The sequence below is a fragment of the Ictidomys tridecemlineatus genome, chromosome 4 (genome assembly GCF_052094955.1).
Source record: "Ictidomys tridecemlineatus isolate mIctTri1 chromosome 4, mIctTri1.hap1, whole genome shotgun sequence".
Taxonomy (NCBI): Eukaryota; Metazoa; Chordata; class Mammalia; order Rodentia; family Sciuridae; genus Ictidomys; species Ictidomys tridecemlineatus.
Window position 1 is genome coordinate 11,005,550 of NC_135480.1, and position 138,915 is coordinate 11,144,464.

Consider the following 138,915-nt stretch of genomic DNA (forward strand, 5'->3'; position numbering starts at 1 on the left):
GGCCTCTGGAGGGACTTGCGAAGTGGCCAGGGGGTCATGAGAAGGCACATCATTGCCCCACACCCTGATCATCCCCGATCACTGATAAGGCTGTCCTCCAGCTGGGCTGACACTGGTTGGAAGGGTCCCAGTGTCCTCAGGAAGTATCTTACTCGGAGGGCGTGGAGGGGCGTTCTCCGGCTCCCTATCTGCAGGATGTGGGCTGCCTAACCCCTGAGGACTGAAGACATTCTCTGCTGCAGGGTTCAGCGGAGTGGGGGTGGGGCCACACCTGCCAGGTGCTCTCCTGGCTCCTTTGTCCCTTCCTGCCTGGACCTCAGGGGTGTGTCTCCTTCCTTGTAAGCCTTCCCCTTCCCCCTCAAACAAACGCTGTCCTCCCCTGACCGCCTGCGCATTGACTAACTGTCGCCTCCCTCTGAGCACCAGAGCCACGAAGTCCCAGCTGCTGGGGTCCGTCCCGGCCAACTCTTCAGCCTGGGGGGCTCCTCTAAAAAACCAGTGACTCCCTGCTCAGTCACTTCCTGCATCTCTCGGAGCAGAGAGGAGCCCTGGGCTCGGAGGATGCCTCTTTTCAGAAGGGGAAGGTGGAGAAGCGGCAATGTCAGGGCAAGGACAGGTTCAGATCTGCCCTGTGCTTTGAAGTCCTGCCTGCCGTCCATGGAGCACGGCCGCTGTGCCGGGTGCGAGGTCAGCAGGTGAGGAAAGACCCAGGAGGACTAGCCAAGGACCAGGGCAGCGGTGGTCGGATGTGATCGGCAGCAGTTGGCATGTGAGGGTTTGGGTGCTGCTTTCTTCTTACTAGATTTTGACACCCGCTCTGGGTCAGCGAGGCCAGTCTGCGGCCTCCTCGTTTTACAAGATGAGTCCCAGAGATCAACTTGTATCAAGGCCATCCTGCAGGAGTTAGAACCCCGGGCCCTGGACTCCCACTCGGTCATCTTTCCCCTGCTCTAGTCGGATGCCTCCTGGGGCACCCCACCCCACCCCACCATCACCACCAAAGAGAAATGACCTCAGGCTGGTGGGGGGATTGGAGGAAAGACTAGCCTCAATTCTGGGAGCTTCCTACAGGAATAAGGAAGGCTGTCTTTGGCCTTGGAAAGACAGATGTCCAAGCCCCCTGGGCTTGGGTCTTCCGGAAGCGTGCTCTCTGAGCCAGCAGCAGGGTTCCCGGGCTGGCCAAGCCTGCCGCTGGCCCCCAGCTGCCTTGCTCCTGCTGCCCAGGGGGGACATGGGTCTCGACAAGGCCAGTGGTGCTGAATTCTGGGGAGAGGCCCCGGGGCAGCTGCAGAGAGCTGGACTATGTCCTGTGTCTCCAACTACCAAGTGGCAAATAGAGAAAGCTAATAGATTCCGCTTTCCCAAGGTCACTGGGGTTCAGGAGGACAAGAAATAGGACAGCAAAATGACGCCAGTAAATCAGACATTGCCCTTCACCTGAGTTAGCCAGGCTTACCTTGAATCCCACAGAGTGGATCCCACAGCTGGGCCTTTACCTTTGGTCCTACCTGGCACAGAAAGTGCCAACCTGGAAGGAGATCGCCCGCCCCCACTGTTTTTCTGTCTGGATGTTCCCTGAGTTCACTGAAGAGGTCAGAGATGAGGGGCCACAGCGCTTTGGAGAGAAGCTAGACTCCCCACATTCATGGCTGGGGGCCCCACAGCCCTGTGCCCAGCCCTAACTTGAGTTCTCCCCACAGCCAGACTTCAGTTCAGGGAGGGGGGATTTCTGGCCACCACAGCTCCTCACCCTAATTCGTCATGACCTGCAGAGAGGCACTTCCCTCTGAGCCGCCATGTCTTTATCAGAGCAATGAGCTGCCTGAGAGCATCTTTATTTCTGGAATTCTCTGGCCCAGCACCAAAGCAGTTGGCATGGGATGCCTGAGAAGTGTGTCCATCTCCTGCCCCAAAAATGTGGTGCCCCCTGCCTGGCCGTTCATGCTCCCACTTTCTTTCTGGGCATGACCACCATGATAGGAAATCCATCCTGCAGCCAGAGGCTTGGGGGGTCCATTTTAGGTGGACTTTGTAGGTATTATCTGAGAGCCTGCGGGCAACCAGGATTAGCCTCGGGCCACCACTCTGCCCCCATCACAAACAGACACCTATCTCCCCCTGAAGTTTAATGATTAGCATCAGGGGAGGGTCAACAGCCCCTGGACCCAGGCCAGAGGCAGCAGGCCAGGTACTTATTTGCAAAGCACCTTCCCTACATTACCTCTGCATCAAAGTGAGTTGGGAGGTCTTATCTCTACTTGGATCACTTGAAGTATCAGTGGAATACTGGGTAGACCTGGGTCTGCGTCAGCTCCTTGGACCTGTGCCGGGCTGCCATCAGGGGAATCAAGGACGTTGTTTCCTAAAGTGCTGATTCAAGAGCACAGGACGTGTGTGGTTGGAACAACCAAAGGGCTTCCATCTTCTACTGCTCTTTTTTAAGGACTTGGGGTCTGGCTCCTGACTCTGTCCTCAGACCCTGTCCTCAGCCCCACCTCTGGCCATCATCAGTGGACACTTCCATTCCTAGTACAATCGCCTCATAGGGGAGTCCTATGTCTTCCATCCCCCGACCCCAGGCGCACACCTTCAGGTCTCTGCGTGAGAGCACCATCTGGAATCACCAGCGTCAAGGCTGGGGCCGTCCTTCCCAGACAAATTCCTCAGTCCCTCTCAGTGTCTTTGGACCTCCTGGCTTCACCCATGCATCTCACACCGAACTCACCTGCACCTCGGGTGCACGGACAAATCTGCTCATTCTCTGTCAATCAGATTTTAAAATGTGTTACTGTCCGTTTCTATTTGATTTACGGTTCTGCAGAAAGGGCCACTTGAATGAATTACAAATAAGAATTGCATAAAACAAGACCAAACAAAGGTCTCCAGCTGAGGCCAAGGTCCAGGTGGGTCTGGGAATTGCTGCTAGCCCCCACACTTCCCTAGCTTCCCTCTCTCAGCATGATTTCCAACTGCCTGGCTGCCCTGGTCTCTCTGCTTCTTTCTTCCCTGTGTCTGAGACTCTTCTGAGGAAGAGTCACCTCCCAGACCTTTAGCTGCCCCTGCCCAGAGCAACAGCCGCTGAACGCATTGGCCATACTCATCTAGAACCTCAGGGCTGAGAAGAGCCTCATGGAGGGCAACAGCCTGGCTCAGAAGAACAAGATGCCACCTTCAGCTACAGCTAGGAGGACAGGAGAGAGGACATAGGGAAGCAGGGGGCCATATCACCCACTGTTAAGGGCACTTGGCCTGGATTCTGTGCTGCCATATCCTGAGACCCTGAGCATCCCGAGTGGAGGCCAAGTGTTCTGAACTTCCCCTGGGCATGACACTCCCTTAGGCTCAGTACCACCAAGTTCTCTTCTCCTCCAGTCTGCAAATAGCTGGCATGGTCACTGACATATCAGTGACAAGGAGAAAGAGATGATTGTGCCCCTTAGTAGTGCCCAGTCCAGTGAAGAAGGTGGAACACTGTCAGTCCCAGTACATGGTAGGAGTTGTGGTATGGGGGGAGGAGCCCGCAAAGATGATGCTTCACGGCTCTGTGAAGATGAGGGGCAGTTTGTCAGCCAAAGAAATAGGGAAGAAAGAATGTTCTGGACAGAGGCATTTCAAGAGCAAGGCAAAGAAAACATCATGGAGCCCCAAACTACCCATACACAGTGTCCTGATGGAGGGAAAATGTTTGAGACTCTACTCATCCATGAATCCTGTGCCTGGAGGATCACTCACTGCATAGAAAGCTCTGTACAGGGAGCACAGGAGCCAGAATCCAAGCATAAATTAGTCTCTGCCCTCAAGGACACCCAGGGTGTCAGGAGGAACAAAGGGGAAGCAAGTAGCTGAGGATTATGGGATTTTTCTATATAGATGGAAACTTCCAGATGGTCTGGTGCAGTTTCCTGCAAGAGGTAAATAACTTTCCCAAGGCAGAAACCCAGCTGGTAGGAGATCCTGGATCAGACTCAGCTCTTCAGATCTGCTCCCCAGACCCCTTCCCCTTACTCAGGGTAGTGGACACCACACGGGAATTGTTGGCCAGCCTTGGGAACTGGGAGGAGAGTGCAGACTAGGTAGCCTGTGGATGATATGCCCAGGAGCTGGGCCTTGGAAGCCAGGAGGGGCACATATGTGCATGCCTAGGACATGGCTGTGTCCAGGAGCCCTGAGACACAGGAGGCAGAAGGGGGCCACCAAGAGCCAAGGCTGGGATGAGGGGGGGGGCCCATGCTTGCACTGACCTCATAAGAAGTCACTTCTTTATTTCTGAGTAAGGAGGAAATGAAGGGTCACTAAACAGCATCGTAGGATCAGAGCTGTGTCTTCCAGATAACTCTGGGACAGGCACTGGACAGAGCGCGAGAGAGAGGACAGAACAGAGGGAGGGAGGCCACGGTGGCCATGAGGTCCAGGTCAGAGATGAGGAGCACAAGGATGCTAGTGGCTTTGAAGTGGTAGAAATAATTGAATGACATGACCAGCGAGTGCAGAGGGACAGCTGGGGACCAGTTAATCATTGTCCAGGAAAGACAAACAGATCCAACAGAGGATTGCCACTGCCACCTGTCCACTGTCACTAGTCCTTCCAAGTCTCCACCTCACTGGGTTTCAGCCACCTCACTTGGCTTCTGTTCTGATGCTCCTGCCTGTAAACGCTGATCCAAGACGGGAGGACTCTGGCTTTGAGCCACCTCAAGCTTCCCTACTTGGCCCAAGTCACCCCGGCCCATAGATACCATCTACTCAGGTCCTCTTCCCACGTACACACCTGTCATCAAGATCCAGCTCCACACTTACCAGTGGGAGGGAGCCCCCACACCCTGGCAGGAAGTGGTCCTGCCACCCCCAGGGTGCTCCCAGTCATGGCCAGGTTCGCACTCTTTGGGGGCATGTGTACAGTGTAAGCTCCTGAGATCAAGGACAAATGTGCTGGTCACTGCAGCAGATGCAGAGATGATTGTCCATGCCTTCAGGATCTGACCCGCTCGTCCACTTGAGGACACAAGTGGCTGGGAGGAAGAGTGACAGAGAGAGCTGAGTCCAGAGAGAGGGAGCCCACTGCGGCCAAGAGGTCAAAGGAAAGGTGAGGAATCAGGGAGGGAGGTGGCAGGTACAAACCCCTGAGATTAAGGTGGCCACTATCAAAAACCAAAACGAAACGGAAAATGACAGGTGTTGGCACAGACGTGGAGAAATCGGGATCCCTGTGCACTGTTGGTAGGAATGCACGATGAAGAGACTATTGTGGGAAACAATATGGAGGTTCCTTAAAAATTTTTAAAATAAAATAACTGTATAATACAGCAATTCTACTTCTGGGTGTTTATCCAAAAGAATTGAAATCAGGATCTAGAAGACACATTTGTACACTTATGCTCACAACAGCCTTACTCACAACAGCTAGAACATGGAAGCAACCCAAGCACCCACCAACGGATGAACCGGCAGGCAAGTTGGGGCACAAGTGTGCTGTGGAAGCCTTATTACTCCACTTTAAAAATAAAGGAAACCCTGACATGTGCTCCACATGGATGAGCCTTGAGGACATCGTGCTAAGTGAAATAAGCCAGTCACAAAAAGACAAATGTCCTGGGCTTCCATTTAGTAAGTGAAACTTAGTCAAATTCATGGAGACAGATTGGTGGTTGCCAGGGGCTGGGAGAGGGAAGTGGGGAGTGAGTGTTTAATGGATACAGAGTTTCAGTTTTGCAAGACAAAGATAGTTCTGGAAATGGGCGGTGGTGTTGGTTTTACAACAATCTGAATGTACTTAATGGCACTGAACCACACACTTAAAAATGGTTAAGATGGTAAATTTTACATTGTGTGTATTTTACTGTAATATCAAACATTAAACACTCACACACACACACACACACACACACACACACACACACACACACACCTATACAAGGTTGGGGCATGCAGTTTTTCTGTAATGGTCATGCAGCCTCTGTCACAGTTCCACAAGGCTCGGCTCTGCCAACATGGCATGAAAGTAGCTACAGACGATAAACACACACACACACACACACACACACACACACACACACTCAAGCATGGCTGGTTCCAATAAAACTTCATCAATAGAAACCAACGGAGAATGGATTCAGCTTGTGACTGGTAATTTGTCCACCCCAGGTGTAGGACTGAGCTCCTGTACTTGACCTTCTGGTGACTACTTCCTGGAGGTTCTCAGGTCTGTGAAGCTCCATGTGAGTGTGTAGACTTTTTTTTTTTTTTAAGAAAGAGAGAGAGAGAATTTCAATATTTATTGTTTAGTTTTCGGCGGACACAACATCTTTGTTTGTATGTGGTGCTGAGGATCGAACACCCGGGCTGCATGCATGCCAGGCGAGCGTGCTACCGCTTGAGCCACATCCCCAGCCCAGTGTGTAGACTTTTAATCAGGCAGAGTGCAAATTATTTCTATGAGATACGATAATCCCAAAGGATTTTTGACCTGGAGGACAGCACCAGTTTTGCATCTGACCCATCAATCTTAGATTCTAACATTTATTTTAAAAATCTCTTTACATATTGTATTCCTGAACGTCTCCCAGCTTCATTATCCTGTTGAATCCCCCACTCATGGGTTAAATAAAACTTTGACACATGTTCTTTCTTTAAAAAACAAAAAAGAAACCTTTAAGACATTAAAAAAAAAAAAAAAAAAAGCAAGGGGAGAGGTAATCGGGAAAGGCTTCCCGGAGGTGGCAGCATTTGAGAAGGGCCTGGAAGGTGGAGAAGATGGGCCAGCACAGAGGAGGGGTGCAGGTCAGGGGCTGGCTGGAGAGGGGGTTTGGGGTTGGAAGAGGAAGGCAGCACACAGTGTTATGGTTTTAGGTGCGCCCCAAAAGCGCACGTGTGAGACAGTGCAAAAGAGTCTAGAGATGGAATGACGGGGTTAGAAGGGGCCTAACCTACCTGGTGCATGCTCCCCCGTGGCCGGTTAACTCGGGGTGTCTGCAGGCAGGGAGGGTGTGGCTGAAGGACGTGGGTCCCTGGGAGCTTGCCTCTGCTTCTGGGTGGCCATGTTCGGAGCCGCTTCCCTCCGCCACACCCTGCCACCATGATGCTCTGCCTTACCTTCAGCCCCAAGGAATGGTGCTGGCCTTCTGTGGACTGAGACCTCTGCCACTGTTGAGCCTCCAGAGAAACTCTTCCTTCCCCAGTCGGGCACGGCTCACCCACTGCCTCAGTGCCCTGCACGGGGCAAGGTTTCTGTGCTTATTCTCCACCACGGGGGTCACCCCTGTGTCCCTGCCATCTGTTCTCTGCCTGGGAAGGGGGCAGCAATGAGGCCCAAGGAAGGGACCCGTCCTGGCTGGGCAGCCCTCATGTCCAAGGCCACTTTATTGGTCATTCTCTCATTGTGACCGTAAGTGACCTCTCAGGTATAATGCCGTCTTTCGTGTATTTACTCTCTCCAGTGAGCTATTACGTGATTTTTTAAGTGCGGGACATAAGCACAGGTCAGTGGGCCCTGTTTTAGCAATGAGCACACAGTGGGGGGAGGGAATCTGCACAGCTGGTGTGGATCGTTGTGACAGGGGCTTTCCACTTTCTCCTGCTGCTCTTGTCTGAGGAAAAGGACTATGATTGATGCCACGGGAGCGATGGGGTAAACCCAATGGCCTTTTCAGCTGCAGTCTGCCTCCGGTGACATCTGGTTTCACATGTGGCCTCCAGCATGGCAGGACACTGAGAGAGAGCCGTGTCCAGCTGATCACTTGGGGATTTCTGTCCCCTCTGCCTTCGGAATCTGATTTGCTGGCCCTGGTGGAGCCACAAGCTGAGCTCAGAAGACACGCTGGTCCTGCTGTGACAGGGGGTTGTTGATTCGCTCCTGAATTCCTGCTGATCAGGGCTAATTCCCCAAAACTCAAAGTCCTCCAGGTAGGCCCTGGCCGGAGCCGACTGAGCCCATCCGCTGCTCCAGGGATGTGACATACTCCCCCTAACTCACCAGGCACAAGGCACGGGTCAACAGGTTACTGACACACCAACCTTGAAATGCCCTGTCCAGAGCAGGGATTAGGCAGAACCACCTTCCCACAGTCTGTGGCTCTTCAGGCCAGCCTCTGGCTGCTGCCCCTTCCAGGGAGGGATGTTCCTGCCCAATGGACTGTTTGTCCTTCTCACCGTTCTACACATATTCCACTGCTCCTTCAGCGGCCTCAGCCCTCATGGCCAGGCCAAAAAAAAAAAAAACCCTGCAAATCCCTTCAAATGTTTCCATAAGAAACAAATTATAAACCAGCGACTCCACTCCCAGCTAGGTATTCCGCAAGAGAATCAAGTGCACATACCCCCAAAATATGGGCGAGAATGATCAGAGCAGGCTTTTTCATAGTGGTCCCAAACGGGAAGCACAGCAGAGGTCCATCCACAGCAGAAAAGATCCAGTCGGGATATGGTCACGTAATGGGATACTACTCAGCAATAAAACAGAACGATCGACTTCTACATGCAGCAACTTGAAGGAATCCCACAGACATAAGATGAGACAAAGGAGGCAGACCCTCAGCACCACCTAAAAACGAATAAATAAAATAAAGGTATTAAAAAATCATAACTTGTTTTGTGAATCCATTTAGTTGAAGTTCAAGAATGGGCATAGACAGCAAGACAAATCAGAATGGCGGCTACCGTGGGGTGGAGTGTGTGGCTTGGAAAGGGGCCCGGGGAAGCTCCAAGGCGTTGAAATGTTGTTTTTTGAGGTGATGGTTGCACAGGGGACTGTGTGTATGTTCGTATGTCACATGAGCCTAAAAATTCATCAAGGCCTACATGTAAGATGGGTCCTTCACTATCTGCATGCCACACTCTGATTTAAAAAAAAAATGACCAAACACATTTAAAATTTGTCCTATGAGATAGACACTTTGACTCTTTTCCAACTAGTTGGAGCATTCCAGTGTCTCTTGCTCTTTGTCAGCTGAATGCTGGACAAGACGGTTCCACCAACAACTCTTTAGAATTTTCCACTTTGGAGTATGGGATACCCTGAACCCTTGCCTCCATGACCTGCCCAGGAAGGAGCTGTCTCTCTTTGCCTTCAGTCTCCTTAGATTTTATCATCCCATAAAAGGTGCCAGGTGCAAAAACAGAGGGAAAGATGAATTCTGAGCAGGGATCCATCATATGGGAAAGCATATTAGCCCATTTTCCAAAGGTATAACCAAATACCTTAGCCAAGGAATTTTATAAAGAAAAGAGGTTTGTTTAGTTCACAGTTTTGAAGACTGAAATACAAGGTCAGGCAACACCTTGCTTCAGCTCTGGTCTTCTGGATAAATCGTTACCTGCGTAGCCCCATGCCTTTCTCTCCTCCCTGTCTCATCCCCTTCTTCTACTCTATTGGCCTTCCATTTCAAATATCCTTCCATTTCATAATATCCTTTGTTGTTGTTGTTGTTGTTGTTATTATTCCCTATCTCCCTCTTTGGAGTTTCCACACATGAGAGAAGACATTGACCCTTGACTTTCTGAATCTGTCTTATTTCATTTAGCATGATCTCTAGTTCTATCTATTTATCAGCAAATGGAATAAACTCCTTCTTCTTTAGGGCCCCAAACGTCCTTGTGTATATATTCACATTTTCTTTAATTCATTCATTTGTTAACAGACACCTCGGCTGGTTCCATAAGTTGGTTGTTGTGAATTACTCAGCTACAGAAGTTGAAATGCATGGATTGCTGCAGGGTGCTGATTTTAGTTCTGTGGGATAAATACCAAGGAGTGGGATAGCTGGGTCCTATGGTGGCTCCATTCCTCGTCTTTTGAGGAATCTCCACACTGCTTTCCAACAAGGCTGTAGCGGTATGTGGTTCTATGATACAATCTTGTGGGAACTCACCAAGGCCCTGTGAGAACCACACTCATCCCTTCCAAGGGCAGCACCCCCAATGAACTAGCTGCCTCCCGCTAGGCCCCGCCTCTAAAGGTTCCACCACCTCCCAACATGGCCACGGAGTTTCCAGAACCGGAAACTGTGGGTCCCACTTGAACCATATCCAAATCACAGCAGAAATCTGCCTGAAGGAGTCAACACTGGAGCAGGACCATCACAGTAATAGGTCTGGGAGGACACTGTTTAACTTCAAGGAGAAATTGGCAAGGGGGGGTGTTCACATTGTACTTTACATATTTCTGCTATGGTTGAAGTTTTCAAAGTAACAGGAATTCGTGAGTTTCTTCTGCATTTAAAACCCATAGCACCTATTCACAAATTTATAGAGTCCCACCACCTCCGTCGACCGTGGTGAAGTTGAGGGCAGAAATGGAAGGAGTGCCCTACTGAAATGACACAACCCGCCTCCCACGGCCGGCCAGGCTGGTCCTCAGGTCCTGTGTTTGCTGAGGTCTTGCTCTTTGGGTATGATTTTGTACAGGACCCAGGCTGGAATTGCAGTTGAATGCTCTTGGTAGCTGATGATGTTCTCTTCCTCTTTGCGGGAAGAGGAGTGTGTTTTTCAGGATAGATAAACAGGGTCAACTCAGGCTGTCACACCCAAGTACCGTCAATTGGGTGGCTTCAGCAATAGATATTTACTTTCTCAATTTTGGAGACTGGGGATCTGGGGTCAGGGTGCCAACATAGTCAGGTTCTGGTGAGGACTCTCTTCCTGACTTGCACAGGGGACTGCCTTCTCGCTGTGCCCAAATGGCCTTCCCATGCACACAGGGGAATGGGGTTCAAGCTCTCTGGTGTCTTTTCCTAAGAGGCTCCTAATTTCATCAAACCAGGACCTCACCTTCATGACCTACATGCCACCCAAAGCCTTATTTCCAAATACTTCAAGGGCTTCAACCTACAAATTTTCAGGGGATATGTGCCATCTGTAGCACATACTTCCTCCTGGGTATGTGACATGATTTTTGAATTCCTTTTTCATCTTGGACTTTTACTTCTGAACTTTATCTTATTTAATCAGCAAATATTTATTGTGCTCTAGGATTTTGGGAAATATCAGTGAAGGACAAAGATCCCTATCCTTGCAGGTTCTTTTCTTTAAAGTAGAAGGCCCTGTGGCTCCGCCCCAGGATCTCTTTCTCTTATTTAATCTACCTTTAGTCTCTGGGCGATTGCATAGTCTCACAGCATTAGATAACATCATTACGATAAGAGCCTCACCCTTCTATTTCCAGTCCAGTGCTAGAGAGACCCTTCTGTTAAGGTTTAGTGTATCCCCTGCAAAACTCCAGCGTTGAAACTTGGTAGCCAGCATGGTAGTATTAAGAGGCAGGGTCTTCAAGAGCTGTTGGTGGCCATGAGGGCTCCCCCCTCACAAATGGGATTGAAGAGGCTCCACACAGCTTTGGGCTCGTTGCCCTTTCCGCCTTCCACCATGTGAAGAGGAAGCAAGGCGCCATCTTGGAAACAGAGGACAGCCTTCAGCAGATGACTGGAACTGCGACCACCTTGACAGTGGACTCCTGGGCTTCCAGAACTGTGAGAAATAAATGTGTGTCCTTTGTCTGAGGTGTCCTGTTGTTATCAGCTTGTCTGCGACATCAGTCACACCAGTACTGACACAGGCTATGCGTGGACCGAGTAGCCAAAGTGTCCCAGATGGAGGCTGCATATGGGTTCAATAGCATGGACTTACCTCTCCCCTCTACTGCCATGGCTGAACACCTTACCCGCCAGAAGAGACCTGTCGGAGTCAGCCTGTAGCAGCTCGAGGAAGTGAATTACTAAATTTTCAGGAACTCTCTGAGCTAGGAGTGCTATGTTGGTAACTTGAAATTGGCCATCCTGGGAGCTTTTACACCACAGACAACAACAAATGCTACAAATCAGGGTCCTTTCCTACTTGCAGGAAGCAGGTTGTAAAGCATTTGCCAGCATTCACTGAATAGAGACCAGTGTCCGGTGCTGGACTGGACACTAACCCTCAAGGACTCCAGCCCCACTGTCACTGAAGTTTCTCCTCTCCCAGAATGCAGTATACATAGACTCATACAGTACATAGGTTTTTGTGTGTGTGTGCATCTGACTTCTTTCATTTAGCTTAGTGTTTTGAGATTCATTCGTGTGACTATCGTTGTGGATGGTTCCATTTTTTACAGTTGAGTAGTAAGTATTCTACATCAGATATATCAGAGTGTTTTCATCCATGCACCAGTTGATGGACATTTGTTTCAGCTTTTAGCTGTTATCCATAAAGCTGCTGTGCACACTGTGTACAGGTCTATGTAGGAAGAAATATTTTCTTTCCTCTTGGGTAGATCCCTAGGAGTTGAGGGGTCATATAATAAGAGTAGGTTTAACTTTATAAGAACCTCCAGTTTTCCAAAGTGGCCAGACCATCTTGCACTCCACCAACAGTGCATTAGAGTTCCCAACTGCTCAATCTTTGTTTAATACCTAGTATTTTCAGTCTTCTTACTTTTAGTCATTCAGTGAGTATGGTAGCATCTCACTGTGGTATTAATTGTCATTTCCCTAATGACTCATGACTTTGAGTTTTATATACACGTGCGTTTGGTGAAGAGTCCTGTTTATACTCACATGTGTTGGGGAAGTGTCTGTGGAAATATTTAGCAACTTTTTATTTAATTTTTTTGTTTTGTCATTCTACAAGAGGATTGGAAGAGTTCTCTACATATTATATGTACAAGTTCTTTGAATATTTTACAAATATTTTCTCTCAGTCTGTGCTTGACCCATTTTGTTAACAATGCCTTTAAGAGGAAAAAAAAAGGTAATTTTAAGGAAATCCAACTTATAATATTTTTTGTTTGGTGTTTATGATATTCATCTTCAAGAAATATCTTCCTCACTCAAGTTCACTGAGATGTTTTCTGTCAGGCAGGCAAGGTCCACCCACACTCCGACTCAGGAGGCTGAGGCAAGAGGATCACTTGAGCCCAGGAGTTCAAGGCCAGCCTGGGTTACATGGGAAGACCGCAGCTCAAAAAAGAGCCTTTCTTCTCCTCTGTCTTCTTATAGTTTTACCTCTTATGTTTTCTTATATTTAGGTTTATGATTATTTTAGAGTTAAAGAATTTTTAAATATGGGAAGTGTTTCTTCATTTATTTTCTGCAAGATTTTTTTTGTTTTGTACGACTGCCATTATTTTTTTTCCTTAAATTTTTAGTAGAATTATCCAGCAAAGCTGTATGGTTCTAGAGTTTTCTTTGTGGGATTTAAAAAAAAAAAAACCAAAGTATGCACTTCATTCAGATCCTTAGTTTCAACCTAGTGTCCTTTTTCTGTCCCAGAGTCTTATGCACAATGCCATCTTATGTGTAGTCACCACTTCTCCTTAGGTGTCTCTAGCCTATGACAGTCTCTCAAACTTCCCATCTTGTTGATGACCGTGACCGTTAGTGAGATACTGGCAGGTATTTTGCAGAATGTCCCTCAAGTGGGATCCATGGATGTTTTTCTCCAGATTGGGCAGGGGTTATGGGTTTGGGGAAGGAAGACGACCTATGGGTCAGAATGACAATAATTATTAGTGGTTTAAATTCCTCCCATAAACAAACACTCAGATTAAGGTTAAAAATGGGAGCCAAACGACAGGTTACTTACAGAAGACACACCCCCAAACAGAACAACCCCAAGAGATTAAAATTTCAGGGAACAGCAAACTCAAATATAAAATAAGAGGCAAAAATTAATTTCAGACCAAGTGGAAATCCTCTGTAAGTGCTTTAGGACTTCAAACACAACTCTCCAGCCCACTGAGGCCAGAACTTTTGGAGAGGAAATGGTTTTAGAGAAGCTTGCCAGAGAGGCTCAAGGTGGAATTGACTCGGGTCACCAAAGTGGCTTGGACAGGCCCTCGGCACCAACGATCAGCCTGGCATCTTATCAACTTTGGGGGAAGTCGACACTGAAGGGATCCCCCTCAGACAGCCACTTCTCTGGCTCCAGACAGGACCAGCTGACATCAAGAAGCCTAGAGACCCTCTGAAGGGCCCATATGGACCCTGTTCACCGTCTAACTTTGACAGAGTCGTTTTTGCTCTCCAGATCTCAGTTCCCTTCACCGAAAAGGGAATTTGGATTTGCTGATCTCCAAGTTGCACCTCTGCATTAAAAGAAGAAAGTTCTTCCTGCTTTTTAAAATGTCTCCTCTATTTAAAAAAATAATTATATTCAACCAGTGTTACGGATCATGTGCCAAATCGACCAAGTGTGGGAGGCAGCACCTGAGACACCAAGCCCAGCTTCCTGCTGGAGGGACACTGCCAGCCCACACCCTAAACCCAGGGAGTGAGCTCAGGGCACCATGAGCCATGACCGGGGGCTCCCTCCCTCCTTGGATGCATTCATGGAGTGAATACTGGGAGTCCCTCCTCTGCATACTCTCCCCTTTGGAGACCCCTTCTACGACCTTAAACACGGTCATGTGCAAGAGACTCCACACCCAAAGCAAAAGCATTGGGAAGCAGGACCTTTAAGGGGTCATGGGGGCTCTGCCCTCCCAAGTGGACTGACGTCCTTATCTCAGAAGTATCTGTTATAAAGCAAGCCCAACCCTCTTGCTCTCTCCGGGTGCTTGCTCACCCTGAGACGCCCTCTGCCTTGTCATGGTGCAGTAACAAAGCCCTCATCCATACCATCGCCTGACCTTGGACTTCCTAGCCTCCAGAACTGTAAGAAATGAATCTCTGTTCTTCCTAAACCACCAAGTTTCAGGTACTCTGTTAAAGCAGCACAAAACAGACCAAGAAAGAGATGAAAACACATGCTTATGGCATGAAGCTTTTTTTAAATTTCAGGAAATAAATCCTCTCTGTGAATGTGACCACTGTCGTTAATTGAAGCCGAATATTCCTATTTTTGTTTTTTTTCTTTCTGATCATAATAACGCCTAAGAAGAGATATAAAAATTCCAATATAGAAATATGATTGATTAAAAAAAAATCTGAATTGGGGATGGGGGTATAGCTCAGCGGTAGACCACTTGCTTAGCCTGCAGGAAGCCCTGAGTTCAATCGCCAGCACCAAAACAACCATCTCCTCCCCACAGAGGCTCTCTGCGGAGGCTGCCTTTGGGACCACCCTTCCTCGGCATACTCAGCTTGCCTGCATCCCTCAGGACTCACACTGGCCCTTCTCAGGCCAAGAGGAGGGTGACACTGCACTGAAATGGTGGAGCTCAGCTTCCCAGGGTCCATCTGCTTCAAGGGGGGCGGTGGCGGGGGCAGGGTACACCGCAGCAGAAGCAGGAGGGAGAGCAGGCTGAACCTGGTGGGCAGCGAAGGTCACCAGCCCTGCAGAGAAATGGACACACCCTGGCAGCTCTCTCCAAGGCTCTGGATCTGGGGATGCTCAGGGTAGAGGGTTAAGGCCAGCGTGTGGGTCCCTGGCTCCTGGTCCCCCGTCTAGCCACCCACAGGACAAACACTACCATGGCAACACGTAAGTCCCACTAAGGCAGGGAAGGGCGACTGTCTTGTGCCGGTTCTGCAGAGCAAATCACGATGAAAACCCGATCTCCCTGCTCCTCGCCCTGCCTTCAGTCCACAGACGGAACTTCTCTTCGTTTTCCTTCGGTTGAGTCTTTAGTCTTTAGGGGTTTCTTTTTTCTGAGAGTCCCTGTCTTTAGGAGAAACATAAAGCTATGTTTACAGATGAAATGCTGTGAGTCTGGGAAGGGCTTCCACACGCGGCGGTGGAGGCGTGGGTGGGACATCGATGGCAACAAATGGTCCGAGGTACAGGCTGCAGAAACCCAGTCACGGCACACGAGGGTTTTGGGGGCTGTTTCCTCTACTTTTGTCTACATTTGAAATTTTTACAGTAGACCATAAAAAGAAAGCCACTCTCTCCTTCTACTGTTGTGGGGCAGGTCGTTCAGAAAACCCACTGAGTCCCAGTTTTGTCCAAATTGAAGAGTCTTTATTTAGCCCGCAAGCCGGCCACTGCTCCCCACAGGACCCAGAACTGTCTCTGCAAGGAACTGCCCCCAGCCTGAGCATTTTAGGATATTTAAAGGCAAAAACCACATCCGGGTTGACGTAGCTGCAAGGAAGCAGGAACAGAAACTGGACTGGGCAGTTAGCAAGACAATGCAGTGGGCACATTGGTGTTTCCCACGGGACTTTCCAGGTTGGCATAGCAGCAAGCAGAAAGGAAGTGGGTCAAAATGACCCTAGTTGAGTACAAGTTAGAGAATGGTTACTAATGTCTACACAATCAATCTCTGACAAGGTACATTGCCCAAGAAAAATGGAAGCCAAAGAGAACAATTTTACACTGTATAAGAATTGCTATTTTGTGTTGCCAAATGTGTTACGCTAGGTAACTATTATCGGGTACAGAGGTGGGGCTTTCCCACGGGAGAAGCATTTCTTACATGATATGGAGTCTCAGGGTAAAATGGAGTCTGTTTGGTCATTTCCCATATAGCTTGGCCCCTAACACTACCACACACTAATCTCCTACATCTTTCCCCTCTCACAAAGGGATCACATTTTCTGACCCTATCAAATCTCATCTGTAATCCAATCACTGGGGTCACAGAAGGACAAGGGGGAGGGAAGTGCCCAAGAACTGGGCAGCATCAGCAGGGGCACCTGGCGGGTGATGCTCATCCCTCCTCAGAGGATAAAAACACAGCATTAAAAGTATTGTATACATTCAGTACTTAAGGCCCCGTAGGAGGTTGCCATGACTTGATTGTGGTTCGTGCCTCAAGGTTTCATGTGTTGGAAGCTTAGGATGTGGGGTGGTGGTATTGGGCAACGGCGAGGACCCTTTAAAAGGTGGGATCTTAGGAGGGGCGTCTTTAGGGCACTGCTCTCAGAAGGGAATTCTGGTTTCCTGGAGCAAGTTGTTTTATAAGCCTGAGCCTGACCCTTGACTCTCTCTCTGGCTTCCTGTTCTGACACAGGATCTCTGGCTCCCACAATGGGCTTCCACCATTGGCAGCCTCCATGAGGTGACACAGCCCAGTGGAAGCCCCTGCAAGGGCCTGTGCATTGCTGTTTGGACTTTCAGTATTCAGACTGTCAACTAAATAAACATCTTTTCTTTATGAAGTTATCTGCCTCATGTATTTAGTAATAATAACAGAACACAAACTAATACAGAGATTCAGGCAATCAAAATGGCGGAGGCAGACACCACAGAGGGGGTAGAACACAGGGTCAAGGGACAACTGGGCTGGCTTAGCAATTTGAGAACTTTGGGGAACTTTCTTGCAGAGATTAGAAATTGTTCACCTCCCTTGGATGGCTGTCCTGGGTTTTTGCGGTCTGCTATGTAGAGGTCGCCAGCCTGAGTTCAGGAAAAGCACACCCAGACCCTTTCTGCTCACCCTGGAAAAATGTTCAAAGACACTCAAGGGAACGGACGAAAGCACATTGGCTTTTTTTCATCTGCAAAAACTAAGTACCCCATTAGGCTTAGAAAAGACGGATGGGTTGAGAGAAGCCTAGGAGAAAGAATGAGTGATGGTAAAACTGGGGACAGTCCGGAGGTGAGATGCCATGGTGGTGGCAGAGAAGAGCAAACGTAGCAGGTCTGAACCACAGGAAAAGTCGGACAGAGCTGCCTACAGAATGATCAGCAGCCCCAGCTTGGAAAAGCATCAAGAGGAGTGAGGGTCAATGACAACCAAGGAACGGGTCAGAAACTGTGGCCAGCAATAGCCTTCGTAGAGAATTTGAACAAATGAGTGAAGAAAGACCATCATCCCAATTAAAAAAAAGGCAGGGGATATGAACAAGTCATTCAAGAATGAAAAGTAGCAAAAGGCGTATGAAAGGACACCCTGCTTTAGTCAGCTTTGTCACCAATGTGACCAAAAGACCTGACAAGAACTATTTTAGAGGAGGAATTACTTTGACTCACAGTTTGAGAGGTTCAGCCCATGGTCGTCAGCTGGCTCCATGGCTCTGGGCCTCAGGGGAAGCTGAGAGGGTGGTGGAGATGGCACCAGGGAGTGGAGGGAGCTCTGCCCACCAGGGACAGGATGTAAACACCAGAGGTTCCCCCCACCGACCTGCTTTTCACACACACTACTTGCCCACAGTTACCACCCAGTAATCCATATCAGAGGATTAATGCTGATTAGGTTACCTCTCATAACCTGATCATTCATCTCTAAATGTCCTCACAATGTCTCACCCATGAGCTTTTGAGGAACACCTCACACCTAAAATAAATACCTAAATGTTTATTTTGCCCTGCTGAGGATCAAACCTAGGGCCCTGTGCATTCTAGGCAAGCACTCTACCTCTAAGCTAAGCCCTCTCTGTTTTGAGACAGGGTCTTCCGAAATTCCCTGGGCTGGGTTAGAACTTTTTTTTTTTTTTAATATTTATTCTTTAGTTATAGGTGGACCAATATCTTTATTTTACATTTACGTGGTGCTGAGGATCGAACCCAGTGCCTCATGCATGCTAGGTAAGCACTCTACCTCTGAGCCACAACCCCAGCCCCTGGCCTAGAACTTTCTATCCTCCTGCTTCCTGCCTCAGCCTCCTGAGTAGCTGGATTTGTGCGGCACCTGGCCCGGCATTCTTGGAAGCTTTGATGCTTGCCCACTTTCTCCTTCTCTGGCCCTGATGGCCATGACCTTACCATCTCTGGGTTTCTCCTTGCATCTGGATGCTTTTCTCAGGCTCCCTGGCTGGCTCCTCCTCCCCTGCTCAGCACCTTACTGCAGATGTGCCTTGGGGCTTGGTCCAGGATTTCCTCTCACCATTTCCACTGAGGTGGTTTACCGGCTTTGACCCATGAGGGTCCCTGCTCCCCCACATGCCTATGTCTCTATCCCCAGGTCTCTCCAGCTGCTGACAGGACTGCTCCGCCTCGGTGCCGCCCTGGCTCTCAGATTCAGAATACCCAAACCCAAGCGGCCACATGCCCTTCACCTGCCCCTGCACCACCTTCCCCTTCCTCAGCCAGCAGCACCACTTGCCCCCAACCAAGTCATTGTTGCTTTGTCCGTCTTGCAGATCAATCCACGTCAGATCTGACCATGCATTGGATTCACCCCACCCGTTACCACCCTGCGGCCAGCGATCCTTTGTGACAAATCCACTCGTGCCTCTTTCTACCTAAAACTGTTCCGAATATCTCACTTCCCTTGGAATATTAAGTCCAAATCCCTGGCCAGGGCTGAAGTGATTGGGGCCCTGCCCAGTCCCGTCCTTATCTCTCCTTATCTTCCTGCAGAATGTCCTGTTCCCAAGTCAGCAGCCTGAAGAGGCCTTCTGCAGACCTCTTTCCCTTTGTCCACCCGAATGGTCCCACGTGCCCCCCTTGCCGCCTCCCTGCTCTCCTGAGGAGGGCTTCATGCACAAACCTGCAGGAACCCAGTGCCAGAGCCCGTGTCTGGGTGACCTAGAAAAGCCCATTTCTCCAGAAGCCCCTTGAAAGGACAGAGGGGAGAGAGAGAGGAAATGAATCTGCTGCTGCAGAAAGCCTAGGCCGTTTTTCCAGACACGTGGAAAAATTAAGGCCCGCTGTCCACCAGGACTCCTGGCTTCTTTCCCTCCAGGACATGATCTCTGAGGACTGGCCCAGGGCTTTGGGAAGCGGTTCCAGAGAAAGGTATGAAACCCACCCTCCAGCCCTGTTTGCTCTGTAATGCAAAAGCCACTTCCTGCGGGAAGCTGTGGTTCACGCCTGCAGTCCCAAGTTCTTGGGAGGCTGAGGGCAGGGGAGTTGTGTGAGCCCAGAAGTTTGAGGCTAGCCTGACAACACAGTGAGACCTCTTTTAAAAAATAAAAGACCCACTGATTTTGCAATCATAGCCAATGAAATGACAGCACCTTATCAGTCTCTGGCTAAAGAGCCATTGGTGGGTCCAGGGAACCCTAGTGGAACTCCAAAACTCACACTGGAAATGCACTGACCCAGGTCTGCCACAGCAGACCTGACCCCTGACCCCCTACGAAACCAAAGCCTGTCCTCTCTAAACCCATGAAGTCCAGCAAAACCTGTCATCTGAATAAGTCACAGCTCCTCTGAGCCCTGTGCCTTCAGAACTACATTCTTGAGACTTTACCAGAATTGTACAAATAGGCGGCAGCTTGTCCCAACCCCAGGAACCCCTCCCTTGCTAAGACTTGTTTAAGCAGGTCAGGTCCTGTCTCACTGACTAGTGGGACAAGAAAGAATACAGATACCTTTCAGGAGCCCAAGTGACCCAGACTCCCTGCCCTTGGCTCGGTGGGCACAGTCACCCTGAGAGGCTCCAGAGCTTGCTAGGACTTAGTTGCTAGGTCTTTTTTGAAGTTGCTCTTGTCAAGTTGTTCCTCTGCTCAGGGAGCCCAGAACCAGACAGCCCTAGACTTTCAGAATCCACTTATGGAGCTCACAAGAGTTGCTGAAGAGCATGGAATCTTCCTGGACTAGTGGTGATGAGTAAGTGCCATGACCCCACTTCCTGGCAGCAGCTTCTGTTTTAATCACCTGTTCTTCACTGTGACCACTGAGGTCTCAGTCCTTAGAAAGCTGACTCCACAGTCTGGGCCCTCAGTGAGGCGGAACAGCATGGTGGGAGGGCAGGGAGGAGGACAGCAGCTCAGGACAGGACAATCAGGAAGCAGTGAGTTCTGTTCACCAGGGACAAAACAGAAACACCAAATTCATGTCCCTAGTGACCTACTTCCTCCAACACTACCTGCTATAGCTACCACCCAGTGAATCCACATTAGTGGATGAATCCACTGATTAGGTTACAAAACTCATACTCAAATCATTTCATCCCTGATCATTCTTGCATTGTCTCACACATGAGCTTTTGGGAAATGTCTCATATCTAAACCATAACCACCACGGGATCAACTTGGCCCATACCCAGGGTTTTCACTCACTCTCGCCTGCCACCTTGGGACCTAAGTGGAAGAATCCAAGAGATAATAGCCCCACAAACAATGTTCCTAAAGGGTAACATTGCTTGTTAACCTTAAAAGGCAATTCCCACTACTTTTTTAGGGGACAGTGATACCCAAGAAATGACAATTATGAACCCTGAGTTACACCCAGCTCAATTCCCAAACTTCACCAGAACTGCCTGAGTAAGTAATGACTGTGTCTTTCATGTTTTCATTTTTGAGTGTCTATGAGCCAAGGATGGTGTTAGGTAGTGGAAGTAGAGGTTGATGTCCTGAAATATGCTTAAACATATGTCCCCAAGGCTTCCCTGCTGATAAAAGTTAATGGAAGGACATCAGGGCCAACTTTCAGTTTCCCAGAATCTTCCTTCCATAAGGCCCTAAAGAACAGAGAGCTGGGCTGGGGATGTGGCTCAAGCGGTAGCGCGCTCGCCTGGCATGCGTGCGGCCCGTTCGATCCTCAGCACCACATACAAACAAAGATGTTGTGTCCGCCGAAAACTAAAAAATAAATATTAAAATTCTCTCTCTCTCTCTAAAAAAAAAAAAAAAAAAGGAACAGAGAGCTGACTTTTGGCCACCCAAGGACCAGAGCCACTGAACCTGACTTTCAATTCCTAAATAAGAAATCTCCAGAAATTTTTAAACTAAACATGAAATAAGAAGATGAAGCAATCAGCCCAGGGTCACACAGATGAGTGATAAAGCTGGCTTTAGATTCTGGCCACGCTCATGCCTCAAAGCCCTTGAGCAAATACATTCAACCCTGGCACTTACAAGCCTCATACAAAAATAGGGGTTTCTCCCAGGGGCTGGGGAGGACCGGGAACAGCTGCTTATTGGGTACAGGGCTACCCTTTGGGGTGAACAAAATGTTTTAGAGCTCGACAGAGGTGATGGTTACAGCACATTGTGCGTGTACTGAATGCCATGAGTTGTACCATTTAAAATGTTTAGTTTTATGTTGCATGAATTTTTTTTTATCTCAATTTAAAGAAGTAAAATAAAAGGATGTCTTCCTTAACAGGCTGGGCACTGTGGCTTCTCCTCACCCTTCTTTGCTAAGTCACTGAAGCTGTTGCTAAAACAGTCAGGAGTTAGCTTTCTAGGACAGACAACTTTTTTTTTAACTGATTTTTCTCAGTAATCTATCTCTAGAAGTCTCTAACATGTCAGTGAAAAGTATTGGGGCTCCGTAGCGTCCAGTGGGACCCAATTTTTATCACCCATCTTTTCGTTATTGTAGGAAATTTAAAGAAGGGAGAGGGGAACCCCACAAGACTCCTCTGAAAGTCTTTTTTGCAAAGTAGGATATTCACATAGGCTTGTGTGGCTGAGTTCCCCGGATTCTGTTCCGAACGAGTCATAAAAGCAGATTCCATTGTTATTACAGAAGAGAAAGACTACAGGTCAAGAGGTTTGGTTCATGGAATAATTCCAGGACACAGCCATGGGGGAGACCCCTCAGATGAGGGTTATTTAAAACACTGTGCACCGAGAGGGCTGGTTGGCTGGCACTTGTTGCCTAAGGAGAAGGGACAAGGATTTGGCCTTTGGGAGTGGAGAAGCCTTAAATGGCCTAGTGGAGAGGCTCTCCTCTGGATGCCAACACACTCTGCGGGCCAAAGTTCTCCCCAGGAAGTTCCTCTGGTTACTTCCTTTGGGAGAGGAAGACTACAGGTCAAGAGGCAGCTCATGGATTTTGGCTCATGGAATAATAAAGGTATATACATATATATATGATTTGATTTCCTCTTTCTTCCTCGTCTTCCACACATGTGCTTATGCATCACACACAGGCATATACATTTTAAGTCAGCATTACAGAACTGCGTTCGTTCCTCCACACATTTGTAGCTGCTTTGTTAACCTGGGTGCTCCCTGTGAAGTGCTCCATCTGTGAAAAACTTCCTTGACTTTCCCACAAAGATTTAGACACAGCTTTATCTGCAATCACAGTTTGCTCTTCATATATTCATGATATGTCCTCAAAGGGTACAAACTTTGTTACCTTTCGTCTTATTAAGACACAATTTTGTCTTTTTTTAAAAGATATTTTTTTCTAGTTGTCAATGGACCTTTATTTTATATATTTACAGGTGGTGCTGAGAATCCAACTCAGTGCCTCCTACATGCTAGGCAAGTGCTCTACCCCTGAGCCACAGCCTCAACCCATACAATTATGTCTTGTTATTTCTCTCTCTCTCTTTTCTAGAACAGAGAAAAATATCTGGAAGATGCCAGATAAGAACTAAATATATCCAGTACGATATATTACTATGACTTACATTTCATTTTATTTAGATATATATATTTATAAATGTATTAAACAATTTTTTGATCAATTTTAATTTTTTGTGTGGAAAGCATCATTATTTAGCTAGAGATACATAGACATAAAATGTAGGTATAAAAGAAGATTTATATATATATATATATATATTCTCTTGCAATGTGACTCCACAGCTCTTCCCATAGAGTCTGTTCCTCCACCCCTTGAACCTGGCCGTGGCCATATGATCTGCTTCAGCCAAAGGTTCATTAGCAAACATGATGAAGCTGAGCTGGAAATCGTCTATGCATTTGGGGGCAACCCGTTTTACTGCTGAGAGCTCTTCTGTCATCACTTGAAAGTGGGCTGTCCACTGGATGGTAGGAGGCATGTGGTAGTCACCCCAGCTGACATCAACACAGCCCTACAGACAGGTGAGAACCCCCTGGTCCAACCAGCCTACAGACATGTGACTCAGGCCACCCTACACCATCCAGCCCCAGCCAAGCAAGCCGGAACTGGAACTGCTTAGCTGTCCCATCAAATCTTGAGCAAATAAATATGCTTGTTGTCGTGAGTTATTAGTTTTAGAAAAGCCAACATGTATACACACAGAATATCTCTGGAATGATCTTTTTGACTGGCTACTGGTATTGTCCAAGGGGTAGGACCTTCTGAATCAGAGGCAGGAATTGGAGGGGAATTTTCACTATTTTCCCTTTTGTGCATTTTGAATTGTGAACCACACAAATGAACCTGCTTTAAAAAATAAACACAACTGCAAACCGTTGATGCTCTAAAGCATGACTTGTGGAGAAGGTAGTTTTACTTCATAAATTATTCTTTTTGTTATTACTTCAAGATGTAACTGAACTGCAAAATCAACATACAGGGCTGTTTGTTCTGGTTTCCTTTCTTGGATGGTCCTAGGACCTTTGTCCTCTAACACAATGAGAGCCTCAGTGCACTGTGGGATGTTTGAGACAACAGTCCAGTCTCTTGTCCCCCTGCAGAGGCTTGCCCTAAGTGCTCAGAACAGTTAATAAATCGATAGCACCAGAAAGCAGTGTCTCATTCACATCTCACCAGGTTTCCTGACTGGAAGTCCAGTTCTTGCCGCCAGAGCATGTGCTGCAAGAAGAATGGGAAGAAGAGAACGGCAGCTGAGCTCCCCATGGCTGCAGGTGATTCAGCTGGAAGTGGCGGAGGAGAAAGGAGGCCTTACCCTCACTCAGTTCAGGAAAGGTTGGACGACAATCTGGCCACGGGGAACGTGGGGATGGAGGGGCCTCGGGAGTGCTGCCAGGCTTCTCTCTCCTCGGTTTCTCTTGCGGTCACTTCCTTCTCTCTCCCTGAAGACCAGTTTCTCCAGATGGCAGGGCCTGGCGTTTGCGGCCTGGCTGTGTCAGAGTGCAATGCCACCTCGGGGTCAAACCCCCGAGGAAGAACACACAGGCACCCCCTCCCTGGGTCTGGTCCCCGCCTGGATGGAACCAACTGCGGCCTGGAGATGGACCTCACCTGAGAACAATCCACAGATGAGCAGGGAAGGAGACATCTGGGGGACAGTGCTCCTTCTGGAAGAAAAGAGGGGGCTGGGAGAAAACCAGACTCTGAGGGCAGAAAAATAGGGGTTTCCTACAGGCGAGACACACTTGGGTCTGTGTCCTGGGGTTGCCAGCGCTGCAGTGTGACCTTGGGCAGGTTCCTTAATCTTTCCGAGCCTCTGTTTGGTCATCCGTCATACCCGTGCCGTAGGGCGGCTTTAGGTGTTGATAATCTGCTTAGCACATGCAGCAGGGGCTTCTGCACCGACGGATTTTCACTGTTTTGCTTTGGTCCAGCACCGGGAGGAGGTCTCCTGAGAAACTTTTGCAGCACAAAAATTACTTGTACGTAGGGCTGGGGATGTCACTCAGTGGTAGAGCCCTGGCCTAGCATGTGCAAGACCCTGGGTCTGGTTCCCAGTGCTGCAAAACAACATCAGCAAAAATAACTTGGACATAAAGTTTCTTCTATGGTGTGGACAAGGGTTCCTCCCCCAAAGGCCTACATTCATGTTAAAGGATTGGTCCCCAGTCTGTGGCACTATTAGGAAGTAGTGAGAAATTGAGAAACAGCTTTAGAAGGTGAGCCTAGTAGGAGGCCTCAGACATGCACAGCCTCCCCAGCTATCACCATCCGGGCCCCAAATAGGGCGTGTAATAAATGATAAACCTACAATGACTCATCACTATAACCCCAAGTCCTCCCTATGTTAGGGTTCCTGCTTAATTCTGGAGGTTTTGACAAATGTCGCACATTCTGGAGGTTTTGACAAATGTACCAGGACATGTATCCATCCTACAGAAGAGTTTCACTGCCCCCCAAATCCTCTGTGCTTCACCTATTGATCTGTCCCTCCCTACTAGCCCCTAGCAACTATCTCTCTTTTTGGTACAGGGATTGAGCCTGAGGTGCTTAACAACTGAGCCCTTTTATCTTTTTTTTTTTTTTTAATTTTGAGACAGTCTTGTTAAATTGCTTAAGGGCCTCGCTAAATTGCTGAGGCTGACCTTGAATTTGTAATCCTCCTGCCTCAGCCTCCAGAGCCACTGGGATTACAGGCAGGCACCACTGCGCCCGAAATCACCTATCTTTTTACTATCTTCTTAGTTTTGCCTTTTCTAGAATGTCATATAATTGGAATCATACTGGCTTTTATCACTTAACAATATGGATTTGCATTTTCTCCGTGTCTTTTTTCGTGGTTTGATAGCTCATTTCATTTTAGTGCTGAATAACAGCCCATAGATACACCACAGTGTGTCCATCCCAACACACCTGCTCACAGACATCTTAATGGCGTTCAGTTCTTAGAGATTATGAATAAACCTGCTGAAAACATGCATTGCAGTTTTGTTTTTTTTTTTTTTTTTTTTTTTGCATGGGCATAAATTTACAACTAAAAACAGGAGCACAATTACTGGGTCATCTTTATCCTATTTAGCTTTATAAGAAACCTGCCTTTCAAAGTGGCTATGCTATTTGCATTCTTACCACCAATGAGTGAGAACTCCCGTGACTCTGAATTCTCGTCACCATTTGATTTTGTGGGCATTTGGGATTTTTGCCCTTCTAACAGGTGTATTGTGGTGGTGTCTTATTTATAATTTGCAGCTTTTCAATGGCGTGTGACTTTGAGCACCTTTCCATCCACTTACTCGATATCTATTTGTCTTTGGTGGTGAGGTGTCTGTTCAGGTCTTCTGCACATTTTTTTTTTTCTGTCCAGTTTTCAACTTGGTTGTTTGGTGTCTTCTTGTGTTTTAAGAGTTCTCTGGATATTTTAGATAAACCCTTTATCTAATGCCTCTTTTGCAAATACCTTTCTCAAGGCTACAGATTATCCTTCTCTTGACAGTATCTTTAGGGAGTGGAATTTTTAGTTTTAATGAAGTCAATCTTATCAACTCTTTCATAGATCATGTTTGGTGTTGTACCTAAAAGGTCATTGCCAAACCCAAGGTCACTCTGACTTTGTCTTTTGTTAGTTTTGTGTTTTATGTTTGTCTGTGATTTATCTTGAATTGATTTTTATAAGAGTTTTAAGGCCTGTGTCTGATTTTTTCATGTGGATGTCCATTTGTTCTAGCACCACTTGTTGAAAAAGCTGATATTTCTCTGTGTATGTAGCATTTGCTCTTTTTTTTTTTTTCATTTGAGTAACAGGGATTGAACTCAGGGGCACTTGACCACTGAGCCACATCTCCAGTCCCATTCTGTTTTTTTTTTTATTTTTTTGAGAGAGAATTTTAATATTTATTTTTTTTTTAGTTTTTGGTGGACACAACATCTTTGTTTGTATGTGGTGCTGAGGATCGAACCCGGGCCGCACGCATGCCAGGCGAGCGCGCTACTGCTTGAGCCACATCCCCAGCCCATCCAGTCCCATTCTGTACTTTATTTAGAGACAGGGTCTCACTGAGTTGTTTAGTGCCTCGATGTTCCTGAGGCTGGCTTTGAATATGCGATCCTCCTGCCTCAGCCTCCTGAGCTGTTGGGATGTCTAGTGTGTGCCACGCACTTGCTTCTCTGTCAAAGATTAGCTGACTGTATTTGGGTGGGTCTGTTTCTGGCCTCTGTCTTCTATTCTAGTCTACCTGTCTATTCTTTCACCACAGTCCTGATTACTATAACTTCATAATAAACCTTGAAGTCAGGTTGCTCTTACTTTTTAGTAGTAGAAAAACAAGAGATGTTCCTTTTGAAAGTCAGAAAACACAGATAAGCTAAAACATAAGAGATATGCCCACCTGGAAACAACCACCTTTACTACTGCTGTGCATGTTTTTCAAGATCTGTGTGATGTGAAACATATAAATTTAACAGGAATGGCCCCTGGTCTCAGGGAGCTCCGGCTTGGGAGGAAATGCACTCAGAAGACGGTGAGTTAAGTGCTACGGAGGCCTGAGCGCTCAAGACAGGCACAGGTTGTGGTTTGATGGGAGAAGCAGGAAGATGGCACGGAATGGAGCCTGGTGAAGGGGGGTAGTAAAACGTTCTCTCTGGAATGAGGGCAGGTTATTGCAGGCACAGGCATCAGAAAGACCTCCCCAGCGCTGAGGATCTGAAAGAAGTTCAGAAGGTCTGGAACCCAAATCAGCCAAGGGGAGGCGGGGGAGAGTTCCAGGGAGGAAGAGTGAGTGTTGGTGCTGGAAGGCAAGCAAGCACAGCTCACCAAGAGCCTGGCAAGCTATTTTAAGGAGTTAGAGGTTAGCTCAGGGCTGGTGAGAAGCCAGGGGATGGGCTACAGGAGGAGTGGGAATTGGAGGGAGGTGAGACTAAAGGCGGGGGAAAGACATTCATTCATTCAGCACATGTTGAGGATCTGCTATATGCAAGCACTGTTCTAAGTCTTACAAGTACAGCTGTGTACTAGAGAGAGAGAAAATTCTTGTTTCCTTAGTGCTAATATTTTATGTTGTAACTTTTTTTCTTTTTGCTGTTGTAGGGATGGAACCCAGGGCCTCACACCAGCTAGGCTGGTGCTCAACCACTGCTATCCCCCAGCCCTGTGCTTATATTTCAGTGGGAGATAAACCAGTCACTTCCTTAAGCTCCAAGGGCTGAGAAGGAAGAAAATGAGGGTAACAGAAACTAACCGAGGGAAGGAAGAGATGGGGTGCTGTGGAGAGGCAGGTTATGGGGGACAGGAGAAGGCGGGAAGCCAGGATGCAGTTGCTCTCCCCTAGACGCAGACGGAGTTTCGCCAGTGCAGAGTGGGGCCGGGAAGCAGCAGACTCAGTACGTACAAAGCTGCCCTTAAATGGAAGCACACACAGAAGGTTAATGCGCTCCTTCCGCTAGGTGACGTAAGCCTGAGTTTAAAAAAGGAGTGAAGTGCCAAGGACCTGGCTTCCTTCTCAAATCTGGCAGGGCCTTTCTTGGACAAAGGGATCAGAGAACAAGGTCAACGTGGAGACTGATGCGCGGCTTTGCTCTGTACCTGAGTTACTTCCTGAAAGTTCTGTGTCACTGAAGGACAGATTAGGAGCCCACAGCAGGGTCGCACACTCCGTGTTTGTGTGCATGTTCTCGCCTCACAATCTTGCATTCAATCTGCAAACTGCAGGAAGGAAATAAGTCCCCTGAGACCGAGATACTTATTTAACCTAATAACCATATGGCAAAAAGGAGCCAGGCTAACCAGGATCTGGAGGGATTGCAACCCAAGAAAACAGAATAACGAGGGAGGTGAACTTGGGGTGAACAAAGCACAGAGAGATGGTGTGCACTGGGCCTGGAGTGACTGGGAGGGACAAGTAGATCTAAGACTTGGGAGGGAAACAGTGGTCAGATGGCTCAAGGTGGTGAAGGTACTTTTAAGCACATTGAAACACCCCAGGAGGGGCTTAAGCAGGGAAGAGACGTCATCTGACATATATATGTGTGTGTGTGTGTGTGTGTGTGTGTGTGTGTGTGTGTGTGTGTGTATGTGTGTGTGTGTGTGTATTTTGGGGAGGTGTTACTGGAGATTGAACTCAGGGGCACTTGACCACTGAGCCACATCCCCAGCCCTGTTTTGTATTTTATGTAGAGACAGGATCTCACTGAGTTGCTTAGCACCTCGCTGTTGCTAAGGCTGGCTTTGAATTTGCAATTCTCCTGCCTCAGCCTCCTGAGCCGCTGGGATGACAGGCATGTGCCACCATACCAGGCCCTGACATATTTTTAATAGAGTACTTTGGTTTATTTGTAAAGAATGGACTTAAAGGGGCAAGAGTGGGTACGTGGAGGCCAGCTAAGGCGACTTGTGCAGTAATTCAGTCAAAAGACAGAAGTCACTTCATGAACATGCAAAATTAATGGAGGTGGAAAGATGGGGATAAGTTCAGAGTATATTTTGGAGGTAGAATCAAGAAGACCTACTATTGACTTGAATGCACAGGGGCAAGGTAGTGGTGGTGGTGAAGGAATGAGAGGAATGAGAGGAATCAGGGAAGATGTCTCACATTCAGCTTTAACAACTGTATAGATCACCAAGACAAGGACGTGGATTAGATAGATATACAGTTAAAAAATTAAAAATCCCTTTTTTTTTCCTTTTGTGGTGCTGAGGGTCAAACCCAGGACCTTGTGCATGCTGCTCAGTGTTCTACAACTGAGCCAGGCGCTCAGCCGCCCAAATCTCATTTGTAAAGTTAGGTTTGAAACTATTGGGCATTCACGTGGCATCATGGAGTCATTTTCGGGATAGAGGTTTTAAAACATCTTTCATTAAAATAGATCCTTAAATGTCTCATATATTTGGTGCTCTTGTAAAACATGGCTTTCAACTTCCTTTCCTATCTGCTCATTGCTAATATGAAGAAATACCATAGAACATTATGTATCGTTCTTGTATCCTGTGACCTTGACACATTCACTTATCAGCCCTAGTTTCTGTTGTGAGGTTTTGCAGACTCTGAGTTTTCTACATGGGCACCCCTCGGTCTGTGAATGGCGAGTTTTACTTCCTGCTTTCCAGCCTGTATGTATTTTATTTTTTTCTTCTTGCTTCATGGAACTGGCTAGACCATCCAGTAAAATGTTGAATGAAAGTAGGGAGAACAGTCATTCTTGCCTTCCTCTCTGCATTAGGGGGAAAGAATTCAGTGTGTATGTCATGATTTCATACCTGTCTTGACCAGATCAGGGAAGTTTTCTTCCACTCCTGCACTGTTATGAGTTTTCCTGACGAGATGAATTGGATCTTGTCAAATGCTGTTCCTGCATCAATTGTGAAAAGCTCATGCATTTTTTTTTATCCTTTATTCTTCTGATTCGGTGAACAACCATGGATTGATCTTAGAATTTTAAGGCAGCCTCACATTCTTGAGATAAACTGCACTTGCTCATATCAGTTTTTATATATTACTAAATGGACTTCCTAATACTTTAATAGGGTCCTTTTTGCCTATGCTTATAAATGATATTGGCCCATAATTTCATTTTCCTGGAATGCTTTTGTCAGGTTCAAGTCAGTTTCTGCTAAATTGTTAAATGATTTATAAAGTTTTCCCTTCTCTATTTTCTGAGAGTTTGTATAGGATTGCTATGATTTCTTCCTTAAATGTGACCATGAAGATATCTGGGCTTAGAGTTTTCTTCATGGGAAAATTAAAATTATGAATGTGATTTCTTTAATAGATATGGGGATATTTATTTTATTTTGGTCCCTTTTATCTAGTTATATTTTTGAAAGAATTTGTCCAGTTCATCTAAGTTGTTGAATTTTCTGACAAAGTTACTTATATTCTTTCCTTATTATCCTTTTAAGTCTTTAAGATCTGTAGGGATGTTTTCTTTTCTCATTTCTAATTATGGTCATTTGTGTTTTCTTTTTTCTTGATCATTCTTGCTAGTTATTTATTAAATTTATTTCATTTTCTAAAATAACTATTTTTATTGTATTTAATATTTCACTGATTTTAGACCTTTCTTTTCTAAGATCAACAAAGCCATAAGTTGCCCTTTAAGCACTGAATTAACTGTATTCCACAAATCTTGAAGTACTGTGTTTTCATCATCATTCAGTTAAAACATTTTCTAATCATTCTGATTCTTTAACCCATGGTTATCTGGTAATATGTTAATTTTAAAGTATTTGGGGGACTTCCTAAACATTTTATTGTAAGTATTTTTTAACTTAACACTTTTTGTGATCAGAGAACCTACTCTATAATGTCAGTCTGTTGATGATTATTGAAATATTTTTTTACAATCCAGCATACAGTCTTTCTTGATGAATGATGAATGTACTCTCCAATAGAATACGTAGTCAGTAGGTGTTGGATGTGATGCTTGATTAATGTCAATGAGGTCAAGCTAGTTGATGGTATTGCTTAGTAATTATATATTTATACTGAAATTTTGTCTCTTCTGTAAATCACTAAAGGGGGCTTAAAAACTATGATTATGGATTTGTCTCTCCCTTTAATTCTATCTATTGTTTGCATCAGATATTTTCAAGCTCTATTATTAGATGCATTCTGAACTTTGGGATTTTATGTCTTTATGAATTAATATTTTTCCCATGAAATCCCTCCAGTAATACTTTTATCTGATTTTAATACAGCCACTCCAGCTTTCTACATTTTTGTTGGTGTATCTTTTCCTTTTCTTTGACTTACTGTGTCAGCATACGTAAAGGGCAACTCTTTTTCATATAATTGGATCTTGGCTTTTATCTAATCAGACAATTTGAAATGTATGGTCTGTTTACATTTAGTGTAATTATTGTTATGGTGATTTAAGTCTATAATTTTGCCATTTGTTTTCTCTGTCTTATCCACATTTTGTACCTTTTCTTCCTTTCTTGCAATTTTTTTTTAATGTTGAGGTTTTTAAAATTTTCATTTGATCTCCTCCTTAGGTTTTTTGCTAAGCCTTTTAAGGGTTACTTTGGGGAATACAAAGTAACTCATCACCATCTAGAGTGAGTTAATATTATACCACTTCACATACAATATAAAATCTTTACATTATGTATTGAAAACCCCACAACATATGCTTATTATTTCTTCTTTAAGCAATTAATTATCTTCTAGAATTTAACAAATAAGAAAAAAAAGTATAGTTACTTGCACAGGTACTATTTCTGGTGTTTTTCATCCTGTGTACAAATCCTAGTTTCCATCTGACCTGAAAAACATGTTTTAACGTGCTCCCTGTGATGAATTCTGAATTTGTCCAAAAACATCCTTATTTGCTTTCATCTTTTAAAATAGACTTTTTCTTTCTTTCTTTCTTTCTTTTTTTTTTTGTACCAGGGAAACTCAGGGGCACTCGACCACTGAACCACATCCCCAGCCCTATTTTGTAATTTATTAGAGACAGAGCCTCACTGAGCTGCTTAGGGCCTTGCTAAATTGCTGAGGCTGGCCTTGAACTTGTGATCCTCCTAGGATTACAGGCCTGCGCCACCATGCCCAGCTAGACTTCAATTTTTTTTTTAAATATTTTTTTAGTTGTAGTTGGACACAATATCTTTATTTTATTTTTCTGTGGTGCTGAGGATCGAACCCAGGGCCCCACACATGCTAGGTGAGTGCTGTACCGCTGAGCCACAACCCCAGCCCCTAGACTTCAATTTTAAATAGCTGCCTTAGAATCACAGCGGTATTGATTGGAAAATACAAGAGAGTTTTCTTGCCCTGCCCTCCAGAGGCCTCTGTTTTTTAAGAATGTTTTTATTAAATACAGACTCCTAGGTTGACAGGATTCCCACCCCCATTTGAACATTGTAAAGATTTTTCATTGCCTTCTGTCTAGCATTATTTTTGATGAAAAATTTGGTAATTTTTTTTCCAGTACTAGAGATTGTACCCAAGGGTGTTTTAACCACTGAGCTACATCCCCAGCCCTTCTTATTTTGGGACAAGGTCTTGATAAGTTGCTAAGGTTAGCCTTGACTTTGTAATCCTCCTGCCTCAGCCTCCTGAGTTGCTGGGATTGTTAGCAGCCAGGCTATTTGGGCAATGACCAAACAGACTCCATTTTTGGCCCGAGACTCCATGTCATGTAAGAAATGCTTCTCCCAAGGGAAAGCCCCCACTCTGTACTCATCAACAGTTGCTTAGCTTAGCATGTTTGGCAACACAAAATGGCAATTCTTATACAATGTAAAATTGTTCTCTCTTTGGTTCCCATTTTTCTTGGACAATGTATCCTGTCAGAGATTGATTGTCTAGATGTTAGTAACCATTCTTTAACTTGTACTCAACTAGGGACATTTTGGCCCATTCCCTTTCTGCTTATGATTTTAGTTCTCCGGATGTTCTTTTAATGGTTTTGAGTCATAGCAGCAGCCACTTATGACTAATATGGTTTTGGACTACAAAAGGTGCACTCAACCCCCAGGAGAGGGTCAAAGGGTGTAGACTTGCAGCCTGCCCCTTGGCCCACCAGCTGGTGGATCCGTATGGCCAACTGGTGAATAGTTTCCATCTCCTGCTTTAAGATCAACTCGGAGATTTATTGCAATCTCTGCCGTAACAGGATTAGGTAAGTGATCAATCTTACTGTCATTCTGCTCCCTGGGTCTTTCCTTCTGAAGTCATTTTTAAAGATTTTTCTCTTTATTTTTTTATGTTCAGCAACTTGACTATCATGCTTCTATAAGTGTTTTGTTTTGTTTTCCTGCTTGGGGATTCACTGAGTAAATTGATATTTTTCATCTCATTGGGAAAATGGCCATTATTGCTGTAAACTTTTTTCTGCTCCAACCTTTCTCTCCCCTCATTCTGAGACTGCCGTTATACACGTGTTAAAATACCTGATACTGTTCAGTGGTCACTGTTCTTGTTTTTAGCTTTTTTCCTCTCCGTGAATGTCACTCTGAGAAATTTCTGTTCCTTTCTTCAAGTTCATCGATCTCTCTTTCTGAAGTTTTCAACCTACGATGAAATCCTACCCATGAATTTTATTTATGATTTTAGATCTCAGGATGAAAATTGAATTTTATTTCAAATGTGATATTTTTCAGTTCTAGGAAGAATAGCCACTTAATTACTTTTTATTGTTTCTTTTTCTTGAGTGATTTTTTTTTCATATCTCACTAAAGGGACATTTTTTTCTACTGTTAATAGTTTCCTTTAAATCCTTACATATATTTATAATAGTTGTTAAGTTCCTGTCTGCTCTAACATCTTTGTTATCTAGGGGTCAATTCCTGTTGTTTTGTATTTAACCTGGTTGCGAGTCACATTTTTCTAATTTTGGTCATGCCTAGCAATTTTACATTTTATGCTGGACATTGTGAATGCTAAATTTTTTAATTGTCAAGATTTCGTGCCTTCCTTTAAAAAATGTTGTGTTTTGTTCAAACAGACAGTAATTTGCTAGATAAGCTTGATTCTTGCAAGCTTATTTTTAAACTTCATCGGAAAGTGGCACATAGTTTAGGGCTATCGTAGCCCCATTCCTTAGGAGTGTTTTTCTGGGGTCTCAATTGAGTGTTCAGAGTAGTCAGTGGGGTCCTTGATTCTAACTAATGGGAACACCTATATCTCCCAGCACTACCAGACCCAGCGGCAATTATCCGCCAGGCTTGTGGAGTCTTGCCCTGCACATGCTTAAGTCTTCAGTATTAAAGACTCCAGGAGATCCCGGTGCAGATTTCTGGAGCTCCGTCTCTGCACACATTCCTTTCTAGGACACTGACCCACGATGCCTTGGCAGCTGCAAATGTTGATCTATGCTATGTTCTGCTTGGATTCCATCTCATTAAACCATCAGAAAGTACACTCAAGCAAAAAGTCAGGGAGATAATGGGGTTCACTTTGCATATTTCCTTTCTGTTGGGGTTCACAACCTTGCACTGACTATTACACAGTGTTCAAAAACAGTTGCTTCATACATTTTGTCCAGTGTGTGATTGTTTATGGTGAGAGGGTCAGGGAATGGTTGAATTTCAAAAACTATGTTTATGCAACTTGTCTCCTAATTTGATGGACATCTAGATTGTTCTAAATGATGATATAGCACAACTGCTGTGTGCAGCTCTGGCTTGAATCCCCAGTTCTGCCACTTATTGGATGTGGTTTTCGGAGGAAGCTACCGGCTCTTCTCTCCACTTGCAGATGGGCATATAATAACAACCATATCCTAGAGTTGCTCTATGAAGTCCATGAGATGCTGTATGTAAAATGCTTAGAACAGTTCCTGGGACTCAAAAAAAATGTTAGTTATTATTATTCAATATTCTTACTAGCATAAACAATAAAATAATGAGCATTCTGGAACATTTATTTGCATGTTGTATAAGTAATAGCTCTGGAATTCCTGGATCAATAGATATATGCCTTTCATAATTTGATAGCTATTGCCAAATGTTCTTTGTTGGCCCCAATAGATTTTAGCATACATATTTCACTGAAAATTCAAGGTTTAAATTCTTCATTGAAATTATGAAACAGTTATTTTATGTTCACAGACAAGGTCTGATCCTGTCACTTACTCTGCCTCGAAGTCAACTTGCCTGCTTCTCCGTTCACAGAGGGGAGAGCTCCAGCAGTCCCTGGCACTCCCAGACACTCCATAAATATTTATTTCTTCCTTCTTATCCACTTTTCAAGAGCGTATTAACTTAGTTCCTGGAGAAATGTTTTTCTGCCTTCCATAAATTAATGGTGGTAGCCAAGCGCTTTGGAGAGTAGTTTTGTTTGCGTTCTGGGTCCGAGTGTGTGTGTGTGTGTGTGTGTGTGTGTGTGTGTGTGTGTGTGTGTAACTTCTACTAGTTCTCTGTCACCCGTGGCCTCTTCTACCACCCCTAGGTTTGGCATAAGGATGTGAAGTGTTTCTTTTGTCAGCACAGTTTGAGAGAAAAGCTGTGGGTGGATTAAAGGTGCTGACCCCACCTGAGTTCCTCTCACAGGTTCCGCAGAGATGAGTCAGAGAGAGGGGCGTCCGTAGGCAGGACAACCAGAACATCCTCTGAAAGCTCACGGAAACGCATTTTGCTCTTGAGTCCGGGGGCCATGTTATACAACATGTTCCTAGAGTCCAGTATTTGTAAGGATCCTTCTGTTATAAAATCTAAAAAGTAATGTTGGAATTCCTAACAGGTTTCAGAGATTTAGTCCATGGTCAGGGTCTGAGGTGACTCCGTAGCTGTGGGTTCGAGGTGAGGCAGGACATCATGGCAGAAGGTGTGGCAGAGGAGAGCTCAGCTCATGGTAGCCAGGAAGCAGAGAGAGAGAGAGAGAGAGGGAGGGACAGTGGGAGGGAAGGAGAGAGAAACGTTCAGGGAGGGAGGAGGGAGGGCGACACGCTACACTTCAATGGTGTACAGTGGATTTTCTAGTAATTTCTTTGGCAGATCAACTGGCAGAAAGAAATAACCAAGAGACACATTTTCAAACAGTAGACTTTTGCCCAGGATCTTCAATCCTGAATCTTTCCAGTATATTCCAGGAAGAAAAGACTATGTGCTTCCTTACGAAGTGGGGAAGTAGGAGTCTAATAGACAGTTTAAAATCTTCCCAAACAGATGATATTAGACTTCTTGGTAAAAAAAAAAAAAAAAAAAAAAAAGATAGAACTCATGCCATTAATTGGACAAGTACAATATTCAACCATATTTGTACCATGAAACTTGTGAAGCCGTTCATACAGCTTATGCTGAAGGGAAAAAAAATAGCATTTGTAACACTCATTTCCAGATATGAAATATTTTTACTACAAAAACATCTGTCTCTGTATAACAAAGTAATAAATCATCTGGGGGAAAATTATTTCCTGTAACTCTACCTTGTATGGATGCTAATGCATCAATCATTTTTCTTCTACAAATGCTAGTTTGGTTCCAATATTAATAAATATAAACCGTTTAAAAAAAAAAACAAAAAAACCTTCCATTTCCCCTTTCACTGTCCTCTCTGAAGCCCAGCTTACTTGTATTTCCAGCCACAGCTGACTTCAGAGTGTGTGGATAAGCTCGGGAAAATGGGAAAAGAGAACACGCTGCTTTGGGTTGTTTAAAAATTTTAGTTATAGAATACTTGTCTCTGTTCTTTTGACTCTAATAAGTATTTTAAAACTCATCAAATTTAAACATGCACCTTATCTTTAGCTAATGGGTAAATGACTTGGCAAGGCAACAGCTGGAGAAGTGAGATATGAACCGTGCCTGACAGTAATATGTGGTTATCCTTTATTTACCTAACAGGTACAAAAGACTCAGCAGCAGCCTGGGTCACTAATCCCCAACGAGAGGCCGTCGTGGGCACATGTAAGCATGCTCAGCAGAAGCCAGGTGGTGTTCAGAAGACCCAGTGACTTTTGCACTTCCAAGGCAATTGATACGATCAAATCAGCCAGAAGCGTTTGAATCTATGATTAAGAGAATTGGAAAGAACCTTAGAGCTCCTCCGAGTGCTCGGCACTAGGTCAACACCTTTGAACACACGTGTCCTAAGCTGGGGAGACTGAGACAAAGATAGCCACGTGCTTTCTAAAAGCATGCTCTAATCTGCCCTGCCATGATCTGTTTTTTCCAGATGTTACCATGTCTATAGCAAACCCCCAATTTTGCCGACACAAGAGGTGGAAATGTAACATTTTAAAAAATTATGGGACAGATTTTGAGCATCCTTTTATGTATACTGGCCCCCTTATTTGGGGGGTCTTTCTTTTAAAAGTCAATGCACACTATCATTGGACTCACTGGTGGGAAGAGGACTCATTCAGCAGGAAAGAGGCCAGCAGGGAGCGGCTCCTCCTCTGTAGAACAAGGGAGGGCTGCAGTCTGGGGTCCTCAGCCTCTTAGATACCCTCCCAATGGGCAGAATCTGTTGGTGACCTTTTATAAAAGTTCTGATCTCTTCGGTTCTCAGAAAAGACAGTTCAGAGGCCATAGTCCCTGGGGACAGGGTTTCACTTTTCCAGGGTCCCATATTTTGCCTTTCTGGATTGGGACTGTAGTTTTCATGCAGTAAATAAGCTCATAATAAGTAAATAAGTAAATAAGGCCTTTAGCATATCGCCTGTGCCAACGGATCTGAAGTAAAACCAAGAGAGCCCTGGAGCAAAGACGTCAATTGGAGTTTAAAAAGAACTGCGATTCGGAGAACCCAACCTAGTCAGAAAAACCAGACTGTTCCAAAGAACACAAAGACCGTACCGGGTGTTTAGAGGGAAGGGGAAGTGAAAAAGAAGACGAGGAGTTTCCAAGCAGTTAGCACCTGTTGTTTGCCAAGGAAGGTGGCTGGTGCCGAGGCCATCAGAACGCTAGGTTACACAGGCTCTGGGACCGGGGCTACCTTTAGGTGAGAAGTTCATGGTGTTTATGGCTTTTGGAGACTTAGCCTCGTTCAAAAGTTCACTCTTTTTCATTCTGGGTAGAGATGTGCATGAAGCCCTCCCAAGAATAGCTCTGGACAGCACGGCAGGCGCCCCTGACTGTATGATTCCATTTTCCTCATGAGGTTTATCTTTCCCACTTTTTGATCTGGATCTTACCTTAGGGAGCATCATGGATCAGCACTTTGGTGGAAATCCCTGGGAGCTGAGGTTTTGGGGATCTCAGGAGTCGTGTCCCATGTAGAAAGTTATATCCCAAATGGAACCATGACCAAGAGCCCGAGTAAAGGAGCTAAAGGACCCATTTGAGCAACAGAGGGAGTCGGTCTGGTCTAGTCTAATGTCATTAGAGCTGGCGGTGTAAAGTATCACAGAAGGGATCCACCAGAGTAGTTCCCTAGGTCACCATAATTAATGTGTGATTGGTACCTCTGCAGCAACGGGAAAAACCAAGAAGGACCTGGGTGGAACAGATAAAGCAACAATCGATACACTGATTACTAGGATAATTTGAAATCCGAACCTAGGTGGACTTTCAGGGAAGCTAGCTGAATAAATCAGAAAACATAAAGTCAAACCAACCAGGAAAATTGGTAGAAGGAATTCCTCTTGGAGATTTAGCAAAGGGCAATATTTTAAAAGTCTCTAATTCCACCTGAGTAGGGGTATTTACAGGGACAAGAGGCTTGGCAGTAGCACATGATGTTGAGAGCCACAGCCGAAGAGGCCCCAGCAAACTTCCAGCTGATTGGCTCACCTTGGCCCCAGCAAACTTCCAGCTGATTGGCTCACCTTGGCCCCAGCAAACTTCCAGTTGCCAGCTGATTGGCTCCTCTGCAGTGAAGCTCATTGGGCTGTTTCCCCGCCCTTTTAGACTACGGAGCTGCTCATTGGGGGACTCTTTTGGCTCCGCCCATGCGACCCAGCCAATCGGCCTCAAGAGCGGGAGGAGTGGGGTTGAGAGGCTCATGGGAAGCCAGTGGTGGCAGTTGGGCTCTGAGGGAATTCCTGAAGAGCTCCTGTGGTGCTGGGGTGTGTGTGTGTGTGTGTGTGTGTGTGTGTGTGTGTGTGTGTGTGTGTGTGTGTGTATGTGTTCTAAATATAAAGTTCCTTCCTGCTTGATAAGTGGCTCCTGAATTGTGCCCAGCCGGACTGTGGCAACATACTCCTCCTTGGGCTGGTGACAAATAATCAAGTTCTGAGTAATTACTGAGGACAGCACACGGGAATAGAAATCTAAAGACCTTTGTGGGCCCTAGTGGCTCTGGCAGGAGATCAGGCAATTCTGTTAACACCTGGAGAGAGATTATTATACATCATTCCAAACAGGGGCAGTTCCTGGCCATGATCTTAACACTCTGCCAAACCTTGCCCACCCCCTGGAGCTGACCCCTCTGGGTAACTGGCATCCTTGAGCGTACCCATGACTCTCTCCCCATAGTTGGAGAGATTTTCACAAGGATGGTTTTCTGTGGTGTAAAGGACATTTCTGGCCCTTGAGGGTGATTTAGTTCGGGGCTGGTAACCATTTACAAGGTTGTAAAAGGGGTAGGTAGGTCCCTAGGAAGCATCATCTAGTAAGTCTCCAACCATCCACACCATCAAATGGTTTCCCTTCTGGATAACATAAAAAAACACAAACGGGAGCACAAGGGATCTCTGCCGGTGTGACTACTTATGGAGTCACTGGTGGGAACAGAGGGGACTACAGAGTCAAGCCAGGATTCAGAATTTGATAGCATTCACCCAAAGGAATGGATGTAGGGTGGAGGGTTTCATTAAAACCCAGTGGTCTTGCATCCAGACTGTGTGCGGAGGTAAGTACTGAATCAGGAGCAGAGTGGCAGGCTTGAGGTGATCAGTAGCACAAGGCAGAGGGACTTCCTGTGGAATAGGATCAAGTTTGGTATGGGGTGAACCCAAAAAAGGGAGGAGCCACCTTTAAAAAGTGGTTTTATAGCCAGGTGCAGTGGAGCATGCCTATAATCCCAACAGCTAGGGAGGCTGAGGCAGGTGGATTGCAAGTTTGAGGCCAGCCTCAGCAACTTAGTGAGACTCTGTCTCAAAATTAAAAAAAAATAAAATAAAAAGGACTGAGGATGCAGCTCAGTGGTAGAGTGCCCCGGATTCAATCCACAGTACTAAGAAGAAAAATAAATGTAAAAATGTTTTACTCTAAAGTGAGAGAAGTAGGGGCTGCCTGGTTTGTGGTGAAAGTTTCCATATTGGCAAAAATCATAGCCTGGGATAATAATTGGGTCTGATGATGACCCAGATCCTTTTTTTTTAGGTTGTTCATAACATTTCCAGCAATGAGACCGGCTCTCCGCTTTGGCCAAGGGACTGAAAGACCAAAGTGTTTTGATGCCAGGAAGCGTCCACATTGCAGAGACAATTAGTAAGAGGAAATACCTCTTGCAGCATTACCAAAACACCAGTTAATCATTCGAACAGACTTTAACAGGGCAAGAAGCATGAAGTAGTGCCATAAGTGTAAATCAACACGTGAAAATGTTTAGAGTGGCGTTTTAGGGGTCTGCTAGTCTCCTGTGGGAAGCGGACTGGAACGCTGGGGCGTAGACCAGCGGGGAAACGGCCGAAAGAGGATTGGTTGCAGCACAAAATGACAGTGATTTCAAGATCTCTCATTGTACCCACACCTGGTCCTGTGTCTTGGGAAACACCGGCCACATAAGCCGTCACCTGCTTTGACCCGGGCACCCCAAGTTGGTCTCTTTTTCTGGAGTTGATTTGTCTTGGTCAGCTTAACCTTTAGATCTCTAGATTTGGTTGTGACAGCCATTCAGGAATGAAGGTCTTTTCAAAATGATAAACATGGATCCACAAGTCATTGCTGTGGGGTGTGGCACAGCATACTAGTGACACTTGGTAGGGTCCTTCCTATCTTGACTGCAAAGCCTCCTTAACGAAGGTATATTTTCTAACAGGCAGAATCTCCAGATTGTAAGTCCCTTGCGGGTGGCTCTTCATCTCCCAGGGGTTGCTGTGCAAAGATTTTCCTGCTAAGCCTGTGTTTTTTAAGCCTGAGCTCATTCCTTATGGTAAGTTAGCCTGTTACCTTTAATTAAAGCTGGCTCATAAAACCTTTAATTGAGTCTCACTGGCTAGCCACTAACCATCTCCCAGGGAGACAGTTTATAGTTTCCAAGGCCGGGGGGGATCTAACGTTGAACACCACAAGAGTGGGTCCATGTGTCAAGCCTTTGGAAAGATTCCACCATTTTTGCAAACTGTATCTTAATTATCCCATTGATTCATCCCACCAGGACAGAGGGCTGAGTGTGGTGGGTGTCATTAAAATGGGGAAGAAAGGGCCAAACTTTATATATGGATTGGATAATTTGTTCTGTGAAATGAGTTCCTTGGTTGCTCTGTAGTGCAGAGGATTTGACTCTCCAGCTGGGAATGGTTCATTGCAATAATGTTATGATTTAGATAAGAGGTATCCCCTAAAGGCTCATGGGTGAGACGTTGCAAGAAAGTTCAGAGGTGAAGTCATTAGGTTAGGAGAGCTGTGACCTAATCAGGAGATTCATCTACTGATCAGGATTAGCTGGGTTGTAACTGCAGGCAGGTAGGATGCAGCTGCAGGAGGTGGATCACTGGGAGTGTGCCTTTGTGGCTTGTGCTTTTGTCACCGGTGACTGGAGCTCTCTCTGCTCCCTGATTGCCTGTCCTGAGCTGCCTTCCTCCTCACCTCAAGCCCAGAGCCACGGAGTCGGCCACCTATGGACTGAGACCTCTGAAACTGTGAGCCAAAACAAACTCTTCCTCCTTTAAACTTTTCTTGTCAGGGTTTTGGTCCCAGTGACAAAAAACTGACTTAAACAAAACAATATCCTACTTGGTACTGAGGCAATGGCTCTGTGGCAAGAAAACACTTCAACCCAGTGAGAAAATGTGCAAACTATTACCAAACCTTTAGCCTTGGGATGACGGTAACAGGCTGAAATCCGAGAGCTGTGACTCCAAATGTCTAGAAGGCACGGGAACGTGGCCCGGCGAGATACTGATTGACTTTCTAGGTCATGTTTTAGGCAAACCTGACATCTCTGATAAATCTGCGAATTAATCCCAATAATACTCTTTTCCCCAAGGGATCATCTTGTCCAACCCCAATAGGTTAAATTGTGCATGTAACTGAGGATCTGAGACTGCAGGCAATTATAGAGGACCGGCACTGGGGCTGGATCTAAAAATAGTCCCCAGAGGTCCCTGTGCCGGAAGGCTTAGTCCCCAGCTTGGCACGATTGAACACTTAAGAGGTGGGGCCTAGTGAGAGGTCTTCAGGCCATTAGAGACATGCTCTTGGCCAGGACATTGGGACCTCAGCCACCTCTTCTTCTCTCTCTTCTTCCCAGCCAGGAGGTGAACAGGCTTCCTGCACCAAGCATTCCTCACACAGGTTCAAAAGCCATGGGGCCAACCAACCATAAACTAAACTGTGATCCCCAAATAAGCCTTTTCTCTTTTTAAGTTGATTATCTCAGGTGTTTTGTAACAGTAACAGAAAAAAGGTGTCTTATTTGGGCCACAAGTTGGTTTTCGGATCAAGGAAGTATCCTTGTGATCGCCATTTTGACATCTCCTATTTAGTAGCCAACTGTTTGGCTTCAGATATTTTTTTTTCCAGATTTTTTTAATATTTATTTTTTAGTTGTAGTTGGATACAATATCTTTATTTTATTTATTTATTTTTATGTGGTGCTGAGGATCGAATTCAGGACCTCGCACGTGCTAGGCAAGTGCTTTACTGCTGAGCCCCAGCCCCAGCCCTGGCTTCAGATATTTCATCCTTCAGAGTTTTAGTGTAGAATATAGAGAAAGCAATGATATTGAGAGGGAAGAGATATAAATAATCAAAAAAGAGTGGCCAAAAATTAAATATTAGCCACAGCATCAGCCTTTTTTTTTTTTCCCTTATGTGGTACCTCTGGGGACTGAATCTGGGTGCTCTACCACTGAACTACATCCCCAGCCCTTTTCTACTTTTTATTTTGTGACGGGGGTCTTGCCAGGTTGCTGAGCCTGGCCTCAAACTTGCCATCCTCCTGCCTCAGCCTCCCAAGGTCCTGGGATCACAGGTGTGCGCCACTGTACCTAGCTCACAGCACCAGTGTTATGTTTGCCCTTCCTTTCTTTGGTATCCACTACTGAGTATCCAAAAATTTGGATTAGGGCTAATGATTCAGGTTTTCATATGGAATCTAACAATTCTGTGACATAAATGATTATATATATATATATATATATATATTTTTTTTTTTTTTCTCACCTGAAGAAGCCAAAAATCCTGTTTTCAGAGCATGGCAGAAAGAAAAAAAAAAAGAATCATGTGCTAAAAAAAAAATGTTCTTCTTCAAAAGTATAGCTGCTATGGGTATAAATGTTAGCTGTTTCCCCCTTTGATATGTCACAAGCTCTTATTAGAGCAAACGGTTCCGCCAGCTGGGCAGATGTGGCTAAAAGTACAGGGCCATGTTCCATGACCTCTATCAATGAGAAGATGACATATCCGCCATGTGTCTCTTCTGTTCTCCTTCAACTAAGACCTATCAGTTGCCAGGCATCATGGTGCATCGCTATAATCCTAGCTACTTCAGAGGCTGAAGCAGGAGGACTGCAAGTTCAAGTTCAGCCTGGGCAATTTAGTGGGACCACATCTCAAAATTTAAAATTAAATAGATAGACATAGACAGACAGACAGACAGACATAGATGCCTCAGTAGCAAAGTGCCCTTCAGTTTGATCTCCAGTACCACGAAACGAGACTGGTAAACCTGACAATTTCTGCATGTTTTTAAAGACTCTTTTTGTAGTTGTAGATGGACAGCATGCCTCTATTTTGTTAGTTTTATTTATTTATTTAGTGGCGCTAAGGATCGAACCCACACGCTAGGCTACAGCCCCCAACCCAGGTTCTGCATTTTCAAGGAGTGAGTCTGCTGTCAGTCAAGGTTAAACAGTCATGGGAACTTGATCACTAGGGACAGGAAGCAGAGTGGCAGGAGTTAGAGAATCACAACAAGCAGCAGTCACATTAGAAGGTGATAGTAAGAGTTTTATTTGTGGACAGATGCCGAGTGTGGCCAGAGTTGAGAAGAGGTTCCGGGGGAGAGGTCCAGGTTCCAGGGGACCCTATAATTCTGTGACTGCTTGTAGTGGATTAGCAGCAGCTGCAACTGCTCTTACATCAGGAGGCGAGCCTTTAGCTACAGGCCTAACTGTGGGCTCTAAAAACCCTATCTGTCTCAAAACCCAGTAGGTCTATGGTAATCTCCATGGGTTGCGCTTAGTACACCGAGGGCATTTCCATCTTGTTCATGGGAAAAACAAAGAAAAAGTTAACGATAAGATCACAGAAACTGGTCTTGATTTGTTGAAAGGAAGTTTCCATTCCCTCTGCACATAGTCAGGGGTCAGGTCAGTCACCCCGAAGGAATGCACACAGAGCTGGTGCTACAGCAGAGACACTGGGAGTCCACTGTTGGCAATGTCCTGCCAACCATAAAAATTCTCATAAACTGTCTTTTGTTTGCTGATGCCAGGAAAGAAAGGATCCCTTTTATTCTCTGAAGATCAAGCAAGAGACCATGTTCTGAAATCCAATGGTCTAAATGTTTAACTTAGGGAAGCGAGAAATGAAATTTCTCCCTAGAGACCTCGTGGTTTAGTAGCTGATACCTTGGACAGTTGTAAATACCTCATGTGAGGATAAAGAACACAGAGGCCATCAACATATTGTGTAAGTGGAGTGGCAGGGGACTTCCTCGTCTCCAGTCTGCCTTTAGCTTCTGAGACAGATAAGTAGGGCTCTGTCTACACTCATGCATCATCGCGCAGGTGTACAGTTATTCTACCCCAGTGAAGGGGGTATCACCTAGTTGGCAGGATCTACAGGCATACTTTAAGAAAGCACTACAAAGGTCAAAGGCTGTCAAGGTCTTACCATCAGTTGGTATGACAGATAATCAAGTGTGAGTGTCAGGCATGACCACATGTCTAGAAATTACAATGTTATTAAGTCCCCTTAAATCCTTGACAAATTGCTGCCCTTGAATATTGGGTTTGCCCACTGGTAGGATGGGAGTATTATTGGGCTGGAATATAGGATGATCAGTCCTAGCTTAAGATAATCTTCAGTTGTGGGTTTAGTCCCTAGCAGAGTCAAAGCTTTTTGTTTTTAATCTATATTTTAGTTGGGGGAGTTGAATGAATGTCTCCAATATGAATGGAAATTTTCTGATCAGCAGACTAGAATGGATTCCAAGATTGTGTTGACATCATCTGTGTTTGAGGTCGGTTGTAATAATAAAAAAAAAAATATGGGGATTGAAATTTCAAATGGTACAGTGTCGAGAATTATCTAGGGTTAACTGTATTTCCGGATCTTAGAAGAAAGAGATTACGCACCTTATGGGCTTCCAGGAAATCTCAACCTAGTAAATGGATAGAAGAAACACTAAAAGAAACTGGTGATCTAGCATAAATAAATAAAAATCCCCAGTATGCAAAACAAAAAGAAAAAAAGAAGCTGGTGAGAGGCTTGATTGAACCCTAGCTAGGAGGCAACAGGGAGTGACTTATTGCCAGTCATTGGCTGATTTGAAATCCTAACCATTTGTGGTTTATCATTACTCCAAAGAACAATAACCCATAAGATTGGTCAGGTTAAAAACTGCTAGAGTTGCACCAGTATTGATGAATACTTTTGTGACCTCATTTTTAATAAACATCTCGGCATCTCCCTGGGTATTAGGAAGAAGAGAGACAAAAGTTTCCCTGGGCTCCTTGGAGCACCTCTTTTGTTTAAGCTGAAAGAAATTTCCTTCAGGAAAATGTGCTTTGTCTTGTTGACGCAGCTTTTGGAGGCTACAGCACTTCTCTCTAGCCACTGGCTTTCTTGTGGTGGTCGCAGGCTCCTCTGGGGGATTGAGTTTGGTGAAGCTTGAGTTGGAGTCTGTCAGACGCTGCATCTGATGGTTCACAGCCTGAGCAGCCTGAAGCTGAAAGTCCAGCACTTGTGTGGCCTTCTTTTTGGCAGTGTTTATGAGCATTTCAGAGTTGTTCAAGTCAGGTGACGGGCTCCAGAGTACCCACGGCAGCCCTGCCAAGCTGACTTGGCTTCACTGAGGTGCAAAGTCTTACTCTGGCCCCCGAGCACAGGATGAACTGAAAAAGGAGGAGGCCTCAGAGTTTATCTTTTCCAGGCTACAATATGGTTTCCAGACTCTTCAGGTCTATCACAGCCCTGGAAGACTGGTTCATCTGGTTTCTGGGTGCATTGCTAGATTTTCTTTCTTTCTTTCTTTCTTTCTTTTTTTCCCCCAGTCAATTGCTTTGGGGAAGACCTCAGGGAGCTATTTATGTAGCTCCTGACAAGGCAGTTGCCCTTCTCTTTGAAAAATCATATAAGGTGTGCCAGTCGGCTTTCCCACCCCTGTCTTGGCATGTCCCCCACCAACGAGTGCGTGCAGTAACTCACAACGGTTGGAGCATCCAGGATGGGACATCCAGGCGGGAGGGGTTTTAGTAACGCAGGTAAATTCCCTAGCACAGGCAACAGGATCCTCAGGGGGATCTGGGAAGTGGTTGGCCACTGCTCTGAGCTGTTTTTCCTCCAGGAAGAAGAGGATAGACAGGGAATCCCAGGCCCTCCTTCAATGGCTTAACTTGAAAAGGGAGTACTTTGAGACAACTTTAAAAGGGAAATTCAGATAAGGCTGGTAAATAAGTGGGGGACAGGGTGGGGGGAGGTAGAGGGATCAGTGGGTTAGTGAGATGGTGGAACAGGGAGTGCAGACGGTTAAAGGAGCCTGCAAAGTGGGTGCATTTGCCTTTACAGAGACCTCAGATGTACTTTCTAGATTAGACAGTCTTTGCGATAGCTTTGCATTATTTTCTTTTCGAAAAGCAACTTTGGATTCTTACAGATGCCTCCAAATACCAAGTGAAATAGGAGTACTGTGTGATTTTTTGATCCTTGTCCTTCCATTGGTGGAGAAAAACTAATTTGGTGATGTCAGACCAACTCCAGAGAGGCCACTGCAATTCAAGGCTACTTTGGACAGTCAGTCCATTCAGTCAAGAATTGATGGGACAGGGCTGGGGTTGTGGCTCAGCAGTGGAGCGCTTGCCCACCATGTGTGAGGCCCTGGGTTCAATCCTCAGCACCACATTAAAAATATATAAATGAAATTAAGGTATTGTATCCATCTAGAACTGGGGAAAAAAAAAAAGGAATTGACAGGACAAGGGACTTAAAAAGTTTAGTATATGTAACCAGAAGGACTTCTGTGAACCCGTGAGTACTTACCAGAACAGAAGGAAAAACATAATTTGGGACAGATCCAGCATGGGGGTAGAGTGGCGGGAGACCTCCCAAACCAAGGTGGGAGGTTCAGGGGTCCAGAGGACCAGAGGACTCACTCAAGATCTGGGGCCCTCAGGGAGAAAGGGAGACACAAAGGCCCTAGCAGGTACTGTGTTCAAGTCCATGTGGCCCCCGAGAGCCATGGAGGGTCACTTTGTTTCCCACTTCTGACACCATTTAACGTCAACCAGTCTGAAATAACACCCAGAGAGTAGCAAAGAAGGCATTTATTGGGGGTTTTAAAAGAATGGCGATTCAGTTAGAAAAATCGGCCTATGTTCCAAAGCTCAGATTGTGCAGTTTTTAAAGAGAAAGTGAAGGGAAAAAAAGAAAAATTCCAGCCAGTGTGCACAAGTTCTCTGCCACGGCAGGTGACAGGCACAGACGGGCTCTCTGAACGTGAGGCTCCTATGTGCCGGTTGCCACGGCTCTCTCTAGGTAAGAAGTTCATTTGTGGTCTTCACAGCTATTGTTTCAGGATGATCATGGCTTTTGCAGACTTACCAAGCCCAAAAGCCCACTCTTCTTTCTGGGTAGAAATGTGCAGGAATCCCCTTCCAGAAGGCACCCCACTCCATCTTAGATGCTGCCGGCTGAAGGGACTCCACTTCCTGTGGGAGGTCTCACACTGGCTCCTGATGAACATTCCACTACCAGTACCCTTGTCAACGTCAGCTAAAGGGACCCTGGCCTCACAGCTTGGTTTCAAATAACAGAAAAGAAATCCTAACTGGTGTAAGGGGGAAAAGAAATGCACTGGCTCAGGCAGCCAGGGAGGTCAGAGGTAAAGAACTGCAGGAGCAGGCCTGGAGGTGACAGCTCAGCACTGCCCACTTGACTCTACCCTCTGTCCCTGGATCTAATTCTCTCTTATGCAGAGCCGCCTCCTTCATGTGACAGAAGCAGGCTGTGCCTGCTAAGTGCCTCTAGCACTCCTTCAGCCTGACTTCATGGATCAAGGGACAAGCTCAGGGCTCCAGATTGTTATTCTGACCCTTGGGCCAACCACTGTTGGAGGGATTAGTGGCTTTCTATTTGGCCAAGTCACAAACCCAGCATTAGACATGGCTTTGGAGAACAGGGTCTTTTCTTTCTTGTGGAAAGTCCCAAGTCAAAAAGCAATCAGACAAGCCACGTAGTGACCGTTTAGTCCAAATGAGCTACTCTTACCCAGTCCTTTTTAGTTTGTGAGATAGGGTCTTGCTAAGTTGCTAAGGCTGGCCTTGAACTTGTGATCCTCCTGCCTCAGCCTCCTGAGTTGCTGAGTTCCATCGCCAACTCTACAAAAACAAAAACCAAACAAACAAACAAAAAACCAAAGACCAATTCAGTTAACTTTACTAGTGCCTACTGTGTGCTGGGCATGGGTCTCCATGAGTCACCTAATTTCATGGAAACCCAGACACTGTGGCAATGGCTCTAGTCTCTAAAGGCCTTTAAAACAGGAACCACAGAGAAGAGGAGCAGGAAGGGCTGAACCCAACCAGTACCCTTCCTCTTATGCTTGTTGACTTTGTAAGGGACCCAGTCCACCACACAACTACTATGTGGTTGATTCTTTGTCAAAACTTGAACACCCATCTCCGGTGCTTTAGTTAGCTTTTTCATCGCCATGACTAAGACACCAGACAAGAACAACTTAGCAGAGGAAAAGTCTTATTTGGGGCTCATGGTTCCAGAGGTCTCAGTCCATTCACGGCCAACTCCACTGCTCTGGCCTGGGGTGAGGCTGCGTTTCACGAGGGAAAGGCACGGGAGGACAGCTGCTAACTCCTGGCTGGGGAAGGAAGCAGAGGGAGGGTGGGGGAGGGGCTGCAGGAAGATCAACCCTTCCCGGGCACGCCCCAGCAACCCACCTCCTCCAGCCACACCCAGCAGCCTACAGTGATCACCCAGTCATTCAGACCAGGATGGACTGCTTAGGTTACAGGTCTCATAATCTAATCATATTACCTCTGACTATTCCCACATCAACAGCAGTTTTGGGGACACACCTCATATCCAAACCATAGTATCAGGGGATCCCAATGGCCGTTAGCAGCCATGCTACTTAAATGTGGCCTGATTAGAATCAACATTAGGGTCTTAATCCGATCTCACTCTGCTCACTGGGTAGCAAATTTGCTAGAACAATTAGTATTCACAAGAGCCAACCTGGAATTAAGCACATGATTCAGACCCTGAATAAAGCTAGTTAATTTAGGATCAGCAGAGCCCAGGAGGTCTTAAAGGGTTTATCTATTGGCCCCTACTCAGGCCTGGAAATGTTTTTTTTTTTTTTAAGTTTGCAATGATCATCCATGTAAGAGGGCAGGGACTTGAGAGGGAATGGGACATTTACCTAAGGGCCTGCGTGCCTTCTGATCTATATTATTTTCTGGTTGAAACCATCAGTCAACAAATTTATGTGAGATTCCACATAGAACTCCAGACGAGGATACTTTGCTTATACAGCTTTGCTTTGTGAAAGGATGTGTTCCAAGAAATGTGTCATCAGGCAATTCCATGGAATGTTCTGTGGTGTGGATACCTTTTGAGCATACTTACGCAAACCTGGAGGATGCAGCCCACTGGACACCTAGCCTATAGCATACATGTATGGCAGGGCCTACTGCTCCCAGGGATGATGGACAGGCATGGAATTTAACCCAGCACAAGAGTAATGATATCATCAAGACCCTAAGGTAAACATACACTGCTGCTGGCATAGCCCAGAGGCTGCTTTACAGGAAATGTTTTTTTAATAAGTAGGAGTATATTCTAGAACAATGGTAAAAGGTAGAGCATAGTAAATACATTATACCAGTAACAAACTCATTTATTACCATCATCAGTGATTAGGTGCTGCACACACCTGTATGTGCTATATTTTTATAGGACTGGCGGAAGGTGTGTGTACACCAGCATCACTACAAACGCACGGGTAATGGTTGCACTACCACGTTACAACCTCGCCAGGTGATAGGAATTTTTCAGCTCATGACATCACTGTCATTTAATCTTATGGGACCACTGTGGTTGGTTAGCAACCAAAACATTGCTATGCAGCACATGACTGTATATTTGGTAGCACTAAACACAATCCAGTCCTTGCCCCAGAAAATTACAACCTAGTTGTTGGGGAGGCAACCAAAATAGGTCAATGACATTGACCTAGAACTCAGGAAAAGCAAAGAAACACAATGCAAATTCACAGCACACAAACTGCTTATATGCTGAAAGGCAGAAAGATGAAATTGTTTGCAACTGTCCTACTGATTTCTCAGTGGCTTGCCTGTCTGTCTTCCCCAGTGGCATGGCAAGGCCATGTCACAACATTTCCACTAATGTTGAATGAAGCACTTAGTGAATGGGGCTGGGTAGGTGGGGTTAATCAAAAAATCATTCCACAAGTAGTATCCTCCTCCACTACAAAAATAATACAATGCTCACTATAAAAATTTCAGAAAACATTAAAGAAAATATAAATGCTCTTGTTCCACCCATCCAGAATATTATCATTTGCTTCTAGTTTTTTTCTATTGAGTTGTTATCTCTGAAGCCAAAATTTCACCATATCATTTTAATTTTTATTTCATTATTATTATTATTATCTTTTTAAGTTTCACATTGAGACAATGTCTCACGGAGTTGCCAGGCTGCCCTCAAACCCTCCTGCCTCAGCCTCTCCTGTTGCTGGGATTATAGGTAGGTGCCACCAGGCCCAGCTCATGACATTATTTCAAATTTCTGTTTAATCCCCCATTGATGATCATTTAAGATGTCTCCAGTTTTTTCCTAACAGAAATACTACTACAGGAATACATTTTGTATATAAACACTTTCTGAAAAGAATCTCCATAAGCTCTATCCCCAAATGTGGAATTACTGGGAATATTTTTAAGGTTCTAAATAAAGTTGCCAAATTATTTTTTACAAAAAAAGTGTCAATCACCAGCAGGACAAGTGAGTGTCTATTGATTGCACTTTCTAAATACGAGAAATGGTCTAAGCAAGGACTTCTCTTAACACCCATGGCTTCATTACATAGTTGCCATCAGTGAATCCTTACTACTTTGGGTTCCGTTTTTTACACTGGGGATTATGTTCTACCCATCAATATAGTTCACATCCTCGTCATCTTAACTCATTCATTAATTCTGATTGTGATGACACCGTTTCAGTGAGCCTGGGATTTTCTTATGGTCAGAACTTGTTTTTAATTTTTGCCATTAAACTTGTTCTTTTTGCATCTTTGCACAGTCTGTCCGCCCCATCTTCCCAAGGGTGAGGTTACTCGGTTGTCCTTCAGAGGAGCATCTGCTGGGCTAAGTTGCTGGGCAAGGTCTTTAAAACAGGAACCTTGGCTGGACGAGGAGCAACCTCACAGACCTCATTCCCAAGCCGGGTGTAGTGGCCTGGCATCTAAACTGGAAGCTGGGACACCTAGTCCCCATGGGAACTTGGGGAGTCCCCTCCTCATTCTGAAACCTCGTTTTCGTATCTATAAAATGAGGGATTTGGATTGATTGATTAAGGTACTTCTCTACCAGAAATCTAGTCTAATGTCTCCCAGTCTGTTTGGCACCACCCTCTCCTGGGTACGCCCAGAGGCTCAGGTTCTGGCTCCATGCTGGGGAGACTGGGGCTTCCTTTCCCTGGGTTGCAGGGTCCCATCAGAGTGTCCCAAACTAGTGAAACAGGAGAGACAGTAGAGTTGAGGCTTCAGACTCCAGACCAGGTTCAAATTTGGGCTCTGTCATTAACAAGGTGTATTACAAAACCCTTGACCTCTCCCAAGCTTTTTTCCATCTGCAAGTGAGGTTACTAAACTGTTACTAAACAGTTCCTGCCCCATTGCATTGTTAGGGCAATTAAAAGAGTTAATTGTTTGTAAAACGCAAAGAACAGGCCTTGGCACATAATAAGTGATTTATAAAGTGTTTGTTGAACAAATTAAATAAAATTAGGCTTGGGGTGTAGCTCAGTGGTAGAGTGCTTGCCTGTCTGCCTGTCGTTCGCAAGGCCCTGGGTTCAATCCCCAGCACTGAAAAAAAAAAAAATGAGCACCTAAGCTCCCGTCTCTTCAGGATTGCAACAGTTTGTCAAAAGCACCCCCACCTTTGGGAGGTGTTATTCCTCTTCCTAAAACCCAGAGATCTGAGTCCCAAGTGTCTGCTTAAAAGTCTCCCAGGTTGCCAGGCGCCTCCAGGGTAGAGGAAGAAGAGTTTTGAAGCCCCGGGCTTTTCACATAGGCCATATAAAGGCCAGGAGATGCAGGGGTCATTATTTAAGGATCCACATTTATTTAAGAAATGAAACAAAACAAAAATAAAGACCAACAAAAAAAGGCAAATAGGGTTCCACATTTTGTGAGGCCTTTGTAATGATCTATGGACCCCACCAGGGCATTCACAACCCTCCCAACCACCAAGCCCAGCAAGCCATGATCAAGCGTTGGGCAAGAACACCAAGTCTGCAAACGTCTCAGACCATCACTCCAAGCGCACGACACGACATGGGGAACACCCTGGCAAGCTGGGGGAGTTTTGATTGTTCCAGGGTCAGCTCTGGGGACTCTGGAGAAAGTGTTCAAAGCCTAAAGTAGGATGACCATCCCCTTTCACCGGAAACCCTGTCCTCATACTGGGGCCTCAAAATGGCCCCAGTATGACCTCAGCCACAGGGGACAGCCTTCCCCAATTCCCATTCTCAACAGTACCCCTACCTTTGGGGGTCTTCTCACTCCTCTTCCTAAAACCCAGAGATCTGAGTCCCAAGTGTCTGCTTAACAGTCTCCTAGGGTTCCCAGACACCTCCAGGCTAGAGGCTACCTATTTAATTAAATTTGACCTAAAGTGCTTCCATACATAGCAAATTGTAATAAAACTTAATAAGTAAACGAACTGCAACCTAGTTTGAGAGTATAGTCTTGTAACAAGGAACAAGTTAGATTAATCACAGCAGCTGAACTTTTGGGCATCACAGGCTTCAAACTGCTCAGACATGTCCAGATAGGGAACTGCTGAGCAGTAGCTGATCAGGCTATTTCTATACATCACTTCCTTATTCTATCTATGAATACCGCCTGCCTACCTTTCTGGGTGGAGCTCTCTGAGCTTACTGCTCTGGGGTGCTGTCTGATTCATGAATCGTTTCTCGGGTTTTTGTTTTGTTTTGCTTTAACAAACTGGCATCATAAGTGGAATCCAAAGTAGACCTTCAGTGAACTCCCAGAGTACCAAGTGACCAAGTGAAGGGTCCCACCAAGGCCCATTGTGTCCATTGATCTTTTGAAGCAACTGGAGTCACCAGTGAGTTCTGTCAGGTATTGAAGCTCCACATATTTGTGTTTTGAACTCTATGATTTTTAATATATATATATATTTAGTTATAGGTAGATGCAATATCTTTATCCTTATGTGGTGCTGAAGATCAAACCCAGTGCCTCATGCACGCTAGGTAAGCGCTCTATATCTGAGCCACAACCCCAGCTCCTGAACTCTATGATTTTATTTGAGCAATTTTTATTGGACTGGGTCCAGGATTAGTTTGGATCTGATCATTAACGGATTAGATACAATAAGAGGTCTCAGATTAGTGCCTTTGTGTTTTGTTTGGGGTTTGTTTGTTTTGCTCTGCTAAGGATTTGAACCCAGCGCCACTCTACCACCAAGCTACACCCCCAGATCTATTTATTTATTTGTTTGTTTGTTTATAGGCAGGGTCTCACTAAGTTACCAAGACTGGTCTCAAACTTGTGATTCTCCTGCCTCAGGAGAGTCTCTGGGATTACAAGTGTGTGCCTCTGTGGATCATTGCCTTTTGAAAATAGGTTCCCCCAAATCTAGGAAGTCTGGGACTCTAGGAGTCTGAGTGTCCACTTTCTAGGATACCAACCAACTTTATGTATGAAAATTATGGGCCCAGAATGTGTGTGTGTGTGTGTGTGTGTGTGTGTGTGTTCAGAAAAATGGGTCAGTCTTACCAAGGACAACCTAGAATTAGAGTGGCCACAGTGAGGAAGTTTTAACCTAGATAAAATTATTCACTTGTGGAACACATTAGGAAAAAAGAACCAAAAGCCACAAAAGCAATGGAACTCATTCTTCAATTGGTACTCAAAGGCAAAGAAAAGATTAATCATGGTTCTTTGCAGAAAGCAAATAAAGTAATCTTAAAAGTCTTTTTTACAAATATGAGTCAAGAGATTCGGTCTTCTGGGCAGGAAATCTTGTTTCACTGGCTCAAAAAACAATTTGGATCCAGTGAGCCTGTAATCCTTGGTGAATGATAAAGCTGTTGATTTGATGGGACAGGCATTCTACAGAGTTACAGACGCACAACTTTTCTTACCTAAGTTTACTGGCCAGATGAACTCATGTTATCTCTATGTTACAAAATTTATCAATAAGAAAAGTAACTTAAGTTGGTGGCTAGCTATTTAATGTCTCGTCTTCATAAGCAATTGAATCATGAATATTAAAAATAAAGAAGTTAAATAGTTATAAGATAAAATTCCCAAGTAAGAGGTTTTAACATTTATGATCAAGAATGGAAAGGGATGGCTGAGGAGAATCTACAACAATCTACAAACAAACAACAATTTAATTCTCAGGCTTGGCTAAAGCAAAAACAAAACAAAGAGCCCAAAAAGAGTAGAGATAAAATTTTGCCTCTTTACTACAAAGAAACTAAGGATATTTGGAACTGTTAGTGAATATGTTCTGTGCCACAGTGACATTTTTGTACTATGACAAAGCATAAGCTTCTAGAAATTGACGGATAGAGTTGCCAATTTACAGATTGCTGGTGTGATAGTTCACAATTACTGGATGCCTGGGGGTCACTGGAAAATGAAGGTCACTAAAGGGTTAAAAATTTTAGGATCGTCATATATAAATAAAAATTAAAAAAAAGTTTTAGGATCACTAGACGGAATAATGGAGAAAACTCTATGCATAAGTTTACGAGGAAGGTAAGATGTGCCTTTTTCTCTTATATTTTTAAAGTCTACAGCACCCAGTATTCCCAGGAAGCCTCCCATCCAAGCAAGTATTCACCAGGACCAACCATGCTTAGCCACCAAGAGCAGGCATGTTCAGGGAGGAAGACGCACATTTGGTAAGGAAAAGCTATAAGGTAATGTTCTGTTCGACTAAGGGAAAAAAAGAGTCATTTTTTTCCTTAATTAGAATAAGAAGAGGAAAATTATAGGACCAAAACAACACAAAAGGAATGCATGAGAATGTTGCACTATGAAAGATGAATCTTGTGAAAGGAATTTGTGTGTGTGCTCAAGCTGGCTAAGATTAGAAGGGAATTATTTTTAAGATTTTCTAAAAATTGAGCATTTATACCAAAAGTACAAAACTAGAATTTGATTATCTGTCAAAGCAAAGAGGTTTTACAGTATTAATTTGCACTTCATAGGAAATTGTGATTTTTTGTCCCCTTCACCTTTCAAGTAATTGGCCTAGGAAATGAAGATTCTATATTTTACCAAGATAATTTTCTGTACTTAGTGTTGTCTTTATTAAGTTTTTGATCACATAAGAAGATTAAGGCCTGGGGATGTAGCATGCTTGCCTAGCATGCATAAGGCCCTGGGTTCAATGTCCAGAATCACCAAAAAAAGAAAAAGAAAAAAAAACTGACTCCAGTTTTTAAAAGTTAAGGTTTTTCTACATCTGTAGCTTTCTGAATTTATTTGCCTTTTAATTATCACTCTGGTTAAATGACTATTGTTCATAGGGATCTATGACCATTTCTTGATCAAGTGTTTTAAACTTTTGTTATTTTTGAAAAACTTCCCAAAATCAAATGCTAAATTAAGTCTTTTTCTTGAGATCAAATTTAGTTTGAGCTCAGCGCAGTGTTGCGTGCCTGTAATTCCAGCAACTTGGGAGGCCGAGGCATGAGGATTGCAGGTTCAAGGACAACCTAGCAGCTTAGTGAGGCAAGCTTTTAGGAACTTAGTAAAGCCCTGTCTCAAAATTTAAAAATTCAATTACACCGTTGGACTGGGTAAGAATTCCCAGAACTCTAATGACTAGCTCATAAAACTGCTGAAGCCCCCAAATCAAGAAACAGTTCTACTAATGCCCATGCCTTTATGTGTTCCCAGAGTCCACCTGAAACCCCAAAGGAAAAGAGAAAAGCTCTCCTTTAGTTCTAGATTGTGCTGCTACTTGCCTTCCTAACTCATGGAAATAGTACCCTGATCTTTCCAAGCAATAACCTAACCACTACCACATATAGAAAACCTGTTTCATGACATCTGCAAAAGGCATATTATGCTTCCAACATTGTGCACTCAAGACCCAGAAACAACCTGTGTGAGTGTGAGTGACTGCTTGCATGGTGTCTCCAGATTAAATCCAGTAAGTGCCTTTTCCACTCCCTGCAGTGATGCACCTTACAGCACAGCATAAAGGGATCATGAAAAAGTAAATTTCCCACTAGACCTTGTTCAGGAGCTATGCTGACTTCCAGGTGAACACATTTAAATACCTCTGCTCAAATGCCATCTGATAGCCCCCAATGTCCTACTCCAGGTTCATGGAAAACTCTGTTCTGCCTACTCATTGGTTCTTTTTTTTTTCTTTTTTTAAATATTTTTTTAGTTGTAGATGGGCACAATATCTTTATTTTATTTATTTATTTTTTATGTGGTACTGAGGATCGAACCTAGTGCCTCACACATGCGAGGCAAGCGCTCTGCCACTGAGCTACAACCCCAGCCCCCCTCCTTATTGGTTCTTATCTTGCTTTTTAGCCAGGTTCAAGCTGGCTATCTCCCTGTAAGTCCGCATAATACCTCCTAATCAGAGGCCAAAGCAGTCAATAAACAAAATTACCAAAATATCCTTGAAAGAGATGAAGATAAGTTAGTTTCCACTGAGAATCCAATGGGGCTCAAGAAGGATTGCTCTTGCTGCTGGTGGGACATTGGTCATATAGAATTAAAAACTAATCAATAAAAGTGGGGAGAAGAATCTTGGATTTTGTATATTTTTTTAAAGCTCAGCATCACTAATTGTGGGGGAAATCCAAATCAAAACCATAATGAGATATCACCTCACTCCAGTTCAAATGGTGATTATCAAAAAAATAAAAGATAACAGGTACTGGCAAGGAAGTAGAGAAAAGAAGCTCTCACACACCACTGTAGATGAAAATGTAAATTAGTACAGCAGTTATGGAAATAGTATGAAGGTCCCTCAAAACATTAAAAATAGAACTACATATATATATAAATATATGACCATATATTTCACAAGAGATATAGATATATATATCATGTGTAAAGTATGATGTATAACTTGAGTTTTACAGATATTAGAAATTAAGATTGGAATAAAAGAACTTGTGTTTGCCCAGCTGTGACTATCGGGTGACCCACAAGCATTTGATGAATGGCCACCACTGAAAGTGGTAGAAATACACACACATTTGGTCTATGCTAATGGCTCAGCTCATTCACAACAATTGACGTAGTAACAGTATTCCATTTATTAAAGAAGGAATCCAATAAGTAAACAGATCATTGGCAAAATGATTGGAAATATACAAAATTTCAAACATATCAAGCCATTTGGCAATATAGATAATATTCGGCACCAAAGACTCATGAACAAAGCTGGCTCTGCAAATCTGTGGGCTGGCTCATGCCATGGTGCAACCATTTGGGGTAAAACTCAACTAGGGCACTGGAAGGAGGACATATCCCAGATCTGTGCAGATTAAGGGTCAAAGGTTGGAGTTGGGAAGGCAAATGCTAGGATCTCATCTAATGAGGAATTTGTTGGCAAAAGAAATATACAAATATACAAAATAGCAGGAGGAAGGAAAGTGAACTTCAGGTCCCACATCTACAATGATTCCTCTGTAATGTGGACTATATAGTTGTAATATGCTAAGAAATCATTAGCATGGGCAAGACATTAACTAGAAAACATTAACTGAACAAAAAAATTATAGTCAGGGTAAAAAGGAAACATCCTAACACAATGCTCACCTCTGGGGATCCGTATGAATGGCATAGCTCTGGTCACACAAATGGACACATAACAGTTATAAAACAAATGGCAAAGACCTGTAGTCATGCCAGAACTGGAAAGAATTACAAAAAGCCTCACAAACACTTAGCATTAGGGTGGTGCACGTATCAGCACATCAGAAGGATGATTCAGACACAACTAAGTACAGCAACCTAGCAGATGCACTGACGCAGAGCATAAAGTCAGAGGACAAAACACCCAACTTAAAATTAACTAAGGATGCAGACAGAACTACACACAAACACTCCACCTCTAACACTTTGAAAAGGAGATGATGACCCATGGGAAATACCCAAGGTGCCAAGCATCAAAATAAAAAGGAGGAAGATGGACAATTAAAAAAGACCCATGTGCAAAAACTGCACAAGAGATATTAACTACACATGCATTGAAAGGACATATGGGCGCTCAATGGACCGTACACATGGATGACAGGAACCAGACAGTGACCTGGCCTGAGATACAAAGGGCAAGACAAGGATGTGAAGACTGCAAAACCCTCACTGACAAAATTTAAATTCAGAATCCTAACAGACACATATAAGCTAAACCATCTAACCTGATTAAGCAAATAGATTTTCAGGGCAAATACAACACCAATATCCACAAACACAGGTGGACATTTATTCAGAATCAGGTTTAGCGTTAGCAGCAGCAAAACCATTAGCAGCTTTTATAACCAGAGCTTTAATGCTATGGAATATAGTCTAGGGACCCCCTAGGAGAATAGGGATCAGGAAACCCATTTCATAACAAGGACAGTATGGTGCCCAAGCAGTGAATGGATAAACAATGTACTACTAAAAAGAAAAAAACAATTATTTCCAGAATTCTCAGCTTTCCAACTGAAATTTCTTCAAGCATGTTTCAATCTAAATCAGAGAGAACACAGAGTTAAGGGAAGTCCACATTCTTATTTAAATATACCCATTGAAAATTTAGGGAAAAAAAAGGGAATTAGAAAGACCTAATGTGCTACTTTATAGGGTGCATATTGAAATCAAGGATAGAAATATCTTCCCACAGGGAATTGTGGCAGTGGGAGACATGACTACCTATTGGACAATAGGACACAGGGGACATTACACTACAGAAAATCAACAGTCTCTGCCCCTATAACTAGATATATGAATGAACCAATCCGACTGGCCATTCGGACTTTGCAGTTGTCTTGCCCACCGCAGCAGTAACAGCAGCACACTGGCAAAACCCAAACTGAATCCAATAGAAGGACAAACACTTGGAATGTGGAGTACGATCATGACATTTCCCATGTCTAGGCACTAATAGGCAAGTTTAGACAACATGCAATTGAGCTGTCCGCCCTGCTGCCTCTCATGCACATTCGTTGCTATTATTCATTACTATTATTATTCATCTTTTTAAAAAATCTTTATTTTATTTATTTATTTTTCTTTGGTGCTGAGAATCAAACCCAGCGCCTCACACTTGCTAGGCAAGCACTCTACTGCTGAGCCACAACCCCAACCTTGTTCATCTTTTATTTTATATGTATTTTTTAGTTGTGGATTAACTTTTATTTTATTTATTTATTTATATGCAGGCAAGCACTCTACCACTGTGCCACAACCCAGCCCCTTATTATTCCTCTTTTAATCATCTGTGCCACCATAACTACTACATCCTACTACTTATTTTGTCCACAAAGACAGTGTTATTGCCCAGATTCTGTTAGCACACCAGCACCTATGCTCCAACTCCACAGATACATACACACTCACGTACAGCACTGATACACTTCACCAGATGCAATTCACTAAAGTGACCGTTTGCATTATAGAAACACTAATAGATACCCAGTGCTGAACAAGAAAGACAACTGCCCAAGTCTAACAAAGATTATCTCAGGGGAAAGTTATATGCCCCACACTTTAATCCATGGTGATGATGGATTGGTTATGGCAAATAGATTATGAAGCACACAATTCCTTTAAATCTACTGGACTATATACATGACCTGTCAAATATGATTTAAATATCCAGAGATTTCCCACTAGACATAATTCAGCTTTCAGGTGGAACTCCTCATGGATAGTTTATGCACAGACATGCCATGATTGTAAACATCAAATTTCCACTACAGGAGACCTGTTATACATATCAGGATAGTATATTAACAGGGAATGGTGCAAAAATGGTCATCTGAGTTTCATTATATTTGAGTAGATTACTCCTACCATAGATTATTACCCATTAATATAGCAACTATACCTATATATGTTAGAATGTAGGAAATTTTGTGTGGATAATATGTCATAAATCAAACACTAAAGTTCTATATTACAATCATACCTCAGGATCAAATGCTCATGTTATAAACTCAGAATGTATAAAGGTGACAACTGTGACTAATGTTACAATGAATACAAAACCTTACCTAGTTTCCCATACCCAGTAAATGTTATATGGGGACTTTCCTGAATCATGGCATGGTAGAATACAAGAAATTCCATGAGTCAATATAACACACATGGACAATGTCATTGAAACAAACCAGGAGGAACTCAGAAGAGCATCTGATGCCTTCCACAATTGGCCAATGTCAAAAATTCAACTGAACTCACACACACACACACACACACACACACACACACACACACATACACACAAATGTAGCTACAGTACTAAATGTTAACTCAATCACACTTCAAAAGATATTGAAGACATACATACCAAATGCATGTTCTTCCAAATAATCAGCAAATCCTTTAAAGCTCACATACCACGCACATATTCATGGTCCAATTGGAACCCTCTGGCCTGCATCAAGACTGGTTGGTATAACCTGACCAGCATAATATGGTCTCATCTAAAGAAACATTGTTCTTATTATTGGCAATAATATTTGGATTCTACTTGCTCAAAACTTGTGTCATCAGTCTCTGAGAACGATTTGATTCCTCTTATTCCAGAGATTTCAGGTTCATGCCCTCCGGATTCAGGGGGAAGATTGTGTAGTACAGACTGTGCCCTTTTCAGAGTTTCTCCATGGTATATAGGACAGCAGTAACCTGAGTTACTCCACCTTGAATTTTACTACATTTTGAGTACAAGTGCCAAGATAGAATGACTCTATGCCTTGTTTGAATAAGTAAACAACCACCATGTCCCCAGCACAACTACAAAGCACAAACTGATAAGTAACATATGGGCCAACTTAGACAAACCTCTGATTTCGGGTCTACCAGACTTCAGCAGAATGCAGTTTCCCCTTTCTGTGGTGACTCCCTATGAGCCCTTCCAAGCTGAAACCTTCCAAGCTGACACTCTAAAACTAAAACCATAACCCTCCAGACCCTCTGCCTTGACAACTCTGCAGAACGGGTTCATTAAAATCCTTACTTGACTGCCTACAGTAATTCTTTAACTGCCTTCAGGGTTAAAGAACCCTCTCTGTGCTCTTGATACAGCATCCTGAAACCCTGCAGTGGTATTAACCCTTTCTTAGTCTTTCTGTGATTGAGATATAGATAAGTGTATGTATATGTGTGTGTGTATATATATATATATATATATATATAATGCATAGAGACATGTTGACACATACATATGTATCACTATGTGAAGTGTGATGTGACTTGAGGGTTATAGATATTAGAAATTAAGACAAATATAAGAACTCGTGTTTGCCCAGCTTATGTCTATCAGATAACCCACAAGTATTTGGTGAACTACCACCACTGAAAGTGATGTGGCCTGTGAATTTATTGTTATTTAATAAATTTTGACATTGTGGAAAGACACAAAAGTGTTCGGTCTGTTAATGACATAGCTCGCTCAAGAGAGTTAATTAGCTAGATTTAACCATCCCACTATATATATTCTTAAAACATCATGCTGTACATTATAAATTCACACGATTTCATCTGTCAACTTAAAAAAATGTGGGGGTGGGGTTGGGGAAATCGTCAAATTAAATTAAATTTGACCCAAAGCTGCCTCCAAAAGCATTTATGTATGTCACTTCCTTTTTCTGTCTATAATCGTTGCCTGCCCACCTCGCTGGAAACTCTGTAATCCTTTATTTGCCCAAATAAACTGCCAAATTCAGTTTGTCTAAACTTGTTTTCCTTCTGCACGATCACACTCAGCCAGAGCTTCTGCAGGCCAAGCCTGGCCCGATCCTATTTGCATTTGGGCTTCGGCCTCAGCGAGCTGGGACCCACCCAAGCGCTCCCCGGAAACCGTTATTCTGTCCACGGTGTTCCCTAAGAGCCATCCCTGCAACTCCCCGCCAGAAACTCAGGAAGCAGAATTTAGCCGCGACCACTTTAAGGAAGCCGCGAGGGGGCGCGTGTTCTCGGCGCCGGGAGCAGACAAATCCCTCCGGGGGCGCCGCCCCTGCGGGCCAGCGGGAGGGCGGTGCTCGCGCCCCACGCCACGCGGCTCAGCCAATGGGAGCGCGCGCCGCCGGGCTCTGCGGTCCGCACCGCGGGTGCTGAAAACCCAGCACGCGGACTGTGGGCCCTGGGCGCGCGCCAGCGGACCGCTCCCCGAGCTCGCGAGGACGGCGTGCACTGCCCCGAGTCCCAGAGCGCGCGCCCGACAGCCCCTGCCCAGCTGGCGCGCGGCATCGCCAGGCCAGCAATGGCCCCCGACCCGGTGGCCGCTGGGACTTCAGCTCAGGGATCCATCCCGCGCTACTTCACCTGGGAGGAGGTGGCGCAGCGCTCCGGGCGCGAGAAGGAGCGATGGCTGGTGATCGACCGGAAGGTGTACAATATCAGCGAGTTCATCCGCCGGCATCCGGGGGGCTCCCGGGTCATTAGCCACTACGCTGGGCAGGATGCCACGGTGAGCGCCGCCAGGCAGGGGCACGGGAGGGGGCGGGCCAGGGCCGCAGGCAGAGTGAGCGGGAGACAGGAAGTTTGGCGCCCTGGTGGACCACCTACTAATAGGGAGGAAAGCCAGGAGGCGCCGGATGATCAAGTGTCCTGCGGACTCGGGGACAAGAGTAGGAGAGGGGCCGTAAAATGAGTCTGGGGGGTTGGGGCTGGAGGCCAGCAATGTGCACACACAAACAAAGGGCTGGCTGTTCACCACGTGTATTCCATCCGCAGCCCCCGTCTGCGGTCTCCAGACGTGGACAGTACTCAGCCGGGATAGGAGGAAGGAGGCAGCGAGAATACAAGCGGTGCTGCCGAGGGCCCAGAGAGGAGGGGTCAGTGCGGGGAGGGAGTCACGTCCTGTCTCCAGGGCTAGGAGCTGGAGGCGCAGCCGCATCTGAGTACCTGATGGAAAGTATTGGGCTGCACTCGCAAGCGCGAGAGGAATCCCTCAAGGATAGGGTTGAATCCCGAAGCCCGCTGCCTTGGGATCCCCTACGCTTTGCGGAAACGCGGGGAAGGGACTCACCGGGGAGGAAAGGGAGCGTTGTGCTGAGGTGGGGGCGCCAGCTTGGGCATACACTATGGAAGATTTCCAGAACTGTCTTTGAATACTGCCGGAGAGGTCACCTAGCCAAATATCTTTGGGTCTCTAGCTATTTGGCACATATGACTGCTGTCCTCCCTTGCCTTGCTTCAGGGTGGGTTTGCTCTGCAAAACCCAGATCCCATTGGTTGATTGGTTTGGTTTTTGTGTTTTTGCGGTCCTAAGGATTGAACCCCCAGGGCCTTGCGTGTAGGCTAGGCAAGTGCTTTACCTTTGAGCAACATCCCCAGCTCTTTGAGACAGGTGTGCACTATCATGCATGCCTAGCTCTACTGATTCTCTTTCTGGATTACAAAGAGCCTTTCATAGCCTCCCTGGGCTGGAGCAGGGGATGGGGGGTGATTACCGCTTGTGACGAGTTCATCATTGTTAACCCCTCCCTTCCCACACAGGGATCTGTTTCTAATCCCACGATAAACCTGTCACCCGTCTTCATTCCCATCTCTGCCCTGATGTCCCTAAGCATGCCTCAGGTCACTAGAGTTCCAGCTAAATCGCCTGGAGCTGCAGGGTGAAGACCTGCCCTCCCTCTGACAAGCTGCCTTAGGTGTGAGGCTAGACCCTGTGCGGTTGGCGTTGCCTGTTGCGACCACTCACAAGCCTAGGTGGTTGTGGACAGCATGAGCCTAGGCCGCTTTCGCAGATGGAGCAAGTCGACAATAGGCTGTGTGTGATTTGGGGCCTGGGACACCACAGCTGGGTTGGTGATTGGTCTGGATGTGTGGTGCCACTGGATTTTTGGCTCCGCCCCCACCTCACTAGCCCCTTCTGCCAAAGGGCCACCCCCCCACCCCATCTGCTAATGTGAATCCTGTTTTAGAGGACTCCACTGAAATTAGGCATCTTGGGGAGGGGTTGGTAAGAGTTAGAGGAAGTTGGGAACCCTGCTCCTAACCATGGTGCACAGAAGGGGAGAAATGTGACAAGTTCCACAGTTCACACAGGGGGACTCGGGCACTTTTGCAGTGCGATTCACGAAGAAGCTGGCTCAGAAACAAGGACTTTGTTCACTTTTCAAAGGAAGAGAAGTCTCAGCCCCACCCATCCCTTCTGCCTGTTTCTCACCTATGTCTAAATTCCTGGGCGAATGCTGTCCACAGGCACCAGGGCCAGCCCAGCCAGGTCTTTCTGGGTGACCCCTGGCAGTGTTTCTCATTCCTTGGTGTGGTGCTCTTCTCATGGTAACCCACATGCTGAAGATGAGCTGTGGGCCGTTGGAAAGGCCTCAGCACACTCAGAGCAGAGGCTGGAGGGAGGTGGTCTTTGCTTCAGCTTGGGTGTAAGCTGTTCAGGGCTGACTGCTCACCTTGCTGTCTTCTCCCCACACATGCAGGATCCCTTTGTGGCATTCCACATCAACAAGGGCCTTGTGAGCAAGTATATGAACTCTCTCCTGATTGGAGAACTGGCTCCGGAGCAGCCCAGCTTTGAGCCCACCAAGAATGTGAGACCCGTTTGCTGTTTGGAGATTTGGTTGATGGGGAGGGAACGGAAACCTAGAGATAATAGGTGACAGTTTTCAGGAGGTTTGAGATTCCTGCCTCTCTTGTACAGTCACAGGGTCATGGGCCCAAAGGAACAGGACTTTGGAAACTGTGATTCTCCCAAGGGTGCCACCACCACTACTGCAGTCATCATCCTTGTGAGCAGCAGGAGATATATATATTTAAATAACTTTTCTTTTTTAACATACATATATATATATATATATATTTTAGTATGGAGACAATATCTTTATTTTTATGAGGTGCTGAGGATCGAACTCAGGGCCTCACGTGTGCATGGCGGGTGCCCCACTACAGAGCCACAACCCCAGCCCAGGAGACCTATATTTTGAACACTTACTCTGTGCCCAGCATAGACCCATAAATACATTTACATGTGAAAAAACTGATACTCAGAAAGGTTTGGCACCAAGGATCACATAGTAAATGGCAAACAGGGACCTACATCAAGTCCTGTTTAACTCTTAGGCATAGTCCCATTCTTATCAGGTCCTCCTGTCACCATTCCCCATCATTGTGATGTCTTTGCCTAGGATTATGGACTTCTCACAGCTACTTCAGTGGGAGGTCCTTGGGCCCTTGTCTCCAGCAGTGTGGGTTGCAGCTGGGAAGAATTAACAGCCACACTCTTCCACAGAAAGAGCTGACAAATGAGTTCCGAGAGCTGCGGGCTACCGTGGAGCGGATGGGACTCATGAAGTCCAACCACCTTTTCTTCCTGCTATACCTGCTACACATCCTCTTGCTGGATGTTGCTGCCTGGCTCATCCTTTGGGTCTTTGGGACGTCTTTTGTGACCTTCCTCCTCTCTGCAGTGCTACTCAGTACAGTTCAGGTAAGAGCCTTTGACTTGTCGAGTGCACAGCCATTCTTGGCCTCCGTGGGGAAAGCTTTATACACTTCAGAAGACCAAGAATCCTGCCTGCAGATCTGAAGATACCCAGGGGAGTAGATGCACAAAGAGAACATTCCATTTTCTGTGACTTTTATCTGCTCATTGGCCACATGCACATTATCATTTCTCTTAATGTCTCTATAATCCTTCTTCCCATGGAATTTGTTCTCTGAAACTTCAAGTTCAGGTTCTATCACAGCCCAGTGTGCCAGGAACCAAGATCCTGGTTTCTCAACAAAGCTTGACTCCCTCCCCTCCACCAACATAGCCCAACATGCTAATAATGGTGGGTGCCCAGTTGTTAGCTGTCAGCACCCATGTGGCAAGCCTGCTTATCTCTGAGTCCTTTCTGTTTCCTGGATTGAGTCCATCCTAAGTCATGGAACTTCAGAAATGGGGAAACTGAAAAGCACAGAAGGGATTGTGATCTGCATCAACTCCCATGTGAATCAGTGGCAGAGCCAGAATTAAGACTCGGGTTTCCTAACTTCTTTCTTGATGTGCTCAGTTGGGAGCACTGTGGCCAGCACAGGCCTGGGTGAGTGAAGGAAGAGGGATAGGCCGAAGGGACTGCTGAGGTCAGGGAGAAGGATGCTGGGCAGGCTGGTGGCTTTTGGCACTAACCTTTCTCTCCTAGGCTCAGGCTGGCTGGCTGCAGCATGACTTTGGTCATCTGTCAGTCTTTGGCACCTCTACATGGAATCACCTGCTACATCATTTTGTGATTGGCCACTTGAAGGTCAGTGGGACAGAGGGGGCTCTCTGAGACTCCAGTCTCTAAGGGGGTGTCTGAGAGGGGGAGAGGTGATACTAAGTTTTCATATTCACATCCCCAATTCTCTGTAGGGGGCCCCTGCCAGCTGGTGGAACCACATGCACTTCCAGCACCATGCTAAGCCCAATTGCTTCCGCAAAGATCCGGACATCAACATGCATCCCTTCTTCTTTGCCTTGGGGAAGGTCCTTTCTGTGGAGGTGAGCAGAGGTCTTAGTAAATGGTCTTGGGGAATGGAAACAGCCAGTACAGAGGGATTTGGGGGAAATACAGTGTTGTTGGTATAGGCAAGACATCCATTGCAGACTGGGCTAGCTGGGGCCCTTGCATTTTAGAATTTCTGGGAAGCAGCAGGTAGTCAGCCAGGACTGGGCTGCCCAGGACAGAATCATCCACTCCTCCTACTGAGTTCAGTCAGCAAGGAGTTACTGTGTGAAAGTACCACAAGCTTTAGAGATCCAGAGGATGACCAGAAGATGACTGCAAGCCTCTGCTCATCCTTGAAGGTGATGCATGGCACCTCCTAGGGGTGTTTTGTGACACCCCAGCCCTAGAAATCAGGGTCATCACCCTGCACATACTGATTGTCTCTCTTACACTGGATATCCTGCACTGTCCCAGTTTTCCCCAGTCCAGGGATGGAGTATCTACTCCTTTAATGCCTAGTACCTGAAACATCCATGCATTCAGTACATTTGGCTGCCAGTATCCTTGAACTCTGCATCTGAAGGTGCAAGCAACCACAGATCAAAAATATTCAGAAAAGAAAAGTTAACGGCTAGGAATGTAGCTCAGAGGTAGAGTGCTTGCTTAGCACGCACAAGGTCCTGGGTTCCATCTCCGGCACTACAGAAGGAAAAAAGAAACAAAAGAGAAAATGGTGTCCGTGACTTGAACATGTACACTTTAAAAAAAAAAAATCATTTCCTAAACAGAACAGTAAAACAGCTGTTTTTGTAGTACTTTCATAGTATTAGGTATTATAAGTAATTTAGAGAATTTAGTTTCCCATGAGAGACTTGTTGGTGCATGCCTATAATCCCAGCAACTCAGAAGCTGAGGCAGGAGGAGCCTTGGCAATTTAGCAAGATTCCGTCTCAAAAGAAAAAGGACTAGTGATGTAGTTCAATGGTAAAATGCCCCTGAGTTCAATCCCCAGTACTTGGGATAGGGGGTTATTTTGGGTTTTTTTTTTACTGAGAAGGGGCTGGGGGCGTAACTCACTGGTAGAGCATGCACAAAGCCCTGGGTTAAAAATAAATACCAAAGCCCATTTTGCCAGGCTCACAGGACTATAGTTATTTGCAAATGCCACTTTATATAAGGCACTTGAGCAACTGCAGATTTTGGTATCTGTGGGGGATCTTGGAGCCAATTCACTGTTGAAACCAAGGGGCAACTAACTGCCACCTTCTTGATTCCAGCCTGACTTCCAGGGTGGGCAGCACTGGGCCTGAATCATTATCTGAGGTGGGAGCAAGAATCCCAAGCTGTTGAAGGAAGAATGCCTGGGGCTGGAAGTTTGGTGAACTCTCAGTGAGCATAAGCAGTAGAAGGTTCTGAATGGCCAGCAGAATTGCTTGAAAAGTTAATTTAAAATCCTTTGTCCCCAGGTTCCATGCTATAGTCAGAGTTCTGCCAGGTCCCCTTCACCCACTTAATGACATTTCATCTTGCCAGGGATTGGACTGTCATTGAATGTGTTTCAGTTCCAGGCAAGAGTTCAAGGTAGCTGGCTCTCCTTTCCCCTCTGGTTGCGAGAAGAACTCTGGGAGGACTTTGGCAGCACTGGCCATCCTATTGTGAGGCGCTCTTTACTGGAGGCCCATGTCCCTGCTGTCCCTAAGGTTCTTATTTTCCATGTCCATGGTTCGTTGGGCCTCCAGCACTGTGTTAGGATCAGCACTGTGCGGGTGACGAGCTTGCCCTGGCTCTGGTAGCTGCTTTGAGAGCAGTGTGGGTGCTACGGTTTGGATCTTAAATGTCCCCAAAGGCTCCCTTGTTGAAGATTTGGTACCCAGCTCATGGCAGTACTCGGAGCTAATGAAGACGCTAGGAAGTGGGGCCTAGTTGGAGAAAGGTCATTGAGTCCTGCCCTTGAAGGGTGTATTAAGACCCCAGCCCCTTCCCCTGTCTGCTCCCTGGTTGGTGGTGGTGAGTCATACCCTGCCTCCGTGATCTGCCTCAGCGCAGGCCCAGAGACTGAAACTTCGGAAACCATGAGCCAAAAAAATCTCTCTTTTACGTCATTGACCTTGGGATCTTGGTACAGTGACAGGAAGCTAACATGGATGGTAGTGGATTTTTAGGAACAGCGCTGGCTGGGCTTATCTGCAGACATCCAAAACAGAGAATAACTTGGGAACCAAAATGAGCTTCCATTGTTTCCTTCCTTCTAGCCAGGAGGCTGAGGATGGGTCGCCTGTAGTGAACGCCTGTGCTGGGGCCACGTGGGGCTCGGTTCAGTCCCTTTGGGGATGGCTTAACTGAACAGTGAAGCCCTGGCTAATTCTGTGACATCTGCCCTAGGCCTCCCAACTTTCCTGGAGGATAAAGAGTAAGAAGGGACACTTTGCCCCTAACAGAACCCTTCTGACCTCTGAGGGGCTTAACATGGTGGGACAAAGTTTTGGGGACCATAATGGCATTTGATTCCCATCCAAAGAGAGCAATGGATGGGGCTCCTTTGCATTCCCCATCCACCCCACCAACCAATAAAGGTGACTCTTCCAGGTTTCCCCTTTCAGTTAATGTTGCTTGAGAGGGAACATCCCGCACCACCACATCTAGTTTATCAGCAAACCTTGTTGACACTGCTTCCAAAATAAATCCAAATTCCATCAAGTTTTCTATATCCACTGCCATTCATTAGTTCATTTTCTATTGCTATAACAAAATGTCTGAGGCTAGGTACTTTATAAATAAATAAAGATTTATTTTACAATTTTAGACACTGAAAGTCTAAGATTGGGCTGCTTTATCATTTTGGCCTCTGGTAAGTGCCTCATGGCAGATACTGTCATGGTGGCAGGAGGGCCTGAGAGAGTAATCACATGGTAAGAAAAGCCAGAGACCAGGAGAGGCCAATCTTGCTCTTTTTTAACAACCCAGTCTCAAGGGGGAACTAAATAGGGTCCCACAAGAATCACATTAGTCTCTTCTGAGGGTGAAACCCCAGTTATGTAGTGACATCCCGTTAGGCACCTCTTAAAGGCCCCACTACCTCCCAACATCACCACATTGGGGACCAAGCCTCCAACACAGGAACCTTTAGAAAGCAAACCATGTCAGACCACATACCCATCAGGTCTCTCTCTGGTCTGGATTAGCTTCAGCCTCCTCACTTGTGACTGTGCCCTATAATTCACTCCAGCCAGAGTAAGCCTTAGTTTTTTGGTGATGTTGGGACAGAGTAAGCCTTTTAAAAGTACAAAGCAGATTGTGCACCTATCTTGACCTTACCAGAGCTTCCTGAGGTCCCACACGATCTGACCTCTCCCTAGTTTCATGATCCTGAGCGTCCCAAGCCTTTGTGCTGGCTGTCCCTTCTTTCAGTGTTCTTGTCCTGAAGCTTTGCATTGCTAGCCCTTCTCATTCAGGGAAGACTTGAAAGCCTTTTGACTACCTTTGCCAGATCACTGCCTGCTGTCCCTGTTTTTCTGTTTATAATCTGTAAATTTTTTAGAGCTGTTTACCAATCTGTTACCAGCTTCTTCTCCTCGGGTTATAGATCCATACAGGTAGGAACTTCATACTGGTGGCCTCTGCTCCCTGACAGTGACTGGCACAGCTAGGTACTCCAGTACTTACTGAGCAAATCTGTGAATGCAGACAGAATGCTTCACTAGCTGAAGTGCCTTGCACAGAATAAGCTCAGTGAGTAGAGGATGCAGTGGGGGAACACATGAGAAGATGAGCCAGACTTCTGCTTCTCCTGTGCCCTTGGGGTTGTCTAGTCACCAGGACTAATTGGGCAAGAAATGCAGGAGCTGTGGAGTGACAGCAGAGCAGACACCGGAGCCCTGGGCTTCCTGACTGAGCTGGCAGCACAGCCTGTCTTTGTAGCAGCTAGGCTTGTTAAATAACCACCACCCACAAGGGAGAACTTTGCCAGAACCTTCAAACTGCGGAGTTGTTCTTGGTATCCTTTCCACACATACTTGCCAAACCTTGCTTAACTTTCAAGGGATGGGATATAGCTCAGTTGGTAGAGTGCTTGCCTTGCATGCACAGGCCCTGGATTCGGATCTCTAGCACCAAAAAGACCAACAATAACAACAAAAAACTTTCAAGTAATTTTATAAAGTTCGTGTTGAAATCAAGCAACCAAAAGATTTTGATGGGGGACTAGAGGCTGCACATAGAGGGAGTAGCTGCCTATACAGGAGTTTTCCATGGAGACTCAGATGTCAAAGAGTACCAGGTGGGAGACAGGAAAGGCAATGATGGGGCCTGAACAAATTCATGACAAAGACATTTTTGGATGACTCTTAGAAGTCCTGAGGTTTGACAGAACCTGCATTACACACATCCTCATGGGGCACAGGCCATTGAGCTGTGGGTCATGTCACCACACACTGCAGGCTGCAGCCAAGGCCTCTCACTCCAGCTGCTGGAGGTAAAGCTGGGCCTCCTGGGGCCTTCCAGTAGCACCAAGAGGCTGATGACCCGATCGGTGGGTTCAGCTTTTGAGCAGGGAAGGGAGGGGACTGGGTGGCTGGTCTGTAACTGGTTACTACTAAATTATGTTCACTTTTCATTACAGCTTGGGAAACAAAAGAAAAAGTACATGCCATACAACCACCAGCACAAATACTTCTTCCTGAGTGAGTGTCTTCACCCACCACGGGGAGCTGCCTTGGGTGGGGGGGCTGCTGTGGGGTGTGAGGAGGAAACTGTTCTCAATGATGGCATTAAAGTATTAAAGTTAAGGAAAGGGCCTGGGGATACAGCTCAGCTGGTAGAGTGCTTGCCTTACATGCACAAGGCTCCAAGTTTAATCCCCAGCACCCCCCCGCCCCCCAAAAAAGAATACAATCCAGAAAAGGGGCTGGGGCAAGTACCCACCCCGCCCCTGTCACTCCCTGCCTGGAACTGTTGCCCTTCCACTGAGCAGAGTCAGCAGGCTAACAATATTTGACTAGAGGTCATTTGTGTTGGGGGCAAATCAGCTCTTTCCATGAGGACACCTAGTGGTAAGTTTCAGCCCTCCGGATGAGCTTTAAACCTCACCTTAAACCTTGTCAAACAGGACCCAGGTCAAGATGATCTGATGGGGCCCTGTCTGACCCATTGGGGACCAAATGTCTACATAGTTGTGGGAGGATGGGATCCGAGGAGGACTGTGAGCTGAGCGAAGATGCTGTGGCTGCATATTCTCTAGAGCTGCTGCATTTGGAAGTCTGTTCCAGATGGCCCCAAATAATGAGCCTTAAAACTCCTTTGAATTTTCAGAATTTTAAAGGGAGGGTGGGCAGGGATCAGTGTGAAGGCATTTATCCTGATTGCCTGTTAGCAACTGTCCCTAGCAGAGAAGGGAGGTGCAGCGGACTCGTGGGAGAAGGAATTTCAAAATCCAAGGCTCATCAAGGAGTCCTGGATGGGCATGCGACGCAGGGGTTAGAGCAGCATCAGATGCTGCAGGGAGGGGACACGGGAAGGGAATGGGGCAGTGCATAGGATGGGAACCACTTCTGCAACTGCCAATTTTCTTTCAAAAGTAGCTCCTTGCCTCTGCCTGTAGTTGACCTCCAGGGCTTCAGATCAGGGCAGCACAACCCAGGTCGCTAGTCCAAGGAAGTGAACCTTGGCCTATGAAGGGTCAGAGCATCACATGCGTGTGCACACATGCACATTTTCCTGTCCCTGCCCCTTCCCTTGACGTGCACAGTGGAGCAACCAAGAACTTGGCAGATGACTGTGGGTGCAGGGCTTGGCCAAGCAGCACAGGGGCACTGGGGGTATTGCAGTGCCCTTTAAAAGGTGTGGGAGCACAGCATGTTCTGGGCCTGGGTTCTGAGTTTCTCCCCTGGAAAAAGATGGCCCTCCTACCCCTCACCTTCCCTGGCCTCCTTTTGGGAGTGGCTTTCTCCAGATGGGCATTCGTGCCTACCTTCCTTCAGTGCCTGCTGGTGTGGGGCCAGCCGAGCAGTGCTAAGGCAGCTGGAGGAGCAACCTGAGGGGTCGGGCAGGGGCAGCCCCGTGCTGGGGACCATTTAAACGCTCTGTGGCTGTCCCACGGCTCACACTTCCTTCCTGTCTTTTTCCTCCCAGTTGGGCCCCCGGCCTTGCTGCCACTCTACTTCCAGTGGTATATTTTCTATTTTGTTATCCAGCGGAAGAAGTGGGTGGTAAGTATCCACGGCCAAGAGTCCCATGTCCTGTGTTCTCCAGCACCTGGTGGGGGAAAGGGGTTCTCCAGGGGAAATAAACTCCAGGCCCAACTTAGAACAAAGTAATAGGACAAGGTATGATGCTCCCTGCCCCTAGACAGAGGAAGTGATCTGGGCGCACTCAGCAGGACCCCTGCCTCCTGGGCCTGGCTTCGTGCAGCCAGTGTGCCCCCAGGCCCCTGTGCTGGGGGAGGCGATGGGAGAGAGTCCTTCCTCTCAGGGAACCTTCAGTGAGGCAGGGTATGACTGGTACCAGGAAAGAAGTACAGGCAAAAAAGCTCTGGGCACTCACAAGGCCTGGCTGTGTCTGCTTTGTAAAGCCACCTTTCTAGCTGGCCTCCACCGATGGGTGGAGTTGGCAGGCAGAGGTGAGGCAGGGGATGAAGACCAGAGCGCAGAATCTGGGAGGTAAGGGTGAGTTTGGCCAGGCGTAGTGGAGGACTCCAGCACCAGGGAGGAGTACTGGGCTTGGTTTACTGTGCAGAAAAGGGCAGGAGCATTGACCAGGGCACTGGGGTGCACAGAACCCTGGTCCTGGAAATTTCATTTGGCAGCATTTATGTAGATTGGGAGGTGCTAGAGGTAGGGAGACTTGTGGGGCCCTGAGAAGGGACAAGCTAGGAGGGCTGGGAGTGCTACCAGCACTGGCACTAATTGTGTAGGGTGGGGCCACTGAGAGGAAAAGCTGAGGACGGCCAGGTTCCCCTGATGGCTGAGGCCGCAGCAGGTGGAGGAGGGGAGCTGGGAGGGGAGCCAGAGCGGCTGTGGCAGCGCTGCTCTGCCATTCACACTGCAGGACCTGGCCTGGATGGTCACCTTCTACATCCGCATCTTCCTCTCGTACGTGCCGCTGCTGGGGCTGAAAGGCTTCCTGGGCCTTTTCTTCATCGTCAGGTAGTGTGGTGGGGTATAGGGACTGGCACAGGGAAGCACAAATGCTGGGTCTGGGGGCCGCGCTGGGGACCTCGGGCAGCAGCTCTTTCAGGAGTTGACCTGGGACAGTGCACAAGCTGGCACCGTGACTGAGGAAGAGCAAGACTGGGCTCTGCTGACTGTGTGCCACATCCAACAGGTTCCTGGAGAGCAACTGGTTTGTGTGGGTCACACAGATGAACCACATCCCCATGCACATTGATCACGACCGGAACATGGACTGGGTGTCCACCCAGGTAAGGGACCATCATCTGGAAGACCCAGGCATAACACAACTCATGAAAAGGGTGGAGGGAAGATGGTAACAGCAAAAAGTACGTCCCCCAAGGTACCCCCGCTCATTCGCTTGAGGCTTCTCTCCTGCCGGAATGTGAAGGGAGGGGCCAGGGACAGTCTAACCTGCCCTCTTTAGCTACCCTGACCTGGGGCGCGGTGGGCTGGCCTTTTGGCTCTAGACATGCTCCCAACCTCCTCCTCCAGCTCCAGGCAACATGCAATGTCCACAAGTCTGCCTTCAACGACTGGTTCAGCGGGCACCTCAACTTCCAGATCGAGCACCAGTGAGTCAGGAGCCCCAGGAAGCAGGGCAGGAAGGACCTGGGGTGGGGGTAGGGGGCAGCGATGACGACAGGAAGGAGCAGAAGCCACTGACTTCACTGACTTTCCCACTCTCCCTGAAGCCTTTTCCCCACGATGCCCCGACACAACTACCACAAAGTGGCACCCCTGGTGCAGTCGCTGTGTGCCAAGCACGGTATAGAGTACCAGTCCAAGCCCCTGCTCTCAGCCTTTGCCGACATTGTCTAGTGAGTATCTGAGCCCTGGGGGTTGGCTGTTGGGCGGGGAGGGCAGGGCAGTGGGAATGGTGGTGCCCTGTGGGGTGGCGAGCAATGGGAACATTCCCCTGTCACCTAGGATAGAGGAGGTCACCACGGCACAGGCAGGGCACTGTGTGGCTAGGTCAGGCCCTTATTCTCACTGGAGTTCCCCTCAGCGCTGTGCCCAGGCCAGCTTCCTCAGAAGCAGAAGGGCAGAAAGACCTGTCTGTAAGACCTGCCCCTCCATCTCTGCTTGGCTTACTGGCCCATCTCCCTCACCGTCCACTCTGTGTCACCCTGCAGCTCACTGAAGGAGTCTGGGCAGCTCTGGCTGGATGCCTACCTTCACCAGTAAGGACAGCGCCTCCCTGCTCCATCTGCAAGAGGAGAGGGTGACTCTGGAGCCAAAGCAGAGGGGAGCTCAAGGGAAGATGCCACTACATTCCAACGTTCAGAGCGGGAAGGGTTAGGGGACATAAGAGTCAGGCTCCAACTTTCCCCTTTACCTTCCAGATACACATCTAATCCCCTAAGAAGGGTGTGGGGACAGGCAAGTCCCCAGAAGGGGAGGAGCTGTTAGAGCCAGAATGTGAATCAGTTCTTGGTTCATTTTTCTACTTTGGCAGATAAACATTGGAGAGCATAGGGTGAGCCCACATCAGGCAGCAGCACACTCCCTGGTCCACTTGTTAGTGATGTCGCTTGCTAACCTCTGGGAGGGAGCAGCTGACCACTTTGAGAAAGATCTAGAAGGGAAGCATTCATGCACAGAATCCTGGGGCTTAGCACAAACTGCCTGCCGTGGAGTTCAGCTTCCACATCTGCCCTTGCTGTTGGGAGAGACTGTTTTCCAGTTTCAAAAGCAGCCAAGGCCAAGATTGTGGCTTTAGTGACATTTGGCCTGAAGGATCTTGGGGCCACTGGTTTTGGTCCTATGTTCTATTCAAGGTCCAGAGGGAACATTAGGTAGAGAGTTGCCGGCCATCAAAAATCACTTATTTTTGATTCATTTCTAACCCTCCCACCCCAAGGAAAAAACAGAACTCCCAAGACTAGGGGCTTGCTTCTTGTTGTCAGCCAGCAAGCAAAGGCCTGACTTCCTTCTCCCTAGAAATAAATGGGGCTCCCAGCGGCTTCCCTTTGTTTCACTACTTGTAGTTCCAAGTTTAATAGCAATTGGTGAGCCCAAGTGATTATGAAGTTTCAGTCACGAAGAGTCTAAGGGCTGTAAGTAGAAACAGATTTTCTATACCCTAAATTATGTAACAGCATTTTCTAGCAGGAGTAATGGGTTACACTAATCACTTCACAGTTCTAAATCCAAAATAGGAAAGTTGGAAATACACAATTTTGTGGTTATCATTGCTGCAGCTAGGCACTTCCTCCACCCTTATTCATCTGGAGACCAGATAGGGATTTAGGAATATCTCTTAGGAAGCCCATCAGTCTAACGCTGATATGCCATTTTTTTGATCTTCTGGTTTGTGAGACAGTTTAACTCATGTTTCCAGAGAACAAACATAGGAACACACCCAAGGAGTCTTGCTGAAGGCCTGTCGCCAGCACTCACACCCTCTTCCTCCCCAAGCCTGTGTCCAGTCAGGCCCTCGTTTTCTGAAGTTTCCCTCAGTGCTGAGCTTGGTCTAGATCCCAAAGTCCAGCCAGGACAAAATTTCTTTAGCTCTTCAACAGCATCTACCTAAAGTGTACGGACCATTTGGACACTGGGAGAAGAATCTCAAACGTAAGGGCAAGAGCAGAGCCCACATCTGGTTTTGTAAAGTGGCAGACAGCTGAGATGAGGGTGGCGAGGTTGGCAGGGCTACTTAGGTTTGTCAGGTGCTGGGGACAGCAGGTCACAGGGGTTCAGGCCTTTCCCTTTGGGCCCTGAGAGCCTGGTTTAAATCCTGGGCAGGAAAATCATAAGCAGAATGGAAGAGTTGACTTTCAATGGCTCCCTCACTCCAGAATAGGTGCTGATCCCTCCCCATTCCTGATCCCTGCCACTTGAGGTATGGGTGTGATATCACCAGCCTATCTAGCCAGTCTGAGCAAATACCAGTGAACTTAATTATGCCAAGACCAGGTCCTCAAAGCACCTGTACCACCATGGCCTTCTCTCAGCCCATACCATTGTGGCCTCACGGGGACACAGGGTGATAAAAGATACAATGTTATAGTATTAAAGCAAGTGACCTCAGATGAGAAAACATGCTTACAGAGGAAAGGTTGCCTCTGGTCACAGATCATGGTAGAATATGTGAACTCACTTTTTCAAACTCCAACTCTTATGTTTATCTTTTTGTTATTTTTATCGTCTACTACCAGGCTGGAGGCATTTTCTTTAATTGGGTTCAGTGTCAGTATCTTTTTGTATGCCAATGTTACCACAGTAACTGATGAAGTAAAACTGAAAAATAAAGTTGATTTTGACCAAATGAAGGCTATTCATTATGACCCACAGTACTTGTCTATGTGTGTGCACAGGATTCCCTGGTGATGGTGCACCTGTGTCCTCTTAACTTTTGGAACATGAATCACTGCAGACTCCCTCTGTATAAAATCCTCTAGGGAATAGGAAGGAGCATCAGGACTCTCTAGGTAATAAGCAGGCAGGGTGGTCTATGGCAAGGAAAAGCAAGGCCAATTCTTTACCATATGCAGAGGCCCTGCCGGGTTGTCTACATCACTTCCTCCTCATGAGACAATGTCTCTTCCCTACTGTCCTCTAGTTTTCCATTTTGAGTCATTTAACCCTTCACTTTGTTTTAGTACTTACATCTTTGCAAGCACAATACCTCAGACCTAGAAAACAGGGCAACATCTGCACCCTTCATCGTACTGAAACAGTTCTAAGCAAAAACGTCTGCAGATGAAAGATTTTTCCCTGTAGCGTGCCAATGCAAAATTAGATTTATGAACTTCTAGACAAGATCACGCAACAAATTAAAAAAAACAAGCACAAGCCAGGTGTGGTGGTGCATGGCATGGTAAATACCTAGAAGGAAGGATCAAAAGTTGAGGTCAGGCTCAACAATTTAGCAAGACCTGTCTCGAAAAAATTTTAAAAAGGATAGGATGTAGTTCAGTGGTAGAGTGCCCCTGGGTTCCATCTCCAATATCAAACAAGGAAAGCCTACCACCATGTATTTGACCTCCACAGGAAATAGTCCATAAGTAGAAATGCTGCAGAGATGATCAGTCCTAAGAAGCTTTAGCACCTCTAGGCCCCAACAGCATGACTGCAAGTTTCGAATCAAATTACCTGACTTAAAGTGGAGCTCCAGTAAGTCATGGCTTGGTTCAATCTGGGAAAATGAGTTTCATTCATCAAATACTGGAGTAGAGCAGCGAACAAAACTAAATTCCCTGTCCTCACAAGTTTCTACATCAGTGGTTTTCAGAGAGTTCCCTTGTTATGGAGCCATTGCTGGGGACACTGTCTCTTACCTGATTCAATCAGAGGAGCTCTTATATCCTGAGATTTCACTTAAGATTTTTGCTTGGAATATAGTTTGTTCCATTAAAAATTTGAAAAAACAGTACTTAGTCTTCTACCTGTCTAATCTGTCAAATATTTTCAATTTAAATTTCAGTTACTTACATGTTCTTGTTAACTTCAAATGGCCTTGATAGGAATGTTAAAAAGATCAGAAGCTCAACAGGCTAGCTCTCCCCAAGCACTACCAAGATTATAAAACTTCCAAACATTCAACTCTATAAGAAAAGAGCAACTTGAATTTGATGTCATAAAGGAAGAAGAAAGTGGTTTCTGAATGGTAGCCCTCATAATCTACAATCTGGCAAAGTAAATACTTGGTTGTTATGAGGTAGTTGATCTAAACTGCAAGGCTTCTTTCTCAAAGGAGCTCCTTTATCTCACAGATTAGGTGGAACATCAGAAATTCATTCAATTTATTAAAACAACTTTCCCAGCAAAATAAGCTAGGCATCTGAGCTGCTGGCCATTATACTGCACATGGTGCCCTCTTGTGGCCACTTGCAAAACACCTTAGAGTGCAAAGAACATTATAGTCTACCTAGAGCATGGAGCGCTGGATATTTTCAAATGTTCTCAACATCACATTCTGGATACCTACACAATTTTATTGACTTTTTTCTCTTCATATTTTAAAAATAAAAACAGCACACAAAAACCAGTGACTTATCCCAAAAATCTCAATTCTGTTGTTGCCCCAGAAAGGCCAAAAGAATATCATCATCTTACTCCTCTGAAAAACCACTGTAATACATTGCAATTTAAAGTTTCTGCCCACCACAAGACACAGCCAGGAATCAAACCCTTCCTGCCAAAGTGCAGGTACTCCTGCTGCTTCTTATTCTTTTTTCTCAGTAGCTCTTCCCATCTTCTGAACTTGGATCTTCCTGATGGCTCTTCTTCAGGGTGGGTCAAGGCTGAACCAGGACGTACAGTCTGGATCAGCCCCATAAGCCCCAGTTGGCCAGCCAGGAAATCATTTCCATGCAGTTTGGTTTGCCACTTTCATCTCTGTCTTCCTTCTTCAAAACTCGTTGCTATCACTTTCATGTAACAATGGATCCAGTGTCCAGTAAACTGCCTGAGAAGTGGTTTGAGCCTGACACTTTCCTGAGCTAAAAGAGAAAACAAAGCACTTCTGTGGCCCACCTGCCATAAGATCAAGTAAAAAAGGGAAAAAGCCTACAGAGAAAGGTAGCACTAGAATAACAATGCATCCCTCCCAGCCCCACTGAGGTTTCTCTAGCTCTAGCTTGAGGGTAAAGGCAAATATTCAGGACAAGAAGGAACAATGGAGTGAAGCACATTTATTTTCCCCTCTTGAACTTCCCTGCTGCCCCAGTCTTTGCCTTCTTCTTAGCGGATCCCTTGGGTTCTGGCTCTTTGCGCTTGGCTGAGGACAGAGAGCCAGTCACCTTAAAGAAATCATCCAGACGGCCCTGCGTGCTGCCTTGGCGGCTCTTACTCAGTCGCTTGACCCCACTGCGGATTCGCTCCTCAGAGAACTGCTTTTCACCACACATGAACTTGACGAGCTCCTCTTCATTTGGCTCACTCCACTTCAGCTCCACAGACTCTGGGTCCAGCACCTCTGGCTCCAGGAAGAGCTGCTGGGCCTCCTTGTGGAGCCAATTTTCTGGCACAGGGTACTTATTGGGGTCAAGTCGCCGCACGATCTCCTCGATGCTTTTGTGCTTCTGGATGAGGTCCACAGCCCGCTTGGGCCCAATGCCCCGGATACTCTCACAGTAATCACTGCCCAGGAGAATGCAAAGATCCACAAACTGCTCCTGGTTCAGACCCAGCTCCTGCAGAATCCGGCTCAGGTGGAACTCCTGGATGGGCAGTTTCTTGGCCTCACTGGCTGTCAGATGTCGCATCAGCACAGGGCTGCCGAAGGTAAGGCAGTCCATGTCCTCGGTGGCTGCAGCATAGACTTTGCCAGCTTTCACCAGGGCAGCACAGCTGGCCTCTGCCTCGCTGGGTGCATCAAGGAATGGGATGCCCATGAGGCTCAGCAGGTGTTTGCACTCATCGTTGTGCTGCTTAGTGACCTTCACTAGCCGCTTGGTGAATTTTTCCACCTCTTCCTCCACCCCAGCAGCCTGAGCCTGCTGTAGCTGCTTCTCTGCCTCAGCACGCCGCTCACTGCGTTTGGCCAGCTCACCCGACTTAAGCTGTGGCGGTTTCCCATCAAAGACATACACAGGCTTGATGCCATTCTCCATCATGCGGATGGTGCGGTAGAACATGCCCATCAGGTGACTGGTGGTCTCACCTTCTTCATTCTGTAGCACATCCCCACCCTGGCGAACTGCAATCAGAAACTGATAAATGCTCATGGAGGCATCAATGGCCACCTTTCGGCCAAAGTAGCTCTTGATGTCATTCTCCCGGATGGCACTGGGGGCCACATCAGCAATTAGTTTGGCCAGGCCTTGAATTCCCATGGCAATATGGAAGAGAGGTGGCTAAAAAGAATTAAGAGAAAGAGAAACCTTAAGGATGCAAAGGGTTATCATTGGTGCTATCTCACCAATATCATATCTAATCAAATCTAGCACAAAGTACGGAAACCAAGTCAGCACAACAGAAGATGAAATGAGTAAGACATGACTCCTTCGTTCTCAAAAAATGAACAGTTTAGCAGTTCATTCAATTTACAGTTCATTCAATTAATACTAAGTCTTACTTACAGGAACTCAGATACTGTGGATGTTCTTGAGGGACTAAAAAGTTTTGTGGATAAGGGAATGGTATAATTCATCACCCAAAAAAAAAAAAAGAAGACCAAAACATATGTTTCAACAAGGACCATGGAAGGCCTGAGGACAGCACTTGGCTCAGAGTGAGGAATCCAGAATGGCAGAACTGAGCCCTAAAGAACAGGCAAATATCTGCTAAGCAAATATATCTTATACCTGAATTGTTGCTTCTCTGGAGAATTCTAATAAAGCACTCTTGAAACACTGGCAAGCAAAACATAACTGAATGGGGGTAAGGTGAACAACTAACATGCTGCTTTAATTTAATTTTCCTTCTGCATCCCCTTTAGTATGTAAGTTTCTAACTTTTTTGTTTGTTTTTGCTTAACCTCTGAGCCACACCCCAGCCCCTTTTATATCTATTTTGAGACAGGGTCTATGTTGCTTAGGGCCTTGCTAAAATTGCTGAGATTGGCTTTGAACCCACAATCCTCCTGTCCCAGCCTCCTGAGCAACTTGCATTACAGGCATGTGCCACTGTGCACAGCAAGAGTTTCTACTTTTTTCAGGATGTTTCTGGGAGCTTAAGACTTCCCCTTTGTATTTTCGCTCTACCACTAAGTCTAAAATGTAAACTCTGTGGCTCTTACCCACCCCAGGGCCTAAGTTAGAGGCTAGCAGGCTGTAGTCAATAGGCCCAGTACTGGACTTCTGTGGTTCAAATCTTTCCTAGAGGGCTGGGGTTGTGGCTCAGAGGTAGAGCACTCACCTAGCATGTGTGAGCCACTGGGTTCAATCCTCAGCACCACATAAAATACTGTGTCCATCTATAACTAAAAAATTAACATTAAAAAATTATTTCCTAGGGCAATGATCCTGAATTCCTTCTTGATCCTCACAATTTCTGACACTTCCAAGTATTCACTTAATAGTGTCTCCAATAGTTTAAAAAACTAAAATAAGTTGAAAAAGAGAACTCACATAAGCCACATTATCTGTATTACATCAGTTACATTTTAATATTTTAAACATAACTATCAAAAAGGATTTTTTTTAACGTGCAACATAAATCATCTTGTATCCCAAGGATGGCATGTGTCCTGACTCTAAGAAATCGTCTACTAGACCTTCCAATTGTTCTCACATTCCCTCCCAGGGTTCTTTTCCAGGTGTAACTGATTCCATTACATTCTTCCCTCTAATTAACTGCAAACACCTCAGCATGGCATCAGAATCCTTCACATGCTGGTTCCCAGCCTATCTTTACAGTCTGGGAAGGTTAGGATGACCTTTCTAGGGACACTAGTTACCATCTCAGTAACATTAAGTCATTTAAATTTGATTTTCTCATCTGTAGAAGAAGGATGGTAAAAATGCCTTGCAGGATTCCTGCCAAGGCGAACTGAGACAGCAGATGTAGAAAAACTCCCCCCACAATGTTCCCCATCCGATCCTCTGGTTGGTGCCTCGCAGCTTTGACAGGGTACGCGCGAAGAGGGCAATGCCCTGCGAGCCGTTTATTCTCTCGCGGCACGAGAACGACGGAGGCAGGAAGGGGCCTACACCGGTGAAGTCTCATAAATGTTTCCATTATCCGGTCTTAGTAAAAATTCACTGCGACCCCATCGGGGGAAGTCATTACCCTCCTCTTACAAGTGAAGAAGAGAGGCTCTGTGATGACGCGAACCACCCAAGCCTGGCGGCTGGAAGTGGCGGGACCGCACTGCTCACCCCGCGCGCGCCAGGCCCCGGATCCCCGCCGCACCTGGCGGACCCCGTTGACCTCGGAAGTGCTTCCCCTGGAGTCTCACCTGGCCTTTGGGACGAGAGGCCTCGGCGGCTAGCGCTGGGTCCGGTATTGCCCAGGACAGCCCCAAACTCCGGTGCCGTTTAGCTCGGCCGCAGGTGGTCTCCCGCCGCCTTCCAAAGCCCGCGCTCCCGTCACGTGACCTGCCCGGCGCGCACAGCCTTCTGGGAAGCGTCGTGCAGGCCCCGCCCCCTCAGGCCGCCGCTGCCACAGCGCCCGGTCCTGTCGCAGAGAACCGGCTCTGTCAGAGATCCTGCCCTACCCTTCTCTGCCACCCGTCCCCGCTCCACCTACTCCGGGCCCCCACAGGCCCAGCTCACCCAACACCCGAACCCGCAGGACTACAAGTCCCACAATGCCACGTGCACGGGGACACCGCCTCTTCCGGCCGAGCCGGGCGCCTGCGCCTGCCGACGTGTTCTTCCGGTGGCAGAGCGGCGGATTACCGTGTGCCGGGCAAAATGGTGAGAGGGTCGAGGGGAGTTGGCTGGGCGCCCGACCACACTCCGTTCTCTCGCGGAGACCCGACGCCCGAGACCCGGAGGGTGGGACGTGCCGGAGCCCCCGGCCTGAACTGGGGCGGGGAAAGGAAGCCTCGCCGCGGACTCCTTAGCGAGGTGGAGGTCTCACTGGGCTTCGGACCTCGCTGTTTGGAAGGGCGAGGGGCGTGGAGCGCACTTGGACTAGCGTGGAGCTTGTGGCTCTGTTGTCTCTGTCTGGAAAGTTCTTCCGCCTGCCAAACTCATACTCATCCTACAATATCCTAAGCAAACGTAATTTCTTGGCGAAACACTTGGGACTCTCTCGGGCTCTTGGCCTCTGTCCCCTGGGAACGCCCACAGCCTGTATACAGACCTCTTGGCCACTTTTCGTGGACCTCTTTGTTATCTGCCACGCCTCTTAGTGACCACCATCTGACGTGCATCTAGCTCTGGGATGATATCTATTCATCTTTGTATTTCTAGTGCCAAACACAAGGCCTTCAATTGGAGGCTCAATAAATGGCAGCGATTGTCTTTCTCGCTTTGGGGGGGGGTAGAGCAGAGGGGGACATAATTGTTTTACTGAATTGAATTCCAGTGTCTCTTAGAACAATGGGATCATTTTACTTCTCTAGAGTTGTTGTGTTCTGGATTTTAGAAGCATTGGCTGGTGGGGGACAATGGAAGTTAACATTTGTACTTTTACAGCCCTCTTTCACAGGCATTATCTCATAATGGACCCTGCAACCTTTGGAAGGAACTGAGCAGCCCCTTATGCCAGGCATTAAACTGGATGCTTCAACATTCAGATCTTAAATTATAAATCAAGCATGTGAAATAATTATTATAACCACGCAGACTCAGACTATTTAGGTGCTGGTAGGTCCAGAGATTCCATGATAGTGTTGTGAGAATAGTGCTGAATTAGAAGTTGAGATCTGGGTCCCAGTCTAAGTCCTGACTTACCATGGGGCTCTGTAGCTTGAAGTCAGTAGACAGGTTTTTCCTAGGTAGTCTACATACATCTCATTCCATTTTCATAGTGGTCATTGGCTAAGGACTGTTGATCTGTTCCTAATCTCCTTTTGCCTCTTGCCCTCTGACTCCTAGCTGCTCTTCAGGACTCATACTGAAGAGAGAACATGCCACCTGTTTTAAGATGTAGTCATAATTGTATTTCCCATAATGAATCACTTGATACTGGCTCTGAAGGATTTCCACATTTCCAAAGTTGGAATGGGCCTCTAGGAGTCACAGCAGCACAAGGCTGTTTCATCATCTCCCCAGGGAGAAATCATGGGATTCTTTAATAACTCTGATCTCATGTCTACCCTAGGAGCTCGAGGCCATGAGCAGATACACCAGCCCAGTAAATCCAGCTGTCTTCCCCCATCTGACTGTGGTGCTTCTGGCTATTGGCATGTTCTTCACCGCCTGGTTCTTCGTGTATCCTTTGACCAAACAGCCATTGGGCCAGAATAGGTGGTGTGAGAAACTGAGGGAGAAAACATCCTAGGTAACTGTATCTGCTAATTTTGTGTATAGAGGTTGGAAATGGACAAAGGTTGGTGATGCCCAAGGGCAGATTGTGGCCTTATTTTCCAAATTCTGGTGAGCTGGGGTTCTTCAGATTTCTAGGTCAGTGAGCTGAGGATCTGGCTGGAGTGGATGCTGGAGATAGGGGAACTGAGGCTGGAAAAGTAGTGTAAGGAGGGGTGTGCTCGGGTGGCAGTAGGGGTGAGGGAGCTGTGTGACTGCGACAAGTAACCTAACCCCTGTAGGTATTATTTCCTCATGGGTGATGGAAGGCTGGTATGGAGTAACAGAGTCCAAGTTATCTCTTGGGCTCCATTTCCTAGCTGCACCATGCCAGAAAGCCCTTAGCCCATATCTTTCTGCCCAGAGTGATGCTGGGCAATTCGCTGCACCCCACAACCCATCACCGCTTCTCCTTAACAGCCCTGCCCAGTTACGAGGTTACCTCCACCAAGTACACACGGGATATCTACAAAGAGCTCCTCATCTCCTTGGTGGCCTCACTCTTTATGGGCTATGGAGTCCTCTTCCTCCTTCTCTGGGTCGGCATCTACGTGTGAGCTCCCAAGGGTAAGAGCTGTGACAAGGTGGGACACTCAAGTCTCTGAGGCACAACCTGGAAAAACTTCCTACAGCCACATCAGTGGGTCCTCAGGCTCTTGCTGCAAGACCCTGTGGTTCATGGAGACAGATGTGCTAGGATGGATAGGGACCTGGGCACACATGCCTCTTTCTCTGCTACTCATGGGAATTTGAGCCCAGTGTGACCTGCTTTGATCTGAGTTCTCCACGATACCCTAGGCCTTGACTTGTCTTTGGGTTTTATTAGATAGAGGCATGCAAAGTCTTCCTACGGTTTTACATTTGCATTACTTTATTATATTACTATAATGACTTGGAGAGGATCTAAGACTTAAAACTTGCTGCAGATAACCCACCAAACAAGTTGCTGAGAATTGGCTCTGGTGTCCCATCCTCCAAGGGGTAGAGTGCTTATCAGATCTTGATTAGGGCCATAGGATGGGATTTTAGGGACAGGAGGTGGGAAGAAGTGTCATTGTCTGGTTTTGACTGCCCTTTCCTCTTTCAGGTACCCGCCAGGTGGCTTCACTAAATCCCTGCTTTTGTAAATTAATTTTTTTACTGTTGCTAGAAGTGTCCCACCTACTGCTCAAATAAAGGCAGATGTGTGACAGTCCTGTCTTGTGCCCGTTCTGTAGCGGTAGGGGTGGTGCTGGGGCCTGCATTATGTCACCAATCCTACCCTTTCCCAGCTCTCATCTGCCTTTCACATGGTTCCTGCTGTTGGGAACCTGCTTCCTACCCATGGGGGTGAAGGCTGTGTGGCAGGGGTGAATTGTCATTGAAATTAAGGCTTGCTTGTGGATAGGAAGGGTCCAGGCCTACCTTCTTCTGTCATTTCTAGTACAAGCCAGTTGATTCTGCCCTCTGCCCTAGGCCAATCCCTTCCTCTAAACATAGCCCCCCTTCTCTGGGCTGGAATGCTTTTGCCAGGCTCTGCTTGTTCCCCGGAGACTTCCCTAACTGGCCAGAAAGACAGTGGCTGGAGATACAGCCAGGGGAGAGGCCACTGAGTCATCTCAGCCCTAGCGCAAAGCCAGTGATGAGTACAAAACATTTATCTGGCCATTGGGGCATGGAGGCCCAAAGATTCCAGGCTTCTCAGAAGAACTTTGAGTTCAACTGGCCTTAAACCCCCACGAAAACCTTTCCTACCACAACGACCTCAAGAAGAGACAGGAGGCAAGCTCAGATACAAAGCGGTATTTATACATTTATTTATATATGTATATTTGGAAGAAAGGACAGTTTGGAGGACAAGAAGCAAGCAGGCCTAGGGTGGCTTCCCTCTGCCTACCTCAGTCAGTGGGTATATGATAAATATAAGTCAGAGCCCAGGGATAGGACTCGGAGTTAACTGGGGAGGGGACGCTCTATGCACATGCAGGCTGCTAAGGGGCAATGGTGTGGGCAGGGGTTCTGTGCTGGGAGGCCATATGTACAGCTTGAAGCTAGAGGGGAATAGCCCAGTGGCTACAGGAACAAATACCAGAGAGGAGAGAGGAAGGGAGAGATGGGCCTGCTGGAGCCTGGGGAGGGCCAGCCAGCCTCTGGCAGGTGGCCCACTCACCTTCCTTGGAGCCCTTTTATACCTTGGGCTTAAGGTAGCTTTGGTCCAAGGTTGACCCCCTCAAGCAGCTTGGAGCCCAAGCCCCCACCCTGGCACTGAGGACTCCTTCCAGGCATGGAAACAGGGCCAGCTGCCAGTGGGACTGGGGGGCTATGCTATGTCCGACAGACTCCGGGGGCAGTGGAGGGTCACTTTCCAGTTAAGGACTGGTGCTGCAGTCCAAGAACGATCCCCCACCCCCCCCCAAGAAGCCCCAAGGAGTGGGCTTGGCAGTTTTAAGGCACTGTAAGGAGGTGTCCCCTGTGGGAAGAGGAACCCAGTAGAACTAAGCAGGGCTTGACCCCTGGCATGGCATGGGGAGTCATATAGCTCCTATGTTGGAATCAGGGAGTAGAGCCAAACTGGGGAGGGAGTTGGAGGCAAGGTATCCTGCAATCCCTGAGTCCCCTAGTGCTTCCCTACCCTGTGGATAAGTGCTTCAGATCCATGGCAGAAGGGGGTCTGCAGTTCATTGGCTTCTAGAACTCAGTTCCCCAACAGAAAAGCCTCCTGTTCAGAGCTGAGAGGTAGGATAGGGGTAAGGCCTGGTTTCCAAAGAAGTGATGGAATTGCACAGGGCAAGGACGGCAGTTCCCTTTCCTGTTTCTGGACAATGGTAGACATGGCCAAATGACTGCCACATTCCTTTCATGAGCCTGCATGTGACCCCAGAATGCTGCAGACACCATGAAGAGAAGTTGACATCTTCCTTAACTCAAACCCACTGTATCACTCCTGGGAGAGGAAGCCAGAGATGGGGTTTGCTGAGCATGCATACCTCCATCTTGACCAAGCACAGCAAGGGCGCCTTTAATATGGGGAGAGAAAGCTACCCACAAACTGGGGGAGAAGCCAAAATTTGGTGGTTGGAAGTGGGGTGGGTGTCTCTGAGCCTCCTGGGAAGGATCAGAATCAGGACCCCTCTTTCTTTGCAAGTGTCACTCCAGGGCTCTGGCCCACTCTGAACTTTCTAGCTCCGTCCTTCCACTCCTTCCTGGCCTGGCTTAAGTGCATTTAGTAATTATTTCATTAATAACAGCCAAAGTTATTTGCATCTGCCCACCAGCCCAATGCTTGCAGGGATTCCTGCTCCTCTGCTGGGGTTGCGGGGGGGGGGGGAGGATGGAGTCACTGACACCACGGTGTAAGTTCCTGGGATCACAGGGTGTGGGGGTTCACAGGGAACCTCCCCTTCCAGATACTCCAGGTTTATCTGGCCTGCTGGCCCCCAGTGGTTTAGACTGTGGAGGGCTGAGGGTCGCTTCCTCAGGCACTCAGTAGGTTTAAGGCACAAAATCAAGTCTCTCCAGCCCATCCAGGGCTGGCCTCAGCTGCCCAGGAAGTTCTCGGCAGCCAAGCTCTCCCAGGAAGAAATACCTCCTGGGCTACACTTAAAGCTTAGAAGTCCAAGTCCAGTGTAACAGTCATACCCCAAAAAGTCCACTACAAAGCCATCCCCCAGGGAGCAGCATCAAGGGGGAGATCCGTCTGTCCTATTGACTCCTGGGGTCCAGTCAGATCTTGAAGGGCTGGATCCAAGCCCCTGGCAGCTGTCTCCAAGAGCAGCAACTCCCTGTCTCAAAAGGGAGGGGCAGGGGAGAGTGGGCTCTGGGCAAGGCAGGGCCCCTGAAGCCAGCCTCTGTATCTGAACCACATCTGGATAAATGTGAATCCTGCCACCAGGAGGTGGTAGGCAGGAACGCCCAGGAAGTCTTGTCCCCGGCTCCCTCCATGACACGTGAGGGTGACCAGTAGGAGCAGCAGCTCCAGTGCGAAGACTTCCAGTTTCCCCAGGCTCAGGGAGGCCAGTGAATTGGCAGAGAGCTGGGAGGCAGCAGGCTCCAATGGTGGAACACCATTCGTTGCACCCAGTGTGGAAGGGGTCTAAGGACCCCAAATCCCTGGTGTGGCACTGCCCCAGGAGGCAGCTCAGTCACACAGGCGGTAGAAGTGGAAGTAGTAGTCTGTGGCTGGCTGGATGAGGGCCTCCGAGCTGCAGTTGGCCTGACCCTGGGCAGAAAGGCAATGGGAACAGGTGAGATGACCCTGGGGTGCAGGGCAGGCAGCACTCTCCCTGCCAACATGCTTGACACTGTGCCCAAGTCCTACCACATGCTCTGCAAAGCTCCCATTCCTCCCTAAGCCCCGTGCTTCATAGAGGTGTCTAGACCTCAAGGGGCAGGCGAGTGCCCATGCTCACCAGCAGTGCCACCCGGAAATGGTAGGTGAATTCACGGAAGGACAGTATGGTTACGGGCCACTGGTGAGAGGTGCCCTGGAGAGAAAGGAGAGGGATCAGGGGATGCCATCCCAACTAGCATCTCTGCACTATAGCCATGGCAGCCCCAGGATCTGGGCCAAGTTCTATGAAGGAGAAAAGTGGAGAGCTTCAAAGAGGTATGGGAGGGAACAGTCCTGCCTTGGGGAACAGTTGCAGCTACCCTCCACAGACTGCGCCAGGTGTCTCCCTGACCCCTGTTCCCCTCCTGTGCTCACTGCGTCCTCCTGGCCAAAATGCAGGGCTGCTGCTATCTCAGCTCACAGATGAGGAATCTGGGTCACTTGCCTACAAGTGGCACAGTGTTGCAGAGCTGGGGTTCAAGTCCAGGTCTGTCTGGCTGACTCTCCCAAGGTGGCATGTGATCAGCCACACGCAGCTTGCCCATCTCCCACCTGAGGCTTTGGCCTGGTCTCTGTGGTGTAGGTTGGGGCCTAAGCCCATGTCTAAAGAGTGTCTACCTGGGTGTTCTCTTTTGGGTGTTCTTGCCTCTCCGGGGCCTTCATCCACCCCTTCCTCTACCCAGGGTCCTTTCTGCATGTCCTTTCTCTCACTAGATTACATTCTTGGAAGTGGAAGCCCGTCTCCTCCCCTCACTCTCACAGCTGGGGGCACAGGGCCTGAGACATAGGAGGCCCAAACAAGTATTTGCTGAGTAAACACATGAGTAGGCAAGAACTCTCCTAAATCTCTTCCCATGGCCTTGGGTCAAGGATAAACTAGAGTTCCACCAGCTACAGGTTATGCAGAGCTGAGCAGGTTGTACCCGGGTCCTCAGAGCTGGACGGTGACAGGGCCCAGCCATTCAGTTCCCAGACCAGGAAGTAGCCCTGCACCTGGAGCAGTGGGCTCTTCTAACACTGCAGGTCTGCCTGCCACTGCCCCACACTGCTCCTTCTCGCCTCTGCAGGCTCTACTCTGCCTCCCCAGAGACCCTCAGCCCTCCCTGCCATGGGCTCCCGGGACATTAAGGCTCCTGTCTCCATCATTGCATTCATCCCAGGTTAGTCCTTGTGGAACTGTTTTTGTCCCCAGGACTATTGCCACCTCAGGAATGGAGCTGCTCAGCAGGGAGTGGATTGAATAAAGACCTGCATGCATGTCCCCCTTCCTGAGGCAGAGGCCCAGGCCCTGAGGTGTCCCTATGTAGACACTTGACTTTGACTCCAGCTTCTTTTCCTCAAGTGTTTGGGGACCACTGTCCAGAGAACAGGGTACAGCTGGCCCACAGCTTCCCAGCTGCCACCTACCTGGGTGTCCTGATGGGTAGGGAGAATCTGCGGGAGCGACCCCTCCTCACACGGCTTTTCCTTTGTCATCAGGCTGCACAGCACCACCGACACAGGGGAAGAGGAGCTGGGGAAAGGCCCAGTTAGCAGGGAATGGGGTTCCTGAGTCCGCAACTCCAGTGCCCTCCCAACCAGCCCTCCAGCCCAGAACAAGCATTGAACTTCGTGGCCTGGAAACCACACCGCCTTAGTGCTGGTACAGACCTTTCCCACCCACCAGCCGCTGAACCACAAAGCCTCCCTCCCCCATGTTTCCTAGGACCACCACCTGGAAAATGTTATGGATGCTGGAGCTGGCCTTGGCTTTGGCCACTCTGAGGTTCTGCTGGTTTCCTCTGGCTCCCCTCCCATCCCTCTGCTCCCTTCTCCAGTACTCACTTCATCTGCAGGGTCAGGCTGAGGTGGAGTGGGGTACTGCTACTGACAGGAATGTGGTAGGTGAAGTTTCCAGGCCTGAAGGGGCAAAGATGGCACCTCAGCCCACGACCACCCTGCCAAAGCCTCTGCCCTCAAACCCCAGACTACCCCAGAACCCTTCAGAAGCCTGGAAAGGGGCTTCCCCGTCTTGTAGGGAGGTTCCTCCCTGAGGGCACAAGAGCTGAGCATCTGTACAGCCTGGGGTCACCTAAGGGCCCCCTGGAGTGAAGGGAGGAGACCACCCACCTGCAGGCACCCTGTGGAGCGCAGTACTGGGAGGTGATGGACATCGAGTTCTCCAGCACCTGGATGGAGGTCAGGGAGGGCACTGGGTCTGCAAGGAGAGGGGCTGCTGGGGCAGGGAGGAAGGTGAGGCGGGATACAAAGCAATCAGGTCTTTCCTTCCCAAACAGTCACCACACCTCAGTCCTTTCCAGACCCCACAATGACCAGGATTATACCACAGCTCTTTCCCAGCAGCCCTGGGACCAGTTAGTTCCCAGAGTTCTGAAGTCTGCCTCCTCCAAAGAACCAGAACACCCAGAATCAGGGATGGGTCTTGTTCCTGGCATGTTCCTGGCAGGCTGTGTGCAGAAGCCTGTTCACACATTGCTTCCCAGTTCTGTTCAGTGGCGTCCACTGGTAGCCTGACATCAACCACGGAGGGCGCACTACAGGCGAATCAGGGCTTCCCCTACTCCTGCCCCTGTCCCCTGCCCCACAGAAATCTACCAGCATGCCACCATTTGTGGCCCTCCACAGCAAACCCACAGATTGGCTAGCCATGAGAGGGTTGGAACTAAAGTGTGACAGAAAGGTGGGCAGCCAAGGCCCTCTTATTCATCTTGTTCACACCTGGGCTCGTTGCTGCCTGACCCTTCCACCCAACAAGGGGGAAGATGGGGCCACTGGCCTCATTTTCAGTTCTTTGAGGCACAACCCAAGGATCCAGAATGCCGTGTGGAGCCAAAGAAACTGAAAACTTCTGCAATAAAAGGTTCTCTGGCTTTGTTAAAAATTAAGGCTTGAGTTTGGAGGAAAGTTAGGTAGACTCCACACAGCACCTTTCTCATCTTTGCATGGTGACAAAGTAGCCAGACTTGAGTTTGGCCAACCAGGAAGCGAATTCTAGGTGGAGCCACTGATCACTGTATGACCCTGGGCAAGTCCTTTTACCTAAGTCTCCATTTCCTCACCTAGACTGTGGAGACAGTTTCTCTCTTGCAGGAGTGTTGTGAGTACTTAAGGCTCCTGACCTGATCCCTGACACTTAGCACATGCTCAGCAAATGCTGTTGATGATAATTCTGCACCCGTGCATCATGTGACAGGGCTGAAATGGGCCCTGGCCAGTAAGCCTTGCCAGGCCGGGCTGGGAAGTGTCAGGGGTGAGACGAGTACCTGGCTGGCTGTGAGTGGGCTGAGCAGGGCCCAGGCTGGTCTGGGGGGCTCCTCTGCGGGCCCGGCCATGGAGTCCAAGACTGGGGCTGTTCTTGGCCTTACTCTGCCCCCCAGGGAAGGGAACTGCAGGGCTGGCCACAGGTTCCATGCCCTTGGAATGTTTGGAGTGGCCAATGCCATTGGCTGAAATACTCCAAGACTTGGCTCTGATGTTGGTGACTGGCAACTGGGCCATCTGGCTGGGGCCTGTGGATAGAACCAAGGATAGGCTGAGAGGAGGGGAGCTGGCTATCTCCTGTCCAGCTGTCCCTAGGGCCTCGAGGGAACCCCATGTGTCTCTTGGTATCCTTAGGGGAATCCCCAGTCTTTTCTCCAACCCTCATTCTGGGTGACCTGAGACCCTCCCACCTATTAGTCTTTGGGGCCTTTCTCTGGATTCAGGGAAGCTGGACACCCCCCACCCAACACCCCCCACCACCCCTGGGTTAGCTGTACCTGAGTGGTTAGTGCTGGGACTGGGGCTAGGTCTGGGGGTGGGACTATGGCCAGGGTTAAAACTGGAGTCAAGACTAGAGTCTGAGGCAGGGCTGGAGGCGGGTGAAGAGCAGCAGACGACAGGGCAGGGGTGGCTGGAGCACAGGTCCAAGGTGCGGATAGCTGGACCTGGGGCTGAGCTGATCAGGCTGGTCGTAACTGAGGAAGACGGCGGCAGTGTGAGCTGGAGGAGGGCAGCAGAGCCCCACCCAGAACACAGCCACCTGCCCCTTCCCACACCTCCACACCTGCCTGATACACACCCAGCAGCAAAGAGGGCTGTGTGCCTGGCAACCCAGTGGTCACAGGGGACTGTCGGAGCTGAGTGGTTCCAAAACTCTGGCTGGACCTGCTGGGGAAGGGTGGGCTGAGCTCAGAGCGGCTGGAGGAGCCTGGGAGTCCCCGAGAAGCAGGAAGGCTGGGAGGAGGCGGAGAGGGAAGTTGGAAAGGAGGCAGGAAAGGGGCAACAGGAGCCAGAGGAGGGAGGGCACTTGGTCAGACACGTACCATGGGCACATGGCCTCACTCCCCCCAGGGTGCTGGGGCCGGAGCAAGGCCAGGAGACAGGAAGTAGACACGGCAAAAGAGCTAGGGGGCAACACAGAGATCAAGAGGGAGATAGGTGCAGGGGAGGAGAGAAAGAAAAGACACAGTCAGAGGTAGACCCGGGGCTGAGGGTGACAGAGGGCAGACAGAGTCCAATGTCCTGCCCTGGCCCTCCTGCATCCCCTGTTCCAACCAGGGCCCCTCAGCTGGCCGACCTGGAAGAGCACTAAATTGGCCAGAGAGAAACCTTGGTGTGAGCAGGGACAGGGATCTGTTGCCCACCATCTAGGGAGACCCTCCCTTCCGCCCCAGCTACCCCTAGGCAGGCTCAGAGCCTAAGGTTGAACCCCTTTAGAGACAGCTTCCATGGATCCTCTGACCCTGGGCTTTCTGCCAAAGCCCCACCTGGCATGGGGACTTAACAGCAGCCTGACCTCCAGGGACATACCCATCAGTATCCACCAGGTCTTCCTCGGTGCGCAGGCTCAGCACATACAGTGTGGACATGGATACCACGCTGGGAGCCACGGAAAAGGGTTACTGTTAGAGCTGGAGGCACGTTAGCACCCTCTCTTTATGGTATTACCTATGATTCTTGGCCCCAGGGACCGGGCTCCCAAGTGATGCCCAAATGGATTTCCCCAACCCTGGAAAGAGGAGACAGAGGAAGCAGCCCACCTGCCCCCAAAGCCTCAGCCACTAGATCTTCCAAGCCACATCTCCCTCTCCTCTCCTTGGGCCTGGGCTAGTGGACAGCTGACCCCACTGAGCAGCTCTGTTCTCTCAGTCAGCCACCCCCACAGCCTGGGCAACAAGTCACCTGAAGGCCATGACCACCACCAGGGCAATGATAGTTCCCTGCAGGAAGCGCTGGCTGATGCAGGCCTGGTCTGGCACCACTGATGACGACTGAGAACCAGGAGGAAAAGGGGAAGCAGCAGAAGAGGGCAGACTTAGGAAGCCTGCAGCCTTACCCTATCCAGGGGTCACCCTTTCCCCCAGGGGCAGAGGGAGTGGAAGAAGAAACGGCTTGGGAGGCTACGGACTGGGGGGGGGGGGGAGAACCAGGAGTCAGTGAGGCTGCAGAGGGGAAGCCGGAAAGGGAGGCCACGGGATGGAAAAGTCCCTGCCCAACCTCTCTGCCACCCAGCACCCACCCTCACCTTGCTGGCCACCTTGGGGGGCCTCTTCTTGTGAGGAACGCTGCCTGCCCGGCTAAACTGGCTCCCTGCGTGGCTGCAGTAAGAGGGCCACAGTCAAAGGTGCCTCTTGGAAGGGGGCCTTGCCCTCCCTGCCCCATGCCATACCCCCACCTGAAGGCCCCTGAGCTGCCAGTGGACTTGAGGCTGTCGAGGCGCCGTAGTTTGGCCAGCTTGTGGCTCCAGCGCTCCAGCTCGTCGATGCGCGTCTCCAGGTTGTCCGTCAGCTTGCAGAGCTCCTTCACGGCCCCCACGTTCTCCATGAAGATGCGCTCCTGCCAGGGCCAAGGACCAACCTTGAGGGTACAGCGAGCCCCGGGGCCCAGGCTGCAGACCACTGAGGAGCAGAGCAGAGCCCCACTCTGCACTGCCACCTGGAAGCCCCGGAAGCCTCCTACCTGGTGTGGGCCTCCCTTCCCCTGTGCTGGCTCCACACTGCATCCCTGCTGCACCTTGCCTGAACGGCCCTCCTTGCTGTCGGAATCAGAGCTCTAGCCTTCACCACAGCCTGGGTCTGCCCTGATGACCAGGTATCTCAGACTTGGGCACTTTCCTACTCAGATGAGCCTCCTCAGTGCCCAGCCTCACGTCACGTTAAGTTAGAAATGTCACATAATAAAGAACACATTCAGGCCTCGATAGCCGTGACAGTGTCTCACTACCCATGTTTAACAAGGGAGGAGATGGCTCTCTGCAAGGTTCTCCTGTCCCAGACCTCATGGCCTCTCCTAGCCAAATCCACCCTCCACCTGGAGAGCTGGCACCCTTCCCTGTGAGGTAGGACGGGGCTCTGGAGGCAGCATGAGACTGGGCTGGGCCTGCCTTCTGCCCCTAGTTGGCCTGCCCCTCTCCAGAGCCCTTCAGGTCCCACCTTACTGACCTTGTTCACCACCAGGAAGTTCTCTATGGTTTTCCCGTTGGCAAAGACCACATCTCCCGTGTCCTTCACAGCCTCGGGCAGGATCTCCTTCACCTCCTGAGCGATGACACCTGGGGAGAGACAAGCCGAGAGGATGGGCTGACTGCCTGCAACTCTTCAACTTAGAGGGAGGTCGGGAGTGATTTTGGTTTTGTTTGGATTCTGAGGATTGAACCAGGGGTGCTTTACCACAGTGCTACACCCCCAGTCCTTTTTATTTTTTGAGATGGGGATCTAATTAAGTTGATGAGGTTGGCCTGGAACTTGCGAGCCTACTGCCTCATCTCCTGAGCCGCAGGGATTACACGCATGGGTCACAACGCCTGGCAAAAGGGGGATTTTGGAAAGAGGGACCAGAGATTTGGGTTCCAAGGAGCCCTGGGCAGTGTCTGCCTCCCACAAAGGTTCACAGGGTCGCAGCTCCAGGGCTCAAGACGTGGAGTTCCAGAGGTGGGGTGGGTTCCTGGAAGTAAGGACCTCAGGGGAAGGGGCAGGATTCCAAGAGGATGAAGGCAGGAATTTATTGGGGGGGGGGCCTGGGCCGAGATTTTCGGACTTTGTCAAGGGGTGAAGTTCCAGAACGCCAGGTGGCGCGATTTTCCAGGGATTAAGGGGCGGGGCTTCTAAGGACAAGCTTCCTGGGGCGGAGTTCCAGGGGTCAAGGAAGGATTTCTGAAAGCAGAATTTCCAGGGAAGAGGGACAGAAAGAGCCGAAGGCAGGGGCCGGGGCTGCTGAAGGCTGAGGGGTGTTCCCAAAACCCAGTCTGTGCGGGGGGCGGGGTCCCTACCCGTCTCTGGCGTGGTGGACTCGATGCCCGCGCTGGCCGCGAACTCGGGCTTGTATCTGTAGTGCACCAGCCGCATGCGCGAGATCCTCTTCAGCTGCTCGGTGGTGTCCACCTGCCAGGGGACCCCGGGCTAAGACTGAATCCTCGGCCCCTGCGACTGGCCAGAGCAGGCCCGGGAGCTCAGAAGGACTGCAGCCCTGAGCGTGCAGTGTGGACAAGCCACCCCGCTACCCGGCTCACAGATGGAGACCCAGGGACAGCCCCGCCCTTCCACCTGGTCCGGCTTCCTCCCTGGGAGCCCCGCCCCAAGGCCCCGCCCCCACCTCCTGCACGTGCTCCTTGGCCCGCAAGTCCGAGGGGTGCATGAGGGAGCCCATGACCTTGACGTTGCCATGCACAACCAGAGCCTCGTCAGGCCTGTCGGTGTTGATGCCCACACGACCATGGTGGAAGACAGTGTCGGGCACCTGCGCCCGCTGCCACAGCACATCACTGTCGCTCTCAAACTGACCTGGGTTGGAGGCCTAGGGCAAGATGGGGCTGAATCAGTCCTGGAGGATGGGGGACCTGCCTGACCATGGGAAAGGGGAAACACCACAGCAACCCCTCCTAGTCCAGCCAGGGCTCTCATCCCACCATGCCCAACTGTCCTGCTCATTGTGACAACTTTTAGTCCTATGTGGTATGCCAGAGGCTACCAGGCTCCATGCTTTACTATGAAGGAAATAACTTGCTGGGAAAGGGTGAGCTTCGTGCCCCGGGAACACAGCCAATACCCAGCAAAATCCGCACACAGTTCCTAACTCCTCAGTACCGGGCATCTCTTCTGGGTGCCCTTTCTTCCAGCTCTGGGGAGGACTCTTTACCCCTGAAGGGAGGTGGCCCTTACCCTCACGATGATGCGCTCTGAGATCTGGGCAGCCAGCGTGTAGTTCTGGTTCTGTGCATGAGCCTGAAGGGCCACCACCAGCATGAAGTACCTGGGACACACAGGAGGCTCAGAGGTGCTTAGGTTCCTGCCCATCTGTCCCTGGCCACCCCTTCTGGGCCTTGTGTGCAGTGTACATAGCTCCCGGGTCTCAACCCACCCTCAGAAAGTGGCATTAAAGGGGCTGGGGCTGGGGCTGAGCCGTAGAGCACTCGCTTAGCACCTGTGAGGCCCTGGGTTCAATCCTCAGCACCACATATAAATAAATAAAGTAAACATATTGTATCCAACTACAACTAAAAAAGTAAATTTTTAAAAAATGGCTTTAACAGTACATCACAAAGGAACCTGAGCCTCCACTAGGGGGCAGAAGTCCCCAGGACCCACAGAGGACTGCGTCTGAATCCAGAAGCCAGGCTTCTGCCCCTCTCATGATCTTAACTCAGTGAAGGGCTCTGAACCTCAAGCCCCTAATCTAAGAGATGGCGGGTCTGTGACCTCGGCCACTGGCAGGCCCCATGGGTGGTGTCTTCCTGACCCTGCTGCTCAGAGCGGAGCAGCTCCTGGGGCAGGGGCCCACCCTGCTCACCTCTGGTCAGGGTTGGGCTTGCCCTTCTTGCGCATGTTGTTGGCAGTGGTCTCACTGAAGTGCAGCCGTCCCACAGTCACCTTTGTGACCTGCTCAGGAGGCAGATTGACCCTGCAGAAGAGGAGCAGGGTGCTCAGGGGGGAGGGAGGGAGGCTGTCAAGAACCAGGCCACAGAGGGGTGGGTACACAGGCCAGGAGCCTTCCGGAGGTGGACACTCTACCTGGCCCCCTCAGTTCCCAAGCCAGCTCCAGGGGAGGCCTTTCCAGCACCCGCCACCCCCACCAGACACTCACGTGACAGGGTTGAAGGGCCGCTTGCTTCGGTCTGACTGAGACTGTTCAATGTTGATAGACTGGTTCAGGGCCTCCAACTGGGTAGGACAGAGAGCAGCAGAGGCTCAGAGTGGGTCTCCCCACCTGCTCCTGCCCTCCTCACCCTCTCAGCCTGGGCCTGGCCCAGCAAGAACTGGGGGTGAGGGAACGGAGCAGAGCTCAACCCTCAGCCTCCCTACCCCATAAACTCAGGGGCCGTCTATACAGCAGCACCTGCCACACCACACCACCCCACGGCAAGTGCGCATGCAGCCACCACGCTCCACCATGCCCCACTGCTGCATGATGGAGCACACCTGGTCAGCGTGCATCCTCCCCTACCCTCACAGCCCCTCCCACACACCCACACCTACATGCTCCCCACCTCCACCCCTCCATGAACACTGGCTGAGCCACTCATGACACTGAGGCAGACAGAGCTAGGGGACCTCCCAGGGCCTCTCAGGCTCCAGATCAACCACAGTCTGGCTGTCCCATAGGGCCCCTAAGGGCAGGCTTCCTGAGCACGCACCAGTGTGGTCTGCCAGGAGGAGGAGGATGGGTTGGGAGCCGCCTAGGGGAAGGCAGGGGCTGGGAACGGGCACCAGAGGGCAGGGAGGGAGGGAGGAAAGGGCTGGCTCCGAGGAGCTGGTGGGCTCACTGGGAAGCGGAGGCTGTGCTGGGAGGATACTGGGGTTTTGGAAGAGTGGGGCATGCCATTACCACCCGTGTCACAAGTCAGGGCCACTCGGACAAGGAGCAGGGATGACGGGGACAGGGGAGAGGCCAACGGAAGGAGGGGAGGAAGGGGGCCTAGGCGAAAGGGTGCTCCAGGGGAACAGCAGGGCCAGGTGCAAGATGAGGTCAGTGCGACAGGGCCCCCACGTCTATGGCTTGGGTGACCAGGACCCTGGACTCCATTCCCTGAAGGGGAACTCTGGGTGGAAGCAAGGTCCCAGGGACGCAGAGCTGAGGTGGCTCCAGAGGGGCCAGGGGGTGGGTCTTGGTTGGGGACGCAGACTTGAGGTCACAGAGTGGAGAAGGACGAAAGAGCATGAGATGGTCACGGGCAGCCCCCGGGAGAAGAGGCGGAGGCCCCGGCTGCGGGGCGGGCTTGGCGGCGGAGTTCCTCCCCAGCGCTCTGGCCCTCCTGCCCGCCCTCCTGGCTGAACCCCAAACCTGCCTTCACTCCATGCAGCTTCAGGTAGAAGCAGTCGAGGGGCTTGAGGCCCTCGGGCGTCTTGACGTACTTGGGCTCCCCCAGCATGCCGATGTACACCGTCACCTGGAAGTGGTTCTTCTTCTGGCACACGAAGGCGTCGTCCCCCACCGAAAAGTTGAAGCCCTTGTCAGCGTCCACACGGTAGGTGAGCATAGGCCTGGGGGACAGGTGAAAGCCAGGCCTGGAATGTCACTCCCTCCCACCCACCCTGCTCCAAAGCAATTTCCTGTTCTCTACCTCAAGATCCTCAAACCACCAAGGGTGCTGTCCCCACTTCCCAGAAAAGAAAACCGAGTCCCCAGGATTCCCGTGCCGACGTCAACTCCTCGGCAGATGATCTTTCCTCAACATGCCTGGTGCTGAGGGTGCAGGGCAAGTCTCTGAGGCCCACCAAACAGGAAGGGACTCCTGAGGAGGGGACCGATGGCCCTCACCACATGTGGCTGGTTCCCAGAAGGCTGCCTGAAGCCCCCTCCCTCACGGGAATGGGGTGAGAGGGGCTGCATCTGCAGAGCCTCAAGGCAAGTGACAGCTGGTTGCCATGGAAACCGTGGAACCAGGCGCCAGCTCTGCGGCAGGCAGGTCCAGCCCCTGCCCACCCATGTGTTCAAGTCCCCACACACCCTCCTTCTGATTCCTGGGTCTGCCAGAGCAGGGAGGGGCACTCCTGGACGCCCCCTCAGACTCAGCGGGAGTTGGCCCTTCTTTTGCTGGAGATAGTAGCAATCAGGTCCCTTTGGGGACCTCCAGGTGGCAGTAAAGAAGGCAAGTGTTATCCTATGGCTTTGCCACCATCACCCAGGTCACAGGAGTGCCTGGTGCCTGCCTGGAGGAAGGTGGGTGGGGACAATGCTTCCAGACTCCTGGGAAGAGGCCTCTGGGCCTGGCCTAGGCCTCCAGGAAGGCCTGGGCTCCGGGCCTCTCCTCCTGGGGCTCCACCCACCTGCTCAACCCAGCAGAGTGTGGAGATAGTGCCTGGGCTACAGGGCACCTCGACTACCAGCTTCCTAACCTAGGGTCCTGGGACGACAGGTTGGCCCAACGTGGATCAAGTGCACCTGTGAGAGTTGAGGGTTTCCTCCCCCCTGCCAGCCTGCGCTCCCATAGACACCCCCTCTCACACCAGCTGACCTCATGGGACCCTTGAGCCGCCATAGCAGCTGGACCACTCCCTAGCCCCGGGGTCTGCTGGCTAAGAATCCCACACAGCCTGGGGCACCCAACCCCAAGAGACTGGTCAGCGCCCCAGCCACCCTGCCAGGCCTGGAAGTGTCCAAAGAGGGTTGAGGGGAATTGCCCTCTCACCTACACACAGCCTTTGCTGGGGGGGGGGCAAGGGGAGTGCTCCCCACAGGGCTCCTGGCCTAGAGCCCAGGAAGCTGAATCCACATGACCAGACAGACCCTGACCCGGTCCTGCCCCACCCCCTCCACAGGGAGGGGGCTCTGGAAGGGCCCTGCTTACACTCAGCTTCCGGCTACCTTCCTGGAATGCAGGCGGAGGAGGAGTAGGTGGAGGGGGAGGCGGAGTCTGAAAACACCCACCGCCCACTTCCTCCAGACTGGCCGCCCTGGCACACACCACCTCCTGGGGAGGCCTGGGGCTGGCCTGGCTCTTTCTCGAGCCTGTTTACTCTTCTGTAAAATGGGATCATCCTGTACCCTGGGTGCTCCCGGGCCCTGATCCAGGACCTCGACGAGATCCAGGGCTGTCCTAAGAAGGGGTGGCCGGGTGACACTGATCACTCACAGCTCCTTGTAGTTGGCATCGTACAGTGTGGCCCACTTGTTCTGCTGATGGGGCTGCCACTTGATGGACTGGTAGTTGGGGTCCAGGTAGGAGCCACTGAGACTATCATTGTCCTGCAGGAGACCTGAAGGAAGGGGACACCCACGTGGGCCCTGGTCTCCAGGCCCCACTCCCAACTCCAAGGGAGGGCCAGCCACGTACCTGGTGAGGGTGCACCTGGAGGGTGCCACGGCGGTGTCTGGACCCGGGCAATGCTGAGCGGCAAGGAGCCGGGGCCTGGGGAGAGTGGGCCCTGGGGAGGCCAGGGTGGGGAAGGGGCTCGCGCAGGGTGTGGGGGCAGCGCTGTCACGGTCCCAGGCTCCTGTTTGATCATCCCATTCAGCATCTGGGCATTGAGGGTGTTGGGGGGCGAATCTGAGTGCTTCCTCTTCTTGGAGGGGTGTGTGGGGAGCCTGGGGAGGCAAAGGTGTGCGCCGTGGGGGCTGGCTCTCTCTGAGCCCCCTGCCTTTGTGCAGTGCCCACTCCTCTCCCCTCTCCCTGCTGTCTTAACAGGCTGGGCACAGCCCAGAGGACACTCCCTCCGGGAAGCCCTGGGACGTGGTCTCCTCAGCACTCCCACCACTGGTCAGCGCTGCCATTCTCTGTCCCTCTTCCCCACGGGCTAGACCGTGGCATCCAGGAGAACAGGAGCTACACCTGCCTGGTCTGTGTGTCTCCAGCAGGCTCAGTAAAGGCCTGGCACACATCAGGTGACAGCTTTCTTACAGCATCACTCCTTTCAGTGGGGGCTCTGCGAGCAGCCTCCAGAGTCAGACCACACAGGGCCTGGACCACAAGGCCAGGTGGGGAGTGTCCCGAGGCAGGGGACAGGCGCAGGTTTGGGTGACCTGCACAGCACTCCTTTCCCCATCTGGTTAGAATTTTTTTTTTCTTGGTAGGAACTGAACCCAGGGGTGCTTAACCACTGAGCCACATCCCCAGCCCTTATTTTATTTAATTGGGAGACAAGGTCTCACTAAAGGGCTTAGGGCCTTGCTAAATTGCTGAGGCTGGCCCTTGAACTTGCAATCTCCTGCCTTAGCCTTCCAAGCCGCTGGGATCACAGGTGCCACCACGCCCAGCTACAAAATGTTTTGAAGAAGACTCTTTCCTTGGACTTTATAAATCTTTGATGAAATTTCAATGCGCAACACAGACATAAAGTCACGGAAGATAAAAACAGATAAAAATGACCAGTGCCCAGGTTGGAGTCACAGCAGGGTGCCTAGGTCCAGGCCAGGAACCTCCTTAGGTTGAGGAGGACTCCATGATCGGCTGGAAACCACCTGTGCCTGGGTAAGAGTCTCGCCACAGGCTCAATTCCTGGCTCTGCCCTCTCCTGGTGGCATGATCTGGAGGAGCCACTTTCCCTTCTCAGAGCCTCCGTTTCATCAGCGGAAAAGGTAGTCCTGAGCAAGTAGCCGTGGCTGTAGATCCCCCAGGGCATTACTGGGCACCTAGGTATAAATAGGGTGCCCCCCCATCTTCCCTGCAGAGCCCCTACCCCCCACAGTGTGTCCCCTCCCCCTCCCCCTCTGGCCGCCTGCACCTGCTCTGCCCCTGGCTCTCCACGGGGGCTCCCAGCCTTACTCAGCTCCGTGCTGCTGCAGCAGGTGCTGCAGCATCTGGGACTGCTGGGTGTGGTGGAGATCCGCAGGCACCAGACCCGGCCCCATGGCAGCATACGGCGGGATTGGGGGTTCGGCCTTCATGTACAGGTCCCGCTGCAGGACAGGGTAGTGAGGTGGGGGCGGCGGGGGCGGCGGGGGGCCTGGCAGGTGGGCTGGAGGTTGGGGTGGGTGCTCCAGGCGGGAGGGCACCCCCACGTGGCACAGCGTCTCAGGGGTTATTGTGCGTAGGAGATGGGGGTCTGTGGGAGAGATGGGAGTTGGGCATCAGAGACCACCCTCTGGTTCCAGACACCCGATCTCCCTAGGAGGGTCTCCAGCTTCCACCCCCTCCTGAGCCAAGTCCCCAAGCCCAGGGGCCGGGGAGTTAGCTGGTCACTAGAGCCTGGGCAGGGAAGCAAGACCCCGTGCAGGAGGCCAGTGGCCTTTGCCCTGTCCTTGCCGGTTCTTTTAAGATGGGGCAGGCCCAGCTCCCCAAGAAGATCCCTAATCTCAAGGTTCCTCCAGGTCCCCAGCTCCTCTCAGGCCTGACCCTCCTTTGGCCTCAGGAAGGAGAGTCTGGAGACCCCCAGCCCTCCTGGGCCGCAGGCGGGCCCTCCTCCCTGCAGCAGCCCCTCTCCTGGGCTCCAGGGGCCAGCCCCCCACTGGCCGGAGGGGGAGGCCGGCTCCCATTGTTCCCCGGGAGGCATTCCAGGGATGTTTTGGGTAAGATAAACAGAACTCTTGACCCCTCTTCAGGCTGTGGGGAGCCAGCTGCCCGTGGTCATTCTGTTCTTGACCACCTGGGGGCCACTGCACCCCTGAGCACCCCCGGAAGGGGAGGTGGGCCCAGCGGTGGTAGGCCTCTGCTCAGACTGCACCTGGGCCTTCCCAGCCGTCCACTTACCGCCGAAGGGCGCGTCCATGATGGCGCAGGCGGCCAGGCGGTGGCATCTCCGGCAGGGGCACTTGCTCGGAGGCAGGGCCGGGCTCCCCACCCGCCCATGGGGAACAATAGCCAGCGCCGGGCAGTATTTGACCAGCGATAATCTCGGCCCGTTGGGCAGCCGCTGGCCCCCTCCCGCCCTGGCTCCCTCCCTCTCCTCCGATAAGGCTGCCCCAACCAGCCCCAACCACTGGTGCACAGCAGCGGGGAGGCGGTGCCCGCCACTCACCGTTCACCTGCTGCGGGGAGTAGGCCTCGGAGCCCGAGTCTGGGGGCGAGTCCGGCAGGGTGCTGCAAGGACCAGAGGAGAGGGCTGTTGGGCCAGTGGCCGGGTCCCCAGCCCTCAGGCCGGGCAGCCCCTCTGTGAATTGGGGTCCACAGACACCCCCCCGAGGCTGGAGTCATGAGGTCCCCTCACCCTGTGCTCTCTCTGCGCCACCTACCTTGTGTGCCTGGCAGGGTCAGGTGATGAACTGTCTGTGGGGGCCTTGGGGTCTTGCCTAGGATCTAGGGTCCCCTCAGACCTAATGGCCCCTGTGGACTGGTAACCAGGTCCCTGATGACGACACAGGCACTCAGGGACCCCCCTCCCTAGGGGGCTAGGCCTGCTCCCCTCTCCCTGTACCCACCAGAGCCGTTCAGCTTCCCAGAGGCACTGGGCCCGGGTGCCGGGCCTCAGTAGGTTCAGCGGGTCACTGGGGGCTGCCCTGCCAGGCAGGTGTGGGCTGGGCACGGGGCCAATTCTGTTGGGCCTGGCTTTTTGTTTCCTTGCAAGTTTTATTTTATCAGTGGTTCAGCAAAAAGAACAAACTCAAGCCCCAGAGGTCGACACGTCCTGTGTGAGCCCTGTGCTTGCCCAGCAAGAGGAGGGCTGTGGCCTCCGAGCAAGGAGGCTATTTGGCCATCCCTGGTCCCCTTATCCAGAGACTCCCCTCCATGGTACCCAAGGAACTGCCAGAAGGGACTCGGAGCCATCATGGACACAGCCTGCGCTCACCCTGGAGTCCCAGGTCACCCCTGGACCAGCCACCTGTCCCTTCGGTCCTTATTTACAGATCTATGAAAACCACCCAAGAATGCAGACCCTAAAACAAGGCTGTGTGAGGTGACACCAAAAAGCAGGTGGGGACGGGCACCATACTCTCCCCACAGCCTCGGGGCCCGTGGGCGGATCCTGGTTTGTCCAGCTCCAAGTCCACCTGCCACCTCTCTCTGCACTTCCTGACAAGGGCCTTGAGTTAGGGTCTTTCCCACCATCCAGTCCCTGCCACCAAACGTCCTGGGCCCACTGCACTTTTCATTCTTTCTTCTTAAATTTATAAATTTATCTCGCTTCTCCTTATGCCTGTATTTGGTGATTGATTGATTGGTTGATTGATTGATTTCTTTCCACCACTGGTCGCTGAACCAGGTGTCGGAACCCAGGGCCTGCCTGTGCAGGGAGACTGCCCTACCCCTGAGCCACACCTTCAGCTCTGTGAGGTATTAGTACCTCTCTCCCCATCTCAGCAGCAAACCCACCGAGGCCTGGGTCCCTGTGGCTCTGGACAAGCCCTCTTCCCTCTCAAAGCCATCAGAATCCTCTAGGAAGAGCTCGTCAGGCCCGCCTCAGGGTCCCCCCAGAGCAGGGTCCCCACGCAGACACTGGGGAGCAGTCAGCAGGCACTAGCTAAATCTTGCCTTCAGGTGTCTGTGGCTCAGGAACAGTGGCATGGCCTCAAACCGTCAGCCTGCCATCTGCTGCAAAGGTTCAGCCCTGGCACCCCAGCCTGGCCACTATCAGCCCGAGACTTGGGAAATCCTGCCGACAGTGTCCCAGGGCCACTCTCCCCCCTCTGGCCCTCAGGAGGAAGCCTCTGGGGCTCCCTTAACAGAGAAGGAGGCTGTAGATCACCAGGGCAGGAGGCCGGCCCAGGAGCCACAGCCAGGCTACCTGGCACAGTGTGGTTCCTGCCCCGCACTCCAGCCCTCTCCCACACAGACACAGGGTCCCTGCCCATGCCCAGGCTGGGCAATCAGAACTTCTCCCAGCTCGTCTGCAGAGCACGGCACACCCCTGCTCTCTGCCTCTCCCCACGAGCACGTGGGGTCAGGGGTCGCCCTGGAGTCTGGCTAGGCTGGTGGCCACCTGGATCCTTGGCTGAAGCCAGGCCAAGGCTCAGCCAGGGTCAGCCCACTGGTGTGGACTCCTCAGAGAGATGCGGGGAGCGGGGTTGGGTCCGGGAGAGTGAGGCTGTGTTGGGATGAGATGTGGCTCCAGGGACCACAGATGAGCCCCAGCCAATTCCCAGGGCCACAGAAAATGTCCACTGCACGCACCTGGGCCTGGACGGGGCTGTGGAGGTGTTTGGGTACCTGGGTTTGTGCCTGTGTGTGCTGGGGTTCCCAGGGATGGAAACAGAGGCGGCCTCCAGCCCCGCCCCTCCTGTCCACAGTGCTCAGAGTTGTTTCTAGCACCTCATCAGCCCTCCTCACAGCCTGGCTCAGACCCCGCCGGCTGCCCACTGGTCCACTGTGGGGCGACCCGTGGCCTGGGCCCTGCCTGCTGCCAGCACCTTCAGGCCTGAGGCCACCGGGCGCAGGTTTCCCACTCCATCCGCTCCCTGCCCTCACTCACCCTGGGGCATAGGGAGCCTTGGGCTCTGCCTTGATGGGGGGCCCCGAGCCCCCCAGGAAAGGCTTCGGGGCGGCGCCCATGCCGTTGTTGTTGTTGCAGTTGAGTGGGGCACTGTAGCTCGGGGGCGGGAGGGGACCGTGGCGCACCGGGGAGGGTCCACCCCCAGGGGAGCTCAGGTGGTGGACCCCACTGGAGCCAGGGACTGCAGGCTGCCCGTGGGGGAAGGAGGCTGCGCTGGCTGGAGCGGAGATGTCGGGGAAGCAGCTGCGAAGAAGGGACGAGGTCAGCCCAGCCGGGGGCCAGGCCTGGGAAGCGACCGCCCCTCCCGAGGGAACTGGGCGGGTGGCAGGGGGCGCCATGTTGGGAGAGGGGGAGGAGCAGCTTTCCGAGGTGGGACTGCGGGGTCCTGCGCAGAGGGTGAGCCAGCGGCTGGCCCAGGGGCCGGGGGACTCACAGGTCGGAGGCGTCCTCCTTGCCGATGTACTCCTCCAAGATGCTGGTGTCGATGTTGGAGGGCTCCAGGGCGCCATTGATGTCGTGGCCTGCGGGGAGTGGGGAGCTGGGCTAGAGGCCACATCCCTGGCGACCCTAAGCCTCTGGGCACCATCCTCCCCCAGGCCCAGCCGTGCAGACCTGGGCCCCAAGCTCTTCCCCTCTGTGTGTCCAGGCGGGGGTCCTTCACTGGCCACCCTGACACCCTTCAGGAGGGACTGATGATTCCTCCCCCCCGCCCACAAGGCCACCTCCAACCTCCAAGGAGGTGAGAGGCCCAGAGTGCAGATCTGTGCACGAGGGGGCCACCCTTGCACCCCCGCACTCCTTTCTGGTTTGGTAACATGAGCCACAAATGTCCCTCTCCTCTGTGGCATGGGGTGCCTGTCCCTATGTCTGTGGGACTGTGAGAGCAAACAGGTGTTTTAGGGAGCTGAGGCCCACTACCCCTCATGGCTCAGATGCGGCACGGGTCGTCCTGCCCTGTCCTCCAGGATCCAGACAGCCCAGCTGTGGGCACGTGAGCAGGACCCCACCTCCTGGGGAGCCCGGGAGTGGGGAGCCACCTGCAGCTGGTTCCGCTGCAGTCAGGGGGCTCCTCGGCCCCCACAGGGAGGAGGGCTTGCCCTGTCCCACAGCGGCATTCCCCGGAGCTCAGGTTCTGCTCTCCACTGTGGCCCTTTCTGGGCCCTCCCTGCTGGCCCCGGCCCCATGAAGGGGAGGGACGCAGAGAAAAGGCAGTCCAGGCTCCTGGGCATCATGAGGGGAGGAGAGGCGGTTGGCGCTGGCCTTTCCTCTCCCAGGGTCACCTTGCGGGGGGAGCCAGAGGGCGGGGTGATAAGGGGGCTGACGTAGGAGATGCGTCAACCCCGATAATGGAGGGCTGCTCCGCCCACCCTGCTGACCTGGGCTGGCCAGTCCCACTGAGGCAGGAAGGCTCCTTCCACAGGCCCCTGGAGCCCCAAGTCTGGGGTCTGCACTTCAGGCCCCCCCTCTCTGATGAGCCCTGGGAACAGGACTCAGACAGCACAGGAACAGAACCCAGCTAAGCCACTCCATGCTGTGTGACCTTGGGTAGGCCATGCCTTCTCTGAGCCTCAGTCTCCTCATTAGTAAAATGGGACAAGAATAGGGAACGCTTCTTAGGGTAGCTGTGAGTCTATGGAGACAGGTCTTCGAGGTGCCTGGCGCTCGGTGAGGGCTCAGCGAACACCACCTTCCCTTCCCAGCCCCCGGTCCCTGGGGTCCCTGAGCCCCCAGCCCAGGCCCCTCCCTGGCCCCAGCCGGCATTTCAAGAATGCTGAGCCCCGCTTAGGTGATTAATGAGCGGCTAAGCCCTCCTAGGAGTCACGCGCTGCCTGCACAGGCCAGGGCCCTCCTGCTGACCCCCACCCTGCTCACCCAGCTGGCAACGGAGACACCCACCACGCGCGGCCAATGGCCGTCCACAGAGAAACTGGTTGAGCTAGGAAGGACCATCTATCTGCATGCTGCGTTCCCGCCCCTCCCTGGTAACCATACTTGCCAATTTTAAGCACCTACTGTGTGCCAGGCATAGGAATTCATCATGTGCAAGCGTTCTGCCTGTGCTACGCGTCACTCAGTCCCACCATAGTGGTGACAATGAAGATGGCAGCTCCTACTGAGTGCCTGCCAGTACTTTGGGATTCATGATCGTGACGAGACAACGAAGGTGACGGTAGCGGAAGGCGCTCAGGCTGGCTGAGGCCCTGCACAGTTCTAAGTGCTTCGTGCATTTTCCCTCCCAGTCACCCCTGGATCTTGGTGGTGTCACTGCAGGACGGGCTGGAAGGTTCCGGAGGGCGGGTCAAGCCCAGGGAACCGGGAAGAAGGAAGGTTCCGGAGCGTGGCCCCGGTCCTGGCAGCTGAAGCGCAGGTTTGGGAGGCTGAACTTGGAATCCACGTGAATGATGGGCTGCCGCGGTCATGGTGCTGCTATTTATAACAAGCCCAGCCCCTCCTCTGCCTCCTCCCGCCAGGAGCACTCCTAATCGCCCCTAATCCTCCTGCCCACCTCCCCAGGGTGGGGGGCCTCGGGCAGAGGCATCCTGGGAGACCCTAACAAGAACCAGATGTGGCTGGGGGGAGGAGGGACCCTCCCGTGCCAGGGGCCGGGCGGACGGAGGGGGAGGAGGGAGCGACGGGCAGGTTGGGGGTGGGCCCGGGGCAGGGGGAGTCGGACGGCTGGGGAGCTGGAGGGCCTCCCGAGGAAGGCCGACCCCCGCCCTCTCCCTGGAGGCCCTGGAGGACGGCCTGGTCTTCTCCCCACACTGTCCAGACAAAGAGACCAGCCACCAGACAGAGGCCCCAGCGTGTCCCATGAGCCACACCGGAGATCAGTACCAACATGGGCACTTGCTGGACCCCGGAACCCAGAGGCTGGAGCAGAACCCCAGGGCAGGTAGAGGGTGCCCCTCCCCTGCTGCCTAAAGAGCCCCAGACCGTCACTGGCCCCCAACATGAGTCCCTGGGTCCTCAAGGCCTCCCTGGAAGGAGGCTCCCTGGACGGGAGCTGCCAGAGGATGCACAAGGCCCCACAACCAAAAAGTGCCACCATGAGGTCACAAACCCGCATCCCTGTCCTGCTCCCCTTGGGATATTGGGATAAGTAGGCCCCCGGCCCTCCAGGTGTCCAAGGCTGGGCACTTTGGCCCCTCACCTGCCCGCCCCAGCCTCCTCCTGCCCCAGAGCGCCCTCCCCCCACTAATGCCCTCTTCCTTTCCATGCGGACACACCCCCATCCCACCCCCACATCAGGCCCTCTGCACTCGCCGTTCCCCGGCCAGAGAAAGTGGCTCCTCTTCACTCTTCAGGCTTCCGCTGAAATCATCCCCAGACTGTCCCACCGGCCCACTCGACCGTCCCCTCAGCGGGGACTCTCCTGCCCAGCACAGACCCTGGGTGGAGCCCCGCACCACACCCTTCACTAGGCGCCCACTCAGTTCTCTGACACCCCCTAAGGGCAGGTGCTTTCCATTTTCTCTGTTTTACGGATGAGGAAACTGAGGCTGAGGGTTTCCAGGGATACCCTTCTGGGGTACCAGTATCCCAGCACACAGTAGGCACGCAGTAGAAGTCCAAGGGAGGAATCGGGGAGTGGCAAGCCAGAGTCCGGGACCAGGCCTGCTGGTGTGGGGACCCAGGCCATCCTGTGCTTCTGGTCCAGAGCACAGGCCCCCCGGGGGGCCGCCCCATCCTGTGGGCCGAGTGCCCAGCTGCTCCTTCCTGAGGCCCTTCGTTACCTGCTTTGAACAGGAGCCAGACCCTGGCCTTTCCTGGGTGGGCCAGGCGGTGGGAAGGTGGCCCTCTCCCCTCCTCTCTCCACCTCACATCAAGACCACCCAGCTGGGCAGGAGAGGAACTGAGGGGACCCAGCCAGGTGCAGGACGGAGCAGGCAGGGACCCAGGTGGTCTCTCCACCCTGGGCCCCTCCCTCACACCCCTCCTCGTGCTCATACCCCCCCCCACCAGCTGTGGCTGCTGGCTGAGTCTCGGCCATTGTCCCATGGGACGGGGGAGGGTGGGGACCCGGCACAGTGGGAGGCTTGTGCCCTGCCCACCCCCTCCCTTGCCCGTCAATGGGGCACTTGTCAATTCATGCCCCAAACATGGCGGAAATCCCGTCGGCCACGTGGCTGTGGGCAGGATGGGCCAGGGTCTGAGGACGCTGGTGAGACCTGGTTGCTCTGAACTTGGGGTGGACAAGGCACCAGGACCCAAGCCTGTCCCCTGAGTGTCCACCCCAGGTATCTGAATCTGAGGGGTGTCCTACCTCTAGGAAATAGAGAAACTACCCACCTGAGCGCCCTCAGGATGCCCTGAGAGGGCCTGTGGGTCCAAGAGGCCTGGCTTCCCATGTGAACCCTCGCTTCCATGCTCTGTGGCCCTCAGCAAGTACCTTGACCTCTCTGAGTCCTGGCTTGCCTCTCTATCAAGGAGACCATGGACCCCTGCATCCCAGGGTGGTGGGAGCCTTAAGCCAGGTGAGCCCCAGGAGGCCATTCCACTATCTGCTCCCATCTCTGTCTCTCCCGCCCCCCTTCCCGCCCTCACACCTCTCCACTCCACCCCTTCCCCTCCACCTTCCCACCCATCTGCTCCAGGGACCTCTAGAGACTCCAGGGGGCCCCACACCTCATCCTAAGTCCTCTGAGGCATGAACAGGAAGGTGCTGCTCTCCTCGTACGTGGGCGGCACAGTCCAGCCTCTCGGCCTTGGCCGCAGCCCTAAGATGCCCCCAAGTCAGGTCGAGAGTCCTGGGCCAGCCTCTGTGAACAGTCTCAGAGAACCCACACTGGGTCCTGGGACCCTGTTTCTCTCTGGGGCCCGCAGACTTCACTCCACAGGGAAAAGCTAGTCCCCGCCCAGTGCCTCTGACCCTGTCCTACAGGAACGAGGGCAGGCAGGCCACACAGGCTGTGCAGTTCCCGTGCCCGTCTGTATGAACACGGCAGCGTTCCCCACACACGGCACACTCCAACATGCATGCGCGTACATATGGGCACACCCCAGGGTCAGGTGTCCACGGATGTGCATGATCCTGCCCTGGCCTTCCCCTGCCCAGCACACACTGACACACACTTGGCTCATTCAGGTAAGCGCTCACCATGTGTCAGGCACAGTGCTAGGCTCCGGGAACCCAGTAGCAAACAAGAGGCAAGACCCCTGCTAGGAGCTGACACTGCAAGGGACAGAGTCAGGTGACAGGGTAGGTCAGTGAAGTCCACTGCATTTTAGAATCCAGGCCGTGGGGACAGAGGCCCTGAGGCCAGAGCATGCCTGTGCACACACACGGCATGTGCACCAGGACACAGGCACAGGACCGAGGCCATCGCTCCTCTCAGGGCACAGCTTCATACACTTGGGTCCCAACCCACCTTCCCTGCCCTCTCCTTCCCTCAGTCCCCCTCCCCACCGGAGCCAGACCCGACGAGTCAGCCCAGGAAGGGCAGCACCCCCCACCCCTGCTTCCAAGCTACCAGGAAAGCTAGCCACAGACCCAGACTGCAGGCAGAGGAAGGACAAACAGCCCAGGACAAGGACAGGATGTCTATCATGGAGGCTACAGAGAGCTCTGGACCAAACTGTCCCCTCCTCGGGCTCTTTGCTCTTCCTCCCCCTCCCACTCCAGGCCTTGGCACTTCTGGGGTCTGCTCACATGGACAACCTTGACCAGAAGAGGGAGGGCGCTGAGGTCTACGGGGCTAAGGGCTGGACGGGTCAGGACCCCCAGTGTGCACTGAGAGGAGGCCCTTTCCCGTCTCTCCCAGGCTAGCACCCAACTGAGACCAGGACCCCGTCCCACCTCTGCTGTGGCGACCCCAAGGAGCTCGACACAGCACCTTCCTCTCCCCGTCGTCTCCCCTGGCTACCTTCCAGGCAGGACTCCAGGAAGACCACAGTGCAGAGCACCCAGCCGTGGCGCTCCAGGCCTTCGCCAGACTGGGTCCCTCCCTGTCCCGTGGGAACAAGTCTTGCATCTCCCAGGGGGAGGATGGAACAGGCCCAAACGATGTTGGTGGGGACCAGGACCCAGCATCAGGACCAGGCCAGGCCAGACCTGTCGTGCTGAGGCCTCTGCACACAAGCCACACTCAAGGGCTCACAGGTCCCCTCACCCCTGAAATAAGGACCCAAAGAGGGTGAGGGGCATACAGCATCAGCTGCAGGGCCCCTGCCTGAGCTTGGGAGCATCAACCCACCCTGTGGGCCAGTAATCCTCCAGGTGGGGTCCGTCACACTGCCCAGGGCCTGCAGGTGAGGCTGTGCAAGCCCGTGGGACACGCAGTGGACAGACGCTGACATTTTCGGCACAGGACCCAGGCCAGGCCCTAACCCAGCCCTTCCCAGGTGCTGTCCTACCAGTCCTCACAGAGGCCCTGGGAGGAGGTGCTAACCCGCACTACAACTGCACTACAACTCCACTCCCCTTTTACAGATGAGAAGTGAGAGCAAGGAGGGGCAGGGGCACACCCATGGGGGACTCTGCAGGCAGCTGCCCACCCAGCTCCCACACAGCCCACTACCTCATCCCTCCCCTGCCCCCAGCCACGGGCCACTGCCCCGATGTTAGAGGAGGCCCACCATAGCCCATACCCCAGCTCCCCGGGTCGGAGGGAAACCGAGGCCAGAGAAGGAAAAAGGTGGAAATCAGGGGGCAGGCTGCCTGCGCAGGGCGGGGCCACCCCCAGTTAATGATTCGGTTAATGATTTCTGCTCTGGTCCTTATCGGGGAGGGCAAAGTCCATGGGCAGCAGCCAATCAGCAGCCCTACTGGGCTGTTACCCAGCAGCCCCTGCTGCCAGGGTCCCTCAGTGCAGTCACCTCTTGGCAGTTGGGAAGGGGGTCAGGTTCCCAGAGAGGAGGCCATTCTGCCCAGTGACCTATCTGTCCCCAAACATCTAAGACCCTCAGAAACACTCTGTCTAGTCCCCCAGATTTGGGAGAGACCCCAAGTGCAGGGATGGCTGTGGCTTGCTCCTCACCCCTGGGCTGACCCCAAGCCCTCCCGGAGTCCTGCCCAGGATGCACCCCCACCCCCACCCCCAAGGCTTCTGTTCACCTATCAGTTGCAGCCTCCGTTGACCAGGAACACTCCCTGTCACCAGCTCTGCCGTGTGGCTCTGTACTGGAGGTGGGGACGCGGGGATGAGTCAGACCCCCTGGATCCCTTCCCCTCTGCCTGGCCCCAGGACCTGAGGGGTGGGTCTGGCAATCCACTTGTGGACAGGAGTCCTGGGGGATGGGCCTAGGAGACACCTCATTTCCTTTCCCAGGTGTCAGGGCTCAGGACATTTGGCTGCCTCCCCCATCCACTAGTCCCTGGGTGCTCTGCAGCCAGACAGCCCACCGGTCACACTTCCCAGCTCAATCCAGATCCCAGGCAGATACAGGTCCTCTCCCCCAAATCTCCACCAGAGGCTCCTGCTCTCTAGAGAGCAGGCAGAGCTCCTCTCCCTGACAGGTCGGAGGAGAGAACGGGGCGGCTGTCAGCCCTGGCTAACTCTGGCCACCTCCCTCCTCTTGGAGCCTCAGTCTCGGCCTGGGGAAAGGGGCCCATTCCAGCCCCCTCTGCTTTTCCTCCGTGGGAAGGGTGTCCCTCAAACCAGAGTCCTGGGAGAGCCCAGTCCCCTTGGTCCACTTTGCATGTCTATCTGGAGGCCATGAGTTCGTCTTTGATGGCTAAAAATAATCACGTTTGAAGAACCTGCTGCGGTCCAACTGGCCTACCCACTCTCACAAGGGACATGGGGCCAGAGAAGAAGTAAACCTGTCCATGCTACATCGGGTTCAGAAGGGAGATCCAGGTCCCCTGCTGGCCTCGGTGGGTCTCTGGAGGCTGGGTGGGGGCCTTGCCTGCACCTGCGGGTCCCAGTTTCCTCATCTCCAGGATCCTTCACACCGACCTGCTTTCTAGCCTTATATCTCCTGCCCTGCGCTCAGCCATTCATACTCCACAACATCCTCCCTCCGGGGACTTCAGGGCGGAAGGCACCATGGAAACCTTCTCCACCACCCGCCCCTGTCTTGCAGGTGAGAAAAAGGGTCCCAGGAAGAGCAAGGCCCTGACAGGATCAGACAGCTCTGAGTAGCCCAACCTGCACCAGAAGCTCTAAGGTCCTGGCCAGATCCTCCAGTGCTGCCTGTCCTGTCCCTGCCTTGGCTTTGGGAGCCTAAGGCCCCAACCCGCCACCTCCACCCAGTTACCTGCTGGGAGCCAGTGCATCCTGCCCGTCAGGTCCCCTCTCTACAGGCCCTGTGCCTGCTGATCTGGGCTGCTGTTACCTCTCTCTAGGGGATTAGCCAGGCGGTCACACGGGGGCCCGGCTGTACCAGCCTCGAGGGGGCCGCCCTGTCCCGGCTTCCCACCCGAGGCCCAAAGCGCCTTAGCCCCCAGCCCCACCACGCGCACAGGCAGGACCCGGGACACACGCCTGTGTGCTAAGGGAGCGCCATGACCCACTCATGTCCCAGGCACCAGGGGCACACATGACTCCCACGAGCTCAGGGGAGACCCATCCACACGCACCAACTCTTCCCCCTCCATCACCTTGACTCATACACCCGAGAGCACACCGGGCCCTGGGCTCCCAGGCTCCCTCAGCCCCCACAGCATCCCCCTGTCGTTCCCCCCCATTCCCCAGGCCTTCCCCTCCCAAGTAGCCCCAGAGGCCGACCCTCGCAGCCCACCCCCGCCCCATCCCAGCTCTGGAGACTTCCACAGCCCAGCCCTCCCGGGAGGGCGGCCCCACACCCGCCCTGCTCCCCACAGACATTCTTGAGTCTCCTCTTATCTCTCTGGAGGGAGCAGCTCGGCCTCCCTGCCAGGCCGCCGCATGGCTGAGCTGTGGCGTCAGCCCCCCCTCCCCGCCCCCACCCGTGGCCAGGAGAAAAGGTTTGGCGAAGGAGCCCGGAGCCCACGCCAGCAGGTCCACCCCTCTGCCAGGCCCAGGTCCTGGGGAGGAGGCACAGGGCTCTCTCTGGGAATGAAGTGGGCAGGGTTCGTGGGTCATCTGAGTACTTAGGAGGCACAGGGCCACCTGAGCAGTGCCCCCAGGCAAAGACCAGGGTCTCCTTCCCTCTGTCCTGGAACCTCAAGTCCCGAGAGACCTCTGGAGAGCTCCCGAAGGAGGAACAGTGTCCTGGGAGAAGGGGAGGCCCTGGGGGGATGGGGGCTGCCTAGAACCCTCAAATGGCCCAGCGCTGCCGGGTCAACCACATAACCTAGTCAAGCTGGCCACTGGGGACTCGGGCCTGCCAGGGTGTCCGGCATCCTAGAGTGGGGCAGCCAGAGGCCTGCGGACGCCCTGGTCTGTCTGCGCTACTCAGCTGGCAGGAGTTGAAAAAAGCCCCCACCCCCAGGTCACACAGAGAGAAACTGAGGCAAAAAAGGCCTTCCTCCCTGGCCCAGGGCATTCCCAAGGGAACTGGGAACTGGCCTGGAAACCTGGGCCTCGATTCCCATGCCGTGGCCCCACAGTCCCCGTCACAGCGCGGCCAGAGGCAGTCTCAGCTTAACGGAAGGTTCTGAATGTACTCAAGAGCAGGATGTGGGTTTGGGGGCTCCGGGTGAGCAGGCTAGGCTCCCCAAGATGGTTGAGAGGGACACAAAAGGGGCCATCTGGCTACATGTTCCAAGATGGGTGTGAGAGGCAGGATCGGCTGGGGGATGTCAGCCCGCACCTCCCCCTCCCCTCCCCCTCCCACGCGGCCCTTCCCTCCTGAACTCATCCAGGAGGGGCAGCCCTGGAGGAGGGGCAGGAGTTGTTCAGGGAGGAGGTTAAACATAGAGGCGGACTTCTAAAACCAACGTGGGGGTGGGGGGAAGAAAATATGGTGGGGTCTATACAGATCCCACCCTGAGGAGAGTACTTTCAGGGTCAAGGTGAGGAGGTGAGCTCACTCCTATGGGAGGAGGAAGCACAGCTCCATGGACAGGCATGGGTGTACGGTCCCAGGGAGGCTCATGGGGCTGGTGAGATGCCCTCTGTGGGACTGGAAGGGTCCCCAAGAGCAGAGATGGCTGGTGGCAGGGATGCCAGTTTCGAGAAAGTTCCAGCCCTAGGAGAGCATGCTAGAGTGGGGTCCCAGCCCCAGGTGGTGGAAAGGTGGCTGCTTCAAAGGTGATTTCAGCTTTGGAGGAGAAAGCAACACTACCCACGGCAGGTGACAGTCTCCAAGGAGGTCAGTCCCCAAGGGGGTTCTATTCCCAGGGGAACACAGCCAGGAGGTCCAAGCTCCTGCGAGTCAGACTGAGGGGAGGGGCCAACCTGAAAGGCACACGAGGGGGTCTTGGTCTCTGGGAAACAGGCTGGGCACTAGATTGCCAGCCTTAATAGGTACAGAAGGTCCTAGAAAGTGTGCTGGGTCTGGTCTGGATGGGGTTCCAGGGAAGCACAGCAGAGGGTCCCCGGACTCGGGAAGTGTGCTGGGGAGGGAGTGTCACCAGTTAGGGGGACTGCAAGCCCTGAAGGCTCGAGTCTGAAAGAGGGCACAGCTCTGTCCTGTTGCCCGGCTGGCAGGGGAGCCCAGTCCAGTGGAGGTGGGTAGTAACCTCCGGGAGACTCAGTCCTGGGGCCACGCGCACGGCAGGCTGGTGCCAACCAGGAGGAGGATCCCTGCACTGAGGAGGTGTTCTGGGGGTCCCGGCGTGGCGGGAGCCTAGGGCGGTCCCCGTCCCCCGGGAGAGCGGCTGGGGGATCCCAGCGCAGGAGAGTCGCCGCCCCACAAGCCCGCGGTCTCTCACCTTCGAAGAAGCGCTGCAGCGCCTCGGTCTCGTCCACCACCTCCATGTCCGGCCTGCCCGGCGCGCGCTCCGGCCGCGGCCCCGCTACAGCCCGGCCCCGGGGCGCGGCATCGCCGGCGGGGCCCGCGCGACAGTCCCGGCTGGGCTCCGGCTGCGGTCCCGCCCGGCCAGCCGCGCACTCGCCCCCCGCGCGGCCCCGGCCCGGCCCCCGCCCGCCCGCCCCCTGCACCCGGCGCCCCGCCCGCCGCGCACAGCGCCCCCTGCCGGCCAGGCCCGGTCCGGCCCGCGCCACAGGACGCGGCATCTCCCGCAGGCGGCGCAGGGTGCGGGGTCCTGCCCCAGGTCTGGGGCTCGGGAGGTCTGGCCCTATGCGGGACGTGAAAAGCGTACGGGTTGGGCCAGGGTAGCCGTGGTCAGTGACATCTCACCTTTTCTTTGGTCAGGAAAAGTTTCCAGAATTTAGCATCTGGGATTTTCAGAACCAAATCTCCCAACATTTAATGAAAATTTGTTCTGTGCCACTTCTGCATTAAGCGCTCAACAGGTGCTACCTCAGCCCTCGCAGGCACCCTACCAAGGAAGTACTATGACTCCCTGCATTTTGCAGATAAGGAAACTGAGGCTTAATGAGGTGAAGTTCTGTCGGAAGGAGCACTGTCCTGCAGAACTTTCTGGATTGGTGGAAAGTTCTCTGTGCTGTCCAACATGGTAGTCACACACTGGTCATTGAAACTGAAGAACTGACTTTTACTTTCATTTGATTTTATTTGGCTTAAAAACAGTCACCTGTGGCAAAGGTATTGGCCAAGGCAAGTCTGAGAGTTTCAAGCCCCATAGGTTCAGAGCCAAATCCTGGCTGATGCAGGAAGCCCTGCTCTCATTCACAGGTTCCCTGTCTGGTCAGGCAATACCTGAAGGCTTTGTCTACAGGTGTATCAGGATAGAGCCATCCCCCTTGCCTTTGACCTGTGCCTCCTGCTCTCTGTCCAGCCTGCCTGACTGTACGATCTCTCTCCTACAGATCCCTTCTTCAGTCTTCATAAAGCACAATTCAGGTCCCTTCATCCCTTTGCTAAGACCAGTAGTTTCCTCTTGCACTTGAACACCTAAACCTCATGCCCTGGCTTCTGCAGCCTTGGCGGCTGCTCCATCCCTGCCTGAACCACTGACTTCAGCTCCCACTTTTCTGTCACTCACCAAACCTTTGCCACTGAGCTCTCCTTCCTATTACCCAAACACGTCAGGCCCACATCTGCCCCAGGGACTTGGCATCCATCAACAATGCTTGTCCCTACATTCTTTCTCAACAGTCAGGTCTCAGGCTTACATGTCACCACCCTATCCTACCTGAATCAGACCTCCCAGGCCTAGGCCTTTCTTCTCACCTAGGCCTTTCTCATCACCTAGAATTCTGATATTCCGCTTCTCCTCACTCTAGAATGGAAAGCCTATGAGGGAAAGAGATTTTTCTGTCTCGGGCACTGCTATAACCCAACATCTGGCACAAAGTAGGTGTCTAATAAGTAATTCTTATGCCAGTTGCGGTGGTGCATGCCTGTAATCCCTGTAATTCCAGCAACTAGGGAGGCTGAGGCATGAGGATTGCAAGTTTGAGGACAGCCTCACAACTTAGTGAGACCTTGTCTCAAAATAAAAAATAAAAGGGGCTGGGGATTGTAGCTCAGTGGTAAAATGTCCCTGGGTTCAATCCCCAGACTGCAAAAATAAGTCAGTGTGAATGAATGGACAATGATGTCTTCCAACTACAGACTCCTAGATCTCAAACCTTGGAAGCAGAGACTTCTGGAATCCCAAGACCAACGATCATCCCACTACAGAGTGGCACAACTCACAGCCACTCAGTACCCTTAGGTACAGCAGGTCGGAGCTGGAAGGACACCTCACCCCACCACTGTTTGACAAAACTGAGGTCTGGACAAAACAGAGGTGGGGGGACTTGTGTGAGGCCCAGATGACCTCCCTAGCCAGCCTGGAACCCTCAACCCTGCCCGGCAGAGGTCCCCAGAGGAGGGTGGGACCCAAGCCAGGCTGTGTGATAGAGACGGGGTGAAATGCCCATGAGTAGCTCCCACCCCCTCTTTGCCTCCCTCTCCTTGATGGCCAGCCATGGGGAGGGGTGGGCCGATGCCTGAGCCCCAGATGTGGCCCAGTCAGCAGGCCTGTAGTGGCCCCACCGAGGAGGGTCAATGCCACGACAGTTCTGGGCTTGGGGGAGGGGGTGCCCAGGCTGGCGGGTGTCTCACAATGAGGTTTTGTCTCTCCGGGGGCCGCTCCCAGAGCTGTTGCTCTTAGGTATATAGAATGGGATTTTGCCGGAGGCCCAGCTGTGTGTGCTGACCCACACTCCCCTCCGCTTGCAGGGACTGGACTGAGGGGGGAGAGGGGCCGCACTGAGCCACCCATTCTTTTCCAGCTGATGCGCCCAGAGGTTTGTCCCTCTGCAGACTCCCCAAGACAATTGTTATTCTCCACCCTGGCCCCTCCTCCACCCAGGGCCCGGCCTGCCCGTGGACAGAGTAGACATCCGCCCAGACCATGCGTCTTTTAAAAATAAATTTATCTTCTGAGTTGCCTGGGTCAGCTAGAAAACCAGCTTCCTAGAGACTCCACCCACCTACGGGTCTTTCCTTCACACCCTGTGTGTGCCTAAATGCCCGCCATCTGAGGGCCAGTCAATGGCTTAAACATGGCCTTTGTCCTGGTCATCTGGGATGACACATATTTGTCTTTAACACCCCCTCATCATTAAGGTGACAGATTCTTGAAGTCACCCCGGTAGAAAGGAAGCTTCCTGTAACCCCCAGGAGCTGGCCTGGCTAGGGGGACTCAGGCCCTGTCATCTCCCTTGATTCCACTTAGGTCACTGAGCAAAGGATCAACGGTCCCCATGGGTCTTCCTGTCTGGGCTGGGGAGAGGGGAAGGGCCCTAGAGGGCTCAGCCACTATGATGAAGCTGGGGTCCAAGCATAACTGGGGCAGGGGCTGGGCAGGGTGGTGGCTGGGGCTAATGAAGGAGCCCCAAGGAGGGACAGGATAATTTGCAGACTAATGAGACCACAGAGAGGAGAGAAGCTCTGAAAACCATTAGGTGAGTGTGGGGGGCCAAAGTCCCACGCTGTGAGGACTGGATTCTGCTCGCAGGTTTGTTCCAACCTACAGTGTGACCTGGAGCAGACTGTGAGGACAGGCTCCAAGGCCAAGAGCACTCCTAGCAGCCTTTCCAGGCCCTCACCAAGTGGGGTCACTCTGGATTCCAGGAACCACATAAGTGGGGAAGAAGAAAGTGGGATTCAAACTCGTCTGGGCCACAGTGGGACTGGTTGGAGGAACAGCGCCCCCTGCCCGTGTGGAAGAGGAAGGCCCTGGGCCAGGGGCTAGCAGGAATTCCAGCTGCCTGTCCACCCTGGGCTCTCCAGCCCCTTCCCAGGTCTCAATGCCTCGAGCCAGCCAGGGTTAGGGCCCCTGGGGTGCTCTGGCTTGGCCAGGTGTCCCTAGGGAAACCCTCAGCCAAATCTAGTGGCCCCTGCACTTCATGCTGTGCCGCGGGATCTCCCACTCCTGCACTAGCTCTCAGCACTCAGGGACGAGGGCGGGCACCATGAGACCAGGCATACCCCACTTGCTGGCTCTGCGGTCCTGGGCAGCTCACCTCCTCTGAGCCCCAGGTCCTTCAGCAAGGAAGAAAGGGCTGACCAGGTATGTAAGACCTCCATGTTGTGATGGACGCAAACCCCTGGTACGTCTCACACAGGCAGCAGAGGCTCCCTCCTGCAGCGGGGCTTGAGGGGCTTCTGCCCCCTTGCAGGAACACAGTGGGGTCCGGGGCCTAGCACTGGCGGATCTCGAGGCCCGTGAGAAATGCAAGCTGTCAGCCCCTCCCTGACCTGCCAAACCCGCACCCGTGTTTTAGTAAGACCCCAGGGAACAGTGCCAGCTCTGGGCCAGCACTCAGCCACAGGCTGAGCTGCACCTAAACCACCCAAACTCCCAGTTATCTCTGGGGTCAGAACAGGTTAGGTTCCCAGGAACCTGACTGTCTCCCCTAGGCTTTGGGTTTGTAAGGGAACAGGTGCAGGGGTCTTTGTCCCCCAACTCTACTGCGCGCTGAGAAGCAAGTGAGAGATCACGCCAGGCGCCCAGTGTGCTTCTACATCCAGTTTATACACAGCTCTATACAATATACAGAAACCTTTATATACAGATATATTTATAGAATAAGCTATATTAATTTGTCTCTCCTTTTTACAGCAATATTAGTGTGGATCTTTCATACATTAAGTACAAAAAAAGGTCAGGGGAGAATGGCACGTAGAGTGCGCGAGGGTGTGGGGCCCGGCGGCTCACTGCCCATTGCATACAGAGGTCACCCAGGCCCCTGGGAGGACAGGCCAGCGGGTGGCTGGGGGAGCTTGTGCTGTGGGTCTGGGGGATGGTGTGGGGTCAGTCTGAGCCAAGCTGGGCTGAGGGGGGTGGCTCAGATCCCCCAGATGTGACGTGGGGTTGAGGGAGACGTGCAGCAGACCCATCTTTCAGGGGCGAGGCAGGGAAGGAGCAGGTGAGGGGTGGGCTGACCCTGGGTGTCCAGGGCTGAGTCCAAGTCTGCCCCATCCCCAAGCCTGTACAGGTGTGGCTGCAGCCTTGGGGGTGGGGGAGTCTGTCCCTGATGGCTCAGTCCTGGGCACGGCAGGGGGGACACACCCACCCTAGAGGTCCCCAGACCCACCCAGAAGAGGAGGAATTAAAAAGGCCAGACCCAAGTCTCTCCCGGCTACTGGCCCAGGTACTTGTTGGAACCTTTGTCTAATTTAAGAATTTGTCTAGTTTTTTAAACTCTCAGAGTCAGATTCTGTCCTGCTTCTGGGCTGGGCCGAGGCCGTGCCTCAGTGGGGACAAGGTGCCTGGAATCTGGTAAGGGCAGGGCTGCAGAGCAGGAGGGGAGGCCCAGCTCCCAGTCTCTGTCCCCATCTGTCAGGGTGGGCAAGGGCTCCTAGGGCAGCCATCCAGGCCAGCCCAGCTCGGGGGTGTTGAGGTTCAGGACCAGGTACCAGTGCTCATGAGACAGGGGACTTATGGGAGCTCCAGTGGCCCAAGGAGGCTAGGGTGGGACCAGGGTGGGGGCACCATGCCTCCGAGGAGACGAAGGCACAAGTGGGCCGTCAGTGCGCCTGCCCAGCCAGCCCGGGAGCTTGTCCAGCGGCGCCGCCTCACACTGGCTGTTTCCTGGGCAGGGTGGGAGAGGCAGCAGGCAGGCAGGGCAGGCAGGGCGGGCAGCCTCCAGAGCCCTTCCTCAGGAACGGTGCACACTCATGCACATGCACACACTCGTCTGACACTAGCATGCACAATCTCCCCAACACCTGCTTCACAGGGAAGGCTGGGTTCTGCCTCCCCACTGCTTCCCGAACCCAACAGGAAGGAACCCCAATGAGGACCTTCGGCTAAACTGGGAAAGCCTTGAGCCCCTGGCCCTCCTGGTCCCTCCCCTGGGTGGTGGGTGGAGGGTCTCCAGCCAGGTCCCACAATACCCCACTCTTGGCCCCACTTCCCACCAATAGGACACTGAGGGTGGAGGGCGGTGGGAAGAAAGGCCAGCTCCCAGGAAGGAGCCCAGGCCATCGAGGACGGGGTGAGTGGGGCAGAGGTTTGTTTGGTTTCAGATCCCAGGGCCCAGAGAGGCCTAGGTATGGTGGGGTCCACATAAAGGAGTTAGGTAGGACCCTCAGAGCAAGGGACTTCGGCTGCCTTCGTTCCTCCCAGGACACTGACTCTGCAGCCAGGGGTGGTCACGGCAGTACCCACCACCCTTCGAGTGGCCAGGGTCCCGGGGGTAGAAGGTGGAAGCCAGGAAGTAGCAGGTAGGTGGAGCAGGCCAGGGGGCCCAGGAACCTCGGGCAGGGGGCCAGCTGGAGGAGTTCTGGGCAGAGAAAGGGAGGTCCCAGCCCCCTCCTCCAGTGCCCTCCGCTCTTGTGGGCCCTCTAGAGGGGCTACTGGACACATACTGGGTGTGGGGCCTTGCAAGCCCAGCAGCTTCTGTAAACATTTACAACACTGTGGGCCACCTGATGGAGGTCACCCCAGGGGACTGGCCAGCAGGCACCAGATCTGGGGGTGGCCAGGGCACACACTGGCCTGGTGAGAACACGTGCTGAGGGGCTGCTCTCCACCCCCAGAGCCCATTTACCCACGGCCAACCCTGGGACCGGGGGTGTCAGGATGCCCGTGGGGGCTGAGCTGTGAGGGCTGAGTGTGGCCTGCCCGCCCAGCAGGCTGCGCCTGGCTCCTCCTCCCTGTGCCCTGCCCTCCCCCATCATTCCCCATGGCAGGGCCAGACCCCAGCCGCCTTGGCTCTAGGGAGTCCTAAGCTGAGGTAGGGATGCAGACCCCCAGCTCAGCAGCAATGCCCATGCCTGAGGCTAACTGACCACTGGGGGCCTCTCCTCAAAGCCGCCTGGCCTGGGGGCGGCCACCAGGTGCCCACGGGGCCTCCTGCTCCTGGCAGCAGCTGCTGGGGCACTAACGTGCTGAGATGACCAGGTCATCCTGCTTGGCAGGGCTAGCCCCGCAGCCAGTGGGGGTGGAAGTCCGGATCTTGTCCGCGGCCAGGCACTCCTGGCTGCTGAGGCCTGTGGGAGTCAGGTCCATGAGCTCCCCGGAGGAGCTGAGCGGGAAGGAGGGAGAGAGCGAGATGCCTGAGGAGGGGTCGGCCGAACCAGCAAAGAGCCGTGGGGGTTTGGGCACCAGGTTGGGCTCGAACTGGGCGCGGAGCAGGATTTCTTGCTGGCTGGGGGACTTGGGGCCCTCGGCATAGTCGCTGGTGGGGCTCTCGGGCACCACCATGCAGTAGAGGTCCTGGAACGAGCTGCTCTTGCTGTCCAGGTTGAAGAGGCTGTCGATGAACTCTGCGAACTCCAGCACCTGGGGGCTGGGCGAGTCCCCCAGGCGCCCGTTGTGCAGCGCCAGCTCCCCGCGGGGCGGCCCCCCGCCACCCTCTCCTCCGGCCTCTTCCTCCTCTTCGTTGGCCGCACTGGGGGGCCGCTCAGGAGTCACCCCGCCACTGCCCAGGGCTGCCTCCAGGGGCTGTGTGTCCTGTGAGTGCTTGGACAGGCTGTCGGCTGCCAGCAGCTCTGTGCGCGAGCTCAGGGAGGGGTTCTCCTCGGGGATGGCCGGGTCGATGTAGAAGAGGTGGCCCTCGTCCCGCTCCAGCACCGCGTGGAGGCTGGGGGAGCCGCGGATGCTGCGGAAGCCCGAGGAGCGTCGCGAGTCGAAGCTGTACAGGGATTCTGTGTCCGAGAGACTCTCCATGGTGGCCAGTGGCGCCCGCCGGGCCTGCAGCTCCGCGGCCAGTCGCTCCTGGGTGGACAGCAGCAGCAGCTCCACGGGGTCCTGGCGGGCCGCTGATGCGGCAGCCACGGGGGACAGCAGCCGCCCTTCGGAAAAGCCCTCCAGACTCATCTCAGACTGGGACTTGCTCCTGCAGAGGAGGCAGGGCGGGGAGAGGGGGCTCAGGGGAGAAAGGAGACAGTTCACTCAGCTGCCCTTGAATGGTGGGGGCAGGGAAGCCTTGTTTTTTAAAAATGAACTTGCAAGAACCCAAGATGGAGACAGGGCTGATGTGGGCTTGGACCCAGCGGGCCAGGGAATGAAGAACCCGCCTGGAGCACTAGAGTTCGGAGTGCCGCCCGCGGACCCTGCACCATGCCAGTCACTATATTTATGGGAGACACAGTCCTTGAGAGATTGACTGCCCCAGGTCACCCATGAGGTGACAATGGAATGGGAATACAGGGAGGGACAGGGCGAGAAGGAAGCGGAGAAAGGGGCCTGCCCCCACCTAGGACTGCCGTCATTCCTCCTCACACTGTGGTGGGTGACGGCCTCTGCTGGACAGGGAGCCCTGGCACCCCGTGCTCTGCACGTGAGCCTGCAGGAGTGGGTGGCTGAGCCGTCATCGCGGCTGAGAGCAGACACGGGCTCCCTCCTCTGGTCATGCTGCTTCCGTAGGAAACACATAAAAAGCTGGGACAGGTGTCCAGGGCTTCCTACAAGGCACTGACCACCCTTCTCAGCAGACTCCTGGCCAGATCTGTGACTAAGGGCATAGGGCCAGGGTTCCAGAAAGGCAGGGCCACCCCCCCTTGGAAGCATCACTGCCTAGGAAGTGTGCACACTGTGTCTATGTGCGTCTGCACCTGTGTCTGGCTTAGGTACACGTGTGCACTCACAACCGTCTGCCTGTCCAGGTATGGCCCCATGTACATTCTCTGCCTGTCTGTGTGTGTCCTACACATGAGCACGTGTCTGTATGGGGTTCGTGCACATGTGTACCTGTGACTCATGACTGTACACACATGACCGTGCCTGCACAAGCTCAATGCAACATGGCTTATGCACGTACAGATAAGTACGTGTCTAGCTGCTTGGGTGTCAATGAACATGTGGCCCGGCACCTGTGGGCTTGTCTGCAGAGACCCTCCCTGTCCCACACAGGAATCTCTGAGACACAACTCAGTGCTGGCAGGCTGAGGGGCAGGCGGAGCAGAGCGGAGGGGGGCTAGTCTGACCCTCCCATGCATGTGAGAGTTTTGTGAACGTACGTTGGTCCAGGACACACCATGGACTCACACTCCAAAACCACACACGGTGCCTGCACACATCCCTGGGTACGTGACTCACCTGACGGTGCTGTTGCGGTGGTCTGCAGCTGGCAGCTCCAGGGCTAGGCCAGTAGGCAGGGGTGGCCCTGTGGGCAGCGGCTGCTGCTGGAAGATGAGCTCAGGAGTCAGGTCCACCTCTGTGGGGCTCACCATGACCTTAGCAGCAGAGAGCAGAGCTGTCTTTCCCTTGTTGTAGTTCTCCAGCACCTGGGGACAGCACAGGGAGGCTGGCGGTGGAGGGGCAGCCTGCCCAGCCTGCTTCTCAGACAAAAGCCTCTTGGGTCACTGGGAGCCCATGCTCCTTCTTGCAAGGGCCCTGCTCCTCAAGGAAGGTGTCACTACGGGTGACACCTCGCCACAGACCCACAGGTTGGAGAGCCTCTTCTCTGTGCTCAGCCCTTCAGTGGCTGGCGTGGCTGGTGGTGGCTGAAGCTGTCCCTGCTTGGCTGTGCATCTGCGAAGTGCCAGGCAGCCCTCAGGGTCTCTCAGCCTGCTCAGGGACAGGTCCTACTGTGGGGTGATGTGGGACTGGCAAGAGCCAAGGGTGTGAGATGGCCTTTCTGGTCCCCCTAGGGCTACCTAGGGGCCCTGGCTGGCTGCCTAACCTCTCTAAGCCCCCTTACCCCTTGATGGTAGAAGGGGTACAGTGACCCTGCCTGTAAGGCCCCTGTGTGCTCTGATGAGGTGACTGCGTCCTGCTCTCTGTGGGGCCCACAGCTCACCTTGTTGAGCCCCTCCATGACCACATAGGGCAGGTGCTCATGCAGCATGGCCGGCGAGATGATCACCTCGTTGAAGGCCTTATTGTCACCCCAGATAGCGAAGTATGTGGGCTCTTCTTGTTCACAGCAGCTGAGGGGGACAGGGGGACACGGGGCCAGTGAGGGGTTGAGGAGGCTCTGTGCTGGGCCCCTGCTTGGCAAGGCTGGGATGGATTTGGGGGCCTCCTGCCCAGCTGGTCAGCAGGACTGTCCCTAGACCTGGCTCCTGGCTCCTGTTTCACTCTCAGCCCGGGAGAGGCTGACCTAGGGCCCAGCTGCAATGTCTACAGCCTCCTGCCCATTTTTGGTCTGAGCCACACCTGCTCCAGCCAGGGCAGGGCCCAGGTCATCCGCTCACTTGGGTACAAGAGCCCAGGCCCAGGCCTCTGGGGGAAGCAGCGTGAGGCCTGTCTGCTGGCCCACTCGTGTTGTGCTCTCGCCCTGCCGCCGTACTTGCCCACACTGTCTGCTAACTAATCCCTCGTGAGGCCAGGTAGCACTGAGCTGTAAGCTGGCCAGGGTGGACACTGGGGACAAAGGCCGGGACTGAGACAGGGAGCCTGGAGTCCTGCCCTGGGCTGGCCTTTTGTTCCATTTCCAGGGCTCAAAGCCGGGAAACCGCCTTTGTGGGGTCAGGGGCCATCACCTTCTAGTCTCTGCCCCTGCCCATGTAGTAGCTAAGCAGAGGCCAGCGAGGCCCTGCAGCAGCAGACCCAGACCCAGACCCAGACCCCAGCGGCACCTACCAGCACTGCTCCGCAGGGTGGTTGTGCACCACATGGATGATGCGGCCAGGCGGGTACAGCGGGGTACTGGCCGAAAGGGCGATGGTCAGGTCACTGGGGTGGGTCCAGAGCCGTGTGCTGGCCAGAGTGGTCACCTCCACCTCCTCGGGCAGCTCTGACTTGGGGATGCACTTGGTGGCCCCCACAATGATTCGCCACTGTGTGGGGCAGGGGAGACAGGAACAGAGCTGAGTAGAGCTGATTGAGTGGACAGGGCCAAGGGCACTCGGAAGGAGGGCTCAACAGGTGAGAGCAGGGAGGGGATGGTGACGGGCAGGGGAAGGACAGTGGCCGGAGCATTAAAGGTCGGTGCCCACCTGAAGAGGCAGTGGCTGAGGTGTACGGTGGCCAGATGGCCAATAAGATGCCAAGGACAGATGACATGGAATTGTTGAATTTCAGGGCTGGCAAGGGGCTGCAAGATCAGCCAAGCCCTCATCTAGTGGATGGGGAGACAGGCCAGTGAGGGCAAGGATGGCTCTAGGTCATTCCACAAGTCAAGAGGCAGAACAGGCCTCAGCTCGGGCCGGCTGTACCCACCAGGCCTGGCCAGCTCTGGGTTAGGTCCCAGCCACCTGCCTCTGGCCTGAGGACGCCCAGGCCTGGGTCTGGTAGGAGCAGGTCCTCCTCCCCAGAACCAGGTGCTCCAGGCAGACACAGGCCCATAAAGCTCTGTTGCCCTGCCCATGGGACCTGGTCCACGGCCCTGCCTGTCCACTTGGTCACAGGCACCAAACCTGGAAATTGGGCAGGTGGGCTGAAATGGCAAATGGGCTAGGGCCTACCTCAGGGAACTAAGGAAGGGTGACCTCACGAGGATCAAAGAGCCCAAGTGTGCCTCCACCTGCGGGGGGCCTGCCCCAGGGTGCCTGGCCACAGAGCACACCCCACCCCACCTTCCTGATGCACTGAAGGCCACTTTGCACAGGAAGAGCCCACCAACATCCTCCGACACCTGAGGCATATCAGAAGGGCTGGCCCTCTAGCCCCAGCAGAAGGTCACAACACGCTGAGCCCAGGTGCACCCCAGAGGGCTCCCAGCTTTCCTTGGGCCTGGCCAGCTTCCATGGGCTTTGGAGCAGAACTTTCCTTAATCTGCTCAAAGCACTGAGCCTCGGGGCTCACCTCTCCTGATTTCAGGCAGCCCTCGCTTCTAGTTCTGAGATGGTGACCACTGCTTATGTGAGCAAAGGCTGGTCCCTCCCAGGCTGAGTCTGTTTTCCCATCTAAGTGACACGTATGGGCTGAGCTCAAGATGCTGAGGGTCTGATAGCCTGAAGTTCCCATGACACTGGCCAGCAGTAGCTGGGACCTCTTGTGCTTTGTCCCAAGGGACCAGCAGGGGACAAGGGCAGGGACGGACAGGGCTGCCCAGGGCCAGGGTGCCGGGTGGGCGCTCACCTTCGGCTTGGTGCTACGCTGCAGGACATCCAGGAGCTGTCTGCGGAAGCCTTCCAGCTGGGAGAGGCCAATCCTGTGGGAGGAGTTAGAATGGCATCAGCCGGGACTGGTCAGGGGCTAGAGAGGGGCAGGGGAGGGGGCAGGGGAGTAGTCCATGCGTAGCCTCCAGGAACAAGACCATTCTACCAAGGTCAGGGGTGGCGGAGAGTCTGCAGCTCAGCAGAGCAGAGCAGAGCAGAGCAGAGAGAGGCCATGCAGGGTGGGGCTAGCGCCCGTCCCTTGTCTTCTCACCACCAGGGAGAAAGGGCAAGGAGGGAGCACCGGGATCCCTAGGGGTCTAGGGACTGAGATGAGGCCAAGTGGCAAGGTCATAGCGGGAGGAAAGGAACTTGCCTGGGGACGAGGTCTTTGCCCAGAACCACAGCAGTGACAAACTCCTTGGAGTACTCCATAGCATCCTCACTGCAAGGGAAGCCCAGGTAGGAGCTCAGGCCACGGGGAGGATGTGGTGTCCCTGAAATGGCGCTCGGCCAGGAGCACACCCCCACTCCTACGCTCCAGGCTCCTAGGGAACTTGCAAGGCTGGGACAGGCCTCCCGGCCCTGTCTTTCCTGCCTACGAGGCTTTGCCAGGGTAGGACTGGGTCACGTGGCCTTTCACACAGCCCTCACCCGACCGACACTCTCCTCTTACTGGCCAGTCCCCAGCTCCCAGCCCGCAGCCCCAGAGCCCAGCCTGCCACAGCCAACTCCGAGACCCCAGCAGCTCACCTCAGCAGGCCCCCCGGGGGCGAGTAGGCAAAGCACTTGAGGGTCGGGTACTGTGGGCGCAGGAGGAAGGAGAGGATGGCCGCCGTGCCTGCACCCAGGGAGTGGCCCACCACAATCAGGCCGTAGTGCTTGGTTCCACGGCCCTGGGGATCAAGATAAGCCTGAGAGCCTGGCCCCACGCCAGCTCACTGACCTGGCTGATACCAAGGAGGCAGAGGGGTCCCCCCAGAGGCCTGGAATCATATCTGTGCCATGTGGACGCTGGGGCAGAGGGAGAACCAAGTGAGGTTCCCACAGAGTGACTGCTTAGGGGGTCTGTCCTCACCAGGCCACCCCAGTGGGGAAGCCCTCCCTGATCTGACCTTAACACTAGGATGGTTTAGCACTATTACAGCCACCTGGGCACCTGTCTCCATTCCTCCGCCCCAACGCCTAGCCTGGGGTCTCTGCGGCAGGGAAGGGGCAGCAGGCAGCACCAGGGGCCCGCCCAGCCAGGAGGGTGGTGGGCTGGGCTCCAGTCGCAGTCGAGCAGAGCAGCGCACCTTCCACCTGCTCGGTGGTTATTTTCTTTGCTGTTCTGTTCTTTATTTTGAGCTTCTCCATAAAATGTCCTTTGGACCCACGGCTGTGCAGCTGCGAGGCACAGGAGCCCCAGCGTTGGCCCGGGGCAGGCGCTCAGTGACTACGGGGACAAGAGGGCACCTCGGGGGAGCTGGTACCACAGGGGGCCCAAGGGACTGCACAGGAGGGGCCGGGAGGCAGTAGAGGAGGGGAAGGCTACATTCACCCACGCTCTCCTGGCTCTGCTGCCCTGGAGGAGGACAAGCTGGCTGGCACAGGGCCCGGGGGCACGGAAAGCCACTCACCAGGTCTCGCCCAAAGGCCTGGGACAGGACCATCTCTTGTTCTAGCTTCTTCTTGATGTACTCAGCTGACAGCACCATGCCCTGGACCAGAGGAACACAGCAGGATGCTGAGAGGAGGCCTCCAGGGACCAGCAAAAGCAGTGAGCCACAGTACACTGGCCCTGGGCTGCCTATTGCCCACTTAGGTCCTAGTGTCAACCAGACTGTGGGGGCTGGTGGACACTTGAATGAGGAAACAGAGGCCCAGAGCAGGGGTGTCTGGGGCAGGCTCTAGGCTGGGTGCCAGGTAGGGCTTCCCGTGCAGGGCCATGACCTTCCAGACTAATCCCACCTCCCCCAGCAGTCTCTCCCATGGCCCAGTGAGCAGGAAGGACCCCAACAGCAGGCACCTGTGGGCTGGGGGTAGAGAAGGAGAGGGCCCTTGGGGACACTCGAGGCCAGTACCTTGTGGCCCAGCCAGGTGCCGCGGTGGCCCTCCACAGGGAGGCGCTCAGCATCACCTGTCAGGTCGGTCAGGGCGTCCTAGGGGAGAGAGGAGCAGGTGAGGGGGGTTTGAGGAGGCGAGGAGCAGACAGGCAGGCACCCCAGGGTGGGGGAGCCACAGGGGGCATACCTTAGGGGACAGGGTTCCCCGGATACTGATGACAACCTTCTTCTTGTCGTGGTCCACTGCCACATAGAAGGGGGTCTCATAGACCTAGAAAGAGCAGCTTGTGAGACTGAGGGCCCCAGGATGGGATCAGACTTGGGAAAGGGACCTCAGGACCTAAGCCCATATTCCTGGCTCCAATCAGGCTCCGCTGGCCACTGAGCCCTAATCCCTCCCAGGGCCAGGACTCCTGGCAGTGGCTCTGTGCTCTGTCCCGAGCACAGGGGCCTCCCTGCCTTCCTGGCCCCTCTCTGACTTGTGCTGCCCGACTGTCCATCCCACTGCTGAGCCCAGATCCACCTCTGCCCCTCCCTGTGCTTCCGCTCCCCCTTCCCTTACAGTGGGGCCAGCACTGGGTGTTGGGAGGGTGTCCACTCTCCTGGCCCCAGAGCTGGTGTGGGCCCAGGGTCTGGAGGAAGAGGGGGCTGCCTCCTCACTGTCCCCTAGGATGGCCTGGAGGCTGCAGGGCCAGTGCTGGCTAAGCCGAGGGTTCCCGCTGACCTGGAAGGGTGGCTTCTGTGTCCCAGTCCCTGAACTGCCCGCCCCGACCCTAGGCCCCAACTTGGCCTGTCCGCTGCCCAGCCCCTCACCGCGTCATGGCAGGAGGTGTAGACGATGTCCACCGCAGTCATGTTCTCATCCAGGAAGTGGCGCCGGATGGCGATGGCATTGCAGCCACAGCAGTTGTCTTCCTCAATGGTGACTCCAGGGGCAAACCGGGGCCGCGCAGGGCACAGACAACACCTGGTCAGGGGTAGGGGGCGGGTGGTTCAGGGCCAGGGAACCGCTGATGGTGCCGTTTTCTCCTCCCAGCCCCTCAAACCTACTCCAGTCGGCATCCCTCAACACCCCGGTGATCTCACGTGGCCAAGGCCACTGGCCAGTTCCCAGTGCTCACTCCTTGTTCTCTTGGCAGCACCTGACCCCGTGGGTCTTCCCAGCTTGGCTGGAGGCCCCCCGCCCCAGGAGTGTTCTGTAGGCTGGGCCCCTGGCCCTTCTCTTCTGGCACCGAGGCCCCTTTCCTGCAGCTGCCCTGGCTGCTCTGCGTGCTCACCAGTCCAGAGCTGTACATGTCAGGAAGTGCCCAGGAACCTCCAGACCCACTCTGCCTCCAGGTGCTCCCATCCAACCACCCGTGCAGCATCTCCCCTCAGAGGCCTGATGAGGCCAGTCCCAGCTGCCCGCCCGCACCCCGTGGCAGCCGCCCTGGACTCTGCCATGCACCCCACTCAAGCACGCAAGTCTGGCTCTGCCTGCAGACTCCAAACCAGACCCTGCCTCCTTCCCTCCTCAGGCTCTCTGCCTGGGGACAGCACAGTGGCCTGCTGACTGGTCCCTCTCCCACACTTTCTCATGTTCTCCACTCAGTGGCAGAATGACCTGCTGAAGATAAGCCAAGCCTGTGACTTTTCCACTTATACCCCACGTGTAGCAACACGCTCCTGCCTACAGAGAACCTGGGTCCTTCCTGCCCGCCGGCCGGGGTCTCTGGCTGTGCCTCCCTCTCCTCTCCTCCCTCATGCCCCCCTCCCCAGGCCTGTTCAACGTTCTGCCTCAGGGAGGTCTTCGCTGGCCACCCCAGCGTTTCACCTCCCAGTGAGACACTCAGCCGAGCTCCTCCAAAGCCCCTCCACACACACGCTCCACATGTCCTTGTCTGCGTACTATCTCAGCAGTGAGTGCCACCGGGCAGGGTCTGCTCTGTGGGGGTCACAGCCATGTCCCCAACACCAACACCTGCCAGGCACAGACGGGGCTCCCCACAGAAGTGGGTGAATGAGTGCTGCATGGAGCACCCATTTGGGGATCACTGCTCCTTGGGCCACCAGAGGGAGCCAGCACCCAACAGATTGGCCTGGAGCCCACGGTGCACATGACAAGGTCTGCCAACTATCTTGAGATGACAGCTGAGATTTTATTAAGAACCCCAGATGTCCCTGATGCTGAGAGGCTTGTCCACTCCCAAAGCTGTACCTGTGGGGTTGCCACTTCCTAAAGGGGACAGGCCTCACTGAGAAACTCAGGGTTGAGGCAAGACCTGGGAGCTACAGGGTCGGTGTGGACACCACTCTGAGACACACTGCATCAGTCACTGGCCAGGAGGGAGCCCCCACTACCAGGTCACCACCCCCAGGCCAGGCCCGAGCTCCTACTCTCGGACAGCTGTCCTCTCCCCCTGGGCTGAGCATGAGGCTGCAACAGTGTGACCTAGAGATCTGGTCTGAATCCTTCGTGTCACTTCTGGATTCCGTGGGCCTGGAGGAGCCTCAGTTTCCTCCCATGGCTGTGCCCTAAGGCTGGTGTGAGGCCAGAGGTCCAAGACTCAGAAAGGGCCTGGTACACCACCGGTCATTAGTACATGTGGACTCCCCCACTCCAGTGAGGGCTGCTTCTAAACAAGGGTCTCTGAAGGCCAGAGGAAGCGACCAAGGGGCAGGGGTGGCAGGCTGGATGCGAGCAGCCCTGCAGTGTCTCTGAGGGTAGCACTGCCACCTTGGGTCTCTGAAGCCTGGGCACCAGCTCTGTGTCTGTGGGAGAAAGACCTGCCACACATCCAGGGCAGGGCTGGAGCCCCAGCTGGCCAGAGGGGCTGAGCACGGGCAGGCCTGGCTCTCATGTCCTGTTGGGGGGGAACTGCTGCCAAGGGAGAGGCCCAGGCCCAAGGGTGGTGGGCAGTCCCTCTTCCTCCAGCCACCTGGAGCCAGGCCTGGGACGGGCAGGCTGGGAGGCCGAGAAGAGCGCCCCGCCCCCTGGCCTGTCTGAGGGCCTTGGCTGCACACCTGGGCCTGGCATTGCCTCGCCTTCAGCCCACAGCCTTTACTGGGCCCACCCAGGGCCCGAGGACTCCGCATGCTCTCCGTGGGGCATGAAGAATGCACACGCAAATGCACACGACCCTGCTGCAGGCAGAGCGCCAGGGTCCTGCCTGCCAGGGACCCTGGATTCCACAGCAGCCTACGGGCAGGCGCCGCCTGTTTATAAATGAGAAAACCGACTCCAGGAGGTGTCCCCACACTGCCACGAGTGACGAAGCAGGGTCCGCCAGAACCCAGGCCTCTAGACTGCTGGCCCTGTGCTCCGCCCTGGCTGGGACTCCCACGAGGACAGGGCAGAGGGAAGAAATGTGCAGTGGGCAAAGAGGGAAAAGGCACGTGGTGCCCTGGTTACCTCTGTTCAGCTGCCAGGGGCCTGCCGAGAACCAAGTCCCAAGAGCCACCCAGCTTTCTGAAGAAAGAGCGGGCACTGCAGGTGGGTGTGGCTGTGGAGGGCCCAGGACAGGGGTGTTGAGGACAAGCTCCTGCCTCACATGCCAGCCTTTCTGGAACAGGAGCCCAGGGAGCTGTCCTCCTTCTACCTGGCACGGGCTGACAGCAGAGCCACCAAGGACGGGCGGCTTCTTCCTGGAGCCCTTCTCTGGCCCACTTAGGGCACAGAATACCCCCAGGACTGGGCTAAGGACAGAGGCAAGTCACAGGCTAGATCTGGGGCTGAGGCCCTCTCAGCTCCCTGGGAAGAGGGCTGGAGCCTGTCACTAAAGGGCCTTCCTGGGTTCCAGAGACCTCTGTGGATAGGGCCTCCCTCCCAAGAAAGTCTTTTCGGAAAGGCAGAGCACAGGAGGGAAGCCAAGAGCAGGGGAGACGTGGGCAGGAGGGAATGGTTGAGGGGGCAGAGGAAGAGCTGGAAGGGGAAGGGATCCAGCAGTGTAGACGCTGTATGGAATCTCATTTAGTCCTCTAAAAAAATTCCATGACGTATGGATCAACATCCCCATTTTACAGATGCAGAAACTGGCCCAGAGAGGTAGACCAAGGTGCTCAAGGCTGCTAGTGACAGTCTGGACAGCCGAGAGCTGTGATTCCCAAGCCCGTAGCTTTGCTGCTGGGGACTGACACAGAGGGGAAGGCTGAGGCCCGGCCAAACCCAGGAAGATAATCCGCTGGGGGGGAGATGGGGGGGAGGTGGAGGCAGGGCAAGGTCTGCTGCCGCCGCCGGTTAGTTCAGTGGGAGAGCCCACAGGCACTGGTTCATCTTCTTAGCACGCCCTGCACACTGGTGGGGAGGGAAGGCACTAGGTGGCTGGGGACGGGGCAGGATACTCACGAGCAGGACCGCGCTAGCTGGCAGAGGCCACAGGCGGGCTTTCGCATCAGGTACATGGGCCAGCCGTAGGCAGCCAGGGCGAAGAGCATGTAGTAGCAGACCTCTTTGTAACGCAGCATCTCGTGCTGGAAGACAGGGTGCAGGGGGGCTCTGCAGCCTCAGTCCAACAGTCCCAGAGATGGGAGCCTGGCCATGGCTCCCCAACAGGGAGGGGTGCACGGGCGGGGACGGTGTGGGACCCAGGCCTTGGAGGAGGGACCAAGCCTCTAGATGAAAATTGTATTTCCCTAATTATCTCCATGTAACCAGGACACGAATCTCTTGGGACCTGTCCTGTCGCTCCAATCTCAGAATTAACGATTTGGGGACAGAAAATCACTCAGAGCACTGGATCGATTTCCTCGCTTGTTTTCCCAAGAAGGAAGAGAGTGAGGGGCCAGGGGCAGCGTGGCAATCACCACCTCAGCAGTCAAGCCCAGCCAAGGGACTTTGTTGCTAGGGAATTTAACCCTGAAAGGCCCTGGGATCTCCAACACCCTCCAGAGTGTCTGGCTATAGGCAGCAGGGTGGGCCACACTGGGCAAGAAGTCAACACATCTCTCTGGCCCGCAGGTACCTGGTATGACTGACTCAGGGAGTCCCAGGCTCGGGCTGGAGGAGGGCCGTCTGGGGGAGATTGGGATCACTCTAAAGAAAGGCACCAGTTTAAAACCCCACAGGTCGGAGGCCTGTTGGCTGCTGCGGACGCCATGGTTGTTATCAGCACCAGGATAGAGGGAGGCGGGGAGAAAGGTGTCCCAGCAAAGCCTCCAGCAGGAGGACTCAGCATTTAGAGGGAATTAGTCCTCTTGTAAAAGGTAAGGAGGGTGATTAGTCATCTTGTGAAGTGGAACAGGTAGTGCCTTAATCAGGGCCCAGAGGGGGAGCGCCCGCATCCTCTGTCTGCTCTCCAGGAATGAGCCAGGGAGCTGGAGAGGCAGTTACTCAACTCCAGAGCACCCTGCCAGCGGGCGGGGTGTTACCAACCTGTGCCACAGGCAGTGGGGACCCAGCCCCTCTGCCCAGGGCTGGAAAGCCTGTCTCCCTGGAAAGCAGAATCAGCTGATTCAAGAGGGTGTAAATGCTACTTTGGGGGGCAGAGACAGAAAGGGCTGGGGCCTGGGCTTTTGGGGGGGAGTACCAGGGATTGGACTCAGTGCCTTGTGAATGCTAGGCAAGCACTCTACTACCACAGAGCTACCCCCAGCCCAACCTGAGGCTCTCATAAATGATGAGACAGCCAAGGGCTGAGGCCTCTTGGTCACCCATGGCATTGTGCTGGGACTAGACTCAGGACTGCTCCTCTTCCTGTAGCTCGGGAAGCAAAGTGTGCCCAGGGCCATTTTACAGTTGCAGGGACAGGCTCAGAGGGATGAGGGACTTGCGCAAGGTCAAAGTGACCAGCCGTTGAGCAGAGGTGTGCCCAACTCGGCAGGGCTGTGGCTAGGTGTTAGCCGAGGCTGCACAGTGAGCTGGGTCAGGGCTCTGCTGCCACAGGGTGGCACCACCTTCTCCTGTGACATGCTGGATTTCCACTTAGGCACTTAGAAAAGGCTCTGTTACTAAAAGGCCTGGAAACCACAGTGCTACGCCCCGGTGCCTTTATGACAGCAGTGGCAGCAATGATATCCCAGCTCACCCTCGGGAGGTAGTTTGCCATCTCAAGAGGCCAGGGCCAAACGTCTTGGAGCCGGCTAAGGGATTCGGGGTTTTGCTTGTAGAGCAGCATGACATGGGGCTGGTGGGGTGGGACGGTGATCTGGGAGGAGGCTCCCTGGAGGGCTGAGCAGGAGCTGGTGGGCAGTAGTGTGGCCCACGCAGGAGGGCGGCGGGAGGTGTTTGCTCAGGTGATTCCGGCACAGGGAGGAGCTGGTGGGGGAGGTGAGATGTACAGGGAGTGACTTCTGACTCACCGAGTTCTTGAGGTCGAGGTACTTGGTGTTTCTGGTCACTGGCATCCCAGACAGGAAGGCCAAGATGTCATTGTTTGCCTGTGAAACAGGCATGTGAAGATGGGCAGTGGCACATCCCCACGCTCAGTCCCCAGGGCTCTGCCTGTTCCCAAAGGCCTGAGAGGCCCGAAGGAGCAGGTGGCTTCCAGCTCTTCCGAGACCCAGCCAGTGCTCCCAAACCAGAAGTGTCCCCATATTTTTAGTTGCTCCCTTTCTGCCCAAAGTATCAGACCCTGGGGACCTTCCTGACCTGTCCCGGGGGAAGGATTTTGTAAAGATGTGAGACCTGACTGTATGCTGGCAGGGACAGGGAATGGGACATGAGGATAAAGCAGGAGGCTGAAGCCCCAGCTGCTGTCACAACTGGGCCGTGGATCGGAAGTCTGGAAGAAGCACATGGCCCAGAAATGGAGGGCACCGAGCAGCAGCGGTGTGGCGGCTGCTGAAGTTCTGAGCTGGGGAAGGGGAGGCAGCGACCTCCAGGGCCTGTGAGGTGGGCAAGCCACGCAGCCAGAGCAGGGGCAGGGAGGGGGGCTGGCTGCAGAGGGGCTCACCTCGTCCAGCACCGCGTTGCGCTTGGCCCGTTGCCGCTGCCGGAGCAGCACCAGGCCAGCGATGATGTCGGATGGCACGATGTCGAGGTCCCGGAAAAACTCAGCAAAGAGGTAGGCGATTTCTGAGTAGGCATCCTATGAGGTCCGGGAAGGCAGGAGGAGTGGCAGGGAGACAGGGGGGACGCGAGACCAGGAGTGAGGTTCAGGGCAGTTCTACCCCTGCACTTCTGCAGCACCAGCCAACCTGGCCCCAGGTGGCCCTGTGCGGCTGGGACCCTCAGGGCCCTGACAGGACTGGCAGTAGCTATCTGGGACCACACTGGCCCTTCCTGCACCTCTTGGGCCGCTCCTCCCATGGGAGGTCCCAAGGCTTGCACCGCC

At 51.6% G+C, this 138,915-nt stretch overlaps 5 protein-coding genes and 2 long non-coding RNA genes across 30 annotated transcripts in view; 3 read left to right on the forward strand and 4 right to left on the reverse strand.

Moving 5' to 3' along the window:
• Positions 1-6,259: 6,259 nt before the first annotated feature.
• Positions 6,260-19,369, reverse strand: LOC120889548 (uncharacterized). Its single transcript, XR_013437471.1, has 2 exons — positions 17,824-19,369; positions 6,260-8,536 (listed from the first exon to the last, which is right to left on the reverse strand). It is a non-coding gene; the product is annotated as an uncharacterized LOC120889548 (long non-coding RNA).
• Positions 19,370-29,989: 10,620 nt separating this feature from the next.
• LOC144377001 (uncharacterized) lies at positions 29,990-47,634 on the forward strand. 2 transcript variants are annotated; one of them, XR_013437469.1, is made up of 4 exons: positions 29,990-30,103; positions 33,381-33,618; positions 37,283-38,381; positions 40,706-47,634. It is a non-coding gene; the product is annotated as an uncharacterized LOC144377001 (long non-coding RNA). The 2 variants fall into 2 exon arrangements; XR_013437468.1 differs by having other exon boundaries at positions 37,283-47,634.
• Positions 47,635-63,267: 15,633 nt separating this feature from the next.
• Positions 63,268-78,061, forward strand: Fads1 (fatty acid desaturase 1). The gene is made up of 12 exons (XM_005331512.5): positions 63,268-63,666; positions 65,639-65,749; positions 66,448-66,645; positions 67,343-67,444; positions 67,552-67,680; positions 72,246-72,306; positions 73,754-73,830; positions 74,669-74,766; positions 74,945-75,041; positions 75,286-75,365; positions 75,486-75,611; positions 75,927-78,061. Exons 1-12 carry the CDS (start codon positions 63,460-63,462, stop codon positions 75,976-75,978), a joined length of 1,338 nt encoding a protein of 445 aa, XP_005331569.1. The 5' UTR covers positions 63,268-63,459; the 3' UTR covers positions 75,979-78,061.
• A 1,648-nt stretch (positions 78,062-79,709) lies between these two features.
• Fen1 (flap structure-specific endonuclease 1) lies at positions 79,710-83,922 on the reverse strand. 3 transcript variants are annotated; one of them, XM_078045900.1, is made up of 3 exons: positions 83,639-83,922; positions 82,597-82,660; positions 79,710-81,593 (listed from the first exon to the last, which is right to left on the reverse strand). In XM_078045900.1, the coding sequence occupies exon 3, from the start codon at positions 81,570-81,572 to the stop codon at positions 80,430-80,432; it is 1,143 nt and encodes a 380-aa protein (XP_077902026.1). In that variant the 5' UTR covers positions 81,573-81,593; positions 82,597-82,660; positions 83,639-83,922; the 3' UTR covers positions 79,710-80,429. The 3 variants fall into 3 exon arrangements, with proteins under 3 accessions (XP_077902026.1, XP_005331571.1, XP_013216776.1); XM_005331514.5 differs by lacking the exon at positions 82,597-82,660 and having other exon boundaries at positions 83,639-83,918; XM_013361322.4 differs by lacking the exons at positions 82,597-82,660; positions 83,639-83,922 and adding an exon at positions 83,481-83,607.
• Positions 83,923-83,963: 41 nt separating this feature from the next.
• Tmem258 (transmembrane protein 258) lies at positions 83,964-86,847 on the forward strand. Its single transcript, XM_005331515.5, has 4 exons — positions 83,964-84,098; positions 85,453-85,562; positions 86,086-86,222; positions 86,743-86,847. Exons 1-3 carry the CDS (start codon positions 84,096-84,098, stop codon positions 86,210-86,212), a joined length of 240 nt encoding a protein of 79 aa, XP_005331572.1. The 5' UTR covers positions 83,964-84,095; the 3' UTR covers positions 86,213-86,222; positions 86,743-86,847.
• A 575-nt stretch (positions 86,848-87,422) lies between these two features.
• Myrf (myelin regulatory factor) lies at positions 87,423-115,608 on the reverse strand. Of its 15 annotated transcripts, none has more exons than XM_078045889.1 (28): positions 115,443-115,608; positions 114,298-114,363; positions 107,677-107,764; positions 107,223-107,486; positions 104,835-104,896; positions 103,643-103,922; positions 102,215-102,465; positions 102,014-102,137; positions 100,226-100,421; positions 99,025-99,101; positions 98,731-98,841; positions 98,103-98,193; positions 97,537-97,737; positions 97,214-97,325; positions 96,387-96,496; positions 95,621-95,781; positions 95,471-95,543; positions 95,128-95,216; positions 94,756-94,824; positions 94,269-94,349; positions 94,010-94,113; positions 93,723-93,920; positions 93,228-93,473; positions 92,074-92,161; positions 91,789-91,863; positions 91,372-91,477; positions 90,044-90,118; positions 87,423-89,853 (listed from the first exon to the last, which is right to left on the reverse strand). In XM_078045889.1, exons 1-28 carry the CDS (start codon positions 115,459-115,461, stop codon positions 89,773-89,775), a joined length of 3,498 nt encoding a protein of 1,165 aa, XP_077902015.1. In that variant the 5' UTR covers positions 115,462-115,608; the 3' UTR covers positions 87,423-89,772. The 15 variants fall into 15 exon arrangements, with proteins under 15 accessions (XP_077902015.1, XP_077902010.1, XP_077902012.1 ...); XM_078045884.1 differs by having other exon boundaries at positions 92,074-92,179; XM_078045886.1 differs by having other exon boundaries at positions 92,074-92,179; positions 94,010-94,110; positions 115,443-115,607.
• Positions 115,609-122,142: 6,534 nt separating this feature from the next.
• Dagla (diacylglycerol lipase alpha) overlaps positions 122,143-138,915 on the reverse strand; it is a 59,431-nt gene continuing 42,658 nt past the window's right edge. For 5 of the 7 annotated variants that reach the window (XM_078045877.1, XM_078045880.1, XM_078045879.1 and 2 more), the window contains 14 exons: positions 138,535-138,669; positions 137,942-138,019; positions 135,990-136,114; positions 132,479-132,632; positions 131,853-131,936; positions 131,684-131,761; positions 131,240-131,320; positions 130,374-130,516; positions 129,997-130,065; positions 129,604-129,676; positions 128,164-128,360; positions 127,379-127,508; positions 126,676-126,863; positions 122,143-125,503 (listed from right to left, as the gene is read on the reverse strand). In XM_078045877.1, coding sequence (XP_077902003.1) covers positions 124,516-125,503; positions 126,676-126,863; positions 127,379-127,508; positions 128,164-128,360; positions 129,604-129,676; positions 129,997-130,065; positions 130,374-130,516; positions 131,240-131,320; positions 131,684-131,761; positions 131,853-131,936; positions 132,479-132,632; positions 135,990-136,114; positions 137,942-138,019; positions 138,535-138,669 — 2,523 coding nt within the window. In that variant the 3' untranslated portion in view covers positions 122,143-124,515. The remainder of the gene's footprint in view (positions 125,504-126,675; positions 126,864-127,378; positions 127,509-128,163; positions 128,361-129,603; positions 129,677-129,996; positions 130,066-130,373; positions 130,517-131,239; positions 131,321-131,683; positions 131,762-131,852; positions 131,937-132,478; positions 132,633-135,989; positions 136,115-137,941; positions 138,020-138,534; positions 138,670-138,915) is intronic. The other 2 variants (XM_078045882.1, XM_005331516.5) reach the window with 2 other exon arrangements.

Coding starts and splice junctions, on each gene's coding strand:
- Fads1 (XM_005331512.5), top strand. CDS start 63,460: ATGGCCCCCGACCCGGTGGCCGCTGGGACTTCAGCTCAGGGATCCATC. Junction 65,750..66,447: donor GCTTTGAGCCCACCAAGAAT/GTGAGACCCGTT, acceptor ACTCTTCCACAG/AAAGAGCTGACAAATGAGTT. Junction 67,445..67,551: donor TTGTGATTGGCCACTTGAAG/GTCAGTGGGACA, acceptor AATTCTCTGTAG/GGGGCCCCTGCCAGCTGGTG.
- Fen1 (XM_078045900.1), bottom strand. CDS start 81,572: ATGGGAATTCAAGGCCTGGCCAAACTAATTGCTGATGTGGCCCCCAGT.
- Tmem258 (XM_005331515.5), top strand. Junction 85,563..86,085: donor TTCACCGCCTGGTTCTTCGT/GTATCCTTTGAC, acceptor AGCCCTGCCCAG/TTACGAGGTTACCTCCACCA.
- Myrf (XM_078045884.1), bottom strand. Junction 90,119..91,371: donor CTACCCATCAGGACACCCAG/GTAGGTGGCAGC, acceptor CTTTCTCTCCAG/GGCACCTCTCACCAGTGGCC. Junction 89,854..90,043: donor ATTTCCGGGTGGCACTGCTG/GTGAGCATGGGC, acceptor CTTTCTGCCCAG/GGTCAGGCCAACTGCAGCTC.